Source organism: Rhodamnia argentea, chromosome 8, assembly GCF_020921035.1.
Source record: "Rhodamnia argentea isolate NSW1041297 chromosome 8, ASM2092103v1, whole genome shotgun sequence".
Taxonomy (NCBI): Eukaryota; Viridiplantae; Streptophyta; class Magnoliopsida; order Myrtales; family Myrtaceae; genus Rhodamnia; species Rhodamnia argentea.
Window position 1 is genome coordinate 2,357,617 of NC_063157.1, and position 139,448 is coordinate 2,497,064.

The following is a 139,448-nucleotide window of genomic DNA, read 5'->3' on the forward strand; positions in this document are numbered from 1 at the left end:
ACCAATTCCATGAGAGCTTGAGATAATAACCGTGGAAATGATCTCCCCTTAAAAGCAAAAACGACCAAAAAAACGATTGCCTATCTTCTAACCGCACATTGTTCGATAATAGGTCATTGATTATGTTTGAGGCTGCTTCCTTTGGGTGGAAGGACGGCTGTGTCGTCCCCATATTCTTGCTGCATTCGGGATGTGACACATTGCACATGCAGCACATGGGAGATTCTCGCACACGCCATTTGGTCAAAATCTGTCTCTGGCAGCAAGCCAATCACGCATTGCTAGCAAAGAGATGAAAGAGGGGTGCTTTGGTGTACTAGGCCTGCACCAAATCCATCATCTGCACCAAGGCTCACAATCCCTGAGGCCTCCATGCGGTCCATCATGCACTGATCTGAGATGAGCTCCTTTCAATCGCGTAAAATGCGTCCCTTATATTTAATACGAAAATGTTGTGGAAATGCGAGTCGAATATGTGTTCCTAGATTTACTAGCAATAAATGAGTCATAAGCGAGCGAAATTGGACTATTTGGATAGAACTTTTTGTGATCCAATCCACCTGTCGCCAAGGCTCACACCCCCTTAGGCCTCCATGCAGTCCTTCATGCACGACCAACTGAGAAGTTCCCCCCGAGACAGTTCGCCTCCAAGTAAAGCTCTATCACCACCAGAGGGATTAGGGTTAATGACCCCATAAAAGGCCAGCTTGGATCTCCACCACAAGCATCAGACTGTACAGTTCATGCAGAGGCGGGATTCTTACCAAGAAGTCATTTTTCGTGCTCCTCGCTTTCTGCAGAACCATGTGTCCGAAAACCCTCGAAAGGTCATGGTGGTGGGTGGGGTGGAGGCCAGGCCACTGATATTCCTGCACCTCATGCAAAGATTGCAGCAACTTTCCCGACCGAGAAAGTCCCATCATCATCCGTCCTTTTCTCCCCGTCTGCCTTCCCCCACTCTCTCTCCTCTTGGAACTTATCAGTGTCCTTTTTGGACAATAATAATGCATGACAGCACTTGCTAATTATGCTCGGGGAAAAAAGGGGGATTGGAAAACACCCCGTTTGGAAAATCAAAATGGCTCAGCGATTCGGGATCGCTACACATCCACATTCGAGACGGCGGCGTCGACGACGACGAGGGATCGAGGAGAAGACCGGAAACGGAAACGCGCGAGACCGGTGCCTTCACGAAATCGATTCATTTAACCATGTAGTAAGCTTTACATTGTCTCTATTTGGGTCATAGGAAAAAGAAGAAAAAGGGGTGACTTTGGTTTGACTTGAAGGTCGATGGGATTCACGGTGGAATCATGGGAAATGGACAGAGAGGCGAGGAAAAAGATGGAAAGAGCGTTTACCAGTATGAAAGAACAAGTGAAAAATGGCGATGGATGGGCCAACCTCTCTGCTTCTTCCTCGGGATTGAATCCCACTGTCTTTTTTGCACCCACATCAGGTGCCAAACAGCATCTCATCTTTTCTTGTCCTTTTTTTTTTTTTTTTTTGAAATAATTTTTTTATTTGTCTTCTTTTTCGAAAGAAATAAATAATAATAATAAAGTATATAGACAGCATCTCTATCCACTTTGTAAATTGCATCTTTTCTCCTCTCAGAGAATCCAATGCTATTGCTTTTTGAGTGATAAAGTCGAATAATTCCGTATATTCAAAGCCTAGATCCATACAGATTAATCAATTGTTTTAAAGGGGATATGCATGCTTACCCATTTCGTATATTCCCCACTGTACTCTACTCGGCATTACTCCTCGGCACGAAGAACTTGTGCGCTTTCTCTATGGACACTCCACTCAATAATTTTTTTTTTCACACACTCGGGCTGGCGCATATGTAGAAGCGCCGTACCGAAGGTGTCGTGTGGCGAGACGCGCACGGACATGCCTGAACGTGGATCGACCGATCACCGAATCTGTCGAATTAAGTTCGAAGTGCGATAGGAAGAGCACCAAGAAGAAGCTACTGAGCTCGACGACGACTCGTTATCAACATCATTTGACCTCTCACTATAGTTTTAAAATTTTCACATAATTCACATATCACAGCATCGTCCCATCATAGAAAAAAATGAATTTTATTATTATTATTATTATAACAAAGTGGGAACGAAAGTTGGCCATGGTTTAGTGCGGTCGGCCCACTTTAGCATGGACCACCCCCAAGACATCAAAGAAGATAAGATTGAAAATCGAGGGTGGGGAGTGGCTGCATTGGATTTTGATTTTGCCTATAAATAGAAACTCCATCTTTCACTTGGAACACAGGCCAGTGAAGAGCTTGTTGGAGTAATTATCAAAGTCCCGAAACGAGATTGCTCCCTTTTTAACCTAATCATTCCTCACTCAAGAATTTGAAAAGTTCCTCATGATGGTTTTTGCAATGATGGGAAGCTAAAGGCCACCCTCTTTCAACGACAAATTAAATAATTTATTTTGAAATGATTAGCTTCGCGAAATCCAAATGCCTTTAGGCTGAAGGGCTTTGGAGAAATACTGTATCAGTTCGGTAGTTGGGTTTTAGTATAATTAGCCTTACTTGTTAACAAGAGAGTTTTTTCAAAAGGAAATACTAAGAAAATGAAGCATATTTGTTGAGAAAATGCTTCCCCGACAGTCTCACAAGACTCTCGGTTATTTCGATTTGTAGATCTACACACCATTATCGCGTGTTTTGCAAAAAGTATTCATTAATTGAAAAATCATGGGGTCCGAAATAATGAGAGTACTGTCATATTGTCATACTAGCGGAAGCGTATTTGTTGGAACGAAAATCACTGTCTAGAATGAAAAGTCAATAGCCAATCTCCGTTCTGGTCCCACAGAAAAAGGAAGCAATCAATGGTCGTCGTTTGAGGCCTTGCACATGAGAAAGGACCGAACCCTAAATGTATCTTTGATCATGTGCCATGCATAAAATTTGGCAGAAGCATAGAAACTTTATTCCACGAAAGAATAGCACTGAAAAAGAAAGAAAAAAAAAATCGAGAGAGGAAAGCACCAAACTTCCCAACTCCTGCATAAGTCATTATATTGCAGTGTCGCTTTCTGTTAATAAAAAGAACCTAGGGTTTTCTCGTCCATGCGGTGTTGCAAAACAAGAATTACAGACAACCATAGACTGAAAAATAAATGACTTCTTATATGATATGATGACCATTTATAAGAGAAGTATATATATTAAAGGGTGTTGAGTTTTTGGTTCTTCCCTTTGGGAAGAAGATTTGGTAGCAAGAGACTGAAGATGATGATGGTGATGAACAGAAAATTTTAAAATATACTATGAAAGAACATAAAAAAAAAAAGGGAAAAAGATGACAAAAAAAAAAAAAGTAAACTGATGTTTGTAGAGAATCTTCCTCTTTGTATAGAGCCTAAGCTTGCCATGGTTTTTGAGGAGCTTGAGTTTGAGAAGAAGTGGTGCTCATGCAGTTTCCAAGACCGGCGATACTCAAAATGTCGCTGTGAGAGAGTGGCCTCAGACCCAAGAAATCTCTCGTCAACCCTTCGTTGTTGCCGCCGCCGACATCTTGCCGCCGCGCAAGGAGGCTGCCTTGGGTGGCGGCTTTCAAAGCCTCATGCTGGTTATTACTACCATCGGTATCGATGTCATTATTCTCTTTCTTGGAAGAGCTGCTGAGAATCCCATCAAAAGCATCCTCAAAGGAAGAAGCTCCCTCAAAACCACCACCACTACCAGGAGTCATCAGCATGTGTTGTATGGCTCTGTTGCTCCCAAATGGAGCCACCAAGCCCTGCACATGGTGGTGATGGTGAAACCCAGCACTTGCCATCTCTTCATGTGAGGACAAACTCAGCCCAAAGCCACCACTTCCGCTGCTGCTGCCATTGATGCTATTGTTCCTACCAGGATGTTGTTGATCAGGAGGTGTAGAGGATGTAGGGTACGCGTGAGCTGGTTCTTCTTGTTGCTGCTGTTGCTTCTGCTGGTGAGCCCCATTGAGTGGGGATGAGAAGCTAGCGTTGCTCTTGCTCATGGTTGCGCCCATCTGGGCCGCTTTTTGGAGGAGCGCAGTTGCGGACATGTTTGGGAAAGGTGAGGGTGTTGCTTGGGGGTAGATTGGGACAAGGCTGGGATTGTTAGGGCTAGGGTTTGGGTTCTGCTGAGTTGAGTGGTGGGGTTCATAGCTTTGGCTGAATTCTTGGTCTAGCCTTGTGGAGAAGATCGATGAGGACGAGGAGGAGAGGTCGATGGGCGGAGGTGGCGGACAAGCCAGCCATGGTGGGATTTGGTCTTGCCTCAGCCCAAAACTACTAATTTGTTGTTGGTGGTGGTGGTGGTGTTGTTGTGGGTTGTGCTGTGGCTCTTCTTTCTTGAGAGTGAATGGGATGTTTTGGGTGTTGATGAATTGGGGTGGCAAGCTCAAGTTTTGTGAAGCCGAGGAGAGGACGAGTGGGCTCGGCATGGCTCTTGCACTCTCTTCTGCCAATGCATCACAGAAGGCTCTGTGGGTTATGAAGCTGTCCCTCCTGCAAGAAAAAAAAAACACCCAAGACAAATTTGAACCAGAAAAGAAACAATTTTTTACAAGAAAAACAAAAGCAGAACTATCCAAAAAGCTGAGGAGGAGAGGGGCAATGAACAACTATCGTATGCATCGATCTGACTCTCTCTCTCTCTCTCTCTCTCTCTCTCTCTCTCTCTCTCCCTCCTTCCTTTCTTCCTCCTTTTGCTTTCTGTAGGAACCATTCTCTTTTTTACCTTCACACTTTCCCACTTCCATTCTAGGAGCTAACAAACAGAAAGTCCAGAGTCCACCCACCAGCTGGTGCATTAAAGATTTCCCCACACAGATCGCCAACCCCCTGTCCTTGCCTGTGTTAGTCCAAGGAAATGTACCAAATCTGTTCAATTTAATGCATCAGACACGAAAATGAGACGGGTTTCAGCAGGTAGAATTTTGGGGCTATTCAATTCCTTTCCTTTCTGAATACCATAAGCGAAGGATGCACATAGCACTGACCACTGTGCATTAATGGAAGTCCCCAAAGGAACTTCGTTTAAAAAAAAAACTATCTCATTCCGAAAAAGATAATGATTTTGGTTTTGGGTTTGATGGATTTACCTTGAGAAAAGAGTTCCACAGTCACATCTGTACTCTCTAGTGCCACAGATCTTGGAGTGAGCCTTCCAATCTGATTGAACCGCATACCTTTTTGAGCATTTCTCACACTTCCACTTCTTCTCACCATGTTTTCTGCAGAAGTGCTTCTTGATCCCAGTCAAGTCCCCAAGAGCCCTCAATGGGTCATGGTGGACGCAGCTCGGCTCAGGGCACACGTACACCTTCTTCCTTATGACCTCCTTGTTTGCTCTCTGCTTGAGTTTCCATGGGAGGTTGTGCCCTCTTCTATGGAGCTGTAGATTCTGATCTCTCTGAAACCCTTTGTTGCAGATCTCACAGACAAACCTGTTTGTGGCCATCAGAGTCTTGGGTGATAGAGCTATAACTTCTGCATCTGGGTCTGATCCAAACAGCAAGAAAATAGCATCAGTACAAGTGTACTGCCCCAAAATACATGAATTCAGTAATTCCATGCACACTCCGGCCAAAAGAAAAAAAAAACTGAAAAAAAGTAATAATTGGGAAAACATTACAAAAAGAATTGAGAATTCTGATTCAAGTTTTACCTGGGTTGCCTGGCAAGTTTCTCTTTTTCTTTGGAAGAGGCTGGGGAGTGATCTGAGTCGTTGGAGGTTGTGGTGGAGCAAAGTTATATTGCTGAGGAGGATAGTTATTAATAGGACCAGATAATTCAGTGGGTCTGTTGCCTGAAGAAGCACTGGTGGCATCGCCAGAAGCAGCTGAAGTCAAATTGGACATGTTGTCTTCAACACCTGATTGCTGTTGATGTTGATGCAATATCAAGCCTTTCATCATCTTCTTCCCTCAGGCATGCAGTGATTCTTGAAGCCCTGAGGTTTCCCTACTCTTGGGCATGAATGGTGATGATGATTTTGGTGTCGCTTCTTTTCCCAGAATGAAAGGAGAAGTAAAAAATGAGGTATACATGAGATTCCTGAAGGAAAAAACAGATTAAATCCAGCTCTTTTCCAGTCTCTACATGCATTAAAAGCTAGCTTGTACTGAATAATGAAGATGGAGTTAGCGAAAGTGAAGCGAACAAATAAGGACATGACACTCTTTTTTTCGATTTAAGTGCAAGCAAGGCTGGCTATGGTGTTCTCTCTTGATTCTCAGACGATAATACACACACAGACACACATCTGTGATGGGCTTTTTCCATCTCTCTTTGTTTGGCATCAACCTAAGAGACAATCTTTTGTTAATCAGCACAAAAACAAGGAAGAAACAAAAGGTGCAGATGGATAGAGAGAGAGAGAGAGAGAGAGAGAGAGAGAAAGAGAGAGAGAGCTGGAACTGAACAAGAACAAAAGAGCTAACCTCTAGCTCATTAGGTACTTTTTCTCTCCTCCCTGTCTCAATAAACACATGCTCTTGCTAATACCAAGAAAATCCAACCATAGCCATACACAGATGTGAACAAAAAAGTATTCTATAAGACCCAAGTTTCTTCTCGAGCTCACAGAAGAGAGAGAGAGATGGGGATGAGAGAGAGAGGATACCTCTCAATGAAAATGCCACAGAACCCAAAGGAACCCTACGGCTTCAAGAACTGACGTTGCACTCTCTGTCTTTTCCTTTGTTCTCTTTCTCTCCACCCTCCCCAGAGAGAGAGATAGAGAGAGAAAATCTTTTGCTTTGTTTAATATTATTGAACATACTTTGCCTTTCTTCTCTTTCAATAGGTGATAAAAAGAATTTCTTCTGAGAACTTTTTCGTGCATCCATCTAGTGCACCTTTTCCTCACTCATAAAGTAAATATTAAAAAGGCAGCCCCATATGATGGAGGAGACTCTAAACTCCATGCAATTATTATGCCCAGATGGCAAGATCGATTTGCATAATTTGATCCATAAAGCGATGGCTAGAAATTCATCAAAAGTTGAATTTTATTGATTTCATTATTTATCCATTACATTATTTGTTTTATCTTAATAAGAGAGAAATGAGAGTCTGGGTTTTTTTACCTCATACTAAGCGTTAAGGGTGAGCATAGTTCGGATTGGTCCGGTTCCCTCAAGAACCATGGACCGGTGGTACCGGTTCTTAATTTCATGAATCGTGGACCAGATCGAATGTCCCTAGAACCATGGACTGATTGGACCATTGATCCGGTTTAGTACTCATGTGCTCCAATGGAATTGTTAATAACGAAAATAAAAAGTAAAAATAAAAAATAAAAATAAGAGACCCGAGTTTGAAAAGGTGGTTCGGGCCTTCAGGGACACCAAATACAACAAAATGAAAAGTTATCTACGCATACCAATTGCCCCTATAAAGCATTAAAGTTGGCTCCCACTTGAAAAGTCACCTGAAGTGGCTCCCAAATGAAAATTTTTGGCTAATGCTCCAAAATGAAAATCATCATCGTCTGGAATATTATTATTATTATTATTATTTTGAAAATTTAGAATTAAGTTATGTATTTAAAAAATAAAAATAAAAAATTATCGGTTCGGGTGGGTGGTCCATCGATCCGGTTCCCCCTAGAACATGAAACCGGACCGCCGAGACACCGATTCCACTTTAAGAAACCGAGGACCAAACCGATGACCTCAAGAATCGGACCAAACCCGTCAGACCGGTCTCATTCGAGCGGTCCATCTTGCTAAGCCCCGCTAAGCGTGGAATATTTAATAGGGAAGACATATGAGGCCTGAAAAGATTTGAATGACATGATGTACTCTGCATGTGAGTTGCACGCCCGTTGCACATGCGATGCATGTGCATTGCACAAGAGAAAAGTTAGTTTTAAATTAAAAAACTATGCATTTGTAATTCCTAATATGATCCATCTCATTTAATAACATATTTGAAAATTTCTTTGCCAATTTGAAAATTTAAACTTAATAAGACATTAAATATTTAAAATGATAAAACAGCTAGTTATGTGGTCAGCGCTTTTTCTGGGCAAATATTGTTGGTAAAGATATTTTCACATGTGTCTATCATTCTCATTATCAATGCTAATGACTCTTGCATTTGTATCATTAACAGAGGTTATGGTTCCGTATATAATGCGAATCGTGGGTTTAGTGAGCTTTTCACGGCATTATGCATTTACGGCAACATGATTGCTATCCAAGTAGCACCGACACACGATACAAGATGAGTAGACATGACACTTTGATGCGTCATTTATCAAAAAATAGAGAATTCCGACATGTTATATATTAAAAGTATATATGTATATATTCATGATAAATTATCATTTTTATAATTATTTCAATCAAATTAATTCAATTCAAATCCACAAATAAATAAATAATACAAGAAGAGCCTAGAATGAATTTACAGTGAATACATTAGATTTTGATAGACTTACATTTTGACCCCTAAAGTATTGAAAAAAAATGTAAAATTGACCCCGTGCGTGTCGTTAGGGTGTTCGAAGCGTTGACCTCGTTTTGGTCGTACATCAGAATGCGTCGATAATGACACAAAGGCCCCTAGTGTCTGTGCTTCCTAGATTGCCATATCAATCGAGCTCAGCTAATTTCCCTAGGGTTTGAAATTAAAGCCATGCAATCCTTTTTTAATCTACATACCTTCCTGCAATTATCTTGGGTCGTTTACTCCGTTATCTTCCATCTCGCCATCACTCCCCTTCTCTATTAGAACATGCATGAAATTTCTTGACAGCATTATTGCATGGTTTGTCCTAAATAGTGATTAATGAGAATCAAAGATCTTAACTACCTAACTCTAGCTAAGCCATATATTCCCCTATTTAATGACATGTCACCTTAGTCACACATTTCATAAATTTCATTGGCCCATCGAGGTACATGTTGACATACCACTGTGTACTATTCTAAAAATTTAAGTTGATAAATGAAAGCATGTCACCATGGTGGATAGCTAAAATGCCTCCATCTCCAACGACAACAACAACTTCTCCGGGCAGCTTCGAGTCCTAGAGCGGGGAGCAATTCGCCATCGGCGACCTCCTGGACTTCTCCAATGAGGACCCCGTGATGAAATGGCTTTTTCGAAAATGTCTTTTGTCTGATTGACCTTTGAGCATCCGAAGAAGGGTTCTTGAAGTACTGGAGGATGGGTTTAGCCAATCATCCGAAAGCATCTCAAGGTCAAAGATTTCCCTTTCATCAAGCAAACGCTTCTACTCTTTGGGCAAATAACGATACTTGACCGTGAATTTTTGTTCACTTGTGTCTTAGGGAACTCTAGACTTGCTGCAAGTTGAGCCATAGCGTTGGCTTCGGAATTGAGTTCCCTTGGAACATGGACGAACTCCACATCATTGAAGAAGTAGAGTTTGTCCAACTTGGCCGATCCCTCCACTGTCACCGTGGTGGATAGCTGCAATGCCTCCATCTCCTGCGGCAACAACAACTTCTCGGGCAGCTTCGGGTCCTAGAGCAGGGAGCAATTCGCCGTCGATGACCTTCTTGACTTCTCCAATGAGGACCCCGTGATGACCGACGGCTTCTTCAACAATGTCGAGGCCAACTTGGCCGATTCCTCCACCTTAACCGTGGTGGACGGTTGCAATGCCACCATCTCCTACGACAACAACAACTTCTCCGGCAGCTTCAGGTCCTGGAGTGGGGAACAATTCGTCGTCGACGACCTCTTTGCTTTCTCCAACAAGGACCCCGTGATGACCGACGGCTTCTTCAACAATGTCGGCGCCAACTTGGCCGATTTCTCCACCGTCACCATGGTGGACAACCGCAATGCGAGCGCCACACCGAGGGAGCTCGCCCAAGGCCATCAAGGTCAAGCCTCCCTCGCCTCAAGTCGGTTCCACCTTGCCGGATGCGGCGAGGTGGAGCCTCACCCAAGGCCGACGAGGCTTGCCCCCCCCCCTATCAACTCGATATCATATTGTGATGCTCTAGATTTAACTCATTAAGGTATTGTCTGCTTTGGTCCATTCCATACCGAGTCTCGTGGTTTTGTCCTTTGGCTTACAGGTGGGCATCTTCCCGGGAGGTCACCCATCCTAGTAGTGCTCCCACTTGAGCAGATTTAACTTTGGATATCAATAGTATTTAATTATTTTATTAGTCTCCCTCACACTTATTCTGATCTTTTTGCCTAGGACTAAGTGTGGAATATTTAATATGGGAGAAAAATGGGGTCCAAAAAGATTTGAACTCGCGGATGTGCATATATGTACTTTGCACGTGAGTTGCACATCCGTTGTACATACGAATATTAGATGCATGTGCATTGCACAAGAGAAAAGTTATCGAGTTTTAAATTAAGAAACTATGCATTTGTAATTATTAATATGATATTAATATGTTATTTGGAAATTTCTTTACCAATTTTTTCAAATTTAAACTTTATAAGACATTAAATATTTAAAATGATAAAGCAGCTAGTTATGTGGCCAGCGCTTTTTATGGGCAAATAATGTTGGTAAAGATATGTTCACATGTGTTTATCCTTTTCATTATCAGTGTTAATGACTCTTGCATTTGTACCATTAACAGAGGATATGGTCCATATACAATTTAAATCATGGGTTTAGTGAGCTTTTCATGGCTTTATCCATTTACAGCAGACATGATTACCAATTTGCCATATCAATCGAGCTCAGCTAGCTTCACTTGGGTTTGAAATTCAAGTCATGTCATCCCTTTCTCTATTGGAACATGGGTGAAATTTCTTGACAGCATTATTGCACTATTCGTCATGAATAGAGATTAATAAGAATCAAAGGTCTTAACTACCTAGCTCTAGCTAAACCATATATTCCCCTATTTAATGACGTGTCGCCTTAGTCACACATTTCATGAATTTTAATGGCCCATCAATGTTGATGAAACAACTATTGATTCATACAAAAAATTACCTGCTGAAAATTTAGTGATTTTCATGCTCCTGTTATAAATTTGTCTAAATGAGACAGGAAAAACCATCAATTTTTGCGAGTTTTTGGAAGACTAAGGCATATTTGTTTTGCAGAAATGAATTATTTGAAAAATATTCTCCAAAAAATTATCGCTTGCATTGTTTGAAATAATTAGTTGATGGAAATCATTTTCATTATTGACACCAATTTTTTTAAATATTTTCGTGGACAATAAAAATATTTTTCGTTCATTTATTTTTGTAAGTAATACAATCGATCATTTTAAGAAAATATTTTTCAAATCATTCATATTTCATGAAATAAATTGAGCCTAAAATGCTTTTGAAAAAAAAAAAAAAAGAGGGAGGAAAGATACAAGAATAAGATGCTGTTCAATCCTCCATACGCTTGCTTCAATTCATTGTCAAGATGCTACATGCAAGAAAGACACAGACCTTGACCTCATCATGGTATCTCTGGGTTTAAAAGTATACACTGGTGTACACACGCAGTGCTAGTACAGTTCCATTGACTTTTAGGATTTTTAAATGTGGCTGCTGATTGACTCATCACTTCTGAATAATCACCCATTTTTTCCTATCTTGGCGACTTTGAAAATGAAATCAGTGACTCAATCCGGTAGTTATCCGAAGCTCTGAAACAAGATATAGGATAAAATTACTTGTTATTCGTTTTTTTTTTTTTTGTGGCTTAGAATAAATTATTAATCTCACAGTGGATTACGGACAGCCACATGATCATTTCTCAAACGTTTTCGTGATTTTTTTTCGGGTCTAGAAAACAAAAGAACTCGAATCTTCAAAGGATCATCAAAACGACACGAGATTAGGGTTTTGGACCCTTTTGGCTAATCACATCTTAGCACTAATTAATAATTTTGGTACCCACACATACTTGTCTCCAGCGAGAGATCTCATATGCTTCATATAATAAGCAATCGCAATCAGTTGGTGTGGAGCCTGCATTGTCTCTCTGTTCGTTCATGTTTCCGATGAGCTCGTGTTCCCGGGGGCATAAAATAGTGATTAAATAAACAATCACTACAATTTTTGTCATCTTCTTGTTTTATTCTTCAATGATTTATTACTTTATGGAAATGGGATCTGGGTAGACCCGAGTTTCCATATGCACTCTCTCCCACCAGCTCATCCTTGGCATTAAAAAAATTGGGAGTTGGTTTTTCTTAATATATAAAAAAAAAAAAGGTGAAAAAAAAAACATCATTGGTTAATCGAAAGCCAAGGAGAGTAATCTCAAAAGAAAAAGGGATTAAGATCAATGATAATTTAATTAAGGGTTCGAGAGCAACCCATGATTCTACAGTGTCTACAATCCTTTATATGCAAGGCACTAAAAATTGTTTTTGGCACTAAAGACAAAGTGGGTGAAAGTCGTTTGTAAATTATGTGGTGCTACTACGGACAATCGTGCGTGCGGAGCAATCGCACCAAATGACCATCTTTGTGCTTGCTAGTGATCTTACAAACAAGAGAAATCTTTTGAATCTATTGGGACTATCCCCACAAATTTATTATGTTGAATGACGGGTGGAGAGAATATACAGCTCGCTTGATCAAATGCCTCGCTAAGAAATCGATCTTACTCTATTTAGCCTCGCTCCGTAAGCAACTCCCGAGACAGTTTGAAGATTGAAGAACGATGTTTGGTGTTATAAAGTGCGCGATACAAGGTCCCAATTCTCCATGTTCTCAAATGCAAAAAAAAAAAAAAATTCCATGCAATTAGATTAGACAACCGTGTTCTCTAATAGTTTGAAGGACAGTCAATCTTACAATTATTATCGGTGCAAATGGTCTGTACACATACTTTATCGTGGGAGGAGAGTTACCCAAAAAAATTCATTAACATATTGTACTTATGCCAATTCAAACCTAAACCTTTCGGTTGGGTCAATTTAATCCTAAATTTATTTAATTTGATTAATTTTTTTAAAATTATTGACGCGAATGCCAGCAGTCTTACACGGCACGGCAAGGAGAGAATTGCATTTAGAATAGGTTGTCTCAAAAATCATCCAACCCACGTGTTGCAAAGTAGAGAAATGTTTGGTAATAAATCTCCGTGATTCCAAGAGAAAGTGGCTTGGACTCACTCTACATAGGTATTGAAGCTAACCACGTGTGAGATTCCCTAACAGTTTTTTTTTTTTTTTTTTGTGTGTGTGTGGATATATCTACCCAAGTGATATTCATCGGCAATTTAGGTTTTTTGATCGAGTGAAATTTGGATAACATATGCATGTGATACTTCTTCGGTTTCAAGGACTTCACATTTTCCATAGGCAAACGACAAGCTGATGTCTATTATAATCGATGTGACCGTCGACAAGTTGCGCTTTTTCGATATTATATGATTTTTGGGATGCCATCAAGGTGATTTTTGGCATATCGCGTGAATTTTCACTATCGCAGAGTCGTATTCTTTCTGTACACATAAATTGTCAATCGTGATCGATCAAAAATCATCACTTTGACAACCCGAACAACTTTTCGCGGATCGATATCCTCACGACATTACAACCCAAACTCCAACACGTTGATTATGGTAATCTCTTCCGAGTACTTAGTGCCCTCATTTCATGAGACGAATCTGGTGCATCTAAGCTATAGAAAGAGGTTAGCGTTGGGGAAACAAGCAGTGCACGCCACGTGAACTCGTTTTCTTTATGTACGTGAAGTCCGTATGTGTGGTGCCGGGGCTAGGGTTTCATCGTCTGAAGACATGCGACGACCGTTCTTCTGTAATTTAATTGATTTTTTATGACCTTGCAAAAGTTGGTCATGCGCGTGACTGGTTAGGCCTGTGTCTTCGACTTCGACCAACCATGCAAAGGTGTAGGCAGTCCAAAGAACTGGAAACCCCACTCTTTACTTACGGGTAGGTCGGTCAAAGGGGTGAGTCACGTTGGATTTATGTCAGATTATAAATAGTCTGATCCAAATAGACTCACTTAATCCGTTTCTGACTCATTTGTTGTAGTGCAAATTTTATGACCCATATGATCCGACACAGCTTATATTCCTAAAACGCTTCATATTTAATCCAATCCAAGAAAACCCATACTTAAACTTAAGCGAGAAAGCGGAGTGAGCAAGCGTGAGAGAGAATGAAGACAGAGTCATAGTTATGAGTTGAGTCTAAGTAAATTGTAAATCAATTTATGATCCATTTACGATTATTTAACACTCGTATTTTGTTTAAATCTATTCATGAACCATTTATTGAATATAACTAATCCCAACACATATGGGTTAAGAAATGGATTTATGACCTATTTTATCATGTCTACTTATAGGCGTGGTTGTCAACAATTCGGTCGATTTGGGTTTCCGTAATACCCTCATGTACATATGAAACCCATCTACATAATACGAACTTGTAAAGAAGAAAATTATCAACTCGCCTCGCTCTTCCTTTAGCTTTTCTTCCCATTCCAATCGAAAGGGTATTTTCGGGTCAGCTCGTATGACCGGAATTCTCTTTGATTCGGCCAAACACTAAAATTCACATCAAAATTTCGCCAATTCACTAAGAATTACAATTTCTTGTGTCGAAGCTCAGAAAATAAAAATAAAAAAATTATCGTTCTTGAGCATGACCAAAGGCATATTCACTTATGTTTTGACGACTGAAATTCAGTTCTGAAGATACGTGAGCGTGACAAAAAGGGCTAAAAACCCTACTTAACTTAAGGTCTTGCTATACATGCCCTAATTACATGGAAATCACAAACTAATCAGTCAAGTCAAAAATAAATTGGATGACCTAAATTTTGTATGACTGCGGTGGATTTAAACAATGAAGCAAAATCTCTACCCGTGCTCCTGGCGTAGAGATTTGCAAAGACTTGGCTAAATTCTTCACAAGCCTAGGCAGCGGTGCGAGATTAGTGTTGCCCAAAAAAGAAATGGGTATTACGAATATTATAAAAAAATTCCAAACTTGGACCTTTTTATTGAATTTAATTATTAGAGACTGATCTCGTCGTAATCAAGAACCCTAATTTTCTCACGTTAGTTCTCTTTCTTTAGGGCGGTGCGTCATGAGTTTTCATGACCACGAACTTTGCAGATGAAGCAAGTTAAGGATGCACACGGCAACACTTTTCATTCAGAAATTAACTTTTGGCAAAAAGTTCATTTTTTACTTCTACTCAGAAGCTGAAGTTGATTTTTCTACTTTTGCTCCAAAAGTTGATCAAAGATTTGGTAACAGTTGAAAATTTGTACTTTTGAAACATTATTAACACAAAATCTTCTATGAAAAATTATTGACGGCTGTTGAAAAATTTCTACTTCATTTTTTAAACTTTTTAAATTTATTTAAAAAATAATTTTTATTATTAAAAAATAGTATTTACTTTTTAAAAATAAAAATAAGTTATTTTTTACTTTGCGGCCGGAGACGACCACCAGCAGAGGTTGGCGGTAGGCTGCGGTGGCAAGCGCATAGATGGTTGAAAAGAGGGTAAGGGCGTATTGAAAAAAGAGTGAGGCAAGAAGTAATTCTTGAGTTGAGAATCAATTTTTTTTAACTTCTCAAATTGGGATAAAAATAACTTTAGAAGTAGAAATTTCTTTGAGAAGTAAAAATTTTCACCAAACGGATTTCTATTTCGGAAGTTACATTACCAAACGGATTTCTACTACGAAAACATAACGAAATAAAAAGCAAACTCGACAAAAGAAAAAATTGAGACATAAGATCTATTATGGTTCACACTTAAACTAGGATGACATTTATCGGAGGATCCCACTACAAATAGCACCTGTCACCTCTATGCTACACCTCTCAAATACAAGAAAAAGAGATTATATATAACAGTAGCTATTCATAAGCTCAAGCTAAAACAATCAATAAAATACGGGCTCAACATACAAAAGCCCTTAGCGTCCACACTCCGATAGAGCTACGAGGTTAGCCCTTTGATCGATCAAGACTCACGTGTCTTCCTATCGATAGAGAGTATGAATCACGCTCTCAACGGAACCATGAGGTCAAATACATAGCGATACCATGCAATCTTTCCGAGCTAAAACGGGCACGTGATATCGAAGTCACGTATTGAACCTTCTGGTCTAATTTCATCGAATACGTCCGATATATGTACCCGACTTCAACGCCCCGTTTTAAGGCGGGTTAACCAATTTCCCAATGAATAGGAGGACGAGAAAGCTGAGCGAGCGAAAAGAACGGAAGGGAAGAGGGATTCCTGGAAATCGGGGAGGGACCGATCTGCACCAGCAAATTGGGAAAAGCCTGCTTTGGTGAAAGCTTTTGAGAGAGAGAGAGAGAGAGAGCAAAAGGAATGATTTTCACAATTTTTTAACGACGACTGGGGAGGGTGATTCTTTTTGTTCGTGCCCTATTGATGCAGCTCGATGGAGAGAGAGAGAGAGAGAGATCACGGGTGGTGCAATGTGAAAAGGGAAGCAGGGTGGGGTGGGGGGCCTCCACGATTGGAAATGATATGAATTGGTACGACAAAATCACATGACGAGGTTGCTTCGTACTCCGTGCTTGCCCTCGCCTTCTTACATAGCCACTTCCGGGCGAAGACTTTTTTCTCGTTGAAAGCATGATTTCATAATAGAATTGAGAATCAGAAAATTGAATTGGTAAAAATAAAGTAGAATTCAGATTTCAGGATATGCGTAGTAGGTTTCAAATTCTTAAATTTGAAAACTGATTTTGACGGGTGGATTTTAGATTCTTAGTTTTTGTATTTTTCTAATTCTATATCTTCGCACGATCATATGATATTTTATGGCGTTTCCCGATGAGCTTGTATTCTGGAACCATTAATCCGAGATTCTATTTCCGATGATATCTATAAATGAAACTTTTACTTTGTTTACGTTTTAATTTTTTTTTTTTTTTTGTCTAAATATAAGGCGTGATCTCCGTAGCAACAAATGATGGTTATTAGAAATGACAATTCACTGCAATAGTTCAATTAAGAATATATGTGAAATCCGAATAGATTTTGAAACCAATCTAGAACCGTCGAGGTTTTAAGGTATGTAATGTAGGTTAATCGCTCGCTCACAATATTAACGAGGGTACCTGGGCCCTTGTTAAACATGTTTTGTTTGTTATAATTCGATATCCTAGACAATGGTTGCGTAATAAAAGAGCAATTAGTACATTGAGAACCTCAAAATTCCTGTGACCGGTCGCTCGGCCGGTGGCTAACGAATTTTCATGAAATTTTTTTCTTAAAATAACTTCTTCTTCTTCTTCTCTTCTTGGGGGGCCCACTAAATTTCTTCGTCATCCACCAACGGCACGGATTGCTTGCCATAGTTCCCTGCGAGTGACGCAGGCCTTTCACCCGACGCAGGCAGTGCTTCCCCAACCCACGTGAAAGCGACTCGTGGACGAGAGGCTCGTACTTTGACCTAACATTGCCCACGTGGCTCCCTTAAACGAGGTAATAAATCTCGTCGTTGCTCGTGCTTTTTTTGCCGCTTTATTTTGTGGTCGACGCCCTTTTTTCTCCTCGATGAATGATTGCATGGATCACCCATGCATGCGCCACGAGTTGTCCGAATGATTTGAAATTTTGATCGGACTCTTACCGTTGTTTTTCATATGATTTTCATTGAACTTAGGTTTTTGCCCGGAGTCAATTGAGGGAGGAAAGAGGATGCACTCTTTCTATTCACACAGGATATGGCATACGTCCCTAAAGATATTAATCTTTTTATACGACTATTTTCCATTCAATTAAAGAAATGATGGCCAATGATAGTGATATGATACGAGCAATGCAGGTGGCGCGAGACTCGCCGACCGAATCCCAACCCGTTGTTTCAAGGTATTTTTTAAAAAAAAACGGGTTTTCCAAACCCACCACCAACTTGAGATAGGAAATCGATTCGTAAGCTTACGGGAACCGAGTGAGTTGAACTCCGATCCGATGAGATGGCTTCTCGAATTGTTTGGTGCGCATTGCATTGGCATGGTTTCCTCGAGAGAAAGGAAGAAGAGAGAATTTTCTAATCTTGCCGCGACTAGGATTTCGTTGTCATAAGAGGCGGCAAAATTCCGTTTTTCTGTTTTCAACGCTATGGTCTTCTTCTGCTTTTTAAGCAAATTCATAGGACTGTGGGTGTTCCAAACTCTGTGGTGACCCACTTGAAAATGAAGCCTTTTCATCCCGTGGGTCAAAACTCATGACGAGTGGGAGATACGTATGAAACAAGGCACTCTCTCTCTCTCTCTCTCTCTCTCTCTCTCTACTTTATTTTTTTTCAATAAATTAAGTTATTTATTAAGCAAAGTTTTGTTTAATATTCTTGCCCTGGTCATGAAAGAGACAACGATGCTTCTTGTAATCTTCCTTTCGCTTCTCAAGCTTGGACAAGTCTCCATCCTTACCGCTGCCTTGGGCCTCATAATAAAACTCCTAATGAAAGAAATTAGCGGATTGTCTTATGATGTCTCTCCCTCTTGAGACAAGAAGCTAGGTTACCTTAAGATTCTGTCAAAATAGGGCGGGTCCTCTGCTAATCGAGGTGGCACCCGGCTGCCGTGCACAGGTAAAACTCGCGAAAACAGACAGCAGCGATCAGACTATTTTTTTTTTAATTTTTTTGCTACCATAAAACGAAATTCATTAATTTCCTTTTCCATGATGTAGATTGCTTGATTCCTTTCGTGGGTGATTGGGAAAAACCACGCATGGTTGAAAATCAAGGCAGGAAAGAACTATAATGACGGAACATGTGAACCACAAGAGAATAGTGATGCGGATTGAGGACCCCAAAATCTCCCCTCTCGTGCTGTCTATCTAAATTGGTATTGGATCTATGGATTCTACAAAGTGGGCTGTAATATTCAAGTGGCCGAATGGATAAATCCTGCTCGGCCTTAAAATAATTGCTAAGTTCTCTGCTTCAATCAGTGACGCCCCGCTCTTCTTCTTTCAGAAGCAATGAGTTTTAACCAATCGATTGTTCACATCAGGCTATGAACGTAATCGCCTTTACTTGATGGCAAAATGCAAAAGGAAAAGTCGGGAGTGCATTTGCAGAACAAACATGTAACTAATAACAGAGATCGAGGGAGTATTGTCAAAGAAAAACCATACACAAAAGGCAGATAGACAGTATCTACACCTCCATGCTCAGCTTTGGAAGAATCGACTCGACCACAGCAGGACAAAAGAACAAGTTCTACTGCTGCTTGCACTCAGGAGGGCGCTCGCCTTGCTCTGTCCTCCCACCCTGTGCTCGGCCACTCTTCTGCAGTTCATATAAGGATGGGAGGTTCAAGTTAAGCCAAGCTAATAATCCAACACAGAATCTTCTTAACATTTCGCTTGAGAAAAGATTGGCAATGCGCTCATCTCACCTTGGATCCACCTGATGACTGCTTCCACAAAATCACCAATGACGAATTAGCATCTCCACCAAGAAAAATCCACCAATCACAAGTGTAGAAATTCAAGTAAAAACGGTTATCACCTTCTTCTTGCTCTTGCTTTGCTCCTCTTCTTCATCATCTTCCTCATCGTCCTCGTCGTCTTCCTCATCGTCCTCGTCATCTTCGTCTTCTTCATCTTCCTCACCCCCTTCATCTTCATCGCCCACTATGTCACCAATATCATCGTCTTGAACAGCCTCGCCCGTGAACCACGACACAGCATGAGGAATTATCTTATCGCGGATAGCAGAGCTGCATCATAATTAATAGCTTGAGTTGTGCAAACAAACGACAGTCAAGGCTTTAAGTCAAGTTGTCCCAGTGGTAACATATGCTCTCCTCCCAAAGCAGGCAACTCCTCACACATATAACTACAGCATTGCCATGTTTATTACACAGGAAATTACCTTCCCATGTTCCATAATCAAGATCGCTAGTCTCCCACTAATCAAACTTCATTTATTGATTTACATAGAAGAAACTACCATATTAAAAGGAGAGAGAGAGCCTTCAAAGAAAAGGGGGCGCCGGGATATGCATAAACAAGAGGGTAAACACAGTCAGATCAAGATTAACTTGTGCCTTTGTGATATCAAAGATGAGTGTCACCTCCAGGTTTTGAAAAACATCACTCCGATGAGAAAAGACAACAACTATCCTGTTCTCTGCCGAAACATAGCCTTACTCGTCTCATAAAATCCAATAGATATTAATTCCACTCCATTGCTTAGAGCAAACAAAATATATCAAGATTACGCTCATGGAAATTGCTACATTCGTAATAGATTGCTTCAATCTCATTAGCTCAAAAACTATATTTCCCTGCCAAACTGCAAGCCTACAGGTCAGATGAGACACCCAAAACAAGCACCAACAAATACACCAGCCTTTGACTATTGCAATATTCTCGGGAAAATAATAAGTCGCTTACAGGACAAACAAGAGATTACTGGGTTGCTGATGATATGAAACACGCCTTTTGGAAAAAACTCAAACCGAGACACTAAAACGTGCTTACAACTTTGCTCCCTCCCATAATCCCAGAAACTAGATCCTGCTTTAGAACTCTACCTCAAGTAAAGTTCCCTTTGATCGGCAAGTCAGGGTAATGTTTAACATACAGGCCAAAAAAATCCTATTGAAAATCAATAATGGAGGGTCAACCTTAGTCAAGAAAGAAGTAATCACTGACTTACCCCATGTCATAATCCTGTTCCATTAGATTCTGCAATTCCTCTGCCTGTTTGAAACCAATATAAAGAGATTACTATACTCCACTATAACAAAGTGTATTTCATTGCAACACTACTAGCGATATCATACCGTGTCTTCATCTAAATCATCATCATCATCATCATCTGGAATCTCTGGAGGATTGAAAAAATTAAAGAAGCTTTCACATTTTTCAATTTTTGTAATGGGTTTGGCATTTTTTGATCCCTTTTTCGGCTTCTTCTTCAGCAGCTTCTCAGTCAAACATTTCCCTGGATACCACTCAATCTCTGTCCTGAGAGTTGCACCACAGAGCATGAGCTATGGGAACCAAAGCTGCCTAAACAAAATATACGAGTAAAGTGACTTACCCAATAGCTTTCTCAAGAATAGGTTCGTCGTCATCATCGATCATGTGATATGTTTTCGTAAGCACCGAGTTCTTGAAGTATGGATTAGCATCAAAGAAGAACTCGAGCTTAAAGCCTTTAGGTTTATCGATCCTGGACCATTTAATATCTTTTAAATACTTCAGAGCCCCCTCATCCCGTTCAGAGATCTAAGCAAAGAAATGGAAAATGATAAGCCAAAATTAGTTTCTACCAAAGGAAAAAAAGATGGTTCTGCATTGACTACCTCTTCTGCCAGAATTTCATTGGTCTTCATGGCAGTGAGCCAGAAGTTCGGCACACCTTTCTCTGCATTTAAATTTCAATAAGGAAAAAGAACACTCAGAAAAAGGTTCAAGACAACAACAGATACCCTCATAAAGACCACCTTCAGGGGATTTGTCCTCTTCTACCGCCGCAGAAGCTTCCTTTACTACTCCATCAACTTCAACAATTCCATTGACAATTTCATATCTCTAAGTGCCAAACGAGCAAAAGTGCATTAGCAGACAGCACAGCAATCTAAACAACTAGTAGAATGGATTGCAAAATCACCATTCCGATAACATTTTCATCACTATCTGAAACAAGCTTCATCTTTGTCAGAGAATATCACAACGTGAGAACAAATAATTCAGACCTTTGTATATAGGGGTTCGTACAACTTCTGGTATTTAGCTTCCAATGCTGCCCTCTCCTCGAAAAATTTAGCCTCCAGCTCATCATGATGGCTCTGAAATCACCAGTCCCCAGCGTTAAAAACTTCCTATCTACACGTTTTCAAAGAATACAAATTCTCGGGGTAGGGGTATGGTCGCCTTGACCACTATCGACGTGGTTAAGGGTATCTCCAGGGGCTTGAATAAGCAAAAAGAAACATGTACGAGCATCCTTGTCGGAAATAAGAACACTCACATATCCTCAGGAAATTACACACTTCCTAGTTCTAGCAGTTCCTGAAATAACTTCAACGCAAATCAACATATCCGTTGAACGAAATATTAACTGGGGAGACGCGAGTGAAGAGCTCCTCGCATATATCAACCAAATAAGACAGTCAAAGAAACAACGCATACAATTGTTCAACTGGCATTAGCTGAAAATCAACTCGCATGCATGTATATACGACTAGGCATGTGTTGCCTTGAAATCTACAAAACTATATAAACCATGAATTATTTGGTTGTCATAAAAACACATTCCAGTAAAAGAAACCTGAATTTCTTTTAGAGCCTCCACACGCTTCCTAACATTAGGGGAAAGACTCTCTAGCACATCTGAATGCTGCCCGGCCAAGCTCTGCAACTTGTTCTGCTAGCATTGCAAAAACATGAAAACTGTAACTAAAAGGAACAGCTGAAGGCATAATAAAGTAATTGCAACTCTTCGTATGCATAGAGAAAAATAAAACAAAACTCATATTCTTATGCTGCATCCACAAGTCAAAAGTCTGTTCCATCAGGAAGCTATATAGCAATTCATTTCCTAAGCAAGTACACGAGGTTACATGAGGACCATCAACTAACTCATCACATAGTATCTCGTCGCCTTTTAAAGAGGAGGCATCTTTTTACATGCTTCCCAGATATTGCAACTCGCAACCAACAAATTACCAAGGTAAAAGTTACACAATAACTTGCCTTGAGTGCATTGACAAGACCCTTGCGATCTTCTGGGCTTAGAGCTACAAACACCAAAAAGAGGAAGGAATAAATAGGATTTTATGCGGTTGCTTATTAAGTGTATATGCAAAAAGAAGTTTGACCACATGCAAACACAAGTCACTTTCTCCAATATACTGACAAAGCAAACTCCAAAAAAACCATTCAAACATAGAAATCCAATTCAGAAATGCATAACCCAAAAAGAACTTATTTTGGATAGGAAGAGAACAAAACAGCTCGGTCACTGATCATTCTAGCCTTCAATGTTTCACCAAAGCTAAACTCGATAACACCTACAACTTCATAATATAACTAAAACAGGACAAAGATGGATACAATTAAAACGTGCAACAGAAAATAATACACCCAGAAGGACAGAGTCAGTCCGCGCTTAAACACGCGCTCAAATCGGACTAAAGCCTGCCAGGACACATGAAGCACAAAGCAGCGAAAGACCGGACCCAAGGACAAACAGTCAAGCCACGGAATTCAAGAACCATCGCAAGCCATTTCGACACGGCGGAGCGGTCCCGATTCGCGCAACGCCACGGAATTCAACAACTATCCCGGTCGGACGCATGTCATTTTGACACGGCGGAGCGGTCCCGACTCGCGCAACGCCACGGAATTCAACAATTATCCCGGTCGGACGCATGCGTTTCTCCGTTCGATCAGCTCGGGAACACACGTACGGGGGAAACAGGAAAAAAGAGGAAGGCCGAGGACTAGTCACCCGCAGCGGCGGCGGGGAGATCGGAACGGAGTTCGGACAGGTCGAAGCCTTCGGCGTCGTTATCTTTGCTCATGATGATTCGCTTGCTCTGATCGGTGAATGTAAGTGGAAGATCGAGAGAGAAAATGAGGGGAAAACCAGAGAAACCCTAGGAAAAGGAGGGAAAGTTTTTTGCGGGTCGGAGGAGGGAAAAACAATCGATGAGGAGAGAGAAAGAGAGAGGTGTTTTATAATTATGTTGATTACTAATTAATACACAGATAATACTGTCAAACAGTTAATTAAAAAAACTTACATTCTTTACGGGCAAATAAGGAAGAGAGTTAAATCAAATCAACGATACAGACCCCGTTATAAATTGGTTGCGTTAATAATTACCATTAAAGCTATTACGAAACAATTATTTTGATAATACAAAAAATCGTCCAAATGTGCAACACGATGCCACCATTAAAGGGGATGAAATTTGCATAGAGATAATGTTCATAACTTGTACCCCACTAATCAAGTAAAGAAATATACGCTTAAAATGTAATTAAATTATTAAAATATGATGAGTCATATTTATATATATGTCGAATCTCGCCCAATTTGGCAAGTAAATGCTTTTTTTTTTTTAAAACTTGCATCGCCTATGGATAATACTTTCTCGATAATCTTAAATGACCATGATCGAACGGAATTATCTCACTTTTAATTAATTTTAAAAGTGCGATACCAATACTTCAAACTATTTATTCATGTCACTGCTATCCCGAACTTGTACTAGTGATTCAAAAATATTTTTTATCACGGTTTTGTTCAAGACGACCAATTAAAAATATTTTTGACATGGCAGCTTGTGCGGACACGATTAGGCAATGAAGCCTATTAGAATACGACGTAGCTTTGCTCTAGTCCGAAGCAACGCCGCTTCATGACCTATGTCGCTTCTGAAATTGTAAACATTGTCGTGGAGTTCCAGTTGTTTTAACAAACTCCAACCCGGACAAGTTACTACGCTGAAATACGAGTTCCGGTGGTTTCTCATACATACAAAATCCCATGCTTGTCAAACGTACTAATGAATAGATGTTGAATTAGACCAAAGGCGTGTAAGATTCCCGTCGGCTATGCATAAAATTGCCGTTGTTTACGCAAGCCACTACGTCAAATCTTTAATGTTGAATTAGACTAAAGGCGTGTCAGATTCTCCATAGCTATGCATAAAATTACCGTTGTTTACGCAAGCCACTACGTCAGATATTTAAAGATCGTCTTGGACGAAATCGTGATAAAATTTTGGGTGACCGGTATAAGCTTAGGATGCTGATCACACGGGAAAAAAAAAAAAATTACCGTATTGGTATCATACTAGGCAAAGTTTAGGCCTTTTTGTGGGATTTGCGCAAGCCACACGTTAACTTCGTTTACCTACAGTTGTCCATATATATCGCCACGTCGCATTTTTACGGGACAAAACTGTGTTGGAAAGTAATTTTGGCCATCGGTATAAGTAGGGAGATTTCCGTGATACGAGTTTTGTTTTTTTTTTTTCAGGAATATTAGTTTCAGTGTGGCCAAAATTCAACTAGAGTTATAAATATTCATGACCAAATCTTAGCCATATATCGCCTATGTATTCATACCTTTACTAGTATATGAGAAAATTAGGATTTCTTTAAATTAATTTTCTATATTAGAGTTATCTATCATATTAATTCTCCGTATCTCTCAAGATTATGTATATATTTGGATTGATATACTACCTTATATAGTCATCCGAATACTCTTTTCAATACATATTGAAATTTACAGGAATTCTCTTTTCCGCATTATTCTCAATAAAGTCTCTTAAATTCACCGATGTCCTCGTCGAAACTGAGAAAGATCATTCATCATTTATCAATATGGATTACTACAAGCAAAGATTCTTGCGAGAAATTTCTAAGTTACGTTGGCGCTCCATGCTCCCAACTTTTTTTAAAATTGCCTTCGACGACAATTCGACGTGATACCGTAAATCAATTTTACGACCTTTTTGTACTTAGTCAGTAGTCACGACGGCAAATTCTAATTTTGGACGGTACATCTGAAGTACCGTGGAAGTGCCTATTTTTCTGACACGTATACCTGCAGTTGTTTGTACCCTCATTACTCCATACACGACAACTAGTAAATTTTGTACTCCAGCAAAAGATACCTATCATTTTTCTGAAACTTCCTTCCCCCCCCCCCCCAAAAAAAAAAAAAGCTACTTGTCATTTTGACATAACCTTGGTTCTTAAAGATTCTTATTTTCAGTTTTCGAAGATAGTGTCGTCTCCACAGTTTTCGTGCTGTCCATCGACCAAATTTGGTATAACCAATCTTCATACAGGATCTGTCTAGAGATAATGAATGCTTATAACTCTGGTCCAAAAAGGACATGCCCATCAGAGATCATACAAACTTTGTTTCAAGGAGCAAAATCTGTTTTTTCCATTGATAAACCCAAAAGAATTTTTCTTTGCCATAATCAGCCCTCTAAAACGACAAAAAGGATCACCTGTGCAATAACTCTCTACCCAAATGATTCAGATTAAGCCACTGATATAGCAGAAAGCAAAGAATGTCCAAATAAACAGGCTCATATTCATCCAGAATCATAATTTCAGCAACACATCTCAATCTGTCTGATAATTACAAGGTGCCCTATTGGTTGACTATGCTACTATGCACAGGAGAGGTGTTAATTAAGTAACAAGCCCTAACTGCGAGGGACATACGTCCCTCCATCCCGCCTGCATTGCATCCATCTCCAAGTGACACTTCTCAAGCCAATAACAATCTCATCTCCCATAAGGATGGTACCTTTCGGCCATTGCAGCCCCATTTGCTGCGGAGTTATAGCCATATCCCTTACCACTGCCATGGATTCCGCTGCCGCCGCCACTGCTACCGCTGCCGCCTCTTCCATAGCCTCTATTACCAGCATAAAAACCACTCATGCCATAACCACTAGGGGCACCATAGCTGCTGCTGCCGCCTCCATAAGCGCCGCCACCATACATTTGGCCCCCAAAACCGTAGCCATAACCATAACCACCATAAAATGCAGTAGAGCTTGCACCGTAGCTTCCAATATAACTTCCATAGCCTCCATAACCGTCAAAACCTCCATAACCCCCGCCGAAATTTCTGCCTACTTTCCCACCAATCCCATCTCCTGGATAATATTCTTTAGGGTAACCACCCGCACTACTGTTGAAACTGCCTCTGAATTTGGATTGGCTTCCACTGTAGTCACTACCTGCCCTTTTTGGTTCAGCCTTCTTAATTTCCACCTAAGCAATAGGGTCGGAGCTGTGTTAGAAGCTGCTCATCTCTGATGAACAGGAGGAGGAAGTTCCCTACCATTAGGAATTATAACTCACCTGTTTCCCTCCAAGTTCATGCACTTTGCCTTCTGATATTATCCTTTCAACTGCTTCTTCTTCAGCAAATGTGACAAACCCAAAGCCTCTAGACCGTCCAGTTGTGTGGTCTAGCATTATCTGATACTCAGCAACGTTACCATAGAAAGAGAAGTACTCCTTCAACTCATCTGCAATTGTAAAGCACAGTCTCAACTAACAAATTCTTGTGTCTCAGAGAGAGAAAATCAAATGGGAGATATGCCACCTTCACTCAGGAATGCCGGAAGTCCACCAACGAATATTTTTTTAGTCCTCAACGCCGATTTTCCCTCCATATCCTCCCGGGGGATCGTCCTCTTCACTTCTACCTGACATGATACAACATCCAAGAAAGCTCTAACATGACAAGGAAGTTGTTTTGTGCAGTACAAAAATTGACTGGGACAGAGAATACTACCTCTCTACCGTCTATGACGTGGCATTCCTCCAAAACCTTATCAGCGACTGATGAATCAGCAAACGTGACAAATCCAAAACCTCGAGGCCTTCCAGAATACTTGTCCGTCATAATCACAGAGTCAGCAATTTCTCCATACTTGCTAAAATAACTAGTGAATCTGTCTGGAAAAAAAAAAATTTACACAAAATGCTACGAGGTTGAACAGTGTATTGGTACTTATCTATATTTGAACAGATGGCATGGTCGACATTACAAATTGACAATTGTAAAAATAAGATTATGTTTTTCATGATTAGATATTCTGTCCTACGCTGCATCCACTCCAAATGCACCTATAATCCTCATTTCAATCCTAAAACATGTTTTTTTTTTTTATAATCCAAGATCCACCGGCTCCACCGGGCTTCGCTCGGTGTCCGGCCCGAGGGCCAACCGGTGACTATACCTGGAGGGGCACCGGCCCAGCAACCCACCACCGGGGCCCCCCACTTAAATCACGGAGTGCGGCCAGGAGTTTTGAATCCCCTAAAACATGTTTAGATGCACAAGTACTAGCGCTTGCAATTATAGGCTATTACCGACGCTTGCATGCCATGTTTGAGGAATGATGCCGTTGCTGAAGCCAGAAGTATGCATTCAGCGAGGAACAGAAGACAGGAAACTATCCAATTTAGATGAGTTGAAGATCTATTTAGCATCAAAATCAACTTGAAAAATGACAGTAATTCGTGTAAATACTCGTCGAATTTAATTCTAGGATAAGAGTACATTGAAGGGCCTATGCCAATAACCAAAACTATATAGATCACGACTCGTGTTGAGAAATTGGTGAGACACATCGGAAGACAAGGATCTCTAAAAGCAGCCAAGAAAATCATCAACATCCACTACTCTGAAAGGACAGCATGCGAGCACAAATTGAAATCTACAATGAGGACCAAAGATGATTTGGATACTTCCCATTATGCACATCAAGGGACTTCTAGACCATTCACCTAAGACAGCAAAAATCAAACTTCTTAAAACATATTGATTGCCGCCGGCAAGTAATGATATGGAGTAGCAAGCAACATTGAGTACTTATGAATTATGATGAGTATGCACTAGCCGGATTCGCGACACTTAGCATTAAACAGTTTAAACCCCAATTTATTCTGATCAACAAGAGAATTTCCAAGAATACACTTCATGTCCAAAGTAACCCATGAGAAAATTCAGTATCAAAACGCTTGACATACCTTCAGTAGTCTCCCATGAAATGCCTCCAACAAAGAGTTTCCTATCACAGGAAGGGGACAAAAAAGGAAAAGCCAGAATTACTCTTCACTCCGCAATCGCCTCATCTTCTAATAGCTCAAATTCGCGCGCACAAATATAAGGAAACGAGAAATAAAAACCCCCAGTGCGCGCAGCTTCGAAATTCCCCAGTTAGTTTAAAACTCTGCAAAATCTGAATCACACAACTCCTGAAACCTGAGCAAGCTAACCTCGAAGAAGAGTCGCGGTGTTCCACCGGACGCCTCCTGTCGGTTTCTTCGCCGCCGCCGCCACCGCCGAACGAGTCCGCCTCGCGTCCTAAATATCGCCGCTCCGTCTGCTGCTGCTGCTGCTGCTGCTGCTGTTGCTGTTGATGTTGGTATTGTTGACGAAGTTGCTGGTCTTCGTAAATTTCCTCTTCGCCGTAGAACACGTTGTCTTCTTCGTAATGGTTTTGCCCTCCATAATCCGCCATCTTACGCAGCTCGGCTGATGACCCTCGCCAATCCTCCTTGATATATACAGAGCGAAAGCCCGCGACTTGAGCAGAGACTGTGTGCAGATGCCAAGAGCGCTCAATTGAATTGACTGTTCAAAACCCTAGTCAACGTCAGCGGCCACGCCAACGCAATGCGAGCTCGAGCTGTCAATTGCTAGGAAGAAAGGCCCCTAGATAAATATTTTATATAATTACTCGGCCATAATAATTGGAAACTATTAGAGAAAAAATAAAAGGAAAAAGAAAAGGAGAAGCAAAAAGAAAAAATAAATGAAATTGAAAGATTCTTATCCACGTCAGATTGCTGGACCTTTCCAAAAGTGTCAAAATATGTGGAAAGGAAAAAACAAATTTGGAAAATGACGCATTGTATGGTTTGACAATCATTTTGCGTATTTATTATTTCGAAGAATTATAAGGATATTGATTTGGAAAGAAGAAAAAAAAAGAACTACTTTTATTTGTCCGATAAAATAATGTTTGCGAATGGTCCCTAAAATTTGGATCAACATGCAGTACCGTCCCTAAAGTTTTAATTTATTCGATATGGCCCTTAAAATTTATCCCAATGTGCAGTATTGTTCATAAACTTGAATTTTTAATTTTTGAACCATATGAAAATGTTCGATATTATCCCAAAATTTGAATCAATAAAATGATAACATTTGATGTTTTTATATGGTTAGGAACTAAATTTAATATTTACCGAAAGTTTAAGGATCATATTAAATAGATGAAAAAATGCAAGAACGGCATTAGGCGTTGGGCCAAAAATTTAGAGGCCGCTTTGATCAAATTAAAATTTCAATAATGAAATTACACATTGAATTAAAGTTCAAATACTATTCACGTAATTCCCCCTAAAAAAACCAATGAAAACAGCCTTTATAAATTATCTCCACATTCGACCCAAAAATAAAATAAAATGAACTCCGCATCAGAACGATCGCAAATATGGAGCTTGGGCTGGGCTTGAGCTGATTCTTCCCAATAGGATACGGGTAAATTCGACCCGAGATCTAGTTGAACCGAAACTCAAAACTTTCTGGCCCAAAAGAACTGAGTCTAATGTTTGGATTAGTTTTCATTTTTCTTATTGCGAGCGATAAATACATCTAATTATGGAGAAAACGTTTGAATTTGGTATTGCCCTTGCGTTCATAAAAAAAATTCGTGTTGGCTTTCTTGTCTCTTATTATTTCGTTAGAATTTTTTACTGCATATCAAACTCTTATCACCCTGATTAGAATGACCATGATTCAACAGACAATCACCGTTTACAATAGCACAAAAATGATCATGTCTTCTTTTTTATCTTTTTCCTTTCTTTTGCTTCCTCCATGTTGTCGCTGGCTGGGGGGGAAAGGCAAGGCCGCGAAGGCACAAGGCCAATGCCTTCGCACCGTCATGGGCTCGCCGCTAAAATGAAAGGAAAAAAGAACAAAAAAAATTAAATAATCCAAAAAATCCTTGAAAAAGGTCAATTCAAGCACTAATCGTGCCACGTGGGACGACCGTTATTCACTTCATTGATTTCTACCCAAAATTGATCGGATAAATACAATTGGCAAAATTTGGACCAAAAAAAAAAAAAATACAATTGGCAAAATGAAAAAATATTTGCAACTAAATCTGCCATATTGAAAAAGCTTTTGACTGAATTGATACCAATACAGTTAAGATTGTGATTTTTTTGGTACTTTCCTCATTTAGATTCACCCGTCCTTTGGAAACTTTCCATTGGCTAATTCCTCCTCGTCATAGATCTCCCAGGATCATATAGTTCCGACTCTCAACAATAACAAGGAAGTCAAAAGGAGCTCATACACTGTCGACTCGCCTCCTCATGATATCTAACCCCGTGGAATTGATTCGACTATCAAGGACTAAGCCCGTGTGCACCGGATTAGACTCGCCATACGGATTCAATAACCCGAGGACGGTTGACGATTCTATTTTTCCGGTTCGGATATTTTATTTTTCAGGGGAATTAAGTCCGTGAAAGAGTCGTCTTTAATTTCCATAATTAAACCGAACTACACTTGTGGAGTCCACTTTATGGGAGGTGAGGAATTAAAATGCATGCAACCGTTTTCCAATCCGTAAGAGAGAACGTGAAGAATGCCCTCTTGGTCAGGCGCGTTGGGCCGGCCACCACCATGATTGGAGAGCAATGTACTGACCAATCTCACTAAAGCCAGACCCACATCTCAACTGTATCCAGCCATCTTGTTCATGATTACGCCTCACGTGCCTTGACAAAATACTAACAAACAAATTGGAAAAATCCGAACGAAATTACATCTCATATGAATACTGACATTATTGGGTGCAGTTATTTCGCAAAAAATATAATAATTTAGAAATTATTTTAAACACGATCGCTTGCATCGCTTATAAAAATGAATGAACGAAAAATATTTTCATCATATATAAAAATAATTGGATGTAAATTGTTGCCTGCAATGAAAATATTTTTTTATTAACTAGTTGTTTCAAATGATTATTTTTAGAAATTTTTTTTTAAATTATTTATTTTTTGCAAAACAAGCCAAAATTCAGGAAAAAAATCCAAATGGAAAATAGTTGTACCAGCATAAGAGTTTTTTTACGTGAATCGATAATGATTCTTATATTACCTAAATACGAAAGTATATTAAGGTTTAGGAAAATTCCAAACAATGGTATAAAGTGTTCTCATTTTTTTTAAATAAGGGTATAAAGTGGATCATGCTTCAAATAAGGATTTGAAGTGCTCTCATTGTTTCAAAAAAGGATCTGATCAAAAATATTTTCATCATTTATATTTTATTAAATGATTTCCTATTTTTATTATTTTTCCTTCCTTTTTGCCGTTGGTCGATCACCAACGAGGGTTGGGTGGTCTTGCGGGCCTGTTAGCGAGGCCGGCCATAGGCAAGGGCGACCTCGCTCGGGCAAGGCGAGGCGACCCTCGGCGGCCAAAGACGAGGCCGGTCACCCATAAAAAGGAAGGGAAGCAAAAGAAATTTTTTTATAAAATACAAATGATAAAAATACCCTTGGTTAGACAATTCTTTGTAATAATGAAGATACTTTAATTTCTTATTTGAATAAGATTCACTTCAGATTTTTATTTGAAAAAATAACGACAATTTAAGCTTTTATTTGAAAATTTTTCTCGCATAAATGTGCCCCAAAATAAAAAAAAAAAATGTGCCCAAAATGGTGGGGCCCATCCCTTTGACGTTGAAAACCAATCCAATCCGACGGCCGGGCAGCAAATCTAGTGGGCCGCGACAACAGTGGACAACAGTTAGGAAATTGCGTCTCCCAGGACAGAAATTACGGGGGGACAAGGACAACCCCTCGGCAACCAGTAACATTCCGCCACGTTTCTCTGTCACTCCTCCCGTCCGGAGGAACTCTATCCATCACCGGCTCGTCGGATTAGTAAAGTGATTAGACCCAAAAAAGGAGATTAGCGAAGCGACGAGGAGGACGCGGCCCTAATTAGTAATTTACGCAGGATGAGAGGGGGAGCTGTCAGACAATATCCGAGCAAGCAAGAGACCGATCACGTGCTCGGGACCGATAATCACGTGGGCCTGGAATCGTACGGTCCACGCGCTAGTGGACATGCGTCTTCTTGAAACTGAATCCTCGCTTAAACAAACGACTTTTCCTTTTATTACTTCGAAACCAGCACATTCCTAAATTAGACGACTTATGTTTTTATTTCTCTAGCAGGATATCCTCCTTTTATGACATCATCCAGCGACAGCGTAGCCTATTTTATTTACGGATACATTTTCTAAGAGAGGAATTACCTTTTATCGAGTCTTAAAGTGAGTTGCACGAAATTCATGCTCTCTGTGTTCCTAAACCGTTGGACCCCCAAAAAAAAAAAAAAAATGTTCCTAAACCGATGCGACCTCTCTTCGATCTAGGTTTTTCAAAGCATTTCACATCAGTCCTCGAATCCATACCTGCGCTAGTGATGATTCTCCACGCGAGCTGTTAATTTACAACATTTTACGGTAAAATCTTTCGATTCTTGTTGGCTTTTCGCATAATGCCAGTGTACACATGATTGTTTATTTGAAGAGACATAAGTATCGCGTTATGAAAGTACATAATTGCTCTGCAACAAGGTACTAAATTCACATGGGAGAGCAATTTAAGAGTTCCGGTAGACAACTTTTTGTATTGTCCAATATGATTTAAAAAATATATATCAAGACGGTGTAAAAACTAAAAAGCGGTCATTGCGCTCTTAATCACTATTTAATTTTCTCATCGAATTCCTAATTAATCCAGTTTAATTTTTTTGCTCTCTATGAATCGAAAGAGTATCATTTTTCAAATCAATCTGGTTCGTTTAACATTTGCCATGCCAATCCAAATCGGGTATGGGGCCCATAGCTATTAACATGATCACCGATTGTCAGCGGATGTTTTCAAAACTAAAAAAAGAAAGAAGAAGAGAGAGAGAGAGAGAGAGAGAGAGAGAGAGAGAGAGAGAGAGAGAGAGAGGTGTATATAGACATGGCAAAATGGAACCCGGGGCCTGGAACCGGTCCGGAATAGCCGGTTGCGACCCGTTTTTTTTTATTTAAAAAAAGGGAAACCTGGGGAAAAGAGCCGTTGGGCTCGGAGCCAGATAGTTCCGAACCGGAACCGGAACCCGCCTAGAACTACCGGTTCCAACACCGAATCGGAACCGGCCCCTTCAAGAGCCCGTTCCTGAACAGGAACAGTTTGTTTGGCCGAACCGGCCATATCTAGGTATATACACATATTAAAAAATATAAATCTCAACGTTAAGTGGGATCGGTATATTTGGTGAATGGCTAAATTGATCCAATCGAAAGAGTGAAAGGACCAAATGGAAGAAAAATTAAGATTCGACAATGAAATTGACGGTCATCTGAAGACTATGGAGACTATTTTTTGACATTGCTAATGAAAGTTCATTGACTGAATTGCTTTGAATCGGAAGAGGCTCAATTACATTTTGTACAGGAGCGGAGGATCACTTTTGAGCAAAAAAAGGAGGTGTCTCCACTACTACCCCACATCTCTCTCTGAACCCGAGCCGCTAGACTTTTCTCTCTCAACTGTCGTAGGCGTTTCGCTTTCTCTCTCCGTATAACGCCGTTAGAATCGGTCCATCATCAATCATCTTCTCTCTTCCATCAAGCTCTCTTCTTTTCCTCTCTCTCTCTCTCTCTCTCTCTCTCCGCTGCTGAGAATCTGAATCTGTCCCTCATTGCCATGGCATCCGCGAAGGATAACCTGCTGCCTCCAGGCCTGGTCTCCAATCTCCAGCAAGTCCTCTCGCGCCGCAAGGAGGAGGACGGTTCCGGCGACTCCGCTGAGCCGATCGATCCTTCCACCTCGGACTCCGCCCCCGGCGGCGCGGACGCGGAGGATTGCTCTAAGCCGATCGTCCTGGTCACCAACAGCGACGGAATCGAGTCCCCCGGCCTCGCTTACCTCGTCGAAGCTCTCGTCCGCGAAGGCCTCTGCAATGTCCATGTCTGCGTTCCTCAATCGTAAGTCTCTCCCTCCCTCTCTCGCTCGCGCGCTCGCCGTTTGGAATTTCTCTCAGGTTCGTTGCTCGTCCTCCTCTCGTTGACGTCGCTCTTTTATTTGGATTGGCTTGTGATGTTGCTTTATTTCGGCTTCGCTTAATGCTTTATTTCGGCTTCGCTTAATGCTTGCTTCGATTGAGTATTGAGATTCTGGTAGTTTGGCCGTTTTGCTATGTTGTTCCTTTGCGATATGAATTTCAATCAGCGCAATGGTTGTTAAAGATGACGTTTTTTCCTTCCTCCTTATCTGAATTTTCTCAGTTTTCTTCACACTTGCCCCCTTCTTCAATTGAGCTGCGATATTTGCTTCTTCCTTCCTGTTCAGTTCTCTTGTATTAATTTTCACTCTGAGAGGATACTTTGATGTGTTATTTTCAGTTTCTATTAGCGATTGTTAAATGTTTCGTTTGGCATTGTTTAGGGACAAATCGGCATCAGGTCATTCTGTGACTCTTAGAGAAACGGTTGCTGTGACATCCGCTGAAATAAATGGTGCTGTGGCTTATGAAGTTTCCGGTAGGGCTGCTACTTGTGCTTTTGACTTTCGATGATTTATGTTGCTTTTACTTTTGGGAATCCGAATGCATAAAGTGCTAAAAATCTAGCGTGGCCGTATCCATTTCCGAGTATTTTCTTTCAGTTGGCTAACCTCTGAGCTGCGGTTTGATCGTTACTTTCGAACCGATTTTATGTTCTCGTATTCCATCCTTCCATCTGGATCGGAAGCAACGAAAGCACAAACACTATTTATTGAAAGTGGATCCGTAAATTTTGCTTGTATCTTATGTGAGTGATGTGGGGAAGTTGAAACTGCTTGCTTATAGCCGTATACCTTTGGCATTGTACTTTTGGTCAGGGACTCCTGTGGATTGTGTCTCATTAGCATTATCTGGAGCGCTTTTTTCATGGTCGAAGCCTCTATTGGTATGTGTCTGATACTGGTAATGTGATTCTGTCCTTTGGTTTTAATATTGGACATATTTTAAGTTTTACCATTTTCTTTCATATTCAGGTTATTAGCGGAATCAATAGAGGTTCAAGCTGTGGCAATCAAATGTAAGCATAATTTGCTTGTATTTTCTGAATTGAAGAAGCATAACTATGCCGTAGACTTTCAGAAAACAATGAGTCGTTTCGCTGTGAAAAGTCTGAATTGAGACTCTGTCAGGTTTTACTCTGGTGTCATTGCTGGAGCTAGAGAAGCATTAATTTGCGGTATACCATCTTTATCCGTATCGCTGAACTGGTAAGCTACCGGTCTTTGTACTATTGAACATATGGTCTTCTTGGTGTTCTTCTTTTTCTTTATAAGGCTTTTCCTAAAAATTCAATGTTTACAGGAAAAAGGATGAGAGTCAAGAAAGTGATTTTAAGGACGCAGTTACTGTCTGCTTACCATTAATAAATGCAACTATCAGAGATATTGAAAAGGGCACTTTTCCTAAAAGTTGCTCGTTGAATATAGAAGTTCCAACATCTCCTTTGACCAACAAGGTTTGTGTTCTTAAATTCCATGAAATGCACCTGGAATTAGTATTAGCATGGTTTGTGTTACCCATCTTGTACATAAAGAGTATAAGATGACATTTGTTCGCTATGACTTGTGCACATCAGTTCCATTTAATAATGCCATCTTTTGCTACTTTTAAAAATTTGCAAATTCCAGAAATGGCTGCCTTGGTACATGGTGTTTAGGCCTTGTTTAGTAGAAGAATTTTGTGCTCTTCATGCCTCCGTAGGTTAGGTAGCGTTCTTAGGCCTGAAACATTTGGATAGTTAAAGTTCTCTAACGAATGTTGCAATATGTGGGGCCTCTTCTTAACTTTGTCGGCATGAGTTGATTTACGAAGTCACTTCATCTTTTTCGTGCATTTTAATGACCTCATAAAATGCATACATGGCAGAAGCAGAACATCACTTTCTTTTCTTTCTATTCCTAATCATACCTTTGCATCCACCCAAATTCCCCTGACATGTGGCAACCCTTGAATGCTCATGTATGAGCATGGAAACCTTACTGCATAGGATTTGTAGAGCTGAATTGTCTCTCTTCAGTTGAGTAGAAACATATATGTGTTGATAATTATTCACTCAAAAGCACCTGCAAAAATATTTAGTTAGCTGAAAATCTCAAGGTTCATGTAAAAGAACTTACACTCAATTTATTTATGATGAGAGTAAACGATTGTGTTACTATATTATATTCTGCAATTCTCTCCTGGACATCTATCTCACTTGATCTGCAATTCTGAGTACTCCTCGATGGGGACACCTTGTCGTTGTTGATAGTCAATTAATCTCGTGGCTTCCATTTTCCGGGAGCTCAATTTAATATTTAATCTTCAACACTTGTTCCTTAGAATGATCTCATTTGGATTGATGCTTTTGAGCTTGTGCTTTTTGTCTTTGGCTCTCCTTTTTAACGAAACAAAAAGAATTCCCTGTGTAGCTGCATAATTCTTTAGCCTCTGCATTTCCTAATAAGCGATAGAAAAGAGTAATTGTGTTTTAGCACCTTTTTTTGACCTTCAACGCCCATTTGAACATGGAAAACAGCAATGTGACTCTTTTTCAATTACTTTTTGCATTGGTAGTCTGTTTATATGGGATCTATATTTGATTGACAGGGTTTCAAAGTTACGAAGCAAAGTTTATGGAGATCCACTCTGAACTGGCAAGCCGTTTCAGCTAATAGGCATTCATCTTCTGGGCACTTCATGTCCAATCAACAAAGCCTTGGCATCCAACTTGCACAGCTCAGTCGAGATGCATCTGCTGCTGTGAGTGCCTTAAATTGAGGATCACCGCATATGCTTTTGTTGTGAGGTCAATTAGGCCATGTCCTTTTGATTCACCTCTTGTGACATCCATTACTCCTCCCAGGGTGCAGCTCGGCGTTTAACCACACAAAAGAAAAGTCTTCTTGAGATAGAATCAGTTGGTGCTGCTGGGAAACCTGACACAAACCGAGTGAAGAAGTTCTTCAGATTAGAGGTAAGGAAAAGTTAGTGACTTCTGTTGTATCCAAAAGAAATTTATAAATGCATAGCAGATTTTACAATCATGAAAGTTGTAGCTTGATAATTTATTTGCTATCTGGTTTCCAGTGGTTACAGCATTTTTTCTCGTCTGTTTCGCTACAACGTAAATAGTCAGTCAGTGTTTTTACGCCTGTACCGAAAGCTTTCCTAATCAAATTCTTTTAATCTGGGTAGTTTGGCCATGCCACACCGTTGAGCTGATTTATTTCCTGTTAAGTACTCTATGGATGACATGGTATGTTGATTATTGGTATATGTGGAATACTCAGTTCATGCACAGAGAGCAGGATGATGCAGATGAAGAATTGGATATCAGAGCTCTGGAGAATGGATTTGTAAGTTTACCTATTGTGTGCCTCCTTGCTTTGAGATCTTCAAAATGTGCAAGTGAAATATTTAACTGAAGTCCCAGCAGGGCTATGCACGATTCTTTCACACCTAATCAATGGGAAAGAAACATGTCCTTGGATTTAGTCCTTCATTTATTTAGAGTAATTGCTGTTGTCAGTGGTGAAAAGCTATAGGCGGCTTGTAGCAATCCGTTAATCGCATCTTGGTTAATGGATGTAGTTGAGAAGGCAGGAGTTCTAGAACTGACCATTAAGAAGAACTGACCATTAAGAATCGCTGTGGTAATTGTCTGGTGGAAAGAAAATAAAAATTGAGGGGATTATGTAGCTACGACAAATCTGGTGTTCTATCTAAAATTTGAACAGTGTGACCACTTTCAGCATGAAGGAATTAGGTGGACAAGCTTATCTTGGTGCCTGCCTGGAAAAGACACGGATTAATATTTGCAGGCCCTTACAATCTTGTGTGCCTCTATTTAGGAACTGTGCATCTATTGAGAAATTGTGATTGATTCTGTTCTCCATTGGGTTATCTTCTTTTCTGACGGAATTTAGGTGGTTGGAACTCTGCTGGTCCTCCTTGAACTTGCTTGGACGCTATAGTTTTTGGTTGTCACAGATCAAATTTGCAGTCGGATGATCATGTCATACATCTAGTTTCATAATTGATCCATAATAGGATGCTCATTCATGAGCAGATACCCATACTGCACAAATGTCAGAAATAGGACTATTAGACTATTAGAAGCTCTTGCCACTATATACAATCGGATGCTGTGGAAAGACACAAGGCCTTCTTAAGTCGGAGACTAAGTTAATATACTTGTAATTAGACTGCCAACAACGAAAAGATGAAGTACTTTCTTGGTTGCTAGGATGTCTCACCTCAAAGGTCCACCTTCTTCTCATTCAATTTCCCTCCGATATAACAGGTTGCAGTCACGCCTCTATCACTTTCCCTAAAGGACCAGGAAGATGCCACAGCTGCTACATCGGACTGGATTTCCTCTTTGCTTCAAAGAGAGCAATAAGGATTTGCCAAATTCAGCGACACGCAATTCTGTATACATCCGAGATTGAAATGCTAGACTAGTTCTCAATTGATTTAAGATATGCTTAATTTTTCAACATATGTTTCTAAGTTATTGTTCGCTAGCTAAATTATTGGTAGGGTTTGGGTGGGGTTTGCAGTTTCTTTTTACATGACCGAACTTGAGCACAGGGTAACAAAATACAGACCCCCTGTTTTGCCGAGATTGTTTTGTTGTCGCTTTATCTGTTGCTTTCTTTTTTCACTTAAAGCGAGAAGGAAGATTGGTCTTTTTGGCAATCTGGTTCTTGACACTTGAATGATTGTTCTGTCGACTTTTGAGTACCGAGTGATATCCAGTGCATGTCTGGTTTAACCCTTCTTTCATGGCTGGGGCAGAACTTTTCCAATCCAAGTCAGCTCATGATGTCATTCCCTTTGTTTGAAAGCCATGATGAAGATAAGTCCTTTCTTATAGATACAATTGCATCGCCTTGTGGGACAAGCCGATGCTCTCTGCGTAATGATCGGCATCACTAATTAGAATCTGGAGGAAGAAAGAAATAGAATGCATCGACAGGAAAAGAGGCAATGCTTCGTCGGATCCTGTGGGAGAAGGAACTGGACCCTTAAGACTACGAGTGGAGCACGGGAGACGGCACACTTCTCGTGGGCCATCTTGTTTGCATTTGGGCGTAAAGCAATAGGTAATATGATTGGAGCAATGGTGTCGAACAGGTGTGTCGGGTCTTAGGTCAAATCTAATACGATTCGACTCATATTAATCCATTTAATTCTTTTTGATTCTGTTTTCATACAGTACAAATGTAACGATCCATACCCAATCATTCCATACCCAATTTTAGTGGAGTAAGATGGTTCAAACCTGACTTTTCATGAATATGGAACCATATTAACTACATTATAGTGCGCTGAATAATTCTCCCCAACATACCTGATCCGTATTATTTAAGCACTTTAATATTTAGCCAAATAATAGTATACTTGTTTCTTATAATTTGATAAAAAAAAAATGATATTGTTAAAACACTTTCATGAAATACAAATTTCATTTTTTAAGAGGTTTTCTATTTTTATGTTCTATTTTATTTTCCTTTTGTTCCCTCTGGCGACAGGCGGTTTGTGGCAGTGGCATTCCACCTCTTGAACAGTTTTTACATTTTTTTAATTTTATTTTTCTTTAATTTTCTTTTATTTTTTAAAAAGAATAATTGAAAAAATATAAACTAATATACTTGAGATCCATTGATCCGAGCCAAGTCCAACCTACTTAATTTGTTAGATGGGTTGAAAATGGGTTCAACTGTATGATCCATTTTTGACCTAGTTAATTCAACTTTAACTTTTTAAATTCATTTTCACTTCGCCCTTTAAAAATTTACAGCCCATAGACAGGTCACTTGTAGAAAATATGAGTCAGAAAATGAATCATAGAGCCATATTGACGGATCCAGATTGGAGTGAGGAAGTTTTGAATTTGTCAAAGAGAGAGCTTCGATTCTATATTTTAGGTGGTGGACGAAAAAACTAAACTGAACTTTTAACAGTACTAGTCTATGTGCACGGGAGTTCTGTATATAGGGTTGTTCTTACCTAATCAAGGGGAAATAACGATTTAGCCATATCAAACGTGTCAAAATAGATCATAAACATATTTTTATAATTCATATATGATGAGCTGAGTTGTTATATAGATTAATTATAAACCCATCAAATGGGTGGGTTAGGTCATAAATTGTCCGACCCAAAACAAATCCATTTAACCCGTTTATAATCCATTTTATTGCAATGCAAATCTCGTGATTGATGTCCGACATGACCCATACCCGACTTGCATTTCTAAATCACCTCCATATTTAATCCAATTTATGAATATTCATACACAAATTGAGGTGGGAGTACGGAGTGAGAGCGCGATATCGAGTAAGGGTAAGAGAGAATGAAGAGAAAATTATAGAAGTGTGTTGGCACTAAACAAGTTGTAAAACCCATTTATGACCTATTTAACACTTATATTAAGTTAAATCCATTTATGACTTATTTATTGAATATAACTAATTCAAATACCCACTCAATTTTGGGTACGAATTTTCCTAGATTGAATGAAATATAGAAGTGGTTTAGGAATACGTTTCGGGTATTTGTCACTATATTTGCATGGCAATAAATGGGTTGTAAGAGGATTAAACGATTCTATTTGGGTTAAACCATTTATGACCCGATCCCACCCGACACACTCGTTTGACGGTGTCTAATCGACTTATCAGATGCATTGCTTGTTTGCGGTGAAGGACAGTGCCGCATATATTTCATTGAAAATCTCTCCCTTCGTACTTAAATTTGTATATTTACATTTTCAGGTTTACTTCTTCCCTTAATTTCAGTACAGGGTAGATCGAGGATGCTCGCGGTCATTGTTGGTGTGCTTCCAGTTCCAACCACGAATTATGACCAAGAAAGAAACAACGACAAGTGATCAAGCGTCAGAGGAACTCCCTTTGGTCAGTCTTCTTCATCTGAGCGAATCGGTAAGACGATGAAAATTACGAAATGAGTCAAGGAGATCGACGGAATTTGATTGGTTGAGGGTTGTCTCATGCATGCAAATTTGATTAGTCCGATGTTTCCTCCTCCACGACACGTCGTCTTTGAATTTTTCCATACCGCATGTTTTTGTCGCAGGAAAGACGTCGCGCGAAGCAGTTAGGGAAATTGAAAATTTGATTGAGTCCGTTCCAGTTAGATCAGGAAAAAATTTCATACAAAGTTCCCTAGACGCCGGGAGCACCTGTGCATTGAAATCTTAGTACAGAAGAATTAAAAATGAACAAATAAAGAACTCTGTTGCCTCTCTACAGCATGTTATTTCTGTACCATTTGGGACCTAAGTCAGGCCTAATTCTGTCATCTCTACAATGAATTTTCCCTGGACCGGAACGCATTCAAAATGGCCGATCCTTCGAACCGAGAGTATCTAGTGAATCATGTAGACTACAGGTCCGTCGCCCCATGTAGGAGATCCGAGGCGAGAGGTGGATTCTAGGACTGGGCCGTGGCGACGGAATAGGGCCGTTACAGGTTAAGGAACTGTTGGCGCGGAGGCTCCTCGGGGATAGCTTCACGTGCTCGAGCGCCTGGAATTGTAGGCTTGACGGATACTCTCTCACGCACCCGATTCGCGGGCCCGCTCCCGTGCTCCATTTCTGCCTCAGCGGCTTCCCCAACTTGCAGACCGGTTTATCTTCCTTGGCCTCGGTTGGGTTGAGACCGTCGTTGGGTGCGCTTGATATTGCAGAACTTGCGGTTGATTTGTCTATGCAGTCTTCAGGGGGTTTGGACAGTTCCTCAAGAGTGAGTTTCGGCGGGATTTCATCGTCCGCTGCACATCGCTGTGGCATACAAGAACGGATATCAGCTTTAAACTAGTGAAGAAATAGTTTAGCTCAATAAGAAGCTGCTTCATTCATGCTTTAAGACGTTAGGAATTTACCTTGACATTGGTCAAGTCAACATTGTGTTCTCGAAGAAAGCTGATGAACTCCATGAAATTCTCTTCCGTTGGGTGATAGTGACCACTGTAAGGCCATATCGCCTGCAATATTGGAGAAAACGAGAGATGATAAGGAACATCAATTGCCACGAGCGATACATTTTCTTTAGATAGAAGCTGCCGGTTCGGGCATATATGTTTGTCTGTCAATGTTTGAGGGTACCTTGAGGATGCCGTTGTGTGCCACCAATCTCCCAGCTGCGGTGGCGGCTCCTCCCGCCAAGAAACTGGAGTGCTGAAATTGACCTTTTATCTTCCGTCCGACATACAAGTTCCTCGACGTGCTGAGGACAAAGATCCATTTCGATCCCTCCACCGTGCTAAGAGGCACACCGTCTTTCCTATAAACAAGCTTCCCGTTCTCTATGATCACTTCATAAGCTTTCCGCTCTTTCTGTGAGAAAGATGAAACGTAAACACATAACAGACAACATATTGTCGAAAAGCGAGCATTGGTTTGGCCATAATATCCTGTCTAGGCTAAGCAATTTAAACCCTTACTCTGCTGTACTTACAGGTCCGAGATAGTTGATACGCTGATGCTTAAGAGCGCTCCTCGAGCACTTTTCGAGATTCACTTCTCTTCCATCTCCGATGTCCAACCTTCAATTTTGCAGAGGCCAATTTAAAAGCAGATCCCGGCATGCCATACAGTAGCTTAGTTGTTTATCAAGGATTTACCAGTAAAAGAAAGGTTGTGAGCTCTCACTTGCAAACCAGACATCGTAGTAGAACTGTAGATTGTGTCCGTAACGATGGCACGGGTCAATCTGCAAAAGATGAGAAAAGGTTCGATGGATAAGTAATCCATCTTCTTTCTTGACTGATGCCAGGTCAGCCTATAATCAGCCTATGAAAGACATTCAAGACCTTTGAAATCAAATTCGGAGTGCATAAGAAGTAATGGTTGGCTATGGTTGATGACATCAGCTGTTGACAATGGTATACAAGGCAGGGAAATTAGTCAAAAGGTGTTGATTAACATAGTTCTCATCTTGGACAAGTTCTTCTCCCAAAAGAACTTGTTCCATCGAGGTCATTTGATCATGGAGTCCTCATGCTAGTCGCGGACCCAAAGGATAACATCCCGTGACAGTAATTGTCGATTCAGTCGATTCGGTAGCACTTAGTGTAAGTTTCATTCTTGAGACTACAGAAAAAGCCTCTATACAGCATTAAGACCAGGTGCTTACAGCTTCAAGCCAGTGTCTCAAGGCTAGTTTCTGAGCTTTCTCATCCTTGGAAAGACCCTTCCCTACCTGCAAATCACAATCTGAATCATACAACCGACTACCTCGCATAACCAAAAGACGAAAAAGGTGCATTTTTTTCTGCATTTGTTGTTGGGAAGATTGAACCTAATAAAGAAACAAAGAGATCAAAAAGTTTCTCTAACATGGTGGAGAGAATGAGAATGAGACCTTGGGATTTCAGCTAACAAGGTCAAGAAGGGCAGCATCTATATAGTTTGGAACTAGTCAATAGTCAAGATTGATTATTCAACGACAAAGTGTGAATTCAAATGGCGTGCAAAAAGGCAAGAATAAGAAGAAAATTACCTTTGCAGCTCTTGTCCTTGCCCTTGCCCACCTCGAAACAGCAGTTTCTGGCTTATCAGTGTCATAGTAAGAGACGGAACTCTGTTGAAGCTCTGTATAATCCCACCATCTCCACCTGCAACACATGAGTAGAGACATTTGCATGATGACAAAATCCTTACAACCCAAAAGAGAAAAAAAATTAGTTTAAATCCTCTCTGGACATAACTGCAAGTAGGGATCAAATAGACTTTACCAGAGCTCCTCAATGACAATAGCGCAATCTGCAAGGTTCCGTCTTGTTCGGTAGCTCTTGTAAACTTTCTGCAGCATAACGGCAGCTGCATTGAGCTCATTGGCCGGTGTTGGAGAAATCGAATCCTCGGACTTGGATATTGTCTCGTTGGCATAATACATGTCCATGGACTTGCACTCATCGCGGGAATATTTCGCTTCTAAACATATGCACTTCAACAGAACTTGAGTCTTGGGCTCTAATTTCTCAGACTTAAGCCTCTTGAGGTGCTTCTCCTTGGAATCACCCGGCCTGTTCGCTCCATCCAAGATCCTTTTGCTGAAGCTAATCGCTCTCAGTGTCATCTTTCTGCGTTTCACGGCGTAAGTGGTGGGAGGTTGCTTCTACTACCACTGTTCTGTCTGCATTTCAAAATTTCAAATTGTGTGATCAGTGCTTCAAGATTTTGAAGGAGATAAAAGATGCAGAGTGCCATACTGCCATCTGATGAAAATTTCAGTCTCACGGCCTTGACACGATTAAAGAGAACATTTTGATCTGGAATTCAATCTGAATTAATGATAATAATCTCAGTTCCTATTAATCTGGAGCGAGTGCAGGCACCCTCATTTGATCTAGCTCTTCATTCGAACAAGATTCTGTCTTGTAATGTCCCACCATTTTCATCAAACATATGCAGCAAGAGGAAAACGTTTGCATTTTTGCACCAGACAGACAAGAGATGGATGAATTTTTGCAGTTCTTGGAATCTCAGAATCAATTGAATGAGATGATTAAAAGCACAACATCCCTTCTATGAACAGAATCTGAAAAGCCAAGAAGATGAGTTCTGCACGACTCAGCCGACACAATGAACACAAACTGAAAAACCAGGAACTGATTGAATGAGCCATGTCACAGAGAGAGAGAGAGAGAGAGAGAGAGAGAGAGAGAGAGAGAGAGAAAGTCTTACCTCAGCAAGGCTCAAAGAACAAAAGGCAAAAGTGCTGTACAATCAAACACAACATCAGTGTTCGTATGTCTATGAATTCTCCTTCTGAACCGACCAGGCTCCCTTTTTATACAAGCAGCCAACCACTGGAACGTGGAGCCCACAATGTACGTGCAAAGACACAGCATTCAGACGGGGGCTTACTACAGCGAGATAACCTCGTACCGTGTGGGTAAAGGACATTGTTGGCTTTATTGCAGTGAATTGTACTCGTCAAAAGCAAAGTTTATTTCATTTTCTGTGAATATTCATTTTTTTGCAAAAGGAGAGTGAAATTTTTTGTGTAGCTATTGCTACTAACATCCTATTTTTCGCAGTATATCGCATCGATCTGGATTACTTGTAGTATTTTTCAATCGGTAAGAGATTTGACCTTATAAGTCACTTTATGACATAGTGTGGATTGTATAATAAAATAGAACATGATATAATCGGACAAAAAAAAAGTCACTTTGCGCCTCCGTTTAGATTAGAGGGTTGAAGTGAGAAAGTTTCGATTTTTAAGGATTTTCTTAGGAGGTGAAAGGAAAATTTTATTTTGAACTTCAGATGTTTGAGAACATTCGGCATTGACCAAGAACCGACTCTGAGCCCGGAGTCTTAGATTTGATGTATCGACACGTTTTGTATGATCGATTTACCGCGAGATGGTTTCTGACGAATCGCTCGATCCATATATATGCATCCGGCATTTGTCGGGCATATGATTTGATAGGACTTATGATGAGGAAAAAAACATTGCATGAAGTTGTGACAAAAGTAGGATAACAATCTACTTGTCAAATCTGCCTTTTTCCATAGAAACTTCACACCATGCAACGCCTAAACCGCTTGTCAAACCCCATGAGGTTCTGGGAAATTTAGTAATGTCAATCTGTCCTCAATTCCCCGGCAATCATGTTGGCTTGGAGGGCAAAAGAACAATTCAAATTGTTTGAAAATACGTTCAATTGTGATAAAAAAACCAATTGAATAGAGGAGTCTTGAGTGGGTGTTGCACCACGACCACTCGTGGCTTTGAACATGAACATTTCAAAATCTCCAAGTGACCTGACCACTTTCCATAGTTCCTTGCGCAAGAATTGGTCAAGCAGGGCGCGTAGGGATTGAGTAGTGTTCTTTCACTTCTTGTAGTTTACCGGAGTTCGAGTACCCGCTGCCTCGGACGCATAATCGGTCTTTTTTTTTTTTTTTGTGAAGATGTTAGAATTCGATTATAGAACCGCGCGAGAGCCAACTCGTGTTATTAAAATCCACCGGTGGAAGTCGTTTGTCGGTAGAGCAACCAACTATTAGCTGTTGATTTTGATTTAGTAGGAGCAAATTTAGGAATTTGTCCGAGCAAATTTAGGAATGTGTCCTAAAGTGCGACCTACTAGAAATATACATGTTGGGAATTCTAGAAGTGGAACTTCTTCTAAGGAAGAGAAGACGGGTAAAAAGGTTGACCAGTCGGATTAACAAAAATTATAGCATATATTAGCACTTTAGAGACGTTATTTGATGCGAATCTCTCACCAACAGTCGAATCAATGGTGGATAAGAACGTCTGTAAAAAGTCTTTTTCCACCCACGGTACGTGCTAAAATTACTCATAAATTAATAGGAGAGAATGTCTTAATAAAAAATTTAAAAAAATTGCAAAAAATCCCCCAATTTCACGCTTTGAATTCTCTGATTTCAAAACCCATGCTTTGTGGATTTGAAAGTTCTGACATCTAAAATTGAATTTACTTCATTTCTAGGCACGACACATACTTTTTCGAAGCTACAATTTTTCCAAAAATTGCTGACCCAAAAAATTTCTTACACAAATTGTCTGTTTCTTTTTGTGGCGGCATATTCCACATGTACAAGCTGCCCTTTTCTTATTTATTAATATAAAATCGTATAATCTTATGTAGCATAATGAAAACGAACGATCGTGCGAGAAATCCTAGCCGGCGCAACACATACTTTTTCGAAACTACAAATTTGCAGCGTACATTTCAAAAACAGAGGTTGGTAAACATAAAATAAGAGAAAATTAGATATTCTTTATGTAATTTTGCTTAATTAAAAAAATTTCTTACAATTTTTTTTTTTGATCGGGGTACAAAAATTTCCTTTAAAGATGCCTTCGACGTGTGAAAACTTTTTCCAGACGAGTCTTTTTCGCAAAACATAATTTCCGCAATTTGTCGGGTCAAAGCGTTTGGTGAGATTTTGTCAAAGGGGCCGGTCAACATTCAGAAATTTCTCTTCCCTGTTTAGTCTTCACTTTCATCCATTCCTTTCCCTAATGTTTATTTCTTTTTGTGGCGGCATATTCCACATGCACAAGCTACCCTTTTCTTATTTATTAACCTAAAGTTGTATAATCTTAAGTCGCACAATGAAAACGAACCATCATACTAGAAATCCCAGGCGCGCTCTATTTTCTTAAATTAAGAATTCATCCGTTGCGTGATCGATTATGATACTTGAACAAGCCAGTCATCTTTCGCACGAATCTCGTTTACCTTATCGTTTAACAACAGTCTTATAATATAATCTTAATAAATGAAAGTTATGGAGGTCCATGTACTTGGTTGACACCATCCCACGCAACTTCTAGACCGCGCGCAACGACTTTAATTATGGTCTGAATATTGAATGCATACGTCATTATGTACAACGATTTAGTAAATCATATAATTAGGATTTTAGGGCGAGTACTTGAGAGAAAGGGTGTCCGGAAGACGACTAGAAGTTTTATCCTTGCATTCGAGAAGGATCAATCTCGCGGCATGGAACATAAAAAAGTGAACAGAAGTAATTAATGTAATTTTGCTTCGGTTTAGGAACGTGTGAAACTCCGGTTGGGGTGGTGGGATGCCCTTAGGACATAAGTTTGATCGAGTCATGGTTGTAAAATAATCGAAATAACCTAAACCAAATTATAAATTGCGAGTTGTTTTTATTTAATTAGTTCTTTATTTTAATTTTACAAAATATAATGAAAAATACAGGGGTTGTTTTTAACCATAGACAATAATAAAGGGCTTCTCCATACGAAAACCCAACCCAATTTTTTTTTTTTGGTCGAAAGAAAGATTCCATTCATTGATCAAGATAATATTTGAGAGGTACATAGAATGTTTTCAAACTCTCAAATAACTACAAAAAAAAAAAAAACAGATAGCAGAAAACAAATAACAAAGCAAATTCTGCAGCTAGAAGTACATTCTTATCCTTCAATAATAGATCTGTCACCATAAAATTTCGGCGGCCGATCACCGGATTCGGTGATGAGCACACACCGAGAACTCCCACACCAATGCCCAACCCAACTCGATCAACCAATTCGGGGAAAATGTTAAAATCAATTGAACTTTTGCCCGTTGGACAAAAATACCATAATTTTTTAGACGACCCCGTAAAAACTCACAAACCTTTATTCGATCGACTGAAATATCTGCTGTTAATTTTTTTTTATCCAAGCAAATTCCTCTGGCACATGACATGATTAACGGTGACGTTTTAGAAAAGCATAATTGTTCGAGAAAAGAGTTACAACGGTCTTTTAAAATATTATTAAAGTATATTCATCCCAAATATAAAAAATAAAAATGATTTTTTTTAACGTAAACTACGTTGAAGACTTTTATTAACGAGTATACGGCGTCTTTTGATTCTTGCGGATATGTCTATTCTTCACGTTAGCGCTGTTAGCTATGTCATCATGTGCGACATCGGCTTGCATGGACAAAGAACTTAACAATGTACATGTTGTTTCTAGGTTGTTTGAAAAGTGAGGGTGGCGAAAGTTTGTGTAATTTTTTTTTTATTTGGCCGCCAATTTGTCAATTACCGATGATTAGATTTTCAATCGATTTGATTATATTTGAACAAGTGCGAAACTATAAATGTTATCGGGATGAAGTTCAATAACCAAATTGGAATAGAGCGATTTTTAAAATTTTTTAAGACATCTCAACACTTAAGATTGACACGATTAATTACGGCATCAAGGCACATCCAGCTCGGGATTTGAATCTAACATGTTCAAATTTCATCAACCACATGGAAATTACTAAGAGTTATCGATACTTGCATGGTCAAAGGCTCGAACTTAATTAGTTTGTAGAGTTCGCAGAGTGTTTCATAAGGTTCTAGATAGTTAGGTTGCTATACTGTTATTCGCATTATCAACAAGTAAGAGCAAAGAAACAGAAAAAACTCGAGATGGGTCGATATGGGCCACAAAATAAACACTTGATTTGGATTGAAGACACAAACATAAGCCGCCTCGCAAAGTTATCCCATCGACGATGGAGCATCTATCTCCAAACAAAAAGTTACAGACAAAAGAATTGCTGGGATCGCGACCGCTTTATTGATGCTGTCCGAAGCTTAAAACACCCAAACCCCAAAACAACAACCCCCCAAAAAATTAAAAAATAAAAACTTTGGAGCTATCGTCGCTTCCCATTCGGATGCGAACATCGACAGCAATGAGTCAACCACGTAACATAATGGCGACACCGATGAACAGGGGAGGCGCATTTCCCCAAGAGATTCCCTTTATCCATTCGTGATTTTACCCTCCATCTTTGATCTCTCCTCACGTCCAGATGTGCGCAGATGTTGTTCAGAAACGACGATAATAGTTACGCAATTCGTATGCGTATTGGAACTAAACTCGAGGGAGGGTCGCTGTCGGTCTCGACATTTCTATCCGACTTCCGACAGGCCGGCTCAGCTCAGCTCGCGCATGAGAAGGGGGAGAGACAAGACAAACATGGCAGAAGCTTCTTGGAGTCCGAGGCTTAGTGGAGGACATTTGCCCCCTTCCTCTCGCATAGTCGGCTTTGTCTTTGTTTCCACACGGTCTGAGGACGAAAGCTGCACGTACCCACTGCGTCCCGTGACCGTAAGAAACGCTCGAGGGTTGGTTTTTCTTCTTCTTTTTTTTTTTTTTTGGGGGGGGATTTCGGGGGTTTGCAGTCAAAACTCTATCTTCTTTTTGACCCGTGTAGTCACGTTCAACGATGCAGAAATCTAAGAGGAAGGAAAAAAAAAGTTCTTGATGGGACCTTTTCTTGTCCATTAAGGATATGGGTGGGTTGTGTTCCCATGACTGGAGGGTGGAGCTTTGAAGGTCAAGTCTTTGGAGAGTGAAGACCTGTTACGATTAACAGAAGAAACTACCCAACTCCAGTTTCTGTCATCAAGAAGAATTATCATGATGAACAAAAGAAACTTGCCCCATCTCTAGTTTCAGTCGAGAAGGGCCACGAATTTGACATAATGTGATCGTAACCGTATATGTAGTTCCCGTTGTCATAAAAAAACTGTCGCTTTGATCGAGTCGAATCGAATTTGGCTGCGGGAGTAGGCGTCGGAAACGCTACTGATCTTGTCGAGTCAGATCGAATCTGGGCCGCTTAAGAGATGCATAGCGTCTGCAGCTTTTTTTTGTTTTTTCCCCCCCTTGATGCCGCAAGAGCCCGCGACTTACAGCGCAGTACTACTGTTCTGTTTTATGCCCCTGTTTGTCATCAAGAACATACATCGGCCTCTGTTAATTTTTTCCATCAATCGAAGCTGTTGGACCATGTGGGTCTTCCTAGTACTCATGCCAATTCTTCGCTTCACGATTCAAGATATTGGGCCATTAAGTGGGCCATTAATAGGCCCAAAGCCCACTAAGATCCATCCACCTCCTGAAGAGGTGCACGGCGAGGTTTGGATTCAGCTTGTGTTTTTTTCTCCTCGCAGAGCTCCAATGGCAGAATCAGCAAAACCGGATCACAGTGACTCATCATCAGGTTTTTACTCTATCTGGGTCATGTCGCATCTATTTCAATCTTGATTTTGTTAAATATTCTTCGTCGATGCGTCGGTTATGAGCTACAGTTTCCTATTCTCTATTGCTTGTTCGCGGAAGGGTTCGTTCCTTCGAATTTACTGTGATCGTTGCGTTTTGCAATTACTGGTTCTTGTTCCTATGAACTCTTCAAATTTGCAATTTTTAGCTGCAAAGAGAACAAAAATTGCTTTTTTCGCGTGTTTTGTTCATTTCTTTGCAGTAGAAATACTCTTCTTGGAAATGAATGGGAAAAAAGTTAACATACACGTGTAAGAGTTCATCCTTCCAGTGGATTTTGAGAAATTTAATTTCAGGATAATGGCATTGCCTCCCTACAAATGTGAGAAGCCCAAAGAAATTTGTATGTGGTACATTGGTTTTTCACAATTCATAGTTTTTCCCTCTTTAATATGAAAGGGAAAGATGTCAAGGCTCCAAACATATTTGAAAGAGCTAAAGAAGAGGTCGAGGCAGTGTTCCACGCCAGCAGATCGCCACACCACCACAAGGAAACTCATGGGATGAGCAACGACATTGATGAGAACACGCCAGTCGACGAAGTCAAGGGGCCGAGTGTATTTGAGCGCGCGAAGGAAGAGATAGAGGCCGTTGTTGGGGCGATCCATCCAAAGAAGGATTCGGATGGTCACAAATGATGTGACTTGGCGAGATTACTCTTCAAGCATCTGTCACATGTAGGTCCAGTACCGTCGAGGTATCTGCTACTCGTGGTATGTTTAGAGAAGGAGAGCCATCGAACATTCATGTGTATCAGTGTTTGCTTTTAGCTGTGAAGAAATTAACCTTATAGATCGACTAGAAAGTATTGCTTGTATTTTGATCCTTTCATTTACATGGAATCCTCTGTGGCTCGGGTATGTTGAATTTGAATTTGATAGGTCATGGAAGGTGATGGCAATATCCATGGCTCCTTGCAAATACTATCTTTCTATGTTTAAATCTGAAAAATCATCTATTTAACTCCGTATTCCTCTTTTTCGTTACCACACTCCATATTTCTCTTTGTAACCATACTTTTGGTTGGCTTGCTCGTTGCACAAGTTGTTCTGCAGTGGTCACTGCATGCATCTGTGACAAGGCTACTTAAATACTTATTTATGTATCGACCTTTTAACCTGATGCTGCTGCGGCAGCAATTGAGGATACAGTCGTGATGATTGAGCGTTTTTGACCGGCTACTCCCAGGTTATAATTGCATTAGCAGGCAAGTCCTGGAAATGTGAAAATAGTCGTGTTAAAAGTCTGTTGGGAGGTCGATGAATTGCAGAGTTTGGTCCCTCTACTGCTCCAGACAACTTTGACTTCTTTTGCAATTGGTTGAAGATTCGCCTGGTTAATGTAGAGCGCATATATGTTTTGGCTCACGTGTAGACTGAATCGAGTCGATCACGAAGACTAATGATATGGTACTCCCTTCGTACACGTCTTCTTGATGGAAACGGCCCCCGGGGGGGAGGGGTGGTGTTGTGTGGTGTGGAAGAACATGATGAAAATGTGGTGTTTGGGTGACGACGGTGATGCGGCGATTTGGCTTCGCACTGCTTCATTGCCTACTTGAATGCTGTGAAAAGAGTAGCACTGGCGTGCATGATATGGTTTACCATTCTGCAATCCTTGTGCCTACCTTACGTGTGCTTCATGGAATTCCTGTTGTTTTTCTTTTAAAGGAAAGTCTGCGCTAATCTTCTTTGAATATGGGATAGTGCATGTTTTCCTTTGTGAGAACTAAGTTGACCCCTTATCCACACCTATAAAATACATAATCATACCTGAATTGTCTTGTACGTGAGAAACTGCTCAGCACTCAGCAGTGGACTCAAGTCATCAAATCTTTTTCAGGGTTGTCAATGCATATGATTAGTTTAGCTTATCTCATACTTTGATTTGTGATTTCTTGTTGTCACATGGCGCTTTCTATTCAATTCTGGATGGCCCATATCAGGTTTGTATTGACCCGCTAATGCAGCTTCTAAGTTCATTATTTTTTGTGTTCACTTGTAAATTCCTGAGGTCAATCCTGAAGGAATAATCTTTCTTCTTGTTTATAATATGGCATCATTTGGAGGACTTTAATATATTGCTGTCGGCTGGTAGGACGGCAGAGTTTGAGTAAGATTTTGAAATGAAAGCGAGCAGTAGAGTCAAAACTCTCAAGTACAAAGCCGAAGTGATGGGGCTCTTCACTTTGAATATTTCTGCTAAAGTGAGACAGATGTGGCCCATATGATGTCTCCATCACTTGAAGAGATTCAACTCACTGGATTGAGCCCCAGTCAAATTGGAAACTGTGTAAGAATTATGTCCTTTCTTCCCCCTTTCCCTTGAAGCCTGCCCCATAAGATCCGAAAACTCGTCAGAAAAAAAAGGAATGTTTCATTTGTCAAATGGCAAGTCTCATTTGCCATTCCTGTTACTGTCCTATTATATGTCCGTGCTTTCTCCGAAGTCTTTTTTTTTTTTTTGGTCAAATTTCTCCGAAGTCTTAGAAAGGGGAATATGTAAAGCAGCTACATGTCTCAAAATCTTAGGAAAATAACCCTAGTGGAGTACAAAGGCAACAAAGGAGATTCATGCATGGAACAAATTCACATAGGATAAGGTCCTTGGAGTAGAAAAGTTTCGGCATGATTCCCAACTCGCATGCACCGGGATCATGCAGTGATGGCTCGTTGGACTAGGCAATCGAATGTTTTCTTTTGAACTCATTTGCCGTGTGAGTCGGCGTTACATAATAGGTGATGAGCGCAAAATAAGTTACTTATGTCAGATTGAATTGTTACATGTGTTGTCAAATGGACATTACTTCAGTTGGTTTTCTCTTGAGTCCTAGAAGTGGAACCATTCAGAATCCTATAATATAAGCGTGATTAACAGTAACAAGAGTACTAAAGCCTTGGAAGAACTGGAATAGATATGTAACTTGTCTAGAATGCTAAAAAGATCGTGAGAAGAACACTTTTGAGAAGCGATATTCGGATAAGGAGAGAAAAGGAAAACGAAGATAAACTAGTTAGTAGATTATGTGAGATTGGCTGAAGTAAGTGAATCTTATTTAGTACTAGGGAAATATTTGATATTTTCTCCCTAGCTAGTGGTGGTCCTGGTGGAGGTTCTCACCTCAAATCACGTATGAATTTCTTTGTTAGATGTGTTCCGTAAATGTACGTGATCGAATAAAGTATGCATTCCTCTATTAAAGGGGTTCTAAAAATGTCTATGGTCACATAGATATATTTACGAATTAATGGATTGGATCGAATTGCAAGATGTGAAGATTTTTACAAGTCATAGACCTTTCATCATCACTTTGGAGAAAATCATTCGACACGAATATATTAAATACTCGTGACTCAAGGGTGAAATAGCCAAATGTATATATGATTTGATTTCTTGCGCACCTTTTTTTGTTTTTTGGGATGAGATCATGCACCATTTAAAGTAGGAGCGATTTTGGCTTTGTTTTTTCTCTAGCTGCACTAATTAGTCATTATTAGTGAGGCATAACAATTTTTCCATAAAACTTCTACATGTATTAGTTTTTTTTTTTTTTGGTTGAACTGCACTTATAAGTTGATCTCGCAGTAAGTAGACCTTACTTGAAAAGGAAAAACACTTCAATGTATCAAATTGATAAAGTAATTTCCATCTACGAAAGATTCGATTAACGGTTCACATAGGTTTTGCTCCATTCGATAACAAGCAAGTTTATACAAACTTCACATAAGTGTCACGATTTAGTATTGAACATCGGACGATAAAAAATGGGAACCTCTCCTCAAGAGGGTGGATGGGGACGAAGCCGTTTGGGAAAAGAAATTCAAAACCCGTGAGCCTTCCAACTTCATTGAAATTGAAGAATCAAAACACTAAACCTCTCTTCCAAGAGGATTCGCGGCATGCCAAGCCGGCTAAATTTCTTTGCATGGAATCAAACCGCATGCTCCACCTTTGCTGTGCATTTCGAGCTCACGAGTTATCATGCACGGCGAGGTTAAAAACGCTGGTGTTTCTCTTCTCATCCTGGCTGGCTATTAATTTTTCATGCTCTTTGCCAGGTCATTTTTGGCATGCAAAGATTGCAATATTGTCTTTCCAAGAAATAAAAACTGAACAATAACAAAAAAAAATAAAAATAGTGACATATTAGGAAACAGAGTGAGTGATGGCTGATGAGAACATAAATTTAGGTTGTCGATGGTTTAGATCTGCCATCGCCTTTTTTTTGTTCTTTTTAACCTTCTCTGTCTCTCTAACTCTCTGTCTCTTGATCTTCTCTCCCCTGCAATTGATGTGCAGCAAGCTGAGTTTTTGGCTATTGCCCTTCTCTAATTATATGATTTCTCAAGCGGGTTTTGTTTTAGCTGGGAACGGCGATCGTCAACTTCCTGATTTCAGGTGATTTTTCTCCTATTTTAGCGTTTTGTTAACGTGTTCTTCGTTATTCCAGGCATCTGAAATGTGTTTGTATTATTTTGGATGAAAAGCTTGCACTTGTCTCGCCAATTGCAGGTCGGGTTTGGCTGCATTCTCCCGTTCTTATATCTATTTGGGTTTTCTTGAGTTTCAGAAGATTTATATTGTGCATGTATATATTTTTGGAGAAGAACTGTGGTGAATTCGAGACAATGTTTGTGATTTCGGCTCTCAACATGAGGTTTATTCCATCTTCTAAGGCAAGAAACTGTCAAAAACCTGTACATAATTGGCTATGTCAAATCAGTTCTCTTAGGATTCCCCAAACCCAATTGTTCGTACAAAGAGGAGAAAGAAAAAAATTTCAATCTTGGCTATGCAAGAATATGGAATTCAATTTCTTGTTCGAACATGAGCTTCCCTTTTCAATTTTAATGGGATGAGGTTTAGCGTGCTGGTGATCAACATGTTTATTGCTCAATGTGCCGATGTTAATGGAATGATCATTCTTTGATATTAGGCCGAAGAAGAAGGAACTGGTACTGTGATTCTGCATGAGGAAAGTCTTTGAGGACAATGTCAAAGGTTCTTCATCACATCTTTTCTTTTAGTTACTGAGTTTGACGTTACATCGGGACGCACCATGAGCAATTCATGTTGGCGTCAACAGCTTTGGTTAAAATATGTTGGACAGCAGTGTGAATGAGGTGAGGTAGCTAAGGATGGCACATGGTCGGATAAGGGCGAGGATCCGCCGGAGCCACCTCTACACGTTTGCTTGCCTTCGCCCAAGCACTGTCGAGGGCGATGAACCGCACTCTATCCAAGGCCCTGGCTACTCGAGACGTGTTCATTGCAATGCATCCCATATGCACAAGAAGAAGCCTCTCAACTACTCCTCGAATTATATATCCACGACCAGGTACAATGTCATCACGTTCCTGCCGAAAGCATTTTTCGAGCAGTTCCGCCGTGTCGCCAACATATACTTCCTTGTTGCTGCAATCTGCTCTCTCTTTGCGTTCTCCCCGTTCACCCCATTGAGCATGATCGCCCCTCTGGCATTCGTTCTTGGGGTTAGTATGGCGAAGGAGGCTGTAGAAGATTGGCACAGGTTTATTCAAGACTTAAAGGTTAATACCCGCAAGGCTAGAGTCCATAAAGGAGGCGGCATCTTTGGTCGTAAGCAGTGGCGGAAGATTCGAGTGGGTGATGTTGTGAAAGTGGAGAAGGATAAATTTTTCCCCGCAGACTTGCTTCTGCTGTCGTCCAGTTATGAGGACGGCCTTTGCTATGTAGAAACTATGAATTTAGATGGCGAGACAAACTTGAAGGTGAAGAGAGCACTGGAGGTCACCTTACCATTAGATAGCGATGAGAGTTTCAAAGATTTTGCTGGAGTGATCAGATGCGAAGATCCAAATCCTAGCCTTTACACCTTCGTGGGTAATTTGGAGTACGACAGGCAAATTTATCCTTTGGATCCAAGCCAGATCCTTCTTAGGGACTCGAAACTGAGGAATACGTCTTACATTTATGGTGTGGTAGTTTTCGCTGGCCAGGACAGCAAGGTCATGCAAAACTCGACTAAGTCCCCTTCTAAGCGAAGCAGCGTTGAGAAGAAGATGGACCGCATCATCTATGTTCTGCTTGCTACTCTTCTTGCACTCTCCATCATTAGTTCCATGGGTTTCTTTATACAGACAAAGTATCAGATGCCGGATTGGTGGTACTTAGAACCCCAGAGTCCTCAATTTTGTTACGACCCGGACCAAGCAGCTGCGTCAGGGTTCTGCCACTTCATCACTGCTCTCATGCTGTATGGCTACTTAATACCCATCTCTCTGTACGTGTCGATTGAGGTGGTGAAGTTTTTACAAGCTATATTCATAAACCAAGACATCAACATGTATGATGAGGAGAGCGGAGTTCCTGCTCAGGCGAGGACGTCCAATCTGAACGAGGAATTGGGCCAGGTTGATACGGTCCTGTCCGATAAGACGGGAACATTGACATGCAATCAGATGGATTTCCTCAAGTGTTCTATTGCCGGTACAGCATTCGGTGTGCGGGCCAGCGAAGTTGAGATTGCCGCTGCTAAGAAGATGGCCATCGATACTGAGGAGCAAGAATCAGATGATTTGAGTCATCTGAGGGCATCAGAAATCAAATTGGAGAGAGTAGTTACTTCAGCGGGCGAAAAGGGTCCGAAACCGAGCATCAAGGGCTTCAGCTTTGATGATAGTCGTCTTATGGGTGGGAACTGGATGAAGGAGTCCAATGCAGATATGATCTTACTGTTTTTACGAATATTAGCAGTTTGTCATGCAGCGATTCCCGAGGTAAATGAAGAGACTGGCGACTTTAATTATGAAGCTGAGTCACCAGATGAAATAGCATTTCTTGTTGCAGCAAAAGAATTCGGGTTTGAGTTTGTCAGAAGAACTCAATCAAGCGTATTTGTCCGTGAGCGATATCCTTCCTCGGGAAATCCAATTGAAAGGTAAATGTTCTGCTGAAATATCTTGTGACTTGGTTTTGTCCAAGTTCTGTTGCTTTCGTAGAGCATTTAGTTATCAACTGCTGGAATATTTTCAGGGAATACAAGATTCTTAATCTCTTGGACTTCACTAGTAAAAGAAAGCGAATGTCGGTGATTGTGCGGGATGAAAACGGGCAGATTATGCTAATGTGCAAAGGCGCTGATAGGTGAGGCTCATTGTAGTACACCTCTTCTGATGAATAAATGGAAATATTGCCTTGTTAATTTATTGCAGGATCATTTTTACGTGTGGTTTCAACCAGGGAGGATTGATCTGCTTGATGCCTAAACCTTCCTACCCTTAACTCTGCAGCATCATTTTTGAACGTTTAGCTAAGAATGGAAGAACATATGAGGAAAGTACTACAAGACACTTGAACGAGTATGGAGAGGCCGGGTTGCGCACGCTGGCGCTTGCTTATAAGCCACTTGACGAGGCTGAATATACCGCTTGGAACAATGAGTTTGTCAAAGCAAAGACTTCGATCGGGGTCGACCGAGAGGCAATGCTTGAGAAAGTATCTGATATGATGGAGAGGGAATTGATTCTCGTGGGTGCTACGGCTGTAGAGGACAAACTACAGAAAGGGGTAAAAAAGAAGAGTCCTCTCAAAATTTACAGGGATAATAGATCGGTGCAGTTCAGCATACCTCAACTCTTACCTTCTAAATCTTTTGTAGGTACCTCAGTGCATCGATAAACTCGCCCAAGCAGGCCTTAAGATCTGGGTGTTGACTGGAGATAAGATGGAGACTGCAATCAACATCGGGTAAGTTGAAGATTAAGTGGTCTTCCCTCCTTGGCTTACTCCACTTCAGAGCTTTTACTTGGTTAATTTCATTCTTCATTTGAAAATGATCCATCTAGAAGCTTATGAATTGGTGCTTTTCAACTTCTTTCTGAATGCAGATTCGCTTGCAGTCTGCTGAGGCAGGGGATGAAGCAGATTTGCATATCGGCAATGAACTCCGACACAAACCCAGATGTGAAAAAGGTACGAATGCTTTGAGAAAGAGTCAGAGAAACCAATTTCAGGAAAATGATTTTCATTCGAGGATAGACTTCGTTGCTTTTTGTCACCCATCAGGCTGTGAAGGAAGACATTTCGATGCAAATGACCAACGCCTCCCAAATGATCAATCTTGAAAAGGATCCGCACGCTGCATTTGCATTAATCATCGATGGTAAAAGTCTCACTTATGCTTTAGAAGATGACATGAAGCATCAGTTCCTCAGATTAGCAGTTGATTGCGCGTCAGTCATATGCTGTCGTGTCTCTCCGAAACAGAAAGCGCTGGTAGGTTTTCTCTATGCTTCTAATGATTGGAATTTTCTGTAGACATTCTTCTATTTTCATGCATTAAGGTAGATGTTATTATCATGGACTAAATATTTTCCTTCTGTACTTCAACCATTCAAATATTGGTGGCAGGTGACAAGGTTGGTCAAAGAAGGAACTGGAAAAACCACTTTAGCGATTGGTGATGGTGCCAATGATGTTGGAATGATTCAAGAAGCCGATATTGGAGTAGGGATTAGTGGGGTTGAAGGTATGCAGGTTAGTAACTCTTTTTGCATTATACTTTTTCTTGTTTTCTCGATTAATGAGAAGGAGATGCTTATCCTCACGATGTTTCCCCTTTCCAACTTGTCTTGTCATGTCGCCATTCTTTGAGATATAGAGGGTCGTGTCAATTTGTCTTCTTCAGTCTCAGCTTGAGTTCTCACATCACTCGATAGGTACCATCCTGGTGGATGTTATGTTGAACTTATGGCCTGAAAAATGTTGCAGGCAGTCATGGCTAGTGATTTTGCTATCGCCCAGTTTCGGTTTCTGGAAAGACTTTTGGTAGTCCATGGGCACTGGTGCTACAAGAGGATCACTCATATGGTACCTGAGCTTTTTCACATACATTCTCTCGTATTCCACTGAATATACCATGAGTGTAACCAAAAGGAAAGCATCACACACGCATGATGACGCATGAGAAGTGTAAGTTTCACCGGTTCCTATATTCCTCTTTTGACTGGAACTGTCATCTCTTCAGATATGCTATTTCTTCTACAAAAACATAGCATTCGGCTTGACCTTCTTCTACTTCGAGGCTGTCACGGGCTTCTCGGGACAATCCATTTATGACGATTGGTACATGATTCTCTTCAATGTCTTCGTCACGTCAATTCCCGTCATTTCGCTTGGCGTATTTGAACAAGACGTCTCCTCAGAAATCTGCTTACAGGTTAGGCTATCAAAAAGCGTTTTGAAAGTTCCTAGTGTTATAGATGACTTTATGCAGATCTCTTTTCTTTTCCTCCTTTTTGTTTTTCACGCTCCTGCTAATGTGCGTATTACTCTGCTTCTAGTTTCCGGCTCTGTATCAACAAGGGCCTCGAAATTTGTTCTTCAACTGGCAGAATATACTAGGAATGATGTTCAATGGCCTAATTGCTTCGATAATCATCTTCTTGTTCAATGTCCTCCTCTTCGCCGAGCAAGCGTTCCGCAGCGGAGGGCAGACTGCAGACATGGCGGTCATGGGGACCTCTATGTTCACTTGCGTAGTTTGGGTGGTGAACTGCCAGATCGCCCTCTCGATGAGCCACTTCACTTGGTTCCAGCATATCTTCATATGGGGAAGCATCGCCCTCTGGTACTTGTCCCTCTTCGTCTATGGCATGCTTTCCCCGGAGTACACAGGCAATGTCTACCAAATCCTTGTCGAAGTCCTGAGCCCGTCAGTGGGCTTCTGGTGGATCGTCCTTGTGGTCACGGTCACCTGCAATCTGTTCTACTTCCTTCACATATCGATCCAACGGTGTTTCTACCCGATGGATCACCACATCATCCAGGAGATCAAGTACTCCAAGAAGGACGTTGAGGACAAGCACATGTGGACCCGGGAGCGGTCGAAGGCGAGGCAGGAGACCAAGATCGGTTTCACTGCCCGTGTGGAGGCAAAGATCAGGCATTTGAAAGGGAAGCTGCAGAAGAGGCAGTCAATCCTCGGAATGCATTGTGCAGTAGCCACATCACGATGAGAGGAAAGACAATAGATCAAGCAGGCAATCGACATCCTCGGACTGTTCATCCGCCGATTCGGCTTGATCGTATTATCTGCAATACACAGTTAGCATAACGGGAGATACCGGCTTGACGAGGAAACACAGTTGATAGGAAAATCAATAGACCGCCTGCTGTATAGGCACATTTTTTAACCTGCTGCTTAATTTCTAGAACAATGTGGCTTGTTCAACTCGATTTCGCATTTGAAAGGAACGTTGAATCGACCCTCTGGCAAGCCATCAAAGCCAAATATAATTGAATGTTTCAACAAGTAGAAGTTGATTTTTTTTTTTTCAGGGAGTAGTCTCGAAATGCTTTTGAATGCTCCAGCAAATTGAGGAATAATTATTAAATCAGTTCTAAACATATTATACGAATGTCAATTCAGTCATAAATTTTTCGAGTTTGTAAATATAGTCGTTAACTTTTGCGCGAAATTTCAATAGTCTTTTCAGTCAATTACTATCGCTGATGTGGCGTCCAATCAATGCTGACCTTCTCATGTACGTGGATATCTCTACTTAAAACGATGTTCTACATAGACTGCCATGTTAGTGAGCAATTGGCTGAAATGATTACCTTGGAAATTTTCCAAACCATCATGGTGGACATTTTTAGGGTCTGTATAGTAACACTTCGGAAACGCGTATGGTAAAAAATTGTTCCAAAAGTGTTCCGGAGAACACTTTTGAGAAACAAAAACACTTTTGGAGCAAAAATGAAAAACAACAAAAACTTGTTTCTGAATTTTGGAATACTTTTTAGAAACAACTTGAGGGCGAGTTTGTCCAAGCCACCACCGCTCACCATCGTCGGCGAGGAGTTGAAGCAATCACGGCGGTCGCCGGTCGTCGGCCGCCGACGCAGCTGCTGCCGCTGCCGCTGCCATTGCCGCCGGTTGTAGATCATTCTTTTTGATAAAAAAAGTTTTTTTTTTGTACTTACCAAACGCTTTTCTATTCCCAAAAATCGTAGCCGGGAATAGAAACACAAAAAAATGTTTATATTCCAAATATATTCCTAGGAACGGAAACGTTACCATACGGACATTTAATCTCCCATATTGAGCAATTGGCCGGAAGAATTACGAACGGCTTAGGACTATAATAATAATGAAAAATTTAGAATTAAGTTGACATCTGTACAAAATAATTAATTTGGTAATTTTTCGTGCTGATTGAAATGAGAGAGCTTATTCAAGTTTTAATAATTTTTGTGTACAAATTAAGGAGAATTGATGTTCTCGAATATCATATCTACACAGTGAAAACATAATAAAAAGAATTGAGCAAAATTTAGCAAGTGCAACCTTAAAGACATATTATAATCTATGATAAACTCGTCACGATTTTTGGCCAAAATTACCCATGCTCTAATTATCAGAATAAGTCGATTGGCGAAAACTTGGTTGGTCGGCGAGTTGGGGGCCTTATTCAAGACTATGGGTGGGTTTGGTTCAAGTTCCCAAAGCCTCTTGGGGTCTCAAAGCCCATTGGAAAAAAATGTGGAGCGTTTGGTAACCATTCCCAAGGAGTTTTGGGATAAAAGCTAGCCTTCGAAAAGTTGAAAGCTCAATGCCAGTTTACCAACATTGAGCTTTCAACATTTGGCCAAATGCTATGCTATGATTTTTTCTTCCAAAACTACCTTTGGCTAGATTCATGCGACCCTAGTGACCATCGCCTGGGCTCACGCGGTCCAGGCTACAGTAGCCAGTGGTTGTCTAACCCTAGGCGACAGCCGCCGGGGGTCGCCCTTATTTGAGAAAGCATTCTATGTTCTATTTGTGAAAACGGCTTCACTTCAGCCAATTATTTGAAAACTTTCCAATTTTTTTTAATTCACGACAATACAAATTAAAACAATTAAATTCTAGAAAATTGTGAAGAAAATTGAAAACTGAATATAACTACAAATACAGATATCTATAATTTAAAAGGTTTTTCTTTAATCGAAAAATTAAAAGGTTTGAAATGATGAGAATGCAACGTTTTAAGACAAAGTAGAAAGAGAGAAGAGAGAGAGAGAGAGAGAGAGTCCACCCACTTCTCTCTCTAGCGTCTTGTCTCGATCGGCTTTGATGGAGATAGAATTCAGCAGTTGCCTCTCGAGCACGCAGGGTTAGGGTTTCGGCTTGCGATCGCCTCAATCTCTCAGCCATGGAGCCCCGCGTCGGCAACAAGTTTCGGCTCGGTCGTAAGATCGGAAGCGGATCGTTCGGGGAGATTTATCTCGGTGCTCCTCCTCTTAATTTTGCTTCTCTTCAGCTGCTGTGGTTTCGTATTCTGTGGGTTTTCTTTCAATCTGTTTTCTGCGGTAGACGATTGTAGTGACTTGGGATTCATTGACTTGGCAGGGACCAATGTTCAGACGAACGAGGAAGTTGCAATTAAGCTCGTGAGTGTTCCTTCATTCTAGCGTACTTTTTGCCGTGTCGTATTGTGCGATTTTTGCTGGTTTCGCTTCTATTAGTGTGATTTTGTGGTTGCTCGGTTTTGAGTTGTTTGATATGCGCGTATTAGCTTTGAGTACTCTTTTGAACTTTAGCTGTCCAAGTTAACTTGGGATTGGTGACAATTTTTGCTGTGTGTTTGACTGTGGAGCCCAAACACGGTGAACTTATCTTGGTAACGAGACAAATATTGTTCTCTCCTGTTGTGGAAGACTTTGTTCGTGATAGGAGCTATAGTCAACATGGGTGGTATAGTGGTTCAAACCTTAGTTAAAGTGTTCTCCAGATGATGGATAATAGAAAACTGTTTGTGGCTTTTCACTTTCCTTTTTTGAAGAAGTTGGCTGAACAATTTCGTCTTTGGTATTCCTTGATGCAAAAACTTGTACACTCATGTGTTGCTGAAGTTAGGTCTTTCTGCATTTCTTCTGATGATGTACATCTTGTTGGCTATTTTAGGAACCTGTCAAGACTAAGCATCCTCAATTGTTATACGAAGCAAAGTTGTATAAAATACTTCAAGGAGGAAGTAAGATGTCTCCTAAATCCTGGGTATTATGCTAATTCTGTGTTGTGTGCTCCTGCGTTATTGCCTAACCGCTGATGTCGATCGTGGTAGCTGGCATTCCAAATGTGAGATGGTTTGGTGCTGAAGGAGACTACAACGTCCTTGTGATGGACTTACTGGGCCCCAGTCTTGAAGATCTGTTTAACTTTTGCAGTAGAAAATTGTCTCTCAAAACTGTTCTCATGCTTGCAGATCAGATGGTAAGTGGAGTGTTTTTCTCTGTGGTGTGTGATATTGATTGTTGTGCTTTATTAATCCTTTCTGTTATCTCTATTCTTTTCAGATCAATCGGATTGAATTTGTTCACTCTAAATCATTTCTTCATCGAGATATAAAGCCAGACAATTTCCTCATGGGTTTGGGGAGGCGTGCGAATCAGGTTGCCGTCGGTACTCTTTGTTTGTTACGATAATTTCTGTTTTCTGGGTTACTCAAGTATGACTGGCATGCAGGTCTACATAATTGATTTCGGTTTAGCAAAGAAGTATAGGGACACATCAACCCATCAACATATTCCCTACAGGTTGGCCTCATCTAATTTACAAAAGCGTTTCATCTATTATTTTTCTTTTACTCGTGCATGGGCCAATGTTATTCTAGACAATATGGACCTGAAATTGCTGTCATGTTTTATTTTATTGGATTGCTTGTTCTGTGAAAAGACCGTGCTTGGTAATTCGTATGTGTGATCTTATTTTTTCTATCCATGGTGACTTAGAGGGTGATACTGGCCTATAGATCCCAGGCTCCAGAGTGAATACTGCCTCTTTAGTGAAGGGCTGAGATCGCCTACTGGACTTCCCATGCAGACTCAAATGTGCGGGAACCTCATCTCATGTATTCAGACACATTTTAGTAAGGGGAAGAAAGCCTTTGCACTCAGATTCTAAGTCATGGGCATGGCTTTTATGGCAGCATAGTCAGAGTGTCCTGGAAAATTTATGTTGCCTTGTTTCAGGATTAAAAAACTGTTTAGCTTGATTCTTCGTTTCTTTTTGTGCATGGACAGTGAGGTACATTTGCATTTACAATTGGTTCTTATGTAAACCTCGTGAGGCTTTTATGTCTTCCTATTGCTTAGCTATTTTGTATGATTGTGTCTCGTATTAAGTACCTAGCTCTCCCCTTGGAAGATCGCCGGAGGGGAAACAAAAGAGAAACAATTTCGGGGCCCATTGTGAGGCCTATATTTATGCTAACCTCAGCTTAACGGTACCTATGTGGACATGGACCTGCATATGTTCTGTACAACTCTGGAGATGCAAAATGTAGTTTGATGTGTTACCTGATCTTCTTGTTTCTCTTACTTTAAAGGCCTTATATAGCTTAAAGTGATCAATATTTGTACTCAGTTACCTGATGCTAGTGCCACTTTTTTTGTGCAGTAATGGTTTGCTAGTGCCACTTCTAATGTGCGATAAATGGTTTGTAGGGAAAACAAAAATTTGACGGGAACTGCGAGATATGCGAGCATGAATACTCACCTGGGCATTGGTTGGCCTATTGCATACTCATTTGTACTGTTATTACACGCTCATTAATTTGGCATGTACTCTACTGACTACTTTTTATCCTGGGTATCTTCATGTTGTGCTAAGAACAAAGCCGCAGGGATGATTTAGAATCACTTGGATATGTCTTAATGTACTTTCTGAGAGGAAGGTGGGACTCATCAATGCCTATAGCTCTTCTCATTATTCATTTCTTGTTATAATTCCTTAGCAATGACCCTACCCATCCTGCAGCCTTCCATGGCAGGGACTTAAAGCAGGAACAAAGAAACAGAAGTATGAGAAAATCAGTGAAAAGAAAGTTTCAACTTCTATTGAGGTAAAATTACTGCTTACAAAGATATCTAGAGTTATGTCTTGAGCTAAACATCCCCTTGTAAAATGTCAGAGAGCAAGGGAATTATCTTTTCTACAGTGTATTGATGGGGATAATTCGCTCATCTGTAGGCCTTATGCCGGGGCTATCCATCAGAATTTGCATCGTACTTCCATTATTGTCGATCGTTGAGGTTTGATGACAAACCAGATTATACTTATTTGAAGAGACTTTTCCGGGATCTTTTCATCCGTGAAGGTTTGAACTTCATTTGTCAGTCTTGTCAATGTTACAATTGAAATGAGAGTAGTTCGACACATAACGGGCACAAGTTAATATTTCCTGTATGTTTTGGTGATTTGTTTATAGTGTTGTTTGTGCTTTTAGGTTTTCAGTTTGATTATGTTTTCGACTGGACCATTTTGAAATATCAACAATCACAGATTGCTACTGCTCCTCCTCGTCCTCTTGTAAGCAGCTTTTCTTTGTTTTCTTTGGGTATTGATAGTCAATATACTGGGGTTTTACACCATTGTGAGATTTTTATGCAGGGTTCTGGTGCTGGACCGAGTTTTGGTGGAACTTCCCCTGCTGTCAATGCCGATAAGCAATTAGGTAGTTCTCCATGCCCACTGACAACACCTGCTGGCAGGTGCAGTCTGCCAGCTATGCGCCGTATTTGGGATTGCTGCTTGTCAGCTTGTGTACTTTGCTGCAGGTGGTGAAGATAATAGACCCGGTGGTTGGTCTTCAGCAGAGCCTTCTCGGAGGATGCATTCTGGACCAATAGCGACATCTGGAATTTTATCTAAACAAAAGAATCCAGCTGCAAATGATCCTGCTATCCCTAGAGATGCTGTGGTTAGTAACTCTGTGCGTCCTTATGTTAATGTTGATTCGTTTACATGCCCTTGTATCTCAGAATAGAATATACTTGTGAAAATTGGATGTGCAAAAACTCCATATCATGACTTGCCAAAATATTTCGAGAGGAGAGCACTTGTGTTTTTAAGTGTCTTCCATATGGAATGTCTGTTGCTGACACCCTACAGCTGGAATGAGCGATCATGATGCATTTGATTATGACACATGAGGATATCTGAAGAGACTAAATTGTTGCAAGAGAATGTTTTCAAACAGATGTCTCAGCAACTAAACTATGTTTACATAGAATGTGGTCCTGTTGGCATGCATCTACTAACTTTCACAAGTCTGGACTCTACAATTTTGTTCAGTTTACTAGAGTGTGCAACTTTGCTGGTTTTTTATGAAGTTGGAACTTTTTGTATGATGCGCATTATGATTGTCAATTGGTTGGAAAAGGTGATGCAGCTATTGGAGTGATTTCCAGAGGCTTATGTGTGGTGCTGATTGTTTTCTGATTGTTTTCATGTGAAGTTATAGATTTTACTGTTTACTTGACACATTGTGCAGTGTAGTATAGTGCTTCGTTCCATGATAATCCTTTGCTTGTAGGATAGCTATCAAGGCATTGTCAATGTTCTAGAGTGGCAGATTCTGTAGATGATCACTGTGACTTTGATATACTTATGTTCATGATTTTGCCTCTACTATATCTATGTAGTTGCTTTTTAAGCTACCATCAGAATTATCTGTGCTTTTTCTTCAATGAGATAATTTCTTGCCAAGTTGCTTAAGTAATATTACTGAATTACCTATACACGATGTTGAGGCTTTGTGAGAGTTATAATACTTGTTATGCAGCACGTGTTGTTTTTCCAATCATAGTAGGCTTACATTAAGGTTCCGCTTTGAGTCCTTATCTTTTTTCCCTAATTATGGATGAGCTAACAAAAGATATCCAAGATGAGGTGCCGTGGTGTATGCTATTCGTAGATGATATTGTGCTTATTGATGAGACCGGGGTTGGGATTGGCGCTAAATTAGAATTATGGAGAAGCACGTTAGTGTATAAAGGATTTACGTCAAGTCGAAGTAAGACTGAATACATGAAGGGTGAGTTTGACACGGCAAGAGGAGGAGATCAAGAATCCGTGAATATGCTCGGACGGGAAGTACCCGGAAAAGATGCTTTTAAATATCGGGGATCAATAATGCAAAGGGGGAGAGAGATTGATGAGGATGTAAGCCATAGAATAAGAGTAGGTTGAATGAAATGGCGCAGTGCATTAGGGTTTTTGTGTGATTGCAAAATCCCTCTTAGGTTAAAAAGAAAATTTTATGGAACAACGATAAGGTTTGCAATGTTAGACGGAGCTGAATGTTGGCTAGTACAGAGGCAACATGAGCATAAAATGGGAGTAGCGGAAATGAGGATGCTAAGGTGGATGTGTGGCCATACAAAGATGGATAAAATAAGAACCGAAGATATTCGACAAAAAATTGTAGTACCGCTGGCGTAAAAGATGAGAGAACATAGATTGAGATGGCTTGGACATATTCTTCGAAAATCCTAGATGCTCCGGTAAGAACAGAAGTTTGTTACCGAAAGCATGACATGAAGAAAGAAAAAGGTCGGCCGAAACTTACTTTGGGGAAAATAGTAAAACAAGATTTAATGGAATGAGAAATAGATTGGCGTACGGTTTGTTTTAGGACGGAGTGGAGGAAAGCTATTAGTATTGTGGAGGGGCGGAATTCCTATGTTCTAGACTGTTCTTCTTGGTCATTTTTCTCCATATATATTTATATATTTTTATTTTTATATATTTATTTTTATTTTTATATGATTGTTTCTTTTTCCTCAATCAGCCTTGTTTTTATTTTATTTGTTTTTGGGTTCAACTGCCGACCCCAACTAGTTTGAGATAAAGGTGATGTTGATATTGATGTGATGTTGTCAAAATGATGTCAAATTCACGTTATTGACAACCTTCTTATCTGATCACTATTAAGGTTGACATTTTTTATGTATTTTACGGTTAAACATGTGATTAATAGATGGTCACTTGAATCTATGCAGCCATCCAGTTCTAACTTTTTGTGGTCAAGTGGATCATCTAGGAGAGTGGCTGTCTCTAGCAGTCGTGAAGCGGTTATTTCTGGGAAGGAATCTGATCCTTCTGGCCTGCATACAGCAGATATGAACCCTGGAGCATTCCAAAAGTTTCCTAGTGGCCAGAGAAGTTCGCCTATTGCATCATCAGAGCAGAATCGTCCTTCTGGTAAAAGTGCCTCAAACACGAAGAATCTTGAGTCCACACTTAAGGGTATTGAGAGCTTGCACTTCAATAATGATGAGAAATTGCGGTACTAGTGACTTCCCATCTCTCTGTCCACGCCCTTTGTATATTCTATGCAATTACCTCGTCATCATTGCCCGGAGTTTTTTAAAGCCTGTATATACTGCTTGAAGAAAGATGCATTTGTCAAGACTGGTGTTACTGTGAGCTTCTGCATCCAACCGCAGAATAAGTGGTAGAATGCATCTTCTGCAAAAGAATCCATCCAGACGCTCGGTTTTGTTTTCATTTATTTGGTTTGACTGGTCATAAGGTCATTGGCTGGTGAAACTAGATTTACACTTGCTGACTATAGGTAACTATTAGTAAGTGAAATGTCTCATGAAAGATGATGACTGTTGTACTTTTACTGGGATGTTTTTGATTGCACATAATCGAAAATTGTAGCGTGTTCAAATGACATTTTTACTGAAAATCTGCGGCTCCTAAGTTGGTCATTGTTCTTGATCAAGGCAACTGAAGACAACAGGTACAGATATCCATGGCGAACATGGGCGATTGTATGGAGGTTAGAGCTTAGCGCATGGTTTCAGGGTCTGTGTACATGGGCGATTGTATGGAGGTTAATTCATGTCGATATTTTTGCATTTGATGGCCAAAGCAGGGGGGATGATACGGTGAAGAAAGAGGTCGTGTATGGCGGAACCTAGCTACTAAAATTGCGCCGGCAAGAGCTGTTGCTTAATTAGTAAAAGGAGGCTCCCGTTATGCAGTTTGAGACTCGGTCATTAGAAAGGTCATGAGGAAACCGTGGAGGAAGTAATTGCCCTCAGCGGCGTCAACTCCAAACAATTAACGTAGCGGACTAGCGTACATTCTCTGATGACCCTGTATCGCGTTAATGGTCTTGGCAACAGCAAGTGGCGATGACTGAATTGAACTCCATCATTTTCCTTTCGCCGGAATGCAAATGATTGAAATGTGGAAGGACAAAGATCATAAAGAAACCTTCCAATTTATTTGCTCCTCCAATAGCGTGACCATTCAAGCTAGTTTCAGTTGTTGAGTCTCAACAAATAAGGATGGACTCTACCAAGAGAAGCTAAAACATGGCCAGAACACCAAAGTAAGATCCGTAACAAAACAAAGACAAAAAGGGTCAAGCAATTTGAAATATATAGGCAGGGGCGTATCAAAGCAGATGCACTTGGTTCAACCTACTACATAACTTTTCGACAACACTGCGAAAAAGACCGTACAAAATCAAACCCTTCAGGCAACACGAGCTGCAGGGATAACGCAATTGAGCCTCCCATACAATTAAATGGTCACATTGACTTAGCAAAGTAACTTAAGTTACTGAAACAAAAGAGCAACAAAGACCGCTTAAAGAGATGGAAAAATTTCCCTCGTCACAAGGACCAAAACACCTCTTTAAAGGAGATCAGCCACATTCGATGGTAGCTCTTCGATGACCACATTGTAGAACTTTTGTATATCAAACAGCATCCTCTCATCATCCCTTGTCACGAAGTTTATGGCGACACCTTTTCTTCCAAAACGTCCACCTCGTCCTATACGATGTAGGTAATTCTCTGGTTGGGTCGGCAGATCATAATTTATGACAAGGGAGACTTGCTGCACATCAATTCCACGAGCCAAGAGATCGGTGGTGATGAGAACCCGAGAAGACCCAGACCTGAACTCCCGCATGATTATATCACGAGTATTCTGGTCCATGTCACCATGAGTAGCAGAGACAGTGTGGTCTCGGCTTCGCATTTTGTCAGTCAGCCAGTCCACTTTGCGCCTAGTATTGACAAAAATGACACTCTGGGTGATGGCCAGGGTTTCATAGAGGTCGCACAGCGTTTCCAGCTTCCATTCTTCCTTCTCGACGTTGACATGGAACTGCTTGATACCCTCAAGGGTGAGCTCTTCACGCTTCACCAAAATTCTAACAGGCTTGTTCATGAATTTCCTAGTGATCTCAAGGGCCTCTGGTGGCATTGTAGCCGAAAATACACCAACCTGAATCTTTGCTGGCAGCAGCTGGAAAATGTCGTAGATCTGAATAAAGAGAACATTAGTAGTGCGTCACGGGTAAAATCACATTGATGATGTAAAGCACGGTCCAGTGCCAGAAATTGATGAGCCTAACCACACAAAAGAACCAAAAAAAGGTATTCCTTGATAAACCTAAAATGCGAAGCTAGATCAAAAAAGAATTGCACAACTGAGAAGAAATACATGCATACGTGTACGTATGCAATATGTAAAAAACGGCAGCACAGGTCCTTTTTTCTAACTTCATGACCAGTCATTGAGTACATATTCCGACGATGCATACAAAAGGGGCCAGGACTTGTAAAACGACTCCATCATTAATAGCAATTCGTTCAGCTCATTATATCATCATATATGCAACAGCATTTGCTGATCTACTGGTTCAGGAGATTTTTCAAATGGGATGATTGTAACAGCAGATTCTCTACATCCATGATGACTGCCCTTGCCTGCCATTTTGCTTGGCAGGGTTTATTAGTTATGCTCACAATTTTCTTTATACAGATGTTTATAACTATATTCATGTTACCATGAATGGTAGGATCTTAACAAATGTATTAGAGCAAGTCACTTATCCAGATCAAGCTTCTGATTAGTTCCAAACAAGAAAACTAGAAAGGAACAAACATCTTAGACCCCTGCAAACCTGATCTTTGAATCCGCGTGAAAGCATTTCATCAGCTTCATCTAACACAAACATTTTGATATAATCAGGCCGAAGTGACTGTCTTCGCAGCATGTCAAAAACACGGCCAGGGGTGCCCACAACAACATGCACGCCACTTTGAAGAATACGCTGATCCTCCCGAACACTTGTTCCACCCACGCAAGCATGAACCTTCACACCCAAATAGTCACCCAATGCTCGCATGACCTTCTCAATTTGTTGAGCCAATTCCCTAGTCGGGGCCAAAACTAGCGCCTGGCATTGAACAACATCATAGTCAAGTTGTTGCAAGATTCCAGAACAGAAAGTTGCGGTTTTTCCCGTTCCAGATTGAGCCTGTTGAATCACATCAAGACCCTTACAAAATGGCACAATTCCCCTTTGTTGAATGGCAGAAGGCTTCTCAAAACCTTGATAAGAACATAACAGGAGGAATAATCAATGCGTGAACTTGAATATAACAACCACATAAACATATGAACGATGGTCAAGTAGCAAACAGAACTCACTAACTACATTTTCAGAGCAATACATCTCAGACAATCAAAATGTAGCAGAAAGTTCTCAATGATCACACCATCAAGTAATATATGTACTTGTTAAAATGAGCCAATTAAGCAAGTTAATAGAAAATTTGAGAGTAGCAATAAATCTGTAAGTGGGATCTCCTCTCTTGTCATACCATAAGCATAGATTCCTCTGAGAAGGTTTTCCTGCAAACCCATCGAATCAAAACTCTCGAAAACCTCATCATAAGAAGTGAAAAATTCTTGCCCTTCAGTTGTCCTGCAAACAATTCACGCACCATGCAAATAGACAATTAGAGCATGAACCAAATCACTTCTACTCAGAATCATTCAAATAAAAGGAGTGTTTGCTGCAAGGTCCTTCGAGAGTCTCACACAGAACAGAAGGGAAACTTACAGCTCATTAATCTTAGTATCATACTGACGGGGATCGAACTGAGATCCTTCTGGTACCAAGCCTGCCATGACTGCAGAAAGAAAATATCATTAAACGACAAGAAATAATTGAATTTGTCTTATTGGTCTTACAACTCTAAACCTACTAAATAAGATAGCAATAAGAAGTTGAGTTTTCCCAGTCCTAATTCATTATATAAAACAAAAGACCCAATGGGGTACAGCAATCCAGCTAAGAAAGACTCGCTGCATCAAGACACCCCACTCTTCAACCACTAAAATTGACCCACCAGCTTCCAGAACTCCCCTAAACTCCCATTCCTAGCAATTGACAAGTGGAGGGGAAACTTGTCTCAGAAGGATTTGCCAATGCTAAGACACGCTAAATTCTCCAACTTTGCTCCCCAAATCAAAAAGCGTTATCTACACAGGCACTAAATCACCCATCAGCACAAGCATGAAACACAGGTAACCGGAACGGTCCCCAAAAAAGAGAAAGTGCAATAAACAAGATTAACTTTTGATCTCAGGACATCGAAATAGCCTCAAGATCCAAACCACCGGCAATCAATCTCCACAGCCATGCCTCTCCGAAGCATGCTATGGAATGACCAAAAAAAAAAAAACACCGCTAAAGCCAACAATCGCGCCGCCGGCAGACAAAGACTAACCCAAAACTAAACCCCATATCGAAATCACCAAAACAATACGAACGCGCCAACTTCAACAGGTAGAGAGCGAACCTGAGTGATGCTGGAGACGGTCGCCGTAGCGAGAAAGAGAGAGAAAGACAGGGATCTCACCAAACTCCTCGGATCTAAACCGCGGAGTTTGAAGGGGGCGAAGCGAGCGACTGTTTTGCAGAAGACGAGAACCGACGAAAGTGCGGGCGACAAGGTAGCGTCGCTAGGTTATTTTTGTAGATTGCGTTGGCGATTCTGCTACTCCTACTTTTCTTCCGAATTTACCCTTTTCCTTTTCCGATTATTACTACTACTGCTTCTTTTCTTCTTCTTCTTCTTCTTCCAATTATTTTCGCATGTGTACTTAATTTTGCTCATTTTAATTGATTTTATTAGCTAATATTAAGTATTAAACACACCTCCGAAGAGAGGTGTGATAACAAAAGATACCAGAAGTAATGTCTTTTAACTTTATTGATAATCCGAAAAACCAAAAAAGACAAAATCTAACTCGATAAAAGTAAGTTTGTGGATCGCATTACCTTGCGAGAAATAGATAAATTAAGTCTGTTAATTATATTTGATTTTCAAACCAAGTATAATGGGATATTGAAATTGACAAATTAAGATTGCCCGTTATATTCTATTTTTGAACCTAGTATAATGGGGTATTACATTTATTGGGTGAAAGACTAATTATATCCAACCGTCCAACACTCTGACCTTCATAGACAGACTTTGAAATTAGAACCTTCGTTTCTTAAGTAAAAAATCCATGAAAGCAAAAGTCCTGGCTTAAAGGGGTGTGTTTGTTTTACGGAAAACTCAAGATTTGAAAATGTTTTCCAGAAAAATAATCGTTTGTATCGTTTATAAAAATGAATAAATAAAAAATATTTTCGTCGCTCACGAAAATAGTTAGGCAAAAATTATTGTCGTAGTATTTTCCATTGACTAATTTTTCTAGACCATATATCCAATCATTTTTCAGAAAATATTTCTCAAATGTCTTTTATTTTTTAGATGTTGTCTACTTAGACTGTTTGGAAAGATTATTGAATGATAACAAACGTCTTTTGGGTCAATTTATCCTGCGTATTTTATACCATTTTTCAAATACTGAAGAATAGCCCCAGGAAAAGAAATATAATCATGTTTTTCAACACGGCCTCTCGATGGCTCCAAAAGCGTCCCAAAAAGCAAAGATATGCTTTAAGACGTTTGCAGGTCAACCAGTGAAGGGAGAAAGCAGGAAGAAAAAGAGGATACGTCAAGGCCAACCTCTTTTCTTAGGCCGAGCAAAAGCATAACTTTAGAATTAGGCAATTTGTCAGGGAAGCATATACAATAGATCATACTAGAGAAAACTAGCATGAAGCCATCTATTTAATACATATATTATTATCTGATTGGCTTATGCATAGAAGCCACTGACCTTTGAGCTCCTGCAACATAAATGAGAGTATGCATCATCTCAAGAAGGCTGACAGACAAAGATCAATAGTTTGCAGATAGTGACATCCAAATCTTTGAAGGAAATGGAGAGGGAGATGACGGACAGGTTCCCTTTTGCAGTAAACAGAAGCAGGGTTTAAATCGATCATCCACGATGGAATTTCTGCAGGCATGTGTGTCTGGGTAGAGGAGTCTGTTTCGGTAGATCGAACTCTTTCCGACACAATCAAAATGCGACATTTATCGGATCAAAGAGAGGGATAGCCCACAATCTGTAAAGTGTCGCTGGAACGCCTGAAGAGTGTTTGTTTCTCGTAGGTCCTGATTGCTGCATCATAAAAACTTGACTAGCAAAAGAACGTCAAATTTATCATCCGGTTGTTCTTTCCTACCCCGAATCCATCAAGTTGTGAAGGTTAAAGAAAAATCAAACTCAACCATATCAAGTCCATCGAGTCAAGACTAACAAGAAAAGATGAAGCTCAATAAAATTCTGATAGCATGTTCAAGGGATCTTCATGGAGTTATTCTCCAGTCAAGTGGATCGCATTTGCAGTCTGCAAACCATGAAGCCTATTATCATTCTGAATTGTCTCTTTAACCCTAGGTGGAAAAAAAAAAAGCTCGCTTAGGGTCGTTCGGAATAATTATCGAATAGCTGTAGTTAGCACAAACCTTGAAGGTCAAAGGAAAAACTCGAGAACAGACAAATCTTCTGAAGCAGAACAAATAAAGAGTTGTACACTCTCAAACAGCAACATACATGATCTAACGATATTCAACCAAATTAGAGTGCTTGATTCGAGAAAATATTCAGTATTTACCATGGAAAAAATTTACATGCAAGGCAATTCAGATATCCTTTGGAGTTACTCTGAATGGGTTATGCCATGAGAAAAATTTCACCTTGCAAACCTGCAAAGCAACTGCCCACAAGAAATTTTTTCAGAGCTCAGCACTGCGAGGTCATTTATAGAGTAAGAGGCTTGAGTTACATTGTTCGTAGATCTCTTGTACTAGCTGTAGCGTCATAACTGCGTCATCTGCCATTTTTGAGACTCGTTCAGCCTCCTTAACAGCCTCAGCTGCCAAAAACGATTTGTTCTCTGCTTCAACAACATTGTAGGCAGCAGCCATTGCCACCTCTTTCAGTGTCTCATGACTTGACAATGCCAACTGCTTTGACGGCAGGGACCGAACATCCTTCTGCTCTTGTACCGGTGTTTTTGTTCCTAGAGGAGCTTGTAGACTGATCCTATAATAATTCTGCACCTGCAGTAACAGTAAGAGAAATCGGATGGTGTAACATTTCTGTAAAAAATAAGAAAAATCCGGTAATATCAGCCGAGCGAGAGAGAGAGAGAGAGAGAGAGAGAGAGAGACCCACCATCCATACTAACGACAAACCTCGCAGCAAATCCAAGCCTCGTCAAGGTCAACAACACATACCTCGAAAAACATGCGATTCAATAAAACTCGGATTAATGTGAAAGAAGAGAATTCACCTTTTCGAGTTTGCCTTGAGAAACAAGCCTTCTCAATTTTGAACTCAGTAATCGTCTAAAATTTGGCAGCACCTCTTGCCTTTGCTGCATTTTTGGCAAGTAAACTATTGTTACCACCTCCTGAAGAAAACTGCCAAACAAGAGTCGACTAAAGAACTGACATCATCTCTTTCCTCCTGAAAAATCAATTTGAGTAATAATCACCTATGGGATATTAAGGGTGTGCATGATAACACTTCTGAAAGTGGATTTCTGCTCTAAAAATACTTTTGGAGCAGAAATCCGTTTGATAATTTAACTTCTGAATTAGAAATTCATTTGGAAAAATGTTTACTTCTAAAAGAAATTTCTACTTTTGAAGTGAATTTTCACTTCTGAAGTTATTTTTCCCCAAATTTGAGAAGTTAAAAAAAATTACTTCTCAACTCAAAAAGTATTCTCGCTTCATTCTCTTTTCATTATGCTCTCATTCTCTTTTTGATCCCTCCCGTCTCCGCCGCCACCCACCGCCCGCCACCACCCATCGCCAATCGCTACCGCCGCCACCCATCACCACCGCCCGCCACCCATGGGCCTCTGCCCATAGCCGCCACGCACCGCCCGCCCCCCGCCGCTAACCATCACCGGCCGCCACCGACCATTGCTTGTGACCACCGTCGCCAAGCGACGATTGCCGCCCGCCGCTGATCGATGCTGCCGCCACCCACCGTCGACCACCACCGGCCGCCGCCGCCCATCACCGCCCCTCGCCGCCACTCATCGCCAATCGCTACCGCCGCCACCCATCACCGACCACCGCCCCCCGCCGCCAACCATCATCGTGACCACCGCCGCCGAGTCGCCATCTCCGGCCGCCGGACTAAAAAGTAAATAATAAAAAATATTTTTTAAGAAATTTCAAAAGTTTAAAAATGAAGTTTGAGAAATTTTCGGCCGCCAACAATAATTTTTCATAGATGATTTTAGAAGTAGAAATTTTCAACCAAACGAATTTCTCTAATCAGAAATCAACTTCTGGAGCAAAAGTAGAAAAATCAACTTCGCCTTCTGAGCAGAAGTAGAGAAATTAACTTATGGCTAGAAATTGATTTATGAAGCAAAAGTGTTGCCATGTGCACCCTAAAGCAACCATCAGCATTACATGTTGCTTTTGAGATTGATTTACTCCCTCTAAGACAACCTAAATACACAAAAGATTCCACCTTCAAATTAAGAAAGCATATCCATGGTGGCGAGGCATTTGTGGCGCTACCTCTCTAGTCATCTAGTCGAAGCTAAACACATGGAACCGAAGTACATATAGATGGAGTGCAGCCTGTAAAGCACATGTAACACACATCTCGCAAGCCACGTGTGCCTATTAACAGGACTTCACTAAAGATATTTGTCACAGCATTCATAATCGTGCATAAGAAAAAGACCAAATCATATTCCAACACTCCCAGTGACAAATTTTTTCAAGTACCAATAATGCTGTCACAAAAGATCTCAACTTACCTCAATGTAGCTAACAATGGCACCAATATCAGATCCAAAGGAACCTTTCGTGGATGAAAGTGCTTCAAAGATTAGCATGTTGGGCCTATATATCCAAAAAAATAATCAATGAGAACTTGAGAAGCCTGAAAAATGCAGCGAAGTAATTCATTACTTCAAAATGACAAGAAAGGACTCAACTTGAAGCTTGTAAGAACTTGAAGCAATCTAACTAGAAGAATCAAAAACAGCAATCCAGCAACTATACAGAGTCGATATCAGAACATGCAACGCAAAGACTGTCCTTCTACGTTCCACAAAGTGCCCAGAACAGTACTCTATGTGACTCCAGAGTGTGATACTATTGTATTGTTGTATCATGCACTGTGTGGTTGCGGACATGCAATGGACTGATGGCTGAATGAGTTCCACGTGATAATTGTCTTACGCCATAGAAAGAACAAAGGCCTATAAAAAAATCAAGTAGAAGTAAAAGCAAATTTTCACCTAGCAAATGCTCAACCAATAACGAAAGCCCACTAAAGAGATTTCTGCATATGCCACTTTCTTTTCATTCCTGCCATGGTCCGATGCGTGGGTTTACAAAACCCTGAGCAGATGCCCAGGGAAGGGAGTATAAACAGATAGGATAACAAAGGATGGAAGTGAAAAAGATTGTCGTTACTGAAAAACAAAAGGAGGACGGATACTCACAGTGAATAATTCTTGCCGTCTTGAAAGCTATTTGAAGAATTGACCATGGAAACATCAGTAGGTGCAGTATGAGCTTGTGGAGTTAGAGGCACAGAACTTGGAGTACTGGACTGTGGAGCGGCCATCACACCTTTAACTTTTGGCAGCCTTTGTTTATCTCTAGAACCTTGTCCGGAATTACCGACGCTCAAGTTACGCCACTTGTCCTGGATATGGAAGATTAAAGGGTGTAACCGACCATCGTGCATTTTACAAAAGAAAAGAAAAGAAAATTATGGAATGCTATTATCTCTGTACGAAAAAATAAGAATAACAAGTTCTCACATTTTGTTTCAGCTCGGACAGAGCTGATTCGACCCAGCTATGCATAAGTACATAATTACAATATATATCAACACATTGAGTAGTCTACAGCAGCTCCAGAGTAAGATGATATGGCAACAGAGATCCCTAGCTTATCTAAATGTGGGGTGAGTAAATCATGTTTATATCGATAATACAAAAATGAGTCTACCCCGTGGAGCTCAAATATTTGCTTCCAATGACTAGATAGTTTTGTTTGACAATATGAGCGCATCAAACAAGGCTTGACATAATGATAGATTCTCAAATTGACTCGCGCAACATTAGGCTTGTTCCAGAATTTTGAGAAGCAATGAAAAACGAAAACAATAATGTTTCAACCCCTTTTTTCCATTGACAAAAGATTATGTTAGGCACTATGAATGAGTTAAATTCCGTTTCATCAACACAGCAGTCAATTCTCTCCTTCAAACTTCGATCAAAGCTGCCCAAATTACATTCAACATCGCACCTGCATTAGATTCGACAAAGCCATCAAAACTTTGACTTCAACGTGAAACCCATAAAGGAACTTTTCTTGCTCAAATATATAAGACCCTTGTCCCATTTCCCCTAGTTCTGCCTGGATCACTTTCGGAAAACAGCCCCAGACGATGCCAAGTACTTTCCAAGGAAGCCAAGATCACCATTGCAATTTCAAATTTTCAGCAGAACGCGAAACATCCTTGTACTAGAAACTCCAAAATCACTCGCATTGCACTACGACGAGAAACAAAAGTCTCTGTCGACATAATGCGTGTTGAACCTCGAGCGCAAAAAAGTGAAAAAGCTAACACCTTGCTGAGCGAAAGCACAGGACAGAAAGCCCCGGCAATTTCATATGTGCGAACACCCAAAAGTTCAAAGAAAGAAAAGGACGAGGACATGGAAAAACGACCTTGAGGTCGATGTTGGAGCGGTTGACGAGGGCAGGAGCGAATTCGGGGTCTTTGAGGATGTTCTTCCACTTCCCGGGGCCGTGCTTGGCGATTCCGGCGAGGAGCGCCTCCTCTTCCTCCTTCGTCCACTTCAGCTTCTGGTTCCCCATCTCGCTGCGATTCTCCGAAGATCAGTGACGCAGAATGTGCAGACTCTCTCTCTCTCTCTCTCTCTCTCTCTCTCTCGCTCTCTCTTATGAAGACGGCTTTTTGTGTTTTCGGAGCTCCCGCTCGATGGAGGCGTTACTCTTTTTCATTTTGTTATTTTTTATGTTCCGGCGGTTTTCTTTCGAGGCATTTCTCTCTCTAATTCAGCTTTCCCACGGAGTTCTTGGTTAAAGAACTAGAAAACATACATTTGAAAATCCTTATATTGACTTTATAGTGTTCTTCAATTAGCTATGAATCTTGAATATTGGAGTTGCTCAAAACTAATCGATTGCATCGATTTTAGATATTCGAATGTACGATTTTCTAATAGATGTTTGCCCTCTTGAATGAAGCGGCGAATGATTTATTGAATCGGGTCGATCATCAAAAAGTCTAAACGAACAATTTCAAAATTTGTGTCTTGTTGGTTGCTTGATCACCAAATACACAGTAACCCTTTTTAGACGTGAAGAATTTCAATTTACATATTTAGGATAAGATGTTTGTTTATTTTGTCATCTCATCGTTGACATTTTTAATCGCACTTTTACTTGTTTGGCGAGAATTCTTGCGCTTGTAAATATGTAGTGTTGGTCGATTGCCAGTTCATTCATATAGGCACATTCCAATACAATTTAAGAGAAGTTTCTCTCCGCTTATCATTTATCAAGGGAACTGGCTACAAATTAGACTCTTATGATCTAAATGTACGATATTTTTATAGCAAATTCATCCGTGTAGAAGATCGAGACGTTTTGTTGTTTCGTGTGAGATTCTTCCGAACGGTCGCACCTACTAACACAAAGTCGATAATCCAATACGGAGAATTATCCGCACTGTATCGCCAATTCATCTTCAAATTTATCAATAATTAATACTTTTTGAAAAAAAAAAACCACCAATAATGGGCACTTAAATTTTCTTTTGTACTATTTAGGTCACAAGACCAACTGAAATTTATGGAAATACCTAATGACAGACTCTTATTTAAAATTGCATCTAAGACCGACACACAGTGACACAAGGACTGCTCGTTTTGTACTCCTCGCTCGTTATTCCTCCAATCAGGATTCGTACTTGCTTCGTCGAATTCTGCAAGTTTTGCTAAAAAATAAAAAGAAACATTGCTTCCAATGTTTCAATTCAACAATCATTTTAACATTTCACGCGACTCTCCCGATTAAGTAAGTTATTAACTACTAATTTACTTCGTTGAATACTACAAGTTTTGTTCAACAACACAAAAAAAAAAAAAAAATTTGCTTCCAATGTTTCAAATCATTTCGATATTTGACGCAACTCTCCCTATTAAGTTATTAACTACTAGATTAGAAGATCGTTATTAATTTTTTTCTCAATTGTATAATACTCGTGAAATTTTCTCATGTCATGAACTTTAAAATACTTATTTATGTAAATAAAGACTTAAAGTGGACCTTATTTTAAATAAGATTATGAAGTGTTTTCTTATTCTTTCAAAGAAGGGTATGATCAAATGTATCATTGTTATTTTTTTTTCCATTTCTATTTTTCTAGCCCATATAAGCTGCCTAGGGTCGCCTCGCTTATGGCCTGCGAGGGCACCCCGCCTTGCCCTCACCTATGATTAGTATGGCTGGCCACTGATGATAAGGACGCGAAAAAGAAAAAGAAAAAATATTTAAAAAATTAAATGATGAAAGTGCCCTTAGTTAGGCCATTGTTTAAAATAATGAGAGCGTTGTAGGTTTTTATTCAAAATAAGGTCCATTTTGTATCCTTATTTGTAACTTTTCCTCGAAGAGTCAAAACGACGCCGCTCGATAGTTGCTCCGCTTGATTTTCCGCCACAGATAAATTCCCGAACTCTCTCTCCCCTCCACTATAAAAGCATAAACCTATCCCCGCTCGCACACGGATAGAGAGAGAGAGGGGGAGAGAGCTTTCGTCTTCAACGTCTCCCACCAATTCCATGATTGCTTGGTTGATTGGTGGGGGCGACGGGGGCGATCCTTACGTACTTGGAAAGGCAAGAAAGGAGCGAGCTTTTAGCCTCTCCCAAGAGCTGTTCCGCTTCCTCTCGGAGGTGGAGCGGAAGCGAAGAGGCTGTAGTTCCTGAATTCCTTTCTTCTCCTCTTCTCGCATGTCTCTCGTCTGTCTTCGGCGGGTGAGCTCGGTTTTGATTTCGCGATTTGTTTTTGGTCCTTGTGGTTTCGGTTCTTCCCTTGCTTCCTTTGACTGGTAGGTGTTGTTCGAGAAAAAACGATCTGAAATTTGATGCTAATCGTAATTAATGCCCCTTTTTCATCGTATGGAGTTCCGTTGGATTTAGCTAGATTTCTGTTACCTTGAAATTGAAGTTAAGCTGTGGGTTTTTTGTTGTCTTTTTGCGTTATTAGCATAAATAAGATCCTTTGCGATCATGCTGGCTTCATTGGGGGTTTATGGGATTGTAGATGGCGAATCTTGTGAAATTGCTTAAGTTTCTCTGCTTCTATACCTCTTTTGGTAATCAGAAGTTGCACGCCAGGTTCAGATCGGTGATATTGGAACGCTGGGCTGCACGTGATTCTGCTCCTGTCTCGTCGATATTGCACTGTCTTTTTAGATGATCTTTTTAAGTATTGAGTTCGCTAGCTACCTAATGTATCAACAACTTAGTTATTCAGGAGAAGATGTCTCATCTCTGTTGTGGCGATCTGCTTTTTAGTCTTCTCTAGCTCTGTGCTTTTAGAGTTCTTCATAGAACCATATTGACTTGCATGACGAAGTTGTCATGTTACTTGGTCTCTCTTTTTTTCCTTTCTTTTCTTTCTACGTCGGATTGTAGCTTGATGTTTAACTTCAGGAACTTGGAGCTAGTATAGACTTGCCTGGTAATTGTTGTATGGTGTGGTTTTTCTACTTCTGCAGGACATGGTAATGAGCGTAGAGTTTCTCTCCTATGTTGCAGGGGATTGGAGGTGAATAAGTTGTCCCCTAGGAGGCTTAAGATCAACTTGTTCCTGTACAGATCTGTCAAATTATGGACGAAAGTACTCCCTTCATCCAACTTTTATTTTGTCGGGTTTCAACTCATTTGCTTTGTTTTGCTGGTAGAAATATTTGCACACAAGGTTGATGTGAGTTGCAAACTGGTCTCGTTACAATCACACTTCCAGAGAAAGAAATAGAGAGTAAGAGAAACGGACGACAAAGGTGAAAGAGGAGAGAAGAGGGAAAAAGAGAGGGGTGGTGATTGTACCACTTAAATGTCCAATATGTTTATGCAGATTATTGCCTTCTTTGTGGCATTTGTCTACTGTCATCGTCATTCTTAGTGTCCATGGTGAACCTCAGGCATACTGGCTGGAAAAGCACTTTCATCTTAGCAAGTACCAGCCATTCCTTTTTTTTTTTGTTGGGGGGGGTCGAAGGTACCAGCCATTCTTCACTAACATGGAAATTTACTGGAAAATCGCTTTCATCTTAGCAAGTACCAGACATTCTTTGCTAACATGAAATATACATAATACTGTCTTTGTCACTATTTCGACCTGTGGCAAGATGAATTTTGATTAGTTTCTGGAATTCTTCTTTGAGCGTAGAGCTTTTAGCTAATGGAGGAGACAAGCCAAAAGGCCACTATACCCTTACTAATGACGTGGAAGACCTCCAGTTGGGAATGTATGATAAACCTCTTCCTTATTTTGGCTGGGGAATTGGATGGTTTTGGTACGCATTGCCTTTCCCTCCCTTCTATCTCCCCCTGCCCTCCCTCCCTCCCTCCCTCATGCCTCTCCATTTTGCAGCGTACTTGTCGGATTCATTTTTCCTATTATGTGGTACTTTGCAACAATACTGTACTTCTGCAACTACTACCAAAGAGATCCTAGAGAGCGGGCTGGACTTGCTGCTTCGGCAATAGCTGTAAGTAGAGAGAAATTTTCCTGTGTTCATCTAAGTGTCAATAGTATGTCCTCTGACGCTCCTCATAAGTTTAGTGGAATTATGGTTCGAGGAAATTTAGAGAAAGATTACCTGTCTTCCTGCAAGGCATCTTTGTGAAAAATTATGGTTTCTTTTCAGTGTATATATGTTAGGATCAACGCTGCTCAACCTATGATTTTTCGTTTTTTTATAACTGTGGCATCAAGTATATTATGGTTCAATCTCTTTTCCTTGCGACAACCCTTTATGGAATCAAATTCACATAAAGTTGAAGGGCTAGCATCCATCCACAAATTGAAATTTTTTTTCCTTCTGCTGCTTTTTCCTCTCCTTATCTTAGTTATTGTTTGCAGGCACTGATATGTACAGCTGCGGTGGTGATTGCTCTTGCTGTAATATTGTTGTAGCCCAGGAGTTCAAAATTTTACATCACCTTATCCTTCTCCAGTTGGCAGAAGTCTGAGCCACTTAAAGTTGGTCACATGTCCCATTTCTCTGTAGACTTGTGCATAGTAGGAGTTCTGCAATATGTAGCACCGTTAAGGACCCCCTTTCTTTGGTGGGGAAATGGGAAGAAGCAGAAGCATGTGTTGTAAAGAATGTACATTATAGGATTGAAAAGTTGTCCCGACTGGAAGCAACTAAAAAATTTTCTCTCATGAGGATGGGCTCTAGATCACTGTTTTTTGTGCTCTGTGGTTGAGAATGCAACCTCATCAGTAGCAGAACTCAAGTGTGGTATATCCGCAGTCATATATACGCAAGAAAATTTCCTTAACTTTGGTCACGTGGCTCTAAACTCAGGGTTGTACCATTTCTGATTAGCATTGCAAAGGTTTTTGCTTTATGGATGGGGGCAGTGCCGTCATCTAAAATTTCAAACATGCGGTTCTATTTTGGCTTAGCAGAGCTGATAAAGTGACATAGGAGGTACTGCATGAAGCAATGTATGAAAGAAGGAAGAAAGGGAGATGGAAAATGTATATTCAGCGAGTCGTTTTCCTGGTGTTGAGGTCCATATACCAGGACAAAAGTTGATATGTTCTCCTCAGTTATGGTTAATTTTACATTTTCAAGGAATAGTCTTCGAGCCTCTGTAAGATGTGGCAGCGACCCCGATTCATTTGAAAATGAATGATGATTATTAGCATTTCGATCAAAGTGATGGTAAACTAAATTTAAAATTTGAAATTGGTCTGTGTCAATCTGCATTTTCTGTCATAATTAATGATGTACAAAGCTAAATGCACATTCATAATTGCATATCTGCATTTTATCCCTACGTAAAAATGTTTATGACCCTTTTCGAGCTTCGTCCGCAAGGCAGGACGGTTGAATAGATCAGCAGGACCCTTTCTCGGATCCTTGTCCTAATAAGAAGGGCCACGGCACTAGAAAGGAAAGCTGCTGCTCTGAAGTTTGGGACAGCAGCTTGACCCAAACGGCTTATTCATATTAGTCATAGTCTCTCATGAATTCGAATTTTATTGGGATCCTGTAATCTGTGATTGCCAGTTGTTTGACGAGCTCCAAAAGGGATTCTTCCAGCTTTATGTTCTGAATCCACCTTGCTTTGATTTGGATTTGTACGATGCTTTGCTTCAAGTTCATTTAGTTTATGAACTAGTTTAGAATTTTTTTCGTGGTATTAACCCTTTGTTTTTTTTTTAAGTTCTACTTTCAAGTCCTTTAAAATCTTCTTCTAATCTTTCAAGGGAAAAACTAGCCCAATCTCTTCTTGGCTCAATCAATTCGAATACCTAGGTCTCTATGATCACTTATCCTTGTTCTTTCTCACTGGACAGCCTTCTCCTTAACTTTTTTCTTCCATTGTTGGTCATGAGTTCCCAAAACTAACAGACCTAGACAAGCAAAAGAGAATTTCATGAGCTTGCCCTGGATGAAACAAGCGTGGCTAAGGAAAAGGGAAACCGTCTATTTGCATTGGTTCCTGTTCATGGATATAACATCTAATTAGTATTAGCATGTTTTACCACCTCTAAACCTGCTTGATGATTATGAGATTAAGAGAAAGAAACAAACTGAGAACGAATCTTGCCAAACAACAAAGCAAAAGATGAAGCTCAAGTTGTGGCATGGCCTTTAAATCATCCAATGTCCATGATGCTCGAAAGCATATCGGATGCATATGATGAAGAACTGCTGTAGGCTGAACATCAGTAAAGCACTGGTGCCGTAACCAGAAAATCTCCACCTGCTTCTGATTTCACGTTTGTGGCCGGGATAGACCAGCGCATGCCCTGGTCGCTCGATTGAAAATGGTCACAGAGAGAGAGAGATGACGACGAAGAAGCTTCGAGTGTTTATCGAGTCTGACTCCTCGACTTTAGTTCGTGAGGCCCAACAGATTCTAGCCCACCACCAGAATATATTGTCGGCCCATTGCAAGAAGAGTGCTAATTAAGTAGCCGATTGGATTGCCAAGATGCATCGCTTGAACTGTATTCTGATCCTTTGGGTCTCTTTCCCCTCTCCAATCCTTTGGGAATTATTTTGCGTTGATACTCCTCGTTTGGACCTTTATGTACGAATCCTTAATGACTAGCGATGCAAGTTTGCTTTCGACCAAAAAAAAAAATGGGCAGGAGCCCTCAAGAAATTCTTGATGGCTAGGGCAGAAACAAGGAGAAAGAGGGGTTTGGAGTTAGTTTTCATTTCAACCAGTAATAAACATACCTTGATTAGTAGAAAATAGTCCCATTTGCTTTATTCCTTCACTTCACCACCAACCCTTGCTAGCGTTTTTTTTTTTTTTTTTATAGATTATTTTAGTTCTTAATCTGATAATAACATTACTTTAAGGGTTAATATAACGAAAAATCCTAAATTGATACACTTATAACAAATTTATTTTAAGCTAATTTTTTGATCACAAAAAATTTTAAACTAATATGCTTATGATAATTTTACCCTAAACTGATTTTTTTACCATAAAAAATTTCAAACTAATACACATGTGATAATTTTACTCTCCATTAATTTTTATTAAATTCCGTTAATACCACGAAAACTTCTAAATTCGTGCATCTGTGAAAAACGAAGGGTAAAAATCTCAAATCGGTACACCCGTTAAGCGCCACGTGTAATCTAAATCAGTAATTTGACAATAAAATTTAACAAAAACTAATGGAGGGTAAATTTATTACAAGTGTACCAGTTTAGAATTTTTTTTAATTTGGGATAAAATTATCATAGATATATTAACTTAGAGTTTTTTCGTGATATTAACACTTACTCAAAACTTAGTCCTTTAAAATCTTCTTCTGACTTTTTGACTTTTGGAGAAAAAAACTAGTCCATTCTCTACTTGGCTCCACAGAGTCGAATACCCAAGGTCTCTAGGGTTGCATATCCTTGTTCTTTCTTACGTACAGCTCTGGATGAAACAAGCACATAGCTCTGGCCAAAACTATACATAGCTCTGGATGAAACAAGCACGGTTAAGTTCAATGCTTCTGGCTCCAGAAAATTTCCATTGTTAGTCACGAGTTCCCAAAACTACAGCTCTGGCTGGCTGAAACAAGCGCGGTCAAATTCAATGCTCTGACTAAAAATAGGTAGGACACACTCCAATAGAGGCGAACACGCGACCAACGCATGCCTGGCCTTCCTACACGCTGTCAACAATCGGAACACGCTGAAACTCACGTCCCATTCTTATTTTACACAAATCTCGTACGCTACAATCAAAATCCGCACTCCACCCACTAGCCTCGGGGTCTTCCTGATGGCCCGTTACCATCCAAGCGAACGAGCGCTGAGCCCCCTTTTATAGCAGCTCTCCATCTCTTTCTCTATGTCCGATGTGGGACATGGAACTATCTATATAGCCTCTGTTCACTCCGAACTTGCTTCCTTGCTGTGACATGATAAATTCGAAGATGAATTCGCTAAGATGCAAGAATTGGTTGGAAAACTATACCGGCAACGACCAACAGAAGAAAAAGGCGAACAAATCAAGGTCTCATATTGGGTGTCTAAGATTTAAGCAAATAGACTATGTCGCCAGCTAAGGGTATTCGAATTGGGAAGCTAAGAGTTTGTACTGTCTGCTCTGGTTCTACTTTTGCATGGTGGTTTTGCCCCAGAAACCTAAGATGACACCTCCCACAACATCTTTCCAGTCTTTTAAGTCTCACTCCTCTCGAGTTATTACTTGTTGATGCACCAGCCCCTGGGGTGTTATGGAAGTAGCAGTTGCAACAATTTTCAAAATATCGGAGTAGCTGGTCAAAACTTGGTTGGTTCGCCTCATGGAATCTTGGAGAACAGGCGGTGTCCATGCTGTATCATTTGGTATTGGGCGTTTGTTCTGACATATCCAACGGATCAACTTCGTTCCGTTTCTCTTTCCATTGAAATTAACTTTCCTCCCTTTTCAGGTGATGCTACTGATTCGACCTTGATGTTCTTGGAAGATACCAGATGTTTACCCGCTGCAGTGAGGGAACTATGACCTTCCTGATCTTTGTTTCAGTCTCGCCTTGGAGTAATCAGAGTGCTGAAGAATTACCTATGTTATCAGAGGTGATGAGTTTTTTATATTAGTTGGCTAAAACTTCTACCTCGCTTGCTATAAAACTATTTGTGCATAAGAGTTACATTTTGAAGGCAATGCGTCATTAGTACCTTCTGTTGCATGGTCATTCGTCTTTTATGTCGGATAGTTTATCGCATACTCCTCAACACATGGGAGGATATTGCATAAACTCATTTCATGGACTGGGCTAATAATAGCTTACAAATATAGTTGAATCCCCCACCGGAATCCAAATAGAAAATTACGGGTTTCGCTTATTTCATGTAACGTGATTGGTTCTATTTACACTTAAGCTGCGTTTGGTCGTCCGTATAAAACTCGGGATAGGATATGTTTTATCCTATCCCGTGTTTGGTAGATGTCCCAGATAGTATAATGTGACATTATTAATGTCGGATATAGAGGGGATATAACCCGGATAAAAAAATCCGAGGGGAGGGGGTAAGATAAGGTCGGATAAGATTTCTCTTATCCATCATATAAAAGCTAACTTTTAAAATGATAACAACTTTCTTGTCTCATTTGTTTATATTTTCATTTTATTTTATTTTTTTTGCAAAGAAGTTTGAAAATCTAACAAAATGTGTATATTTTCAAGTTTTTTTTTTTTTGTGTATGAGAACGTTATTTTTATAGTAATAAGATCAGAATATTTCATAAGCATCACGTAGGGGCATATATTTCCTTTATATTGATATACGGTTTCTACCAAATGCGGGATAGGATAGGATATGAGAATATCCGACTTTAAATCCGTAGTTCACCAAACGGTGAATAGGATATGGGCAAATCCCTAGATTTCTTATCCTATCCTATCCAATTCTATCCCGACCGGAAATCCCGACGACCAAACGCAGCCTTAGTGATAGAACAAGTATTTCTCCCTCCCTCTATAAAAGCCATTGTGTCTCCAACCACATTTAGTATTCAATATATCTAAATGGAACCCTCGTTCTAGGTGTCATTGTGGCTTCGAGAAATTGATAATTTATCATGTGTATATAAAAATATATATGTAATATACAATGTGTCCCAACATGTCGAAATTCCTTATTTTTTGAGAAATCACATGTCGGCGTGTTGTGTCGTGTCTCGTGTTCCGTGTCGTGTCAGTACAACATAACTTTCATCCCATGTCTCCAATGCTTGCTTTTCTTCTAGGGGCACAAGACCGGCCATCAAACCGTTCACACCCGAATAGGAAAGAAAAATGTGATCGGAGGATGGAAGGTATCGAAGTGATGGATGTGAAGAAATCTATCGTAAATCGATTTAGAATGATCGCACAGATAATAGAAGAAAAATAAACGACACACGGTTTACTCAGGTTTACCCCAGAATAGGGCTACGGCCTGCAAAGAGATTTCACTATGATTTTGGTTTACAGCTGCACAACTCGTTACAATGATCAGCCAAAAACGAGCAAATATATATATGCCCTAAACGGGTCAAAAACCTAATCTATCCGAAACCTTTTTAATCCCTCAACAAATGGGCTAACTTAAACAAAAGTCCAAACTCGTTGAGGTTTTAGGAGCGCTACCCCCGAACCCCCACTCGCTCACCGGCGAGCGGGGCAGCCGTCCGTTCACCGGAGAGCGGAACCCCCACCTGCTGACTCGGCAACGGGACACCCGTGTTGGAGGCGCTACTCCCGAACCCCCGTCTTTCGTGCGCAGGGGTCACATGTCGTTGGATCATACTTCAATTTCCCTAAGCTTACGTGGGCGTGCCCGGTGTGAGAAACAAGGGTCCCCGAAGTATTCGCCAACTCCAACAGGATGGGCTGGGAAGGTCCGCCTCTTTGTGAAAAAGTTATGGCTTCTTTTCAGTGTACATATTTTAGGATCAATGCTGCTCAACCTATGATTTTTCATTCTTTTATAACCGTGCATCAATGAAATTATGTTTCAATCTCTTTTCCCTGCGACAACCCTTTATGGAAACAAATTCACATAAAGTTGAAAGGCTGGCATCCATCCGCAAGTCGAAATTTTTTTGCCTTTTGCTGCTTTTCCTCTCCTTATCTTAGTCATTTTTTGCTGGCATTGATATGTACAGTTGCTGTGGTGATTGCTCTTGCTGCAATATTGTTGTAGCCCAAGAGTTGGAAACTTTACTTCACCTTATCCTTCACCAGTTTCTTTTGGAAGGCATTGTTCATAATGGACTGCAACTGGGTAACTGTGACAGAAGTCTGAGCAAGTCAAAGATGGTCACATATCCCATTTCTCTGTAAACTTGTGCATAGTAGGAGTTCTGCAACATGTAGCACCATTAAGGACCCCTTTTCTTTTGGGGGGAATCGGGAAGAAGCAGAAGCATGTATGTTGTAGAAAATGTACACCATAGGATTGAAAAGTTCTCTCATCTGGAAGCAACCTAATTCTCTCTCTCTCTCTCTCACGAGGATGGGCTGAAGATCACTGATTTTTTTGTGCTTGTGGTTGAGAGAATGCAACCTCACCAATATTAACTCTCAAGTGTGGTGTATTCGCAGTCATATATACATAGAAAAAATTCCTGGGCTTTAGCCACTTGGTTCTAAACTCAGGATTAAAGATTACGAATCGGGTTGTACCATTTCTGATTAGCATTGTAAAGTTTTTGCTTTATATGTAGTTCTATTTTGGCTTAGCAGACTGATATAGTGATATAGGAGGTACAGCATGAAGTAATGTACGTAAGAAAGAAGAACGGGAGATGGAAAAGATATCTTCAGCGAGTCATTTTCCTGGTCGTCGAGGTCCACATGCCAGGAAAATAAGTTGATACGTTCTCCTCGGTTCTGGTTAATTTTGCATTTTCAGGGAAGTATTCAAGCCTCTGAAAGATGTGGCGGTGACCGGTTTCGTTTCATTCCGAACGGATGATGATCATCAGCATTCCGATCATGGTGATAATAAAGGACATCTGAAATTTGAAATAGCTGTGTGACGATCCACATTTTCCGTCATAATCAAGGATGTACAAAGTGAAATGTACATGCATTTATGCTTGCAATTTGTCGCTACACACAAATATTTATGAGCCTTTTCGAGCAACATCAGCGAAGCAGCACGGTTGAATAGACCAGCAGGACCCTTTCTCGGATCCTTGTCCTAATAAGAGGGGCCACCGCACTAGAAAGGAAAGCAAGTGAAGGCTGCTGTGAAGCATGGGCCAGCAGCTTGACCCCACCGGCTTATTCATATTATTCAGTCTCTGATCAACTCTCGGGTTCTATAATCTGTGATGGATCATCCCTTGCTTGCTAGTTGTTTGACGAGCTCTGGAAGGGATTCTTCCTTCTTTATGTTCTGAACCCACCTTGCTTTGATTCGGATTTGTTCGATGCTTTGCTTCAAGTTCATGGCAAATGCGAGAGTTGTTCGGTTTGCAAAAAATGCTTCCACTTCATCGGCCTTCGCGTGGCTTGAGAACTGAAAAATACTCAGGGACAACATAATTTGTAAGAACTGAAAAGTTTGCTCGGATCAACATCATCCAGCAGTGAGCAGTTTCCTAGAGCATGTTATTACTCATTTCTCCATTTGGAAAATGTGGGCAAGAGGATAACGAGAATATCCACTCAAACTAATAAATGCCAGGAGGTTATCCAATTCATACTATTCTTTCTGAAAGGTGGGCCAATTTGGCATGCAGACGAACGGTACAATATTATCAAGGGATTGGAACCTCATAAGCAGTTCCAAATAGCATTTTCCTGTGAAGTACACCTGAAATTCTATGGATGCTATCTAACAGTCCCATGAGATTCAGTTGCTTACCGGAGCAATGATGCCGGTTATGAAGCGGTGGAACAGCACACCAGTACCGTATTTGTTCAAAATGAAGTCCCAATTATCCTGCATTCAGTAGCAAATGCCTCAACTGTTCTGATAATGTAGAGAATCAAAACATTGATTGGCTAGCGTTGCTTCACATCTATTTCATGGCTTTTCTCCCCTCTGATTGGAGAAGCCAATGAAATAAGAGGTGTAACCATGCAGAATCAATCTCCCTCAATAGTGGTTTCAGCAATTCATAACCTTTGCATGAAAATGAAGACAGCCAGAAAAGCGCATCAACCATGGGAGCGCGCCCAGGCATGCGCAAAATCACCAACAAATAAATCAATGAGATCAACTGGCAAAATCTGCAGGGTAACTCCTCGGGTTCTGGTTATTTCTAAAGGAAGTCCCATTGATAGTCAGGACTCAAGATTACATTTCCTGATCTGGCTGCTGTCATATAGTCGCTCCTGGGGATCAATTACAAGTAATGAAATCCTTTCGGTGCAAAGTACATAATCTTTGTCAAACCTGGCCCTATTTTTCTCATCAGAACATATATTTGGCAACAAAATTTAGGACTTGATAGTTGCTTCCTTAATTTCTCTCTAATCCGACAGAATACCAACTGACCATCAAATTGATTATGAACATTTTGCAACACTATGCTTGAAGCATTGTGGTTAGAAGTAGAACTCCGTACCTTCAACCATTTCCATGCTGTTTCACGCCCTTCTGAGCTTATTCCCGCAAATCCATAAACAATGTCTTGATCTCGAACCTGGACAGATACTCAGATAGCCTCAGTTCTTCTCAAGGAAAATCTAGATGGACTTTCATTTAACTTTGACTGTTACGATCAGTACAATAGCCAGCAAATATGCAATACCTCATCTGACACAATAAAGTTTAGAACCTCCAACACTATATCTGGGTCTGGAGAAGCTGCCAGATGACCTACATGAGTTCCACACATGAGCACTTAAAATTCATTACACTCTGAACAAAAAAGTTCAAAGCAAAGAAAGAAATTGGCATCTAAGACATTTCATTAGCCTCGAAAACTTACGCAAAATTCTTTCCTTTTCTTGCACTGTATCTGCTTCTCTGTAAATGCTCAACAAGGACTCGAAATAATTCCTGTTCGCCACAGTAGTTTTCCTCATCACGGAAATATAAGCAGCCTGTGGAGAATTTAAAAACTCAATGAGAAGCTGAAGAGGAGTACCTAAGTCTTTGTCCTTATCAAATGGTAGACCAATAACTATATGCTTGGATAGCGAGACAGATTTTCAAAAAAAATTAGGGCACATTCTCTTTTAATATTGATTAGTACTCACTATTGAAGAAAACTGCGAACCCTACAGACAAAGGGGCCATGACCAGCCCCCTAGGTCTGCCGGAGTTCTTACCCTTTTTGTATCAGCTGAAAGAAGAGGAGTGTTTTTATCCATTAACAACGACTCAAATCGTCTGATTGCATCTTCATGAGTTTTCTCGTCACCAAATGATGCCAAAGCCATAAAGATTTCACCCCTCAAGAGCACATTTAAATGAGGTTCTCCAGATACCGATTCCCAGCCTAATCTTCTGCGAGGAAGAACAGAAAAGTATGATTATAGTTATTAGCAACACAAGTTTAATTTTGATAAAAAAGCTAAGCATTATGTCAGTGTTCGCATTTTTTGCTACGGAAGGTTAAGAGGTACCAAAACGCAAATGTTTGTACATATGTATTGCAAGGAACTACAGACATTCTCTAAATTGTTGCAACAGAACTAGTTTTCATACAGCTATTAAATCAATTCATCACCGTGAATTAAATAGAAAGTACTCATCTTACTCAGCAGAGGGCAGGAGGATATTGATAAAATGTTGTCTCAAGTTATCCACTGACTCTGGAAAAGCATCGTAATATGTTTTCACAATATTGTAGCAGACCTGTGGCACAATTTACTGGTGATCAACTTGCTAAGATAGATGGCATATAAGGTAAATGACAACATTGTTGCAGAACTACTTACATGTATTAAATTTGATACCACAGTATAGTCTGTATCTTTTCTGTATACATCCATCAAGGTGAGGAGAGAAGACAGTGACTGTTTGCCAGCCTGGCAAAGGGCATGGGAATCATCCAAGATCCCTAAAAAGGAGTCATTCAATACAGTAATTAGATCTTGGACACTTGCTGACGTTCACAATAAGGAAATAACTGATAGAGATGCTCATTGGTTATACTGCATTATAACACCTAAACAGTTGCGCTTGTTCTATGTAAAACAATTAACAAGATGCCCTATGGCCAGAATAGAATAAAAGATATGCTAAGGTCTTGTTAAAAGTGAAGAAAGTTCTCTATGAACTACTTTTCCAGGAAAACTAGAGTGGTAGAGTTGAATCGACAAGTTACGCCAAAAGAAAAAGTATGTTAATAGGTTCTATGCATTCTGTTCGCAAGACCTGGCCGGGGAGTTTCATCCTTGCTCTACAAATTCCTGTGCCCTATTGATAGTCTCAACACATAAATAAAAACAATTTCAATATGTTCAAGCTAGCATGCAATCACATCAAACTTGGCAGGATGCACCCACCAAATTTATCTGTTGCAGAGAGGTAATTGCTTTCCATTGCTTTCATAAGCTGAGCTGCAAGCTTGTCCTCATATTTTACCCTATAAAAGCCACTCTGATCAATATTAATCTTGATCCAAAAGTGCTTTCTAAATTTTTCCGGATCCTTCTCCTCCGATAAACCTAAACTGTTGCTAGAAGAATTGAAAAAGTCAGATATGTCAATTTCTCCGCATCGTGTTTCCAAAAGGAACTTCTTCTGTCTCTCATATGAACCAAGGCACAAGGTTATGGGAACAATCCATAGCCCCTCACCAGCCAATCCAGATAGTACAAACTGTGACTGCAGTGATAAGCAAAATTTCAGATTTCACTTGACACAAGCACCTAAATTTAAAAGCTTCTGCTATGAATGCCAGGCAAAAGCAATGTCAAACTTTCTTCGAGCTTATAAACATTACAAGAACACCTGTTCAAACTCCAATATATGGCCGTTTAGGTTCACGGATATGAGTGGGTATCCTTTTTGCTTTGTCCAAGTGTCCATCAGATTAGTTACATCAACACCAGATTCATCTGTCAGAACACTCCATAAGTCTTCAGTCTTTGCATTTTTCCATGCATATCTTTTCATGTACGAACCCAATGATTTCTGTTTTCAAGAAGTAGAAAGAATCAGTCAATATTGCTGAATATCTCCATCTAGTACAGCAATCTACTCAAACTTGCACTGAATCGCATACTGAAAAGTATGACTCTTGACTCCAACCATTCATCATCCATGACATGTACCAAATGTTTCAATAGAAATATCCCATTTACAGTAGTGGGATATCGGTAGTCCGAGGTCTAAAAAGATTGAATTAGGTCTCGAGCACTCAAAATAGCCAGGTCTAGGTTACAGGAAATCAAGTGCTATAATCAATATAAACCATATAAGACTAATATAACTTAAAAGAAGTGCAAATAACGTTGTGCAAAAGCTCACTGGGACATAAGGGAATAACTGTTTCACCTGTTAAGAAAAAGTGGAAGGAAGCAAGAGAAACCACAAAGACATGTCAGGGTACTCTACTAAACAGGCATAGAGTTTTTCTTGATCTTCCCTGGTCTACAACCGCACAGCTTTCAGAGAAGCGCTGACGATACATCTGAATTATGATTTGGTATGGAGAATCAGGTATTATGATTTGGAACCTAGATAGAAGTTTCTCACCTGAAATATTGCATCTCCGAGGTAGCTTTGCAACATCCGGATAACGGCTGATCCTTTCTCATAGCTTATAGCATCAAATATCTCAAGAACTGCTCGAGCATGGATTATCTCTACCTAAAAGTTAGAACGGACAGTATCAACAATGTAAATTAATTGACTGATACCATGGTTGAAAGTGAGTAACTCATACCTCAATTGGATGTGATTTTTTCAATGAGTCCATATGCAATCCACTAGCAGTTAGTTGGAGAAACTGAGTCCATACTTTCCACTCAGGAAACAGATTGTCAGTTGCCATATAGCTCACCTGGATAAGATTATGGAGAAATAATTAAAATCAGATTAACTATTTGTTCTCTAGTGTTCATCCTGTAGAATAGAGTTTAGTGAAGATTACCCATGTGGCAAAACCTTCATTCAACCATAGATGTGTCCACCATTCCATTGTAACCAGATTGCCAAACCACTGATGAGCAACTTCATGCATTCCAGCAACTGTGATCTGATCCAACAGTTAGTGGATTTATTACACATATTTACCCAAATTTTCAGACTATAAAGAGGAGAGGGTAACATAATTTCAGGTATAGAGAAAGAGGTTGTGTAGCACTTCTATATGTTAATTCCTTTATGAGCAGAATACAGAGTAATCAACAGAAATCAGGTCAGGGGGAGAAAATTCCTCACACATTGCTTCTTAGCAGCTGTGGATTGCAATTCATCATGAAGCATATCGTTTTCCCGGTATATGATCAAACCGTAGTTCTCCATTGCCCCAGCAGAAAATTCTGGGACTGCAACCATATCTAGTTTAGGGAGGGGATAAGGCACGGAGAAGTACCTAAATAGCACCATATTCACCAGGGAAGATGGTCTTCTGATTAGCATCACCACCAGAAAAAGAGCTACTTGCTTTCTTTAGGAAGCAAGCAAGGCATAGATGAATAGATGAAAGAAACAATCCATCATTCAATCAATTATGTAGCAAACACAGCACTTGTGCTAGATGCAAACTCATTTCTTACCAAATGGCCCCAGGACGAGGGGGGAAATTATTACTATAGTTTCTTCAAATCGTCCAAAAGGAGGGAAAGGAAAGCCATGCTACTCAATATGTTATTACATGTGCTTTATATCAGGCACTCCCTATGACTTGGTTCAAGCCTTAAAGAGGAGTGCAGAGCTGAACTATATGTTCTAACGTCAAGAAAAGAGTTCGCCAAGATGCTCACCTAGTATAGAGCTCAAGAGCCTTCACAGCAACATGCAAGGCAAATTTTCCATTGTCACTCTTACCGGGAGGACAATATACACGAACCTTAATCCCTGCATGAGAACTTTGAAGTGCCATCAGCAAATGAAAATATTCGTATCAGTATGGAAGAGAAGCTTTTGGATCTTATGCATACCATCAGCCGTCATTTCTTCAACAGAATCAAATAAACCAACTACAACAGCCACCAAATAAGTAGACATCATGGGGGATTCTTCGAAATATACAGTCTTAATATTGCCATTAAGCTTTTCCTTGAGAATCGGCATATTGGACAGTGCAGTCACCTCAGGGGGCACGTCCAATGTTATTTGGAAGGTAGCCTGTATGTAGTCTCACCCTCAATAAAGTTCATACAAGTTACCATAGAAAAGTATGGTAAGAAAACGCAAGCTTTTCAATTTCTACACTGTACATGGAAAACATAATTTAATAATCTGCATCTCTAAAATAATAGTTTGACGATTCGATGCCATGAGTGACTATCATATGGGAAGTTCCACGAAGTTTTGTTATAGTTGACTGATGCCAATTAATTTTATAGTATGAGAGAAAAGTTAATTGCTGTATGATATAGGCACAAGCAGAGTCTGCAACAGACATACTTTAAGAGCAGGTTCATCCCAGCACGGGAAACACCTCCTTGCATCCACAGCTTCAAACTGTGTAGCAGCCATATACTTCTTTTCTCCTCCGTCCACATAAGCACTGTAAAATCAGACACAACCGGGACAAAGTTAATGAAGATCCGAGCCAAAAATAGAAGGGACTGAAGGAAAGATTGTATGCGTCCACACACGGCGTGCGTCTTTTTTCGGTCTAACTACTTTCCAGGAGAAAATCAGATACATCATCGTCAAGCACGGTTTCTATCTCAGTATGTCCTCCAAGTAATAGGTGTCAAAGCAAAATAAGCAATAGTATTATGAGAAACGAGTAGAGGACGAGAACCATTTATATAAGCCCTTCAACTGAGCATTAAGCATCCCGGAGAACTCGATGGTCAGCACTCCGTCGCCGCAGCGCAGCGCCTCATCGAAAGCCAAAACCAGTATCTCATCCTCTTCGTCCAACACGATGTCGCGGGGACGAATCTTCTTCTGCTCATAGCAAACCCAGAATGAATCCAAAAGAAAAATCCTGAAAAGCACACAACGAACCGCAAAATCAACTAGCGGAAGCCAACACTAGACAAAGATCACGCACTTGATCGGCCGAGTCGGCGAAACAGACATCGCCGATGGCGAGCTCGAGCGCGTTCAAGACGAGGAACTTGGTTTCTTCGGCGACGGCGAGGCTGATGCGCACGGCGCCGGAAAAGCTGCACGCGACGAGGTCGAGCTTCAGATGGAGACCGTAGCGCCTCGGCACGGCGAACTTCGGCAGCCTGGTTTGGCCCTTGAACTGACCGATGCCCGGCCTATTCTCCATGTCGGAGCTCGAAGAAACGCTACACGAGAGTTCTCAGTGGATGACTACGCTTCCAGTAGAGAGCGAAGGCTCCGAGCTGAGCAGAGAAGGCGATGATCGAGCTTGAATCCCGAGCTGAGTGAGAGTGAAGTTGAAATATGATGTCACACCACCTCGAGAGGGATTTTTCCTTCTTTCTTTTGTTTTGGCGCGGAACGGTTTGACAAAATGTCGCTCCGACCGATCTTGCTGTAAAACTCACGTAATTAATGATGATTTTTGTCCACATGATTTATTCTGGACGGCATAGGGTCGGGTCTATTATATCACGTTGAAGATAAAGCAATTATTTTTTGAAAATAAAATTTAATGTAGGGCTGTGCAACCGATCAAATTCTCCTCGATAATCTAATCAAATCAGTCATGAAAACAGATTTGGTTTAAATTTGGAGTCTTCCGTGTGCGGAATAACGTGATTAGCTCTACGATGAATCGATTTTCCAACTTAGAATCGAGAACCGATCATGTGACATTAGGAACCAATTACAAGTTATGGTACTGCAGTTGTATGCAATTATATTTTCTTTTTTTTTAATGGGTTGTTAATTTAATCCAAAAGTTAAAAAGAAAGATATTTCACTACATTTTTTAGGCTTAATATTCTAAAAAAACCTCCAATTTTAACTTTTATCCCAATTTTACCTTTTGTTTCATAAAAAATCTCCAATTTTAGGAGTAGTCATATTTTTTTATCTCATAAAAAACCCCAACTTTAGATCCAGTCTCGATTTTACCCTAAATTTTTTTTATCTCATAAAAACCGTTAATTTTAGGTCCGGTACCAATTCTACCTTAAACTTTTTTTCTTAAAAAAAATTTCAACTTTAGGTACAATTTCAGTTTTACTCAATTTTTTTGTCTCATAAAAGATAAACCAAATTCTACTTAAGTACTCAATCTGCATTCATCAACCCTCCATCAAAATCGCCTTGAGTAAAATTTGCGCTCGATCTTTGATCGGTTGTACTTGAGAATGTGTCATCTCTTGCGGTTGAAGAACTTACGCTCGGGATGCTTAAATAGCTCGTGCTTATGAGTTTTAAATTTCTCGGTTGTCAATAATAAATTTCAGGGAAAAAAAGGATAATGGAAACAAATTTGTGACTCAAGTAAAAGGTTGTGATTTTTTATGGGACTGTAAGAAATTTAGGGTAAAATTGGGACCGCACAATAAAATTGAGACAAAAACTAAAGTTGTGAGTTTTTTATAAAACAAAAAAAGGTTTAGGATATAATTGACACATGACCTAAAGTTAAGGATTTTTTATGGGATAAAAAAAGTTTATGGTAGAGTGAGGACTAAACTTACAGTTAGGAGTTTTTTACAAAATAAAAAGTAAAATAAAGACAAAAGTTAATGTTGGAGATTTTTTAGGGTATGAAGCCACGATTTTGAGTCTTCGTGGGACCGGAGAAACATATCCCGTAAGATCGCATTTGGTCATCCGTATAAAACTCGGGATAGGATAAAACAAATCCTATCCCGTGTTTGGTAGGCGTCCCGGATAGTATAATGTCGAATATAGAGGGGATATAACCCGGATAAAAAAATCCGAGGGAAGGGGGTAGGATAAGGTCGGATAGGATTTCTCATATCTATCATATAAAAGCTAACTTTTAGAATGATGACAACTTTCTTGTTTCATTTGTTTCTATTTTCATTTTATTTTTTTTTTTTGCAAAGAGGTTTGAAAATCTAATAAAATGTGTATATTTTCAAGGTTTTTTGTGTATGAGAACGTTATTTTTATACTAATAAGATCGGAATATTTCATGAGCTTCATGTAGGGGCATATATGTCATTTATATTGATATACAATTTCTACCAAATGCGGGATATGATAGGACATGAGAATATCCGACTTTAAATCCGCAGTTCACGAAACAGTGGATAGGATATGGCCAAATCCCTAAATTTCTTATCCTATCCTATCCAATCATATTCTAACCCGAAATCCCGACGACCAAATGCAACATAAGCATGCAAAGAGAAGCAGACTCACGTTGCTAGGGAAATTTGTGGGTGTCCCTTTTCCTTTTTGGGTTAATGAGATAAAAAACCCTAAACCGGTACACCTATGACAAATTTATCCAAAATTATTTTTTTAACCACAAAAAACCCCAAACTAGTACACCAAGAACAAATTTACTCCAAACTATTTTTTTGACAACTAAAAACCCTAAATTAGTTATATGTGATAAATTTACCCTAAACTAATTCTTTTGACCATGAAATACCTCAAACCGGTATGCCTATGACAAATTTACCCCATTTTAAATTGATTTAATGTTATGAAAAATCCCAAATTGATAAACCTGTGACAAATAGAGGGTCATAACTCTATACCGGTATACCCGTCAACTGTCAAGTGTTACCAAATCAGCAATTTGATAGTTAAATTTAACGAAAATTAACTAAGGGTAAATTTGTCACGGGTGTACCAGTTTATGATAAATTTATTACAGGTATATCATTTTATGATTTTTTATGGTCAAAAAAATAATTTAAGATAAATTCATTACAAGTATACCAATTTGAAATTTTCGGTGATATTAACCCCTCCTTTTCTTACAAAACACCCCTCCCGCCTTCTCTCTACTCCCTCTTATCTACGTCAAGCACCCAACCGTTCCTCCATTGACGAACCTCGTTCATCTCTGACTTCCACCTTTAAGTTCCCACAGAGCTTTACTTTCATCTAGCTTAGCTCTCGTGGTGACTTTACTTTCGTCTAGCTTTGCTATGATTAGGGGTGTACAAAACAATTGGATCGAATCAGGAATAGTCCGAGCCGGCCGATTCTTGATGGCTTTTCCTCTGAATCCGACCTCTATATAAGTTTGGGGTAAATATATCGCACGAGTGCAAGTTTCGGATTATTTGTGTGACAAAAAAAAAATATTTGGAATAAATGTATCTTGGCATGGTTTGAAATTTTTTCGGTGGTTTTTTTACCTGCATCGAATCATCACTGCTCGTTCATTTTCATGCCAACAAACTCGCATTCGATCCCTTTTACACTAGTAAAATGGAACTTCAGGACCCAGTATTTGCTTTGCAATGTTGATAAACACGCCTTAAAGAAATTGCCGCGCTTGAAGATCAAGCCCTTGTTGTTATATGGACTTAGCTTATCTTTCATGCAAAGAGCTTCCTGTACCAAGCATGGAAAATGCGTAATATCTCCTTCACTTTGGTTCTCCTGCACCCGCGGAGTCGAAACTTTAAAACTTATGCAGGTTCAACTCTTCCCATTACTATCCGAAGCCCCGCAGAGAAAGTCATCGGTGCTTCGTCCTCACACACTTAGTGTAACATCAAGCCCATCTCCCACTTAGTGTCCGCAACCCAAGACACGGCCGGTTCCATGATCGCATCCGGAACCGGACCATATCGGTGGTCTGATGCCTAGGTGGGGTCAAGAATCGATTGGTGGTTCTTGATTTCCAATAAGTGGAACCGGTCCTTTGTGGGCGGTTCTTTGTTCCAGGATGAGAATCGACCCACCTTACAACCGATCACCCCTAATAATAATGATGGTTGCATGAGACCGTAGTGATAGCTGCCTGAGAAAGGGAAGTGAGAGCGTCAAGCGCAAGAAAGGAAGATGAGAGGCTAAGAGCATCGCTCACAAGAAAGGGTGGTGAGAGGGTACCCAATTTCATCAGTTGGCTGTATAGGTCCGATTCCGTACAAGGAATCGGAAACTAGACCAGCTATTCCGATTCCACGTTTTAGAAATCGGAAGTCGTCCAAAATTGATTGGTATCGGCAATTCCCAATCCGATTTGATTTTTTGCTCACCCCTAGTGCAAGTAGGTTCTACTAGGTACTGAAACTAGCCACCCTCCGAAAAACGGACAATTACAACCTGTTTCATGAAGTTGGAAGAATACAATCTATATTTCTTGAATAATTCAATATATATGCATATACATATATATATGTATGTATTTCTTTGAGCCATTTTTAGCTTATATTATTTTGCTATAATTGCTATGTGTTTGATTTTTTTTTAAATGAAGTAAAAAGAATAAGTAATCAGTTCCCGACTAGACTCTAGAATCGAACCGGAAAACTAGGATAGGTCCTAGGGTCGATTCCAAAGCAAATAGAGTTAGTTCCAAGTTCAATAAAATTTGGAAACCGATTCTAACATGGAAAATGTTTGGTTTTGGATTGCAAGTTCCAAGTCTAAAACTTACATATTCTAAAACCGATCACCTCTCATTTAATTTTTTTTTTATTTTTTACGAAACAAACGGAGCGCCATCCTATTTGTTTAGAGTTAAAGAAAAGTACCTTTTTGCTTTCGAAGAGCCCAACTAACCATGGACCTAGTAAATAAAACCTACCATGGGACTAGTAACGGCCATTTGCGACACTGCATCTGGCGACCACGGAACGGGTCATGTTACGTGAATATTGGGCCGGGCTTTTGCACCGAATTGCTTCCCATATTTAATATGAAGCTCAAGCCCAAACGAAGAGCTCACGTCAGCGTCCAGAGGGAAAACTTACGCTGTAAGTCTTTGACTAGAATTTAGCCCCACTAAGAGGACCGACGATGGGGACGGACGGGCTTTGCGTAAGCTAGATCTACCTTATTCCGTTTATTTCACAAAAAATAAATAATTTAAAAAATATCTTTCAAAAAATAATTGCTTATATCGTTTCAAATAATTAATTAATAAAAAATATTTCCATCATCGACAATAATTTTAGTATAGGCATTTTCATAGATGAGGAAACATCTGTAGTTTATTCATCTTTGTAAACAAAATAAACGATCAATTTTTTAAAAGTATTTTTCAAGTTATTCATTTTTCGTGATATAAATGTGCCATTCCTTTCTCTCTCGTTTTTTTTTTTTTGACGTGGCAGTCTTTCTTTTTGATGTATGCTAAAAAGAAAATCGCGTATAATTATATGAATCCGGACATATTTCCGGATGCGATGTGACCGGTACTCATGTAGCAACTTAATTCAGACATTGTTGTCGATCTTTGCTCATTAGGATGAGCAAATTTTGGAGAAAATCAGGTGAATGGATTGGATTTTGTGTTATTTTGGGCAAAATTGGAGAAATGATAGGACCCTTTGTGCGAATTGGAACAGAAAGGACATGAACCTCTGGATATAAGTTAGATGGCCAAAGACCGACCACTGTCCAGACAATAGTTGAATCGCAATGCAGCAAGTTCCAGTCCAATTGAACGGAATTATAGCAAAATCTCCCCCGTTCGGATGGAATCATCACCGTGCTCAATAAGATCCTCAGATTAGCGACGATAACATGCAGCGAGAGGTTGATGCTCCCAAAGGATTTATTACTTTACGAAGTTTAAAAGCTTTTTCTATAACCGTACAAAGAAAAGTGAACGAAATTGCACGCGTCGATAATGGAGATCCCGAGTTATTTTTGGGTGATCACTAACCTACACGTATGTTTGCATTGCATGTGGCAATTATCGACATGTGTGGACATCTTTTTATTAGAACGGTCGAGATCTTAATTTCGTTAACATGAAGCTAGAATGTTTTAACAGAAGCGTATGAACATTGACATTTTATGTCACCCAAAAGAGCTAAAATCACGTGCAACAGTTTTTGGTTCTGGGTCAAACCAACTAGTCCTTTAAACGTCAGCCAGTTTCATGGATGACCAACTAAGGCCCTTAAAAGTTTGTGACACCCGCTGACTTGACCAGGAACGAAAAGCCCAAGTCGGAAGATCGAAACGACAGCGACTACCTTTACGACAAGCGTATTTTGGAAAGATTCCGTCTTTTACAATGCTTTTCTTTCTTTTCCCTTTTATCTTTTCGCTAGAACTGCGCCTGCGGACGAGGTTAATTTGGTCACTTCGACGAGATTGACGTTTGGGCAATCGATTTCGTCGAATCGCATGATTCCTTTTTCTGAAAATGGCATTTTTGGTTAATAAAAAAATTCAAATAAAATAATTCTTAGTAGAGATGGGCGGGTGTCCTTGTCGTGAAAGGAATGAAGGAGTTGTGTGTAATAACGGGAACTTTCAATTACGAGAATACCCACGTCGTTAGTTTGGGGACTTGTCTTTCTTTTTTCTTTGATATAATTTTTTTATTCTTTAAAAAAAATGATTTTGATCTTGTTTTTCACCTTTATCCCGCATAAATCTAATCAAAAGCGTTTGAATTATCTCATTTCGTAAAGACGAAAACGGAGACGGTGCCGTGGCAAATTGTGTAATAAAGCTCATCACGGAGGGCGATTATGGAAAGCGGTTGATTAGGCGAGCAGCATCGGAATTTGCTTAATTAGTCAATAATGATGTTTTCAGTGGCTTGTCTTTTTGAATTTCACCAGAGGGACAGAGAGAGACGGAGACGGAGACGGAGACGAAGAGAGAGAAAGCTTTCGGTGTTGAGTGTGGGAGGCCACAACTGTCCCCACCTCTCCTTCTCTCTGTCTCTCTAACCACACACACAACCAAAAAAGCTTCAAAACTTTCAAGGGAGAACCTCCACGAGAGAGGGAAAGACCCGTGGTTGCACGTGTTAGAGAGAGAAACGGGGGGATACGGTGGCGAATCGGAACAGTACGCTGAGAAGCTCGGCGAAATCGGGAGAGAGGCACGAGCTCCGGTTATAGAACCTTGGGGTGCTCTGTTATTCCGGGGAGAAGCAAGCTGGAAAGAGAAGAAGTCGTGTTTGGAGGTTGTTTGGCTTTGGTTGAGGAGGTGCAGAGGTGGAGATACATAATTTGAAGTTGTAGCTTTTGTGAATCAGCTCGCTGATCTGCAGAGACTGAGGCTGAGCTCTCGCTCTATTTGATGAGCTGAGGATTGCGGTGAACTAATGGTAATTGAATTTTGCTGACTTGCAATTGACCGATTGCTTTCTCTTACATTGTCATTTACTAGCTTGGTTATGGACTAATCAGTTTGCTTGACCGGAAGGCTCCATTTCTCTCTTTGTGGTAATATCATTTTGTTATATGGAACCTGAATTACGGTTTACTGGAGGCTGTATTAATTTCTTTGAGACCTTTGCTTTTGATGTGGTTAGTTTTTAGGGTGATAGTGTGCATAATTGCTGAGCAGTGGATTGAATCGGACAGTGATGGATAAAGAAATTGTGTTTGGAGATGTTCATACATTTAATCTTCCCATGCTAAAGTTAGCGTTAGTAATGAGAGAGCAAGGAAATAAAGAATAAGCCACCCCAGAAATGCAATGTACTGGTGTCGTTTGGCTTCCAGATCGTACATGATATTCATACCTTCATGGGTGCGTGGAAATGAAGTTTGAAATGACTTAAAGGCACCACTTTGCCAATCAATTACCTTACTTGAACACTTGTTGTGCCCAGATGCCGAGCCAATACACAGCTCACTCATGAACAATCTTTTATGAACCATTCTAGGACCCCCTCCCTTCCCAATATAAAAGAAAGCCACATGACGTGAATGATGGAAAAACAGTGTTCATTGAGCGCGAGCATTATGATGTAAGTAATGAGAGCCATTGAAATCGTCTGGTTATATATTGTGCAAAATCTGTTTCCAAACACCCCGATGCTTCTTATTATTCCTCACCTGGTAATTTATTTTGCTTCCTTTTTGGTGTTTTGTTGAAAGGTCCATAGGTTTTTGCTTTATTATTGTCATTTATTGGTGTTCATGCTGTCTTTAAATTTTTTACTGTAAAGTAACTTGATATCTCTATCACAACTTTGCTCCCGCAGGCTCAGCCAGTGCAAATAATTGTGGGTTCTCATGTGTGGGTTGAAGATCCCGTTCTTGCATGGATTGATGGAGAAGTTAATTCAATTAATGGTCATGAGGTCCAAGTCAAGACGACAAAAGGAAAGACGGTAAGTGCACCATCATCAAATGCATGTCATACTCGGAAATGTAAGCATCTGATAGTAATCTAATTGAGAGTCCTGACACTCGTTAAATTTCTGTTTGACAAGTCTCTGCAAGTTCAGCTACTGCCACGTCCCAATTGAAAAAAGGAAAAGAAAAAACAACCGGAAAAGGTTTCGTGCATCAAAGTATATTAATTAGAAGAATTGAGATCGAGAGAACTTACTATGTTCAAAAGACTTTAACTGGCCATTAAACTTTTAATTATACGATCACAGTCAAACTAACCAATAATTTAGGCTTCAAGCATAAAATGGAAAATTACTGTGCAGTTGTTTTATTCCACAATACGTCCATCTTTGAAACGTCCATATAAGCGGAGTGAAGTCTTTTCAGAGAGTCTTAGCAACTTAAGCACTCTATGGGGTCTAACTATTGCTTGGCATGTTATTAGCTTTTCTACAGTCTTGTTTTATGCTGATCTACAACAGTAGTCTTGATTGTTTGTATTTTTCAGTATAACGACTAGTGGATTGCACCTGCAGGTCATGACAAATGTGTCGAAAGTATACCCGAAGGATACTGAGGCTCCACCTGGAGGTGTGGATGACATGACAAAGCTTTCTTACTTGCATGAACCTGGAGTGCTGGAGAACCTAGCTACGAGATATCAACTCAATGAAATTTATGTGAGCTACTGGCAGTCCCTCACAGGATAATCATTTAGCCTTGTAGTTTTCTTGCATTACTGGTTTCAGTAAATAAATTTGTCTCTTGCTTCCAGACCTACACAGGAAACATACTTATTGCTGTTAATCCATTTCAAAGATTGCCTCACCTATATGACACCCACATGATGGAACAATATAAGGGAGCTGATTTTGGGGAATTGAGTCCTCATGTATTTGCAGTTGGTGATGCTGCATACAGGTGAATTTGGTTCCTAGGTGCGCTGGTCAACCTTTTCTTTTCTCTCTTGTCTTCTCGCTGATGTACTGAGACACAAGAATATAGGGCTATGATCAATGGAGGAAAGAGCAATTCAATTCTGGTCAGTGGAGAAAGTGGGGCTGGTAAAACAGAGACGACAAAGATGCTCATGCGATATCTTGCATACTTGGGGGGGCGATCAGGAGTTGAAGGAAGAACAGTGGAACAACAAGTTCTAGAGGTAGCAAGACTTACTATTTATTATATGAGAATGTGTTTCGGGATCCGAACTTATCGATTTAATCACTATGTTCATTCGGATTATGAACATGGCAATTTTGAAACTTAATTATTTTTGTCGCATCTTAACATTGCAGTCAAACCCTGTTCTTGAAGCATTTGGCAATGCAAAGACTGTGAGGAACAACAACTCAAGGTGCATCTCAATGTTGCTGTCTATATACTTTTGTTTCATTTTGAAGTAGCGTGGGTTTACTTCTACAACAATAAGATGTATTCTCATATGCGTCTCACGATAATGTAGCCGGTTTGGTAAATTTGTTGAGATTCAATTCGACAAAAATGGGCGGATTTCGGGGGCTGCTATTAGAACTTATCTGCTTGAAAGGTCACGCGTTTGTCAGATTTCCAACCCCGAGAGAAACTACCATTGCTTTTACCTTCTTTGTGCTGCTCCAGAGGAGGTATTCTCTCAATGTGTTCTGTTGGAAATTTCATATTAAGCTGCTTATGTGAACATATGCGGCATTTTCAAATTCTGCTACTTTTTTCAGGATATTGCAAGGTATAAGCTAGGAAGCCCTAAATCTTTTCACTACTTGAATCAAACCAGTTGCTATGAGTTAGAAGGAGTAAATGATGCTCATGAATATCTTGCAACAAGGAGGGCTATGGATATAGTTGGAATCAATGAGGAGGAACAGGTCAGCAATTTTTTGTCCAGGCCATTCATGGGATTGATGATCCTTCAATAGGTTCTGAATAAGCAGAAGTTGTTCAGGAGGCAATTTTCAGGGTTGTGGCGGCAATCCTTCATCTTGGAAACATTGATTTTGCTAAGGGAAAGGAGATTGATTCTTCGGTGATAAAGGATGAGAAGTCAAGATTTCATCTTAATAACACAGCAGAACTTCTTAGGTGTTTTCTATTACTCCACTGGATATTGTCAATGTGTTGTGGTGATATAACTTCTGTATCACTTCCAATGACTCTATCTAAAGGGGCTTTATCTTCATTTTAATTAATGGAATAATAGATGTGATGCCCAAAGCTTGGAAGATGCTCTGATTAAACGTGTAATGGTGACACCTGAAGAAGTAATCACGAGAACTCTTGATCCTGTTAATGCAGTTGGCAGCAGAGATGCGTTAGCGAAGACGCTATACTCTCGCTTGTTTGATTGGTAATGAACTTGCATCATGTTTTCTTTTGCTTTATCTGACTGGTCTATCCTAATGGGTACCTTTTCTACTTATTGCACTCTAAGAAGTCATAATTTTACAGGATTGTCGAAAAAATTAACCTTTCAATCGGGCAGGATCCAACATCAAAGTCCTTGATTGGGGTTCTTGATATATATGGTTTTGAAAGTTTTAAATCCAACAGGTAAGTTCGCTGACCAAAACTGTTTTACATCCTTATCCTCCGCGGTGCTTGTAAGAGAGGCGCATACTTCTTCGATTTGAGTGTGAGCTAAAGCTTTATTAGATGACTCATGTATAGTGACTCTATGGTAAAAGACCATAATAATGATGACAGTGAGTTTAAGCTGTTGTAGTCGATGGGAGTTACCAAAATGAATTTTGGTGAGGTTCTTTGTATAGATGGTAAATATAGTGGAAATTATTCGACTTATTAGGTTGAAAGTTCCATTGGGCCTTCAGGGGAGGTCATTCTTTCGGTTCACAAAGGGCCAGTTGATATTTTTGTAACATAATGGTGGTGTTTGGATTTCCACGTAGAGCATTTGGATGGATTGGCAACAGCCACTTGTGCAATTTGCACATCCTTGAGATCCTTTTTATTGGCCTTTTGATATTTTGGGTTTGGATCAATATGCCAAGATACAAGAGAGGTATACTTGAAGCATAAATGGCATTGCCATTTTGTATAAGAGCTTGATCCTCAAGAAGAAGTTTGGTGTTGTTCCTACCTTAATATCTGGTAGATTTGATCAACCTCTGCATGTTCATAAATGGACTCCCTGGTTAGCATGCCTATGTGTTGCCATAAGTTTTGCTTTGCCCTGGCCACTGCAGATAGTGACCAAGTCATTAAAACAAGAGATGTTGAGCATGTTGTGTAGGTTATATCCTAATTTGCATTTTCAATTGACAGTTTTGAGCAGTTTTGCATAAACTTCACCAATGAGAAGCTGCAACAACATTTTAATCAGGTTAATTTAATAATTCTGCTTGTTTATCTTGCAAGTTTTCTAGAGTTCATGCTCATTTAATTTTGCTATATGTTACCAATGTGCAGCACGTCTTCAAAATGGAGCAGGAAGAGTATAGTAAAGAAGAGATAAATTGGAGCTATATCGAGTTTGTTGATAATCAAGATGTATTGGATTTAATCGAAAAAGTATGTCATATTCGACACCATTGAAAGTCTCGTGCTGTACATTCCACTTCCTTTTCTTTCTTGTTTGGGTTGAGCTATTATCTAAAATCACTGGATCCTCTTCAGAAACCTGGAGGGATTATTGCTCTTCTTGATGAGGCCTGGTATGCAACTTTGATTTATATTTTTCGTTGCCAAACTATGATGTCCTAATTTTTCTCTCCTTCAGGTGTTTCACCTTGAATTGATTGTTCGTTTGTGGTTTCGTGCAGTATGTTTCCCAAATCTACCCATGAAACATTTGCCCAGAAGTTATACCAGACTTTTAAAAGCGACAAACGTTTTATCAAACCAAAGCTCTCTCGTACTGATTTTACTATATTACACTATGCAGGGGAGGTAAGTGTCAGAGTAGTTCCATGTGCTAAATTATTGTAATCTGAATTAATTTGTAATCTTTCCGGTTTCAGAGGTTAGAATCTGAATTAATTTGTAACCTTTCTTGTAAAGGTTACCTACCAGGCCAATCTATTTCTGGACAAAAACAAAGATTATGTGGTGGCTGAACATCAGGCATTGCTGACTGCATCAAAATGCCCATTTGTGGCAGGTTTATTCCCTCCACTTCCAGAAGAATCATCCAAATCTTCTAAGTTTTCTTCCATTGGTTCCCGCTTCAAGGTACTGGCATGCATTTTTTAGCTTGTTTTGGTGATAGAACAACTGTACTAGAATTTCACTAAGATCCACGTATGGTACGGATATTACATGCATACCCCACGGCTAGTGACCACAAGCTTCCCTCATAGATGTCAAGTTTTAATATTGAATCATGTATGGCAATTCCATATTAGTTGATCACATAAGTTTTCTTCTTTGCATATTTATGAGATTGTTATACTTCATTGTGAAGTTGAGCAATCATTATCTGAACTCAATATTTGCCCTGAAAACTTGGATATCTTTGGATCAGCATAGCTCATGTGGAAACTTAATTTTAGTATTTCAAGTTGGGACCATTATCAAGCTTAATTATTGCATCATATATGACTACTCCATATATTTGACAGATGAACTTTAGTCTTTGTGTTTTTATGATGTTTTGGCAAAAAAAAAAAAAAATGGGTTCATGCTGTTGGTTATTTAACACGAAATCTGGGAACCTTTGTTTCCAGCTAACAATACCCTCAGAACTTGGATATGTTTTCATGGTCAGCTCCTGGAACTCAATTTTAGCAGTTTGAATGGGAACCATTATCAATCTCAATTCCAGGCGTTTAGACATGATTACGAAATTAGATATCACTTAAGCTTGTGCCCTTCTGGGTCTGTTGCATACATGTGGAAATTTCTCCGGTAGGCTGTGACTTGAAATGAACCATTCTTTTTTTCATTAAGAGAAAGGAAACATTTATTTTTACTAAAAACAAAGAGAGAAAATGGGAACATGTTATTCATCAAGCCATTTTTTGGATAATTCGAAAGGTAAGAATCGAGGGATTTTGAGATACTAGGGTCTCATTTTTCCTTTTTTACGGAAAGAACATGTGGTTGCAGGTTTTGAGTTTTTGGTTTAATCATATTTCAGCATGAACACTCTTTCTCTGTAATTTTTATATGGAGTGGTACCCCCTTGTACCTTTTCAAGAAGCAATTTATTTGCCTTTCATAAGAAAAAAGGAAAATGCTAACGCACATGTCCCTTGAGCTGACAATTGAACCAGAAAAGTAAAAGGATTCTGTTGAGTGTAAATATGGGTAAGAAAAAAGCTGAACTTGCAGTCGAATTCCTTTCTTCTTTGGATGTTGAAATGGTGCTCATTGTTCCTACACGTAGCTCTGGTCCAGTAACTCCACTTGACAAAATTTAATTGCTTTTGTAAAGTGCTGTTTTGATAGTTTATAACTGTTTTTTTGTTCTGAAATGATAACTATGCTTTAACTGTTTTTCTAGTCCATTATAGTGAAAAGTCTTGAATTAGAATATGTGCTCAAGTTCCTGTGAATTTGTTTCTCTCGAGGTGTTGTAACAAGAATGAAGATCTTGCTGATATCTTTATACTTCTCATGTGTGAGATTGAATGGTGGCTCTAGCGTTCTTTATTGTGGGAATCAGTTCCTCTGCAGCTTAAAGCTAGCAATTGAAACCGTATTGTTGGATTGCTTAGCAGGTTTGAGAAGGTTGATGTCATTTGATTCATGAGACTTCATTCCAAAATTTAGTAAGAAATTTTTTTTGAGAATTAGTACAGCCATGTAAAGACCAACTGATTACACCAAGCTTCATTGTTGTTATCTTCACCTCTCCAATTTCTTGTTTTCCTTTAACTTTCTCGTTATAATAGTTGTGATTAAATTCTGTTATTTTGAATTCTATAAATAGATTTATGCATAGAATCAGTGACTCTTTAATCTGAAGATCGCACAACTTTGAAGGTTTGGGTTGGGGAATGAATTGACATGTGTACATTCTTGAAATGGCAGCTGCAACTTCAGTCTCTAATGGAGACACTGAGTTCGACTGAACCTCACTACATCAGATGTGTGAAGCCAAATAATGTTCTGAAACCTGCTATATTTGAAAACGTCAATGTCATCCAACAGTTACGTTGTGGCGTGAGTATACGATACATTGCTTGAACTTCACTTTGTATGTCCTGTCTGACTTTTATTTTCAGTAATACCAATAATATTGTAGATCTGTAATAGGGCGTCCTTGAGGCAATTAGGATAAGCTGTGCTGGATATCCTACCAGGCGGACCTTTTATGACTTTCTTGATCGCTTCAGTGTTCTATCTCCAGAAGTTTTAGAAGGGAAGTAAGTACCAAATCAATAGTTGGAGATCTTTATAAAGTATTTATTGCATGTCAAAACATTTATAACAAGCCATCGTGTGTTTATGTTGTCCTCCAGCTACGATGATAAAGTTGCTTGTCAAATGATTCTTGATAAGAAGGGATTGAAAGGCTACCAGGTAATTGGGCATCCCTTTTTATCCTACTTTGTTACTCACATCGGCATATGATATGATGTGTTGGCTAATTTTGTTTGCTCTTTTATTTTGGCTGCTGTTACAGACTTGTTTTGGGTAGTTGTCGAGAGAATAATATGGGTAACACTCTGTCATTTAGCTTCTTTTTAGGGTAACCCATGGTGTCCTTTTTTCTCTTAGTCGTGTACTTAGATGCTTAATTATTTGATGAGGCTACATATGAACCATCTGCTATTTGGATTAATAGTTTATTTCTTGGCTTACCGTGCAAGTGACTTTAGCGTGATGTTGCTTCTTCAAATGAAGATGTCCAAACCATGTAACTCTTTGCTTGACCTACCCCACCCACTTTGTCATATGCTTAGTTCAATTGAAACAAGTTGGTCAATATACCAAATGCTAGATTCTTTTTATCCCAATTCTTTTGACTTGTACATTTGTGATTGTGAGATTTTGTGGGACCAGTGCCAACTATTTTAAAAGCTTAAGCTATTAGATGTTTAGGCGTGGTTTAATATTTATGTATTTTATCACTCCTCCTCACGCTTAGTCTAGACTCTTGCCTAAGTACTAAGTGTGGACATATTTAATTGGGGAGACGAATGGGGCCTGAAAAGATTTAAATTCAAGACCTCCCGCTCCGATACCATGTCAGATTTTGTGGGGCCACTGCCAACTCTTCTAAAAGCTTAAGCTATTAGATGAACACGTGGTTTAATATTTAAGTATTCTATCAATGAATATTCTCAAGTTTAATTATTAAAACAATAGGCCAGGGCTTTACCAAATTGGTTAAGCTCTTATTTTAGATTTACGGGAAACTATGAGTAGCTTCATCGGAAAGATTTTTGGTATCAAAGACATGTTACTTTTATCATCAATTATTGCTTAATGTCCATATATCTTCTGGAAGTTCTTTTATATCCAACTTGACTATTGGTTTCTTGAGAATTTTCTTCTATGAAGTTCCTTACCTACTGTGTGTCTTGACAGATTGGGAAGACCAAAATTTTTCTCAGAGCTGGTCAAATGGCAGAGCTAGATGCTAGGAGGTCTGAGGTGCTTGGAAATGCAGCCAGAACCATTCAGCTGCGAATACGTACTTATATGATGCGAAAGCAGTATACTGCATTGCGCGAGGCTTCTATCACAATGCAGTCTTATTGTCGAGGTACTTTATTATTGCCTCAAATCAAACTTCCAGGCCATATTCGTTACTTTTTTTCGTGGGTCTAGATTTCACTGTCCATTACATTTGTGAAATCATCGTAAGATCTTGAATAAGCTTGGAAATACCAGAGCTGCATGATCTAATGGTAGGGGAAGTGAGTTGCTGTATTTAATACTTTACGAATGTATACTCTTTTGGATTAATGTTAGGCGACCATTTGTTGCAAAAGTTAAGGTGTGACAAACCAATAATGTAAAGAAAACATATGCTTAGACTCTTCCTGCGAAAGCTTAGCCTATATGTGATATACAGGATATGGTTGTGACCACAACAAATGAACTAATGAGAGCGCAAACACAATAGTAAGAAATAAGGAGATTTAACATCATTGGGAGTGTCAAGACTCAAACTCTTGTTCTGTGCTCTAATACTTCATTGGGCGACCACTTGTCCCAAAGGTTTAAGCTTTCAGGAGACGGTTTTGCGAATTATTGAAGCATATTCATGATAAAAAAGGAATAATGGCTTTTAAATATATTCTCTCATTTTGGTAACTCCAAGTGTATCTCTCCCCCTTCTATATCTTGGAAAGTTGGATGTTTTGACTCTTCATATCACTTGATGTCCATTTGCCCAATCTTAATTGCATTTTGTTTTACCTTCTGCAGGCAGAATGGCTCGTGAACTTTATGAGCAGTTAAGACGAGAAGCTGGAGCACTGAAGATCCAGAAGAACTTCAGGGCCTTCATTGCAAAAAAATCTCACTTGAAACTAAGGTCATGTGCTGTCGTATTGCAGACAGGATATAGGGGAATGATTGCTAGGAATGAGTTCAGATTTAGGAAACAGACCAAAGCTTCCATTGTCATCCAGGTATTACCATGTGGAGTAGACTTTGCCTTTCCATTGGTTGTCACTATCACAGTAATTTTGCTGTCTACTATTTTTGTTGGCACGTGGAACATTGATGGTTCAATTGCTGAAAAATTTGCAAAAGTACGAAAATAAAATGTCTTAGTACTGGTGTCCTGCAGGCTCATTGGCGGTGTCACCAAGCACATTGTTATTATAAGAGTCTCCAGAAAGCTGCAATTGTTTCTCAATGTGGATGGAGAGGCAGAGTTGCAAGAAGAGAGCTCAGAAAGCTCAGAATGGTTGGTCTAGTAAACAATATTAATCTATACTTACAATAGTTGTTTATTCTACAGCTCCAATGATGACTTAGGTTGAATTGTAATATTTCCTTGAAAATGTTGTTTAGTCTGCACGTGAGTCAGGTGCTCTTAAAGAAGCAAAGGACAAGCTAGAAAAGCGTGTGGAGGAGCTCACATGGCGTCTACAACTTGAAAAGCGATTAAGGGTGACGTATTAATAGTTTTCAGCAAAAACCTGTTGGATTGTTTTTTTTTTTAATAAACATGTGGTAGGGTTGATGCTATTAAACAAGCTTTCAATATGAGTTCTTCTCTTGTTGTTTTGTGCAGATTGACCTTGAGGAGGCCAAAGCCCAAGAAATTACCAAGTTGCAGGACACAGTAAATGCTTTGCGATTAAAGGTGGAAGAAGCCAACTCTATGGTCATTAAAGAGCGAGAAGCAGCCAGGAAGGCTATAGAAGAAGCACCTCCAGTTGTGAAGGAAACCCCTGTCATTGTTCAAGATACAGAAAGAATCAATTCATTAACAGCTGAGGTTGAAAAGTTTAAGGTACATTGCTGGCTTATTGTGGATTTATACCTTTTTGGAAAATGACAGTCGGCGGTTGTGGTTTCCCCCTGGCATTCAATGACTTTTCTATCGTTTTCCTAAGAAAATTATTGCTTTCTGCAAGTACCCTTGAGCACATTTTAGATTGAAAAAAAATTTGTGTCAGAGATGAGGATCAATTGTCAATTGAATTACTGATGATCATGCTTGATCTCATATCCCGGCTCCTAATCCTTTGGTGACGTTATTTTTTCCTTGTCTAGTTTAGTTTTATCTAATTAGAAACCTTATACTTTTCCTTGTTGGATAGGTGTTGTCAATAAAGGAGACACAAACAGCAGAGAATGCAAAAAAAGCTACTGCTCTTGCTGAGGCCAAAAACAATGAGTTGATGAAGAAGCTTGAGGATTCAGAGAAGAAGGCGGACGAACAACATATTTTAGTGCAGAGGTTTGTGAAAAAGATGCAGAAAATTTGGTCAATTTTGGAACACTTCAGTAGATTTAAATGGAGTGTTCTTTTGTCTGTCTCCATCCCTTTTGTACAATTTTTAGTGGTGTTAGTCAAGCACAAGCGCCTAGTGAAATTTAGTCATCTATCTTTTCTGAAAATTTGATTCTTATTTTTTGATTGTCGAAGCATGTAATTATGATGGTCAGCGTCTGCAACTTTACTTTTTGCCTTCTACTTTGCTTAACACCTGATTGCTGAAATGTGTTCTACTATTGTCACATTTAAAACGGAAGAACGTTCTTTAATTGTTTTAAAGACCATATGATGAGACAACTTGACCATGAATGGGCTGTTATTAGACATTTTTATGACTTCTCAGTGGAAGTTTTAGGTATCAGCTGAGGTGTATATTCATGAAGTGGTTCGCTAGAAAATAGATTCTGCCTTTGAACCCTGTATGAGATCCTTGCTCTTGATGGCACATCTCTTGTGTTTTCTTTAACAAGAGGTCTCGCGACAGGGTCTTACTGAGATATTGTCAGATGTAATTGCCTATGCGTGGGGTAAATGTACGACAAAATCTAGAGTTTTGACCATGATTAGTTCCTGCTTTTCAGGCTTGAAGAGAAGCTCTCTAATTTGGAATCAGAAAATCAGGTACTGCGCCAACAGGCACTTGTCATATCACCATCTGGCAAAGCTGTGTCTGTGAGATCAAAGACAACAATCATTCAGGTGTGAAAGGAGCCCAATTTTAAATACTTATGTAACTAATATAGGAAAATCAGCCTGCCCCTTTTTTGTCCATTTGCAGAGAAATGCAGAAAACAATACTGCTCTAAATGGAGAAGTTCGAAAAGCTCCAGTAAGATTGAGTTCTTGGTTGAGATAAGTGCTATAACTGCATATCAAGACTGAAATTGTTTGGTTATGTCTTTTGAAGGGACAGGATTCAGTAGTTGCTCTCCCCCCTTCACGGGAACCTGAGACAGAGGAGAAGCCACAGAAATCTCTCAATGAGAAGCAGCAGGTTCGTATGTGTATCTCTTATGCATATGTGAAGCATGTTCTTCAATTTGATCAGCATAATTTTGCTAAACTTTTGATATATTCTCAAGTAGTCATTTGCATTTGCATTGATAATGTTTCTCATCATATATTCTGCCATGCTGCAGGAGAATCAAGATATCCTTCTAAAGTGCATCTCTGAAGATCTAGGGTTCTCTGGAGGCAGGCCTGTTGCTGCTTGTCTCATATTCAAATGCCTTCTGCACTGGAGATCATTTGAAGTTGAGAGAACTGGTATTTTTGACCGTATCATTCAAACAATTGGCGCAGCAATTGAGGTGTGCTACAGTAATTTACCTCCAAGGAGAACATTTCCCAAATTGCTTTAGGATGAGCATGTGTTGATTCTGATTCAGTGTTAGCATAATGAAACAAACTATATGAGTGAGTGATGTGTTTGTGTTGATACCATATGCCTTCTACTTATCCCATTCAATTTCTTGCTTAAGGTGCAGGATAACAACGATGTATTGGCTTATTGGTTGTCCAACGCGTCAACGTTGCTGCTACTATTACAGCGTACACTAAAGGCGAGTGGAGCAGCAAACTTGACTCCACAGCGGCGAAGGACATCAGCTTCTCTATTTGGAAGGGTGTCTCAAGTCAGTACACAAATTTCTCTTCCTTTGCTTAGCTTTCAACAAAGGCTTCAGATGTTTTCCTTTAGATTGCTTTGTTGTGTCTTCAATAAGAGAAAAGTTCTTTAGTCTTGAATAATTAATGTTAATGTATCACCATAGCTTCTGGCCTCAAAAAGGGTATCACACATAGCTTTGTGTTTGCTTTATATACCTTAGTATCCCCCTATGTAATGGTTAAGCTTTGGTTGGAAATTCTGACAACTACAAATCCTCAGGGTCTACGAGGTTCTCCACAAAGTGTTGGGTTCTCATTTCTTAATGGTCGAATGCTTGGTGGTGCTGATGACTTGCGACAAGTTGAGGCCAAGTATCCAGCTTTGCTTTTCAAGCAACAACTTACTGCTTTTCTGGAGAAGATATATGGAATGATTAGAGATAATCTGAAGAAAGAGATCTCCCCCTTGCTGGGACAATGTATTCAGGTAATCCCTGATTCTTCCTTCATTGCAACAAGCTACTATGAGATTGGCTATCCCCCTTGGGGAGTCTCCTGCGATAAATAATTTTCTATCACTCACAAAATCTCATTTAGATTTCTTTGAGCATACTAGTTTATTAACTTTGTGTTTGACTAAGGGAGCCTGGTTATCAAACGATATTCTTTGCATATGAGAATTTCTGGCTGCTACATCATATGATGCCCTAATGGAACTTGGTAGTCCAAGGAATAGCTCATAATTTGTTTCTCTTATCAATGGAACAACATAAATAATATGAGAGTAATTAAATATTAAACCACGCCTTTATCTTATAGCTTAAGCTTTTAGAATAGTTGGCGGTGGTCCCACAAAATCTCACATGATATCAGAGCCGGTGTTGTCCGTGTATGTGAGCGGCCCCCCCCTCACATTAGTCAAATTCCTCGTGTCGCTTGTAATCCGATTTGCACGTGAGAGAGGGTGTTGAAGTTGTTGTCCTACATCGCCCGATAAATATGTCCACGCTTAGTATTAGGCAGCAAAGACCGGACTAAGCTTGTGGGGGAGTGTTAGAGTAATTAAATATTAAACCATGCCTTCATCTAATAGCTTAAGTTTTTAGAACAGTTGGCAGTCCCACAAAATCTCACAATGTGAAGTGCGTTGTTGTGAGATTTTGTAAGACCACTGTTAACTATTCTAAAAGCTTAAACTGTTAGATGAAGATATTATTTAATAGTTAAATATTTTATCAATTCTCGATTAGATCTTTTTGTTTAAACAAATCAAAATTCGGCTTTGCAACTATTGATGCACGGCCTGAATAGTGTTTAGCAAATACTGTCAACTTATGGAGAACAAAAAAGTCCAAAGGCATGTAGAGTCAACTTCACCTTGTTTCAGTGAGTCATCAGCAATAATGTCTATGCTATAGTCTCTGCGTCTTCTAACATAGCCCTCCACTGTACTTAAGAAGTACTTTTTGCAAGTGTAGGCACCTAGAACATCACGTGCCAGCATGGTGAAGGGGCGTTCTCAGGCCAATGCTGCGGCTCTTCAAGCTTTAATTGCTCATTGGAAAAGTATTGTGAACAGCCTAAATAATTGCTTGAAGACGATGAGAGCCAATTATGTGGGTGACGTTTCCAACTTGGATGTCTTGAGATGCTGTCTTAAAGGCATGAACTGCTTGAATGTTTTTGTATGTGCAGGTTCCAGCATTAATTGTCCGAAAGATTTTCACTCAGATATTGTCATTTATTAATGTCCAATTATTTAACAGGTAGGTGCGCTTAATGCTCAATCCTGACCTGTCCTCTGTAACTATTAAAAAACTTAAGACAACATGTAGTGACGGTTGAAAACCCATATTTGCAGTCTTCTATTGAGGCGTGAATGTTGCTCCTTTAGCAATGGGGAGTATGTGAAAACAGGGCTTGCTGAGTTAGAGCAGTGGTGCCATGATGCAACAGAGGAGGTGAATATTCAAGAGTTCAGCCTTTTCTTTTTTTTTTGAGTTCTCCGAGAATTCTATGATGACATCTACTCTACATTCAGTTTGTGGGATCAGCTTTAGATGAATTAAAGCATATCAGACAGGCAGTTGGCTTCCTGGTTGGTTCATGTCCTTTAATATTATTTAGAAGTTCAATTTTCTATCAATCATAATGACTTGGTTTAAAAATTTAATTTTCTGTGGAATTAGGTCATTCATCAAAAACCGAAGAAAAGCTTGAAAGAGATAACCAATGATCTTTGCCCTGTGAGTACCTCTACCTGACAACCTACTCCAATCTCTCTCTCTGTCTCTGTGATGACACTTGGCACTTTTTTCAGGTTCTTAGCATTCAGCAATTATACAGGATCAGTACAATGTACTGGGATGACAAATATGGCACCCATAGTGTATCAACAGATGTAAGTTTTGTGCTCGAGACGTATTTTATATCTAGTTTGTCTTTTGCTTCAGGATTCTAAGTTTAGGCTAAATAGCTACAGGAATTTTCAGATGACCTTATTGGTTCTTGGGTTTAATCCGAAAAGGTTGTTGCTATAGTGTTCATTAGTTTGCCATATGCTTTACGATGCGAACTAGCTGATTCTTGTATTCTTGCTTTTACGGGACTTAATTTACTGATTTCATACGTCCTGCGCTACTATTTTGTTTTTTACCTAGTCGCGGGATTGATTCGATCTGATATTTCACTCTTGAATCCTCTCTGGCAGGTCATTTCAACCATGAGAGTTATGATGACAGAGGATTCCAACAATGCCGTAAGCAGTTCTTTCCTATTGGATGATGATTCGAGGTACCTAGAGAGCTTCCAACTGGCACACATGCCTCGCGCAATCCACCCTTAATTTCTTGTCTCATTCTTGGTGTAGTTAAGATGTGTGCTTCTTGTGCAGCATCCCGTTCACGGTGGAAGAAATTTCAAAGTCTATCGAGCCGATCGAAGTGCCCGAAATTGAACCTCCGCCTCTAATTCGTGCGAATTCAGGCTTTACATTCTTGCTACAACGTGCAGAATGATTTATTGTTCCTTTCATGAGGCTGCTCTTCCACCGCAAGATTGCTTCTGCTTCGTAAATGTAAATACTGTCATAGCTCTTTTGTATATGCATTCTTTTAATTTTTAAAAAAGCTTGGGCTGGTGTCCGCCGCCTAGGTCATAGGCTATCTTTTGTTTAGTTAGGCAGCAGCGGTAGAGATTTTTGGTCGCTGCTGGTTCATGCCAAAGTGTCTACCATACGTGTAGCTCTTGATATTTTGAAGATGGTCACATATATTCCTTTGTAAATCGTGCTTCATGGCAATCTATTTTTATATTTGTACCATAAAAATAGCAATGTTTCGCTTCCTTATCAGGGTTCGGTCTTTTATGGACAATTTCTCGATTGAGGCTCTATCAATTAATGATCTCGAATTAGAGATGATCCGAGATAGATCTTCTTGCCCCTAAATCATCTCTGTCGTACTGAGGTGGCGGCAGAAAGGAAACCTTGAAAAGGTTGGCTCCCCACACTTTGGTTAAGATTGTTCTAGCAGAGTCACTGAGGATCATAAAATACTGAAGATGGATCTAGAAATCTCTAGGGAAAATTACCCAAAAAAATACTAAACTTATTATAATTGTGCCAATTTAATCCTAATTTTTCTTTATCAGTTATTTTTTGGTGAAATTTTTTTGCCAATCGAGTAGTAAATCTTTTGCAGTTATATTAATTCACTCCACTTTGTCGGTCGACGCCGACATAGATATTTTGATAATATTTTTTATTTCTCATTTTTCCTATTTTTCTCCTTTTTTTAAATTTTCTTACATACTTTTTCTTACCTATTGTACTGTGGTTGGCGAGCTCCGGCAGGGGTCGCCGGAGCTCATCATCCACCCGCGGGCAAAGGCTGTTATGGCGAGGTTATCCTCGCCCGCGACCGCCATGGTCTCGCATGCCCTAGGTGAGGCCGGTCGGGGGTCAGCAAGCCCTTGTTGGCGATCGGATAGCGCTTTGCAGCTAGGGGTGTCAAAACTAACCAAAAAACTGACCTGATCTATTAACCGAACTGAACCGAACCAAAAATTTGTGCATTTTTGGTTCGGTTCGGTTTTGGTTCGATTAATTGAAATATAACCATTTATTTCTTTTGGTTCGGTTTATTTTGGTTTGGTTCGGTTAACCGAACCGAACCGAAAATCTTTTTTTTTTTCTTTTAATTCAGCCTCCCCACCGGCGCTTCGCAGGCCTCGAGCTCCCTCAACATGCCAAAAACCTCCACCTCCTCCCGCTCCTCACACTCCTACCCACGGCCACCCGTGCCACCACGACCAATGCCACCACCGCCATCGTCCCCACCCCCATTCTACCCATCGCCCGCGTTTCCTCGCCGCCTCCACCACGACGCCGCCGCCGTCGCCCGTTGACATAGAAGTAGCCGTTGGGTAGAGAAGAGCACGCTCCGTCCGAACAGAGCAAAAACAGGGTCGGTGGTGAGTAGAAACTGTGCAAAGAAACCCCGACAAAATCATCACAACCAGAGTGGCAAATTCGGAAATCACGAGGAAACATCACATACCCAGAAAAAGAAGACGGAGGAGGAGGAGGAGGAGGAGGAAGGCATGGCCGATTTCTCGTACTTGTCCGACACCGACGACTCCGCCGTGGAAGACCTCATTTCCCCGACGAAGGAGGCGTGCGTGCTCGAGCGGATCGCTGCCATCAACTGCTCCTCCTTCGCCGCCGACGACTCCCTCTTGCCCTCTGACCTCGAGTCCCGCTTCCGCAAGGGTGGGTCGGGGCCGTGAGGGCTTGCGACGCCTTCGCCTTCGTTTGCGAGGGGCTTCGGGGTGCCCGACTGCGTGGTGTGCCTCTCTACGCCGAGGGAGGAGGGTGAGCGATTGCGAGAGCTCGAGTGCCTCAACGGGTGGCTCCAAGACTTGAACTTCAAGCGCCCACTGTGCCGGTCGTTGCTCGCGTCCGGTGAGGCCGCGGACACCGTGGGGAGGCGCGTCGGGGTAGAATTGGTGGAGTGGTTTTCTTTGCTCCGAACCAAGCCCGAGGGTGTGGGGGCTCTGAATTTTGGGGGCGGTGGTGATGGGCCGGCGAATCGGTTGTGCAAAAAAAAAATGGGGAAAATTAAAACCAAAAATCAAAAAAGAAAAATCGAAAACCGAACTGAACCGAACCGAACCGAATTAGATATTTGGTTCGGTTCATATTCGATTCAGGGCGAGTTCGATTCGGTTCAAACTTTTCACCTTAATGGTTCGATTCGGTTTAGTTTTTGGAAAAACTAAACCGAACCGAACTATTGACACCCCTATTTGCAGCTCTTGCCTAGTGGCCGGGGAGCTTCGACGACCCGTGCCGGAGCTCGCCAACCATGGTACAATAGGTAAGGAAAGTATGTAAGGAAAATAAAAGAAAGCGAACAAAATAAAAAAAAAATCATTAAAAATACTCACATCGGCGCCGATTGGCAAAGTGCACCGAATTAACATAATTGTAAAAGGTTTAAGGCTCAACTAGCACAAAAAAAAAATTAGGATTGAATTGACACAATTGCAATTAGTTTAAGACTTTTTTTGATGATTCTCCCGAAATCATAGCATGGCTTGATTCACAAACAATGTATGTAATCTACTTTTTTTATATATAATTTTGACTTTGGTGTCATGTATAATTTTTTTGAATCCATCAACCCACAAAATCTAGGTGTGCACAGAAATAACTCACCACAGAATAATTGTGTAATGTATACATTATTCAAAAAGAATAAAAGAATCAACATGCTATATAGGATGCTTCTTAAGTTATGTTGATAAAACTTTCCTATTATTGAATTTTCCTATTATTCTAGTAGGATGCTTCTTGAGTTTTCCTATTATTCTATATATGTACCCATAATACATTACCGAGGCATTTTTTATTCCGAACACGCAGTTAGCATCGAGATATGGATACATTACCACATAGGAGAAATTAAAATAAGAGCTAATGGTTAGGTGCAACTAATTCAAGTAGAGTAGTTTTTTTTTTTTTTGCATGAAGTAGAAGCCGCGCGCACTCAAATTGCACTTATTCGTATAGAAATTGAGGATATGATAATGTATATAATTCTTATAAAGTAGCATTAGTACATACCATACATAAATTTAAATCATCAAGAGTCAAAAAGTACACTCCATTCGTGAATTAAGTAGATGTATTCTAGTAAGAGAATTATGTAATCCTGAAAATTTCATGTTTATATCATCTAGTAAAAAGCTATCTATATGGATCATCAAACTCATATTACACTTGTACAGACGTGATGAATAATCTGCACTTATTAACGGCTAAATCACTCTCTCCTCTCGTAGTGGTTACTCAATTAATTCCTTATATGTTTCATTTGAATAAATAAGAAATTCATATTATTTTAAAGTTTAATTTCTTTAGCTGTGGAACTTTTTGGGCGTCAATGAGAATTGCAAAATTCAAATTATTTCCATCCAATTGCAACTTCTAAATGATTAAATTGCCCTAACGAACCCGTCCTCCTAACCCACAACCGACACGTGTCCGTACCTCTCTACCTCGCGCTCTCTCTCTCCCCCTATACAAAGAGTGACGGCCGCAGCCGGTCACCCACCTCTTGTCCCCCGAGCTTCATCTGTAGCTATTAACAGAAACTGAGAAACGGGAGCTCTCTCGTTCGCGGTCTCTCGAGATCTTTCTCGATCCGCGCTCTCCACTTCTAACATCGATTTGCTCTCCTTTTGTGTGAATTTTGATGTGTGTATCGTGAGGGTTTGTGCTTCAATCGGGCTCCGAGGTTGGTTCCTCTGGATCCCCAAGTCTCCGCAGAACTTTCTCGCGTTGCTAACGGGATGTCCCCAGTATTAATAACATTCACAATAAGCCTTCAAGACCTTGACCGACACGATGGAGCTTTGAAAAGAGCTAAACAATTGAATGGAACTCAAAGAGTAAGATAGGATAATAGAGACAGTGATGATTTACGAATTAGAGCCAATCTACTTTTCACAACTCATTTGAGAACGGATTTTATGGTTGAGGATGCCTACAAAAGATGAAATTTTGAAGTGTGACAATATAGAATTGTTTCTTTTTTTACATGTCTTCGAGGCCCTAATCCATAGGGACCTAAGCGTGAGTCTGCCCACACCGGATCACCTCTCGAACCCCAGTTCAATGGATATCGTTAACACGTCACTGTGTGTGTCCCCCTCTCTCTCTCTCTCCTACCCTTTTCGGATCGTCGTTCTAATAAGGATCACCAATAAGGATCCGGGCACCAAACTTGAATACAAGCTGCAGGCGGCCACGGGATCCTCCCGTGATTGGGCAAATCTCCTAACTTCGTTATGCTGTGATCCCGCATGTTGAAAACTTGAATTCTCTTCGGTGTCCTCTACGTAAAATAGATGCGGTTTCCGTGATAAGCTGCCGAATCCAAGCACCGACAATGAAAAGGAACGATACTTGGCCGAAAAGAATGCAACATTGCCAAGATTCCATATCTCGAGGCCACACTCCCCGTTTTTATTCAGCCAAAAAACCTTGAAATCATACAAACCATACCATCTCCTCAAACTGAAATATCAATCCACCGGATGGATTTGTCCGCCCGACTATAGCAGGTACTTTCATACCCCACCTTTGCAGCTAGCTATGCAAGCATATTTATTGCAAAAAGAGGTGCAAACCGAAAGTAAGATGGGTACGATCTGAAAAGAATGATTGATGCACGACACAATACTGAAACTATTCACAACATAAATTTATCTTTTATAAGAAATGAGATCATGGTATAGGCATTCGGGATCTCCCAAATCACTCAAACCCGCATCTCCATATTTTCAACGCTTCACCCGCCCTATTCTCTCAAAAAGCACTACGATCAAAATCTCTTTTAGAGGAACTCAAGGAGAATCGGGAATCATCAATACCTTTCCATCTTCAGCAAAACTTCTTCCTTCATCCTAGAATTTGAGACCACATTCTACACAAATCTGAGAGAAGCTATAATCGGTAGCGCACAAAACATGATTACAAGGGATCCATACTCCCGTGAACAATTGAAAAAGTCGAACCTTTTCTCCGACCTTGATCAACCGAGGGCACTGCAAGTACGTCGGAGCTGTTGGCGTCGCTAGATACACAGTGCTTTGATACAAGTAAGCTCGACCATTTACGAGGGGGAAAGGTAAGACGTCGGGAGATCGTACACGGGAACGCCATGACGAAGAGACGCTATGAAACCGATTCGTGTCCATGCGCACACCCAGCTTTCTTTCGATTATCGCCCGCCCATAACTCTTGCGGGAGTTCCGACCAAGGGGCCGCTCTCTCCCTCGCGGGACGTCTCCTCATCTCAAGACGGTCTGGTCATCACCGAGAGAAGTGAGGAAGGGCAAATGAGCTCGAGATTTTGATCGGAAGACAATGGAGGCCATCTCCTCAAACCGAAATATCGATCCATTAGATACAATTGTTCGCCTTACTCCAGCAGATACTTTCGTACCCCACCTTTGCAGCCAACCATGCGAGTACGGCTATTGCAAAAAGAGATACAAACCGGAGGTGAGATGGGCCCGATCTGAAACGAATGGTTGATGCACGGCACAATGCTAAAGCTATCCACAACATAAATCTGCCATTTACAAGAAATGAGATCATGGTATAGGCATTCGGGATCTCCCAAATCACTCAATATTTCCATATTTCCAATGCTTCAACATCCCCGTTCTCTCAAAAAGCACTACAATCGAAATCTCTTCAAGAGGAGCCCAAGGAGAATCGGGTGTCGGCATTACCTTCCCATCCTCCGCAAAACTTATTCCTTCATCCCGAAATGTGAAACTACGTTTTATAAAAATCTGAGAGAACCTATAATCGGCAGCGCACAAAACATGATTGCAAGGGATCCATACTCCCGTGAACAGTTGAAAGAGCCGAACCTTTTCTCCGACCTTAATTAACCTAGGGTACCACCGATCCGCCGGAGCCGTCGACGTTCCTATATATACCGTGCACCGATAAGAGTAGGCTCGACCATTTGCGAGGGGGAATGGTAAGAAGTCGGAAGATGGACTATAGGAACGCTATGACAAACAAACGCTGCGAAACAGGTTCACGTCCATGCATACATCTAGCTTTCTCTCGATCATCGCTCGCCTATAACTCCAACCGGAGCTCCGACCACGGGGCCACTCTCTCCCTCTCGGGACGTCTCCTCATCAAAATACGTTTCCTCATCGCAAGACGGTTTGGCGATCGCCGAGAGACGCGAGGAGAGGCAAATGAGCACAAGATTTTAAGCGGAAGACAGCGGAGACCATCTCCTCAAACCGAAATACTAATCCACATGATGCATTTGTCCGTCCGACTCCAACGGGGATGTTGGTACCCTACCTTTGCAACCAGCCATCCAAGGATAGCCATTGCAAAAAGAAGCGCAAACCGGAGGTGAGATGGATACGATCTGAAAAGAATGATTGATGCACGACACAATGTAGAAGCTATCGACAACATAAATCCACCCTTTGTAAGAAATGAGATCATGGTATAAGCATTCGGGATCCTTCAAATCACTCAAACCCGTGTCTCCATATTTGCAATGCTTTAGACGACATGCTCTCTCAAAAAGCAATACGATCGAAATCTTTTCAAGAGGAGCCAAGGAGAATCGGGAATCATCATTACCTTCCCATTCTCTGCAAAACTTCTTTCTTCATTAAGGAATTTGATACGACTTTCTATGCAAATTTAAGAGAACATATAATCGGTAGAGCACAAAACATGATTGCAAGGGATCCATATTCCTGTGAACAGTTGAAAGAGTCGAACCTTTTCTCCGACTTAAATCAACCGAGGGCACCACAAGTCCGTAGAAGCCGTCGGCGTTACTAGATACACCCGCGCGCGATAGAAGTAAACTCGACCATTTGCGAGGGGGGAATGGTAAGACGTCGGGAGATGGTACACGGGAACGCCATGACGAATAGACGCTGCGAAACCGGTTCGCATCCATGCGCTCATCCAGCTTTCCCTCTATTATCGCCCGCCCATAACTCCAATGGGAGTACCGACCACGGGGCTGCTCTCTGCCTCGCAAGACGTTTCCTCATCGCAAGGCTGTCTGACGATCGCAGAGAGATGCGAAGAGGGGCAAATGAGCACGAGATTTCGATCAAACGACAGCGGAGGCCATCTTCTCAAACCGAACTATCAATCCACCAGATACATTTGTCCGCCCGACTCTAGTAGGTACTTTCGTACCCCACCTTTGCAGCTAGCCATGCGAGCACATCTATTGCAAAAAGAGGTGCAAATCGGTGTTGAGATTGGTACGATCTGAAAAGAATGATTGATGCATGACACAATATCGAAGCTATCCACAACATAAATATGCCATTTTATAAGAAATGAGATCATGGAATAAGCATTCGGGATCCCCAAATCACTTAAATTCGCGTCTCCATATTTCCAAAGCTTCGACCTTCCTGTTTTCTCAAAAAGTACTACGATCGAAATCACGTTTAGAGGAGCCCAAGGGGAATTGGGAATCATCATTACCTTCCCATCCTCTATAAAACTTTTTCCTTCATCCCGGAATGCGAGACCACGTTCTACGCAAATATGAGGGCATATTCCCGTGACTAGTTGAAATAGCCGAACCTTTTCTCTGACTTTGATCAACCGAGGGCACTATAAGTTCGTGGGAGCCGGAACCATCGGCGTTGCTAGATACACCGTGCGCCGATACAAATAGGCCCGATCATTTGCGATGGGAAATGGTAAGATGTAGGGAGATGATATACGAGAACACCATGACGAATGTACGCTGCGAAACCGGTTCAAATGTCCATGCGCGCAGCCAGCTTTCTCCCGGTCGTCACCTGCCCATAACTCTAATGCGAGTTCTAACCACGAGGCCGCTATTTCCCTTGCATGATGTCTCCTCATCGCAAGACTTTCTGGCGATTTGCGAGAGATGCGAGGAGAGGTAAATGAGCTCGAGATTTCAATCGGAAGACAGTGGAGGCCATCTCCTCAAACCGAAATATCAATCCACCACGCGGATTTGTCCGCTCGACTCTATCAAGTACTTTAGTACCCCACCTCTCTGACTAGCTATGCAAGCATATCCATTGCAAAAAGAGGTATAAACCGGAGGTGAGATGGGCACGAACTAAAAAGAATAATTGACGCACGACACAATGCCGAAGCTATTCACAACATAAATCTGTCATTTATAAGAGTGAGATCATGGTATAAGCATTCGGGATCCCCCAAATCACTGAAACCCGCATCTCCATATTTCCAACGCTTCACCCACCCCGTTCTGTCAAAAAGCACTACGATTAAAATCTCTTCAAGAGGAACCTATGGAGAATTGAGAATCATCATTACTTTTCCATCTTCCGCAAAACTTCTTCCTTCATCCTAGAATATGAGAAAACGTTTTATGCAAATTTGAGAGAACCTATAATTCGTAGCACACAAAACATGATTGCAAGGGATCCATACTCCTGTGAACAATTGAAAAAGGCGAACCTTTTCTCCGACCTTAATCAACCGAGGGCACCACAAGTTCGTCGGAGCCGTTGGCGTCGCTAGATACACTGTGCTATGATACAAATAAGCCCAACCATTTGCGAGGGGCAATGGTAAGACGTCGGGAGATCGTATATAGGAATGCCATGATGAAGAGATGCTATGAAACCGATTTATGTCCATGCGCACATCCAGCTTTCTCCCGATTATCGCCCGCCCACAACTCCAACGGGAGTTCCGACCAAGGGGCCGCTCTCTCCCTCACGGGACGTCTCCTAATCACAAGACGTCTCTTCATTGGAAGACGGTTCGGCTATCACCGAGAGACGCGAGGAAGGGCAAATGAGCTCGAGATTTTGATCGGAAGACAACGGATGCCATTTTCTCAAACTGAAATATCGATCCACTATATGCAATTGTCCGCCCGACTCCAACAGATACTTTCGTACCCCACCTTTGCAGCCATCCATGCGAGCACGGCTATTGCAAAAAGAGGTACAAACCGGAGATGAGATGGGCACGATATGAAATGAATGGTCGATACATGGCATAATGCGAAAGCTATCCACAACATAAATCTGCCATTTGTAAGAAATGAGATCATGATATAGGCATTCGAGATCCCCCAAATCACTCAAACCCTCATTTCCATATTTCCAATGCTTCACCCGCCCTGTTCTCTCAAAAAGCACTATAATCGAAATCTCTTCTAGAGGAGCTCAAGGGGAATCGGGAGTTATCATGACTTTTCCATTCTCTGCAAAACTTATTTCTTCATCTCGGAATCTGAGATTACGTTCTACGCAAATCCGAGAGAACCTATAATCGGTAGCCACAAAACATGATCGCAAGGGATCCATACTCTTGTGAACAGTTGAAAGAGCCGAAATTTTTCTCCGACCTTGATCAACCTAGGATACCACCGGTCCACTGGAGCCGTCGGCGTTGCTAGATACACTTTGCGCTAATACAAGTAGGCTCGATCATTTGCGAAGGGAAATTGTAAGATGTAGGGAGATGGTATACAAGAACACCATGACGAACGTACGCTGCGAAACCGGTTCAAATGTCCATGCGCGCAGCCAGCTTTCTCCCGGCCGTCACTTGCCCATAACTCCAACGCGAGTTCTATCCACGGGGCCGCTATTTCCCTTGCATGATGTCTCCTCATCGCAAGACTTTCTGGCGATTTCCGAGAGATTCGAGGAGAGGTAAATGAGCTCAAGATTTCAATCGGAAGACAGTGGATGCTATCTCCTCAAACCGAAATATCAATCCATCACGCGGATTTGTCCGCTCGACTCTATCAAGTACTTTAGTACCCCACCTCTCTGACTAGCTATGCAAGAATATCCATTGCAAAAAGAGGTACAAACCGGAGGTGAGATGGGCACGAACCGAAAAGAATAATTGATGCACGACACAATGCCGAAGCTATTCACAACATAAATCTGTCCTTTATAAGAGTGGGATCATGGTATAAGCATTCGGGATCCCCCAAATTACTGAAACTCCCATCTTTATATTTCCAACGCTTGGCCTGACCACGTTCGTCAAAAAGCACTACGACTAAAATCACTTCTAGAGGAACCTATGGAGAATTGGGAATCATCATTACTTTTCCATCTTCCGCAAAACTTCTTCCTTCGTCCTAGAATATGAGAAAACGTTTTATGCAAATTTGAGAGAACCTATAATCGGTAGCACACAAAACATGATTGCAAGGGATCCATACTCCCGTGAACAATTGAAAAAGGCGAACCTTTTCTCCGACCTTGATCAACCGAGGGCACCACAAGTTCGTCGGAGCCGTTGGCGTCGCTAGATACATTGTGCTATGATACAAATAAGCCCGACCATTTGCGAGGGGCAATGGTAAGACGTCGGGAGATCGTACATAGGAATGCCATGAAACCGGTTTATGTCCATGCGCACATCCAGCTTTCTCCCGATTATCGCCCGCCCACAACTCCGACCGGAGTTCCGACCAAGGGGCCGTTCTCTCCCTCACGGGATGTCTCCTAATCACAAGACGTCTCTTCATCGGAAGACGGTTCGGCTATCACCGAGAGACGCGAGGAAGGGCAAATGAGCTCGAGATTTTGATCGGAAGACAGCGAATGCCATTTTTTCTAACTGAAATATCGATCCACTAGATGCAATTGTCCGCCCGACTCCAACAGATACTTTCGTACCCCACCTTTGCAGCCATCCATGCGAGCACAACTATTGCAAAAAGAGGTACAAACCGGAGATGAGATGGGCACGATATGAAATGAATGGTCGATGCATGGCACAATGCGAAAGCTATCCACAACATAAATCTGCCATTTGTAAGAAATGAGATGATGGTATAGGCATTCGGGATCCCCCAAATCGATCAAACCCTCATTTCCATATTTCTAATGCTTCGACCGCCCTATTCTCTCAAAAAGTACTACAATCGAAATCTCTTCTAGAGGAGCTCAAGGAGAATCGGGAGTTATCATGACCTTTCCATTCTCTGCAAAACTTATTTCTTCATCTCGGAATCTGAGATTACGTTCTACGCAAATCTGAGAGAACCTATAATTGGTAGCGCACAAAACATGATTGCAAGGGATCCATACTCTTGTGAACAATTGAAAGAGCTGAAATTTTTCTCCGACCTTGATCAACCTAGGATACCACCAATCCATTGGAGCCGTCGGCGTTGCTAGATACACTATGCGCTAATACAAGTAGGCTCGATCATTTGCGAAGGGAAATGGTAAAATGTAGGGAGATGGTATACAAGAACATCATGACGAACAAACGCTGCGAAACCGGTTCAAATGTCCATGCGCGCAGCTAGCTTTCTCCCGGTCGTCACCTGCCCATAACTCCAACGCGAGTTCTAACCACGGGGCCGCTATTTCCCTTGCATGATGTCTCCTCATTGCAAGACTTTACGGCGATTTTCGAGAGATGCGAGGAGAGGTAAATGAGCTCGAGATTTCAATCGGGAGACAGTGGAGGCCATCTCCTCAAACCGAAATATCAATCCACCACGCGGATTTGTCCGCCCGACTCTATCAAGTACTTTAGTACCCCACCTCTACTGCTAGCTATGCAAGCATATCCATTGCAAAAAGAGGTACAAACCGGAGGTGAGATGGGCACGAACCGAAAAGAATAATTGATGCACGACACAATGCCGAAGCTATTCACAACATAAATCTGTCCTTTGTTAGAGTGAGATTATTGTATAAGCATTCGGGATCCCCCAAATCACAGAAACTCGCATCTCCATATTTCCAACGCTTCAGCCGCCCTGTTCTGTCAAAAAGCACTACGATTAAAATCTCTTCTAGAGGTACCCATGGAGAATTGGGAATCATCATTACTTTTCCATCTTCCGCAAAACTTCTTCCTTCATCCTAGAATATGAGAAAACGTTTTATGTAAATTTGAGAGAACCTATAATCGGTAGTACACAAAATATGATTGCAAGGGATCCATACTCTTATGAATAATTGAAAAAGGCGAACCATTTCTCCGACCTTGATCAACCGAGGGCACCACAAGTTCGCCGGAGCCGTTGGCGTCGCTAGATACACAGTGCTATGATACAAATAAGCCCGGCCATTTGCGAGGGGCATTGGTAAGACGTCGGGAGATCGTACATAGGAATGCCATGACGAAGAGACGCTATCAAACCGGTTTATGTCCATGCGCACATCCAGCTTTCTCCCGATTATCGCCCGCCCACAACTCCGACGGGAGTTCCGACCAAGGGGCCGCTCTCTCCCTCACGGGACGTCTCCTAATCACAAGACGTCTCCTCATCGGAAGACAGTTCGGCTATCACCGAGAGACGTGAGGAAGGGCAAATGAGCTCGAGATTTTGATCGGAAGACAGCGGATGCCATTTTCTCTAACCGAAATATCGATCCACTAGATGCAATTGTCCGCCCGACTCCAACAGATACTTTCGTACCCCACCTTTGCAGCCCTCCATGCGAGCACAACTATTGCAAAAAGAGGTACAAACCGGAGATGAGATGGGCACGATATGAAATGAATGGTCGATGCATGGCATAATGCGAAAGCTATCCACAACATAAATCTGCCATTTGTAAGAAATGAGATCATAATATAGGCATTTGGGATCCCCCAAATCACTCAAACCCTCATTTCCATATTTCCAATGCTTCAGCCATACTGTTCTCTCAAAAAGCACTATAATCGAAATCTCTTCTAGAGGAGCTCAAGGGGAATCGAGAGTTATTATGACTTTTCCATTCTTTGCAAAACTTATTTCTTCATCTCGGAATCTGAGATTACGTTCTACGCAAATCCGAGAGAACCTATAATCGATAGCTACAAAACATGATCGCAAGGGATCCATACTCTTGTGAACAGTTGAAAGAGCCGAAATTTTTCTCCGACCTTGATCAACCTAGGATACCACCGGTCCGCTGGAGCCGTCGGCGTTGCTAGATACACTTTGCGCTAATACAAGTAGGCTCGATCATTTGCGAAGGGAAATGGTAAGATGTAGGGAGGTGGTATACAAGAGCACCATGACGAACAGTGGCTGCGAAACCGGTTCAAATGTCCATGCGCGCAGCTAACTTTCTCCCGGTCGTCACCCGCCCATAACTCCAACGCGAGTTCTATCCACTGGGCCGCTATTTCCCTTGCATGATGTCTCCTCATCGCAAGACTTTCACGCGATTTCCGAGAGATGCGAGGAGAGGTAAATGAGCTCGAGATTTCAATCGGAAGACAGTGGAGGCCATCTGCTCAAACCGAAATATCAATCCACCACACGGATTTGTCCGCCCGACTCTATCAAGTACTTTAGTACCCCACCTCTACAGCTAGCTATGCAAGCATATTCATTGTAAAAAGAGGTACAAACCGGAGGTGAGATGGGCACGAACCGAAAAGAATAATTGATGCACGACACAATGCCGAAGCTATTCACAACATAAATCTATCCTTTGTAAGAGTGAGATCATGGTATAAGCATTCGGGATCCCCCAAATCACCGAAACCCGCCTCTCCATATTTCCAACGCTTCGGCCATACTGTTACGTTAAAAAGCACTACGATTAAAATCGCTTCTAGAGGTACCCATGGAGAATTGAGAATCATCATTACTTTTCCATCTTCCGCAAAACTTCTTCCTTCATCCAAAAATATGAGAAAACGTTTTATGCAAATTTGAGAGAACCTATAATCGGTAGCACACAAAACATGATTGCAAGGGATCCATACTCCTATGATCAATTGAAAAAGGCGGACCTTTTCTCCAACCTTGATCAACCGAGGGCACCACAAGTTCGCCGAAGCCGTTGGCGTCGCTAGATATATTGTGCTATGATACAAATAAGCTTGACCATTTGCGAGGGGGAATGGTAAGACGTCGGGCGATCGTACATAGGAATGCCATGACGAAGAAACGCTATCAAACCGGTTTATGTCCATGCGCACATCCAGCTTTCTCCCGATTATCGCCCGCCCACAACTCCGACGGGAGTTCCGACCAAGGGGCCGCTCTCTCCCTCACAGGACATCTCCTAATCACAAGACGTCTCCTCATCGGAAGACGGTTCGGCTATCACCGAGAGACGCGAGGAAGGGCAAATGAGCTCGAGATTTTGATCGGAAGACAGCGGATGCCATTTTCTCTAACTGAAATATCGATCCACTAGATGCAATTGTCCGCCCGACTCCAACAGATACTTTCGTACCCCACCCTTGCAGCCATCCATGCGAGCACGGCTATTGCAAAAAGAGGTACAAACCGGAGATGAGATGGGCACGAGATGAAATGAATGGTCGATGCATGGCACAATGCGAAAGCTATCCACAACATAAATCCGCCATTTGTAAGAAATGAGATCATGGTATAGGCATTCGGGATCCCCCAAATCAGTCAAACCCTCATTTCCATATTTCTAATGCTTCAGCCGCCCTGTTCTCTCAAAAAGTACTACAATCGAAATCTCTTCTAGAGGAGCTCAAGGGGAATCGGGAGTTATCATGACTTTTCCATTCTCTGCAAAACTTATTTCTTCATCTCGGAATCCGAGATTACGTTCTACGTAAATCCGAGAGAACCTATAATTGGTAGCGCACAAAACATGATTGCAAGGGATCCATACTCTTGTGAACAATTGAAAGAGCCGAAAATTTTCTCCGACCTTGATCAACCTAGGATACCACCAATCCGCTGAAGCCGTCGGCGTTGCTAGATACACCGTGCACCAATACAAGTATGCTTGGCCATTTGCGAGGGTGAATGGTAAGACATTGGAAGATGGAATACGGGAACGCCATGACGAATGTACATCGCGAAACCGGTTTACATCCATGCATACATCTAGCTTTCTCCCGATCATCACCCGCCCCACAACTCCAATAGGAGTTCCGACCACAGAGTGACTCTCTCCCTCACAGGACATCTCCTCATCACATGACGTTTCCTTTGCACAAGACGGTTTAGCGATCGTTGAGAGACGCGATGAGAGGCAAATGAGCACAAGATTTCGATCGGCGGACAGCGGAGGCCATCTCCTTAAACCGAAATATTGATCCACATGATGCATTTATCCGTCCGACTCCAGTAGGTACTTTCATACCCCACCTTTGTAACAAGCTATCCAAGGATATCCATAGCAAAAAGGGGTGCAAACCGGAGGCAAGATGGACACAATCCGAAAAGAATGATATATGAACGACACAATGCATAAGCTATCCACAATATAAATCTGCCCTTTGTAAGAAATGAGATTAGGGTATAGGCATTCGGGATCCTCCAAATCACTCGGACCCGCATCTCTATATTTGTAATGCTTCGGACGCCCTGTTCTCTCAAAAAGCGATACGATCGAAATCTTTTCTAGATGAGCCAAGGAGATTTGGGAATCATCATTACCTTCCCATCATCTGCAAAACTTCTTTCTTCATTAAGAAATCTGATACGACGTTCTGAGTTGAGAATGACACGATCCGAAAAGAATGATTGATGCATGACACAATGTCGAAGCTATCCACAACATAAATACGCCATTTTGTAAGAAATGAGATTATGGTACAAGCATTCGGGATCCCCAAGTCACTCAAACCCGCGTCGCCATATTTCCAATTCTTTAGCCTTTCTGTTCTCTTAAAAAGTACTACGATCGAAATCTCGTTTAGAGGAGCCCAAGGGGAATCGGGAATCATAATTGCCTTCCCATCCTCCACAAAACTTCTTCCTTCCTCCCGAAATCCGAGACTACGTTCTACGCAAATCCGAGGGAACCTATAATCGGTAGCGCCAAGACATGACAGCAAGGGATCCATATTCTTATGAACAGTTGAAACATCTGAACCTTTTCTCCGACCTTGATCAACAGAGGCCACCACAAGTCCCGAGGAGCCCGATCCATCGACATTGCTAGATACATCGTGCGCCGATACAAGTAGGCCCGACCATTTGCGAGAGGAAATTTTAAGATGTTGGGAGATGGTATACAAGAACACCATGACAACGGACACTGCGAAACCGGTTCAAACATCCATGTGCGCATCCAGTTTTCTCTCAATCGTCACCCGCCCATAACTCCAACCGGGGTTCCAACCACGGGGCTGCTCTCCCTCGCAGGATATCTCATCATCGTAAAACTTTTTGGCGATTATCGAGAGACGCGAAGAGAGGTAAATGAGCTAGAGATTTTAATCGGAAGACAGTGGAGGCCATCTCCTCAAACTTAAATATCAATTCACCATACGGATTTGTCCGCCCAACTCTAGCAGGTACTTTTATACCCCACGTTTGCAGCTAGCTATGCAAGCATATCCATTGCAAAAAGAGGTGCAAACCGGTGGTGAGATTGGCACGATCTGAAAAGAATAATTGATGCACGACACAATGTCGAAACTATTCACAACATAAATCTGTCATTTGTAAGAAATGAGATCATGGTATAGGCATTCGGGATCACCCAAATCACTCAAACCTGCATCTCCATAGTTTCAACTCTTGAGCCACCCTGTTCTCTCAAAAAGCACTATGATCAAAATCTCTTCTAGAGGAAACCAAGAAGAATCGGGAAACATCATTACCTTTCCATCTTTCGCAAAATTTCTTCCTTCATCCTAGAATCTGAGATTACGTTCTACGCAAATATGAGAGAACCTATAATTGGTTGCGCACAAAACATGATTACAAGGGATCCATACTCCCGTGAACAGTTGAAAAAGCCGAACCTTTTCTCCTACCTTGATCAATCCAGGGCACCACAAGTTCGTTGGAGCCGTCGGTGTCGCTAGATACACAGTGCTACGATATAAGTAAGCCCGACCATTTGCGAGGGGGAATGGTAAGACGTCGGGAGATCGTACACGTGAACGCCCTGACGAAGAGACGTGGTGAAATCAATTCATGTCCATGCGTATATCCAAATTTCTCCCGATTATTGCTCGCCTATAACTCTACGGAGAGTTTCGACCAATGGGTCGCTCTCTCCCTCACGGGACGTCTTTTCATCGCAAGACGATCTGGCCATTAGCGAGAGACGCAAAGAAGGGCAAATGAGCTCGAGATTTTTATCGCAAAATGGCGGAGGCCTTCTTCTCAAACTGAAATATCCATCCACTAGATGCAATTGTCCGCCCGATCGCAGCAGATACTTTCATACCCTACCTTTGCAGCTAGCCATGCGAGCACGGCTATTGCAAAAAGAGGTACAAATCGGATGTGAGATGGGCATGATATGAAAAAAATGGTCGATGCACGGCACGGTGTTGAAGCTATCCACAACATAAATCTGCTATTTGCAAGAAATGAGATCATGGTATAGGCATTCGGGATCCCCCAAATCACTCAAACCCGCATTTACATATTTCCAATGCTTCGGCCGCCCTGTTCTCTCAAAAAGTACTACAATCGAAATCTTTTCTAGTGGAGCCCAAGAAGAGTCGGAAGTCATCATTATCTTCCCATCCTCTGCAAAACTTATTCCTTCATCCCGGAATCTAAGACTACGTTCTACGTAAATGCGAGAGAACCTATAATCGGTAGCGCACAAAACATGATTGCAAGGGATCCATACTCTTGTGAACAGTTGAAAGAGCCGAATCTTTTCTCTGACCTTGATCGACCGAGGATACCACCAGTCCACCGAGGCTGTCGGCGTTGCTAGATATATCGTGCATCGATACAATTAGGCTCGACCATTTGCAAGGGAGAATGGCAAGATGTTGGAAGATGGAATACGGGAACGCCATGACGAACGCATGTTGCGAAACCGGTTCACGTCCATGCATACATCTAGCTTTCTCCCGATCATCGGCAGCCCTTAAGTCCAACGAGAGTTTCTACCACGGGGCCACTCTCTTCCTCGCAGGATGTCTCCTCATCACAAGACGTTTTCTCATCGCAAGACGGTCCGGCGATCTCCAAGAGACACGAGGAGAGGTAAATGAGCACAAGATTTCGATCGGAAGACATCGGAGGCCATCTCCTCAAATTGAAATATCGATCGGCATGATGCATTTGTCCGTTCGACTCTAGCAGATACTTTGGTACTCCACCTTTGCAACCAGCCTTGCAAGGATAGCCATTGCAAAAGCAGGTGCAAACCGGAGGTGAAATGGATAC

The 139,448-nt window shown here is 40.6% G+C and overlaps 12 protein-coding genes and 1 pseudogene across 29 annotated transcripts; 6 read left to right on the forward strand and 7 right to left on the reverse strand.

Moving 5' to 3' along the window:
- Positions 1–3,139: 3,139 nt before the first annotated feature.
- LOC115737974 (protein indeterminate-domain 7) lies at positions 3,140–6,732 on the reverse strand. Of its 2 annotated transcripts, none has more exons than XM_030670435.2 (4): positions 6,444–6,732; positions 5,669–6,007; positions 5,103–5,502; positions 3,140–4,506 (listed from the first exon to the last, which is right to left on the reverse strand). In XM_030670435.2, the coding sequence occupies exons 2-4, from the start codon at positions 5,916–5,918 to the stop codon at positions 3,390–3,392; spliced, it is 1,767 nt and encodes a 588-aa protein (XP_030526295.1). In that variant the 5' UTR covers positions 5,919–6,007; positions 6,444–6,732; the 3' UTR covers positions 3,140–3,389. The 2 variants fall into 2 exon arrangements, with proteins under 2 accessions (XP_030526295.1, XP_030526293.1); XM_030670433.2 differs by having other exon boundaries at positions 5,669–6,306.
- Positions 6,733–18,968: 12,236 nt separating this feature from the next.
- Positions 18,969–23,634, reverse strand: LOC115738050 (nucleosome assembly protein 1;4-like). Of its 2 annotated transcripts, XM_030670537.2 has the most exons (12): positions 23,422–23,633; positions 22,665–22,708; positions 22,240–22,335; positions 21,665–21,757; positions 21,413–21,500; positions 21,272–21,333; positions 21,007–21,194; positions 20,747–20,930; positions 20,620–20,663; positions 19,465–19,675; positions 19,352–19,369; positions 18,969–19,242 (listed from the first exon to the last, which is right to left on the reverse strand). In XM_030670537.2, the coding sequence occupies exons 1-12, from the start codon at positions 23,492–23,494 to the stop codon at positions 19,174–19,176; spliced, it is 1,170 nt and encodes a 389-aa protein (XP_030526397.1). In that variant the 5' UTR covers positions 23,495–23,633; the 3' UTR covers positions 18,969–19,173. The 2 variants fall into 2 exon arrangements, with proteins under 2 accessions (XP_030526397.1, XP_048139246.1); XM_048283289.1 differs by lacking the exon at positions 19,352–19,369 and having other exon boundaries at positions 23,422–23,634.
- A 2,372-nt stretch (positions 23,635–26,006) lies between these two features.
- LOC115738052 (heterogeneous nuclear ribonucleoprotein 1) lies at positions 26,007–29,163 on the reverse strand. Its single transcript, XM_030670539.2, has 6 exons — positions 28,746–29,163; positions 28,497–28,537; positions 27,256–27,419; positions 27,064–27,166; positions 26,817–26,986; positions 26,007–26,726 (listed from the first exon to the last, which is right to left on the reverse strand). Exons 1-6 carry the CDS (start codon positions 28,988–28,990, stop codon positions 26,232–26,234), a joined length of 1,218 nt encoding a protein of 405 aa, XP_030526399.1. The 5' UTR covers positions 28,991–29,163; the 3' UTR covers positions 26,007–26,231.
- Positions 29,164–34,039: 4,876 nt separating this feature from the next.
- Positions 34,040–39,325, forward strand: LOC115738051 (5'-nucleotidase SurE). The gene is made up of 10 exons (XM_030670538.2): positions 34,040–34,551; positions 35,012–35,106; positions 35,447–35,514; positions 35,603–35,646; positions 35,759–35,836; positions 35,931–36,084; positions 37,218–37,370; positions 37,474–37,584; positions 37,901–37,966; positions 38,914–39,325. The coding sequence occupies exons 1-10, from the start codon at positions 34,271–34,273 to the stop codon at positions 39,010–39,012; spliced, it is 1,149 nt and encodes a 382-aa protein (XP_030526398.1). The 5' UTR covers positions 34,040–34,270; the 3' UTR covers positions 39,013–39,325.
- Positions 39,326–41,974: 2,649 nt separating this feature from the next.
- Positions 41,975–44,727, reverse strand: LOC115737999 (annotated as a pseudogene).
- A 6,329-nt stretch (positions 44,728–51,056) lies between these two features.
- On the forward strand, positions 51,057–52,137 carry LOC115738113. Its single transcript, XM_030670632.2, has 2 exons — positions 51,057–51,159; positions 51,618–52,137. Exons 1-2 carry the CDS (start codon positions 51,117–51,119, stop codon positions 51,854–51,856), a joined length of 282 nt encoding a protein of 93 aa, XP_030526492.1. The 5' UTR covers positions 51,057–51,116; the 3' UTR covers positions 51,857–52,137.
- Positions 52,138–55,378: 3,241 nt separating this feature from the next.
- LOC115738107 (probable phospholipid-transporting ATPase 4) lies at positions 55,379–61,668 on the forward strand. 4 transcript variants are annotated; one of them, XM_048284474.1, is made up of 12 exons: positions 55,379–55,616; positions 56,155–56,219; positions 56,305–58,137; positions 58,233–58,343; positions 58,490–58,766; positions 58,858–58,946; positions 59,087–59,171; positions 59,238–59,474; positions 59,610–59,735; positions 59,970–60,068; positions 60,226–60,417; positions 60,542–61,668. In XM_048284474.1, exons 3-12 carry the CDS (start codon positions 56,357–56,359, stop codon positions 61,214–61,216), a joined length of 3,672 nt encoding a protein of 1,223 aa, XP_048140431.1. In that variant the 5' UTR covers positions 55,379–55,616; positions 56,155–56,219; positions 56,305–56,356; the 3' UTR covers positions 61,217–61,668. The 4 variants fall into 4 exon arrangements, with proteins under 4 accessions (XP_048140431.1, XP_048140432.1, XP_030526480.1 ...); XM_048284475.1 differs by having other exon boundaries at positions 56,329–58,137; XM_030670620.2 differs by having other exon boundaries at positions 56,155–58,137.
- A 1,578-nt stretch (positions 61,669–63,246) lies between these two features.
- LOC115737948 (casein kinase 1-like protein 2) lies at positions 63,247–69,712 on the forward strand. The gene is made up of 14 exons (XM_030670394.2): positions 63,247–63,476; positions 63,598–63,638; positions 64,153–64,222; positions 64,313–64,461; positions 64,545–64,640; positions 64,714–64,784; positions 65,694–65,755; positions 65,860–65,923; positions 66,007–66,091; positions 66,220–66,346; positions 66,476–66,558; positions 66,640–66,703; positions 66,807–66,949; positions 69,033–69,712. The coding sequence occupies exons 1-14, from the start codon at positions 63,401–63,403 to the stop codon at positions 69,324–69,326; spliced, it is 1,425 nt and encodes a 474-aa protein (XP_030526254.1). The 5' UTR covers positions 63,247–63,400; the 3' UTR covers positions 69,327–69,712.
- A 730-nt stretch (positions 69,713–70,442) lies between these two features.
- Positions 70,443–73,812, reverse strand: LOC115737950 (eukaryotic initiation factor 4A-11). Its single transcript, XM_030670395.2, has 5 exons — positions 73,653–73,812; positions 72,911–72,980; positions 72,669–72,772; positions 71,966–72,396; positions 70,443–71,322 (listed from the first exon to the last, which is right to left on the reverse strand). Exons 2-5 carry the CDS (start codon positions 72,976–72,978, stop codon positions 70,687–70,689), a joined length of 1,239 nt encoding a protein of 412 aa, XP_030526255.1. The 5' UTR covers positions 72,979–72,980; positions 73,653–73,812; the 3' UTR covers positions 70,443–70,686.
- Positions 73,813–74,890: 1,078 nt separating this feature from the next.
- LOC115737862 (telomere repeat-binding factor 4-like) lies at positions 74,891–80,247 on the reverse strand. Of its 2 annotated transcripts, XR_007199570.1 has the most exons (7): positions 79,983–80,247; positions 78,743–78,948; positions 78,050–78,134; positions 76,553–76,636; positions 76,043–76,319; positions 75,872–75,962; positions 74,891–75,037 (listed from the first exon to the last, which is right to left on the reverse strand). XR_007199570.1 is itself a non-coding variant. In XM_030670238.2 (6 exons), exons 1-6 carry the CDS (start codon positions 80,130–80,132, stop codon positions 75,931–75,933), a joined length of 834 nt encoding a protein of 277 aa, XP_030526098.1. In that variant the 5' UTR covers positions 80,133–80,247; the 3' UTR covers positions 75,764–75,930. The 2 variants fall into 2 exon arrangements, 1 of the variants encoding a protein (XP_030526098.1); XM_030670238.2 differs by lacking the exon at positions 74,891–75,037 and having other exon boundaries at positions 75,764–75,962.
- Positions 80,248–82,061: 1,814 nt separating this feature from the next.
- Positions 82,062–90,959, forward strand: LOC115737863 (60S ribosomal protein L18a-like protein). Of its 5 annotated transcripts, none has more exons than XM_048284264.1 (5): positions 82,062–82,329; positions 83,114–83,186; positions 83,739–83,865; positions 83,943–84,060; positions 90,688–90,959. In XM_048284264.1, the coding sequence occupies exons 2-5, from the start codon at positions 83,177–83,179 to the stop codon at positions 90,739–90,741; spliced, it is 309 nt and encodes a 102-aa protein (XP_048140221.1). In that variant the 5' UTR covers positions 82,062–82,329; positions 83,114–83,176; the 3' UTR covers positions 90,742–90,959. The 5 variants fall into 5 exon arrangements, with proteins under 5 accessions (XP_048140221.1, XP_030526101.1, XP_030526099.1 ...); XM_030670241.2 differs by lacking the exon at positions 90,688–90,959 and adding an exon at positions 84,435–84,760 and having other exon boundaries at positions 82,064–82,329; XM_030670239.2 differs by lacking the exon at positions 90,688–90,959 and adding an exon at positions 84,435–84,760 and having other exon boundaries at positions 82,064–82,318; positions 83,105–83,186.
- Positions 85,484–99,082, reverse strand: LOC115737861 (aminopeptidase M1-like). Of its 3 annotated transcripts, XM_048284260.1 has the most exons (20): positions 98,684–99,081; positions 98,429–98,577; positions 98,083–98,185; positions 97,614–97,800; positions 97,437–97,530; positions 96,892–97,045; positions 96,602–96,706; positions 96,395–96,511; positions 96,205–96,318; positions 95,458–95,640; positions 95,010–95,331; positions 94,440–94,561; positions 94,259–94,356; positions 93,828–94,005; positions 93,485–93,599; positions 93,305–93,372; positions 93,119–93,196; positions 92,413–92,490; positions 91,872–92,064; positions 85,484–85,583 (listed from the first exon to the last, which is right to left on the reverse strand). In XM_048284260.1, the coding sequence occupies exons 1-19, from the start codon at positions 98,906–98,908 to the stop codon at positions 91,882–91,884; spliced, it is 2,673 nt and encodes an 890-aa protein (XP_048140217.1). In that variant the 5' UTR covers positions 98,909–99,081; the 3' UTR covers positions 85,484–85,583; positions 91,872–91,881. The 3 variants fall into 3 exon arrangements, with proteins under 3 accessions (XP_048140217.1, XP_048140218.1, XP_030526096.1); XM_048284261.1 differs by lacking the exon at positions 85,484–85,583 and having other exon boundaries at positions 91,532–92,064; positions 93,305–93,360; positions 98,684–99,082; XM_030670236.2 differs by lacking the exon at positions 85,484–85,583 and having other exon boundaries at positions 91,532–92,064.
- A 6,240-nt stretch (positions 99,083–105,322) lies between these two features.
- Positions 105,323–121,606, forward strand: LOC115737859 (myosin-17-like). 6 transcript variants are annotated; one of them, XM_030670229.2, is made up of 39 exons: positions 105,323–105,793; positions 106,679–106,807; positions 107,348–107,491; positions 107,587–107,732; positions 107,817–107,973; positions 108,110–108,168; positions 108,277–108,436; positions 108,527–108,676; positions 108,754–108,890; positions 109,009–109,155; positions 109,257–109,358; positions 110,091–110,148; positions 110,235–110,336; positions 110,442–110,479; positions 110,588–110,714; positions 110,826–110,996; positions 112,800–112,931; positions 113,025–113,134; positions 113,231–113,291; positions 114,303–114,480; positions 115,149–115,354; positions 115,516–115,635; positions 115,743–115,841; positions 115,966–116,187; positions 116,498–116,637; positions 117,258–117,375; positions 117,455–117,505; positions 117,584–117,670; positions 117,816–117,986; positions 118,158–118,310; positions 118,565–118,771; positions 119,763–119,900; positions 119,980–120,050; positions 120,146–120,245; positions 120,326–120,382; positions 120,474–120,530; positions 120,605–120,685; positions 120,995–121,077; positions 121,178–121,606. In XM_030670229.2, exons 1-39 carry the CDS (start codon positions 105,791–105,793, stop codon positions 121,299–121,301), a joined length of 4,596 nt encoding a protein of 1,531 aa, XP_030526089.1. In that variant the 5' UTR covers positions 105,323–105,790; the 3' UTR covers positions 121,302–121,606. The 6 variants fall into 6 exon arrangements, with proteins under 6 accessions (XP_030526089.1, XP_030526090.1, XP_030526091.1 ...); XM_030670230.2 differs by having other exon boundaries at positions 118,164–118,310; XM_030670231.2 differs by having other exon boundaries at positions 117,590–117,670.
- Positions 121,607–139,448: the final 17,842 nt, after the last annotated feature.

Excerpts from the sequence above, each read along its gene's own strand:
- LOC115738051 (XM_030670538.2), top strand. The coding sequence starts at position 34,271 with ATGGCATCCGCGAAGGATAACCTGCTGCCTCCAGGCCTGGTCTCCAAT. Across the intron at positions 35,107-35,446 it reads TGTGGCTTATGAAGTTTCCG|GGACTCCTGTGGATTGTGTC; the intron begins GTAGGGCTGCTA and ends ACTTTTGGTCAG. Across the intron at positions 37,585-37,900 it reads AGAAGTTCTTCAGATTAGAG|TTCATGCACAGAGAGCAGGA; the intron begins GTAAGGAAAAGT and ends TGGAATACTCAG.
- LOC115738050 (XM_030670537.2), bottom strand. The coding sequence starts at position 23,494 with ATGAGCAAAGATAACGACGCCGAAGGCTTCGACCTGTCCGAACTCCGT. Across the intron at positions 20,931-21,006 it reads ATTCTTGAGAAAGCTATTGG|GACAGAGATTGAGTGGTATC; the intron begins GTAAGTCACTTT and ends TGCAACTCTCAG. Across the intron at positions 19,676-20,619 it reads GAACAGGATTATGACATGGG|CTCTGCTATCCGCGATAAGA; the intron begins GTAAGTCAGTGA and ends ATTATGATGCAG.
- LOC115737859 (XM_030670229.2), top strand. Across the intron at positions 108,169-108,276 it reads GTGAGGAACAACAACTCAAG|CCGGTTTGGTAAATTTGTTG; the intron begins GTGCATCTCAAT and ends ACGATAATGTAG. Across the intron at positions 108,891-109,008 it reads AACACAGCAGAACTTCTTAG|ATGTGATGCCCAAAGCTTGG; the intron begins GTGTTTTCTATT and ends ATGGAATAATAG.
- LOC115737948 (XM_030670394.2), top strand. The coding sequence starts at position 63,401 with ATGGAGCCCCGCGTCGGCAACAAGTTTCGGCTCGGTCGTAAGATCGGA. Across the intron at positions 63,477-63,597 it reads GTTCGGGGAGATTTATCTCG|GGACCAATGTTCAGACGAAC; the intron begins GTGCTCCTCCTC and ends TTGACTTGGCAG. Across the intron at positions 64,462-64,544 it reads TCATGCTTGCAGATCAGATG|ATCAATCGGATTGAATTTGT; the intron begins GTAAGTGGAGTG and ends TATTCTTTTCAG.
- LOC115737974 (XM_030670435.2), bottom strand. The coding sequence starts at position 5,918 with ATGATGAAAGGCTTGATATTGCATCAACATCAACAGCAATCAGGTGTT. Across the intron at positions 5,503-5,668 it reads AAACTTGCCAGGCAACCCAG|ACCCAGATGCAGAAGTTATA; the intron begins GTAAAACTTGAA and ends TGTTTGGATCAG. Across the intron at positions 4,507-5,102 it reads TGTGGAACTCTTTTCTCAAG|GAGGGACAGCTTCATAACCC; the intron begins GTAAATCCATCA and ends TTTTTCTTGCAG.
- LOC115738107 (XM_030670620.2), top strand. The coding sequence starts at position 56,357 with ATGGCACATGGTCGGATAAGGGCGAGGATCCGCCGGAGCCACCTCTAC. Across the intron at positions 58,947-59,086 it reads GAGACTGCAATCAACATCGG|ATTCGCTTGCAGTCTGCTGA; the intron begins GTAAGTTGAAGA and ends TTCTGAATGCAG. Across the intron at positions 60,418-60,541 it reads CCTCAGAAATCTGCTTACAG|TTTCCGGCTCTGTATCAACA; the intron begins GTTAGGCTATCA and ends CTCTGCTTCTAG.
- LOC115737950 (XM_030670395.2), bottom strand. The coding sequence starts at position 72,978 with ATGGCAGGCTTGGTACCAGAAGGATCTCAGTTCGATCCCCGTCAGTAT. Across the intron at positions 72,773-72,910 it reads GATACTAAGATTAATGAGCT|GACAACTGAAGGGCAAGAAT; the intron begins GTAAGTTTCCCT and ends AATTGTTTGCAG. Across the intron at positions 71,323-71,965 it reads CACGCGGATTCAAAGATCAG|ATCTACGACATTTTCCAGCT; the intron begins GTTTGCAGGGGT and ends CTCTTTATTCAG.
- LOC115737862 (XM_030670238.2), bottom strand. The coding sequence starts at position 80,132 with ATGGGGAACCAGAAGCTGAAGTGGACGAAGGAGGAAGAGGAGGCGCTC. Across the intron at positions 76,637-78,049 it reads CCATTGTTAGCTACATTGAG|CAAAGGCAAGAGGTGCTGCC; the intron begins GTAAGTTGAGAT and ends CCAAAAATGCAG. Across the intron at positions 76,320-76,552 it reads CTCAAGGCAAACTCGAAAAG|GTGCAGAATTATTATAGGAT; the intron begins GTGAATTCTCTT and ends CTGTTACTGCAG.
- LOC115737861 (XM_048284260.1), bottom strand. The coding sequence starts at position 98,908 with ATGGAGAATAGGCCGGGCATCGGTCAGTTCAAGGGCCAAACCAGGCTG. Across the intron at positions 97,801-98,082 it reads GGGATGAACCTGCTCTTAAA|GCTACCTTCCAAATAACATT; the intron begins GTATGTCTGTTG and ends GACTACATACAG. Across the intron at positions 96,707-96,891 it reads CAGCTGCTAAGAAGCAATGT|ATCACAGTTGCTGGAATGCA; the intron begins GTGAGGAATTTT and ends CTGTTGGATCAG.
- LOC115738052 (XM_030670539.2), bottom strand. The coding sequence starts at position 28,990 with ATGGCGGATTATGGAGGGCAAAACCATTACGAAGAAGACAACGTGTTC. Across the intron at positions 27,420-28,496 it reads TTCATGGGAGACTACTGAAG|ACAGATTCACTAGTTATTTT; the intron begins GTATGTCAAGCG and ends TTTTTTTTCCAG. Across the intron at positions 26,727-26,816 it reads ATGAACTTGGAGGGAAACAG|GTGGAAATTAAGAAGGCTGA; the intron begins GTGAGTTATAAT and ends CCTATTGCTTAG.
- LOC115737863 (XM_048284264.1), top strand. Across the intron at positions 83,866-83,942 it reads TGGGGAATTGGATGGTTTTG|CGTACTTGTCGGATTCATTT; the intron begins GTACGCATTGCC and ends TCCATTTTGCAG. Across the intron at positions 84,061-90,687 it reads TTGCTGCTTCGGCAATAGCT|GCATTGATATGTACAGTTGC; the intron begins GTAAGTAGAGAG and ends CATTTTTTGCTG.
- LOC115738113 (XM_030670632.2), top strand. The coding sequence starts at position 51,117 with ATGGCAGAATCAGCAAAACCGGATCACAGTGACTCATCATCAG. Across the intron at positions 51,160-51,617 it reads TCACAGTGACTCATCATCAG|GGAAAGATGTCAAGGCTCCA; the intron begins GTTTTTACTCTA and ends TTAATATGAAAG.